This window comes from Notolepis coatsorum (assembly GCF_963971535.1).
Source record: "Notolepis coatsorum genome assembly, chromosome: 20".
Lineage (NCBI taxonomy): Eukaryota > Metazoa > Chordata > Actinopteri > Aulopiformes > Paralepididae > Notolepis > Notolepis coatsorum.
This window is the reverse complement of record NC_140184.1, coordinates 65,390,551-65,526,543: the sequence shown is the minus strand read 5'-3', so window position 1 is coordinate 65,526,543 and position 135,993 is coordinate 65,390,551. Positions and strand designations below refer to the sequence as shown.

Here is a 135,993-nt window from a genome sequence, read left to right as displayed (position 1 = left end):
TTACTCACTTTAGACACTTTAACACACTTTGGGCTAGATCCACAAAGAATGGATTGCACGGTGCTAATTGCACCCTTAATTACAATTCATTATGAATTGGAAATGGGGGACCCTGATGTAAACAAGACGAAAGTCTTTCTCTGGTCTGCATCCCCTTAACAATTGTGTGTATTGAGCCGTACTGTATTGTACCCATTCTGCAATCTCTTAATAAAATGTTCATTCAATCAATCACCTGCGCCTTTCAAATAATGAGGTCAGATTATTTGGAATACACATGAAGTGGTCAGCTCAGGAAAGCCATAACTAGAAAGATGGAAAGAATTACTTTTTCTTTTAGGTTGCAACAGGACAAGTTTTGGAAGAAATGGGAAAGATGGATAATGTACATTACACCGTTACGATCTTCATTTGTTTAAGGTGTATAGCTACGTCCATTCGGGTTAATTTTTAAGTGAACCTTGTGTAAAGGGAGTTGAGTGTCAGGAAGATGCACCCCAACATATTATTTTGTTATTTGTTTGTTTTATTGTAGATGCAGATTTATTGTAGATGCACCCCAGCATATTATTTAGTAATTTGTTATTTTTGGTTATTGTTTTTGTTTGTCTAGAAAAAAATAAGTATAGGATGTTATTGACTGTATGGGTCCTCATGTGGGTACTTGTACTTCTGCACTTTAACTCAGAGTTATTAACAATGGATGAAAATTGTATTGCAGAAGGCTGAGATAAATGAATGTGAAGTCATGACAATGCTTGTATGGACCCTGGAGAAAATCAATAAAAAGAGAATAATAAAATTTAAAAAAAAGTGGTCAGCTCAGGGAGAAAATGCTGCATAGAGAGAGTTCTACATGTTGGTGGTTAAATAATGTGGAGATCCATGCAGGTTATGTTATTTTTGTATATAGTTATGTGGTTTGCAACTATTTAATGTCGATAATGCTACACTTAGAGACAGCACACCCCTCCCCCCTTTCTTTTTTCTGTTTTGTCAAGTGCCTTACTATTCTGTAATGTTTATGCCTCGCTTTCTAATCCATAAACTAGAAGTTCTAAAGTTGCATAAGTCATATCTATGGTGGACACCATTAAGGTCATAATTTATAATGTCAAGGGATTGAACAGCCCAATTAAGAGGAAGAAAATGCTCACACAACTGAACCAACTCCAATGCCAAATAGCATTTATTCAAGAAAGTCATCTTTCCGATGTTGAACATCAGAAACTAAACCGGTCTTGGGCTAATCAGGTCTTCTTATCCTCCCACCAGGGTAGCAAGAAATGTGGGGTTGCAATTTTAATACACAGGTTGGTTAAATGTTCCCTCATATCTCAATTTAGTGATAAAGAAGGCAGATTTTGGTCAATGGATCCATAGGTGGCAGGGAGGTTTCTCTTCTGAACGTATACGCTCCAAATGATAATAACCCTCAATTTATAACAAAAATATTTAAGTTAATTTTGGAAAAAGCATCAGGTCTCCTGCTGTGGGGAGGAGATATTAACGTTAGGTTATGACTATAACCAAGTTCTGTTAGTATAGCGACGCTCGGCATCGCTCTCTGCACTATCTCGCATACGTGCACGCGCACTGAATAAAGACCACAATGTACCTTTAATCCCAATATTCGTCTGACCACACCCCTATCAGCTTACCCATATAAGCAGGGGTGGGGCCACCCACTCTCCTCCTTCCCAAGCTTTCGCCACAAGGCGAGGTCAAAGGCTGCAGCGGCGTCGGATGCCGAGCGTCGCTATACTAACAGAACTTGGTTATAGTCATAACCTAACGTTCTGTATCGTATCGCTCTCGCTCGGCATCGCTCTCTGCACAAGGGAGGCCGAGCGAGAGCCAACGGCCGACAAATACACCCCGCTGACAGCCCCCCACAAACCATCAGAACAGGGAGGGCCGAGCCCCCCCGACCCACCCTAATGGCGGGCACCCCCCCTATTAGGGGCTTCACGGGAGGGCGACGGACCCGACCGTGCGAAGAGGCACTCAAGCAACTCAACGCACAGGGTGAGCAGACCGTGGCTTGACCCCACGACTACACACACGCACAACCCGCATGCCACCCGGGAACGAACGGAGGAACAACCTCGTTACTGCCCCCAGAATCACGGGGTCAAGGGCAAACCCAACCCCGTGGCAAGGCCGTAGCTGCGGAGCACGAAGGAAGACCCAGACCCACCAAAAGGACTGGACTCCCTAGAATGGGGGCCCGGAGAAGTCCATGATGCCAGCATCAAGACCCCACCAGGTGGGCACGTAGTGCCCCGCCCCCCACATCGCCAGCGTATTCGGACAAAGGCCCCTCAGTTACTGCACCTGGTATTCCCAGGCGGAATCCCATCCAAGTACTAACCAGGCCAGAACCTGCTTAGCTTCCGAGATCGGACGAGATCGGGCGTGTTCAGGTTGGTATGGCCGTAAGCCGAGCGGGCCCTGTCCCCCCAATAGTACACCGCCTGGCACACTGACCCTGCAGAACAGGCAGTCAGCATGGCCGTAAGCACACAAAAAAGGTTAACCAACGGAAGCAGGCAGCGCACCGGGGAAAAACCAGGCAACAGGCTGTTAACCCTAGCCTGGAGACTGCGGACGAGACAGGCGCCAGAGGGGACAGCTGAACACAGCCGCCCCGGCGGAAGGAGCGTAAGCTGGCGGTGTTGCATGACCAAGCCTCCATTTAAAAACCCCCACCCAGAGGGGTCGAGGCAGAGAAGGCTGACACGATTGGCAGACGTCATGAACGTGCAGGGGCACCCTCAAACGGTGAACCCGGGAGTTGACACTGCTCCAACACACCAGGGAATCAACCACCTCGGTGTTACCCAATGCGGTGGTTGTTCCTATAACCCCTCAAGAAAAAACTCCAAAACACACCTGCGGGTATACACCGGCTATACCGCAGTACAAGTGTTTCAGTTTCCAAAAAGGGTTAACCCAGGCCTACGGGTCGCAAACATCACTTCGGACCGGGCCTGGCGGTACGGGAAGCACAGGGTCACCAGAGGAGGTCAAAAAACCACCCCCACAGGCCCCTCTTCGCCATGCGTGAGAGAGGAGCGAAAAATAATGGAGAACCAGCCCCTAAGCACACCGTACCTGGTAATTCCCGGCGGTCTCCCAACCAAGTACTAACCAGGACCAACCTGTGTAGCGGCCGAGATCCGACGAGATCGAGCGCGTACAGAATGGCATGGCTGTAAGCCATGACGACAGTGCTGAGTAAAAACATACCCAACCAGGGTCTCCATAGCGCTTAACCCTGTGACACCCAGACCGACCTGGCATTTTTCCCCCTGAAAAAAGCCCAAGTCCCTCAGGGTACCAGAACAGCAGATCTGCATCCCCGGCGGACAACGGGTTCAACTGATCTGGACCAGCGTGACCAGAACCAGTCCCGTGCCCTAACCACGCCGACATGCCTACTCCAGGAGAAGGGCAGATATGCGTGTTGATCTTAACATGAAAAGAAGGCGCCACCCAGACGTTCGGACGAACCGCGCCTGGTGGCCCACCCCAAGGGCGTGAGACCCCACCACATATGTTCAGATCCATCCCGTCATCATCCCCCAGACATGAACGAGAATCCGTCGACAACCCACCCAGGTCATGGGATGTGGTCGTCGGAAGAGGAAAAACCCCCATCTCAGTTGCTTTATAAAAACGCTGTTTCAACCACAAGCAACCAAGGCGTGCCAGTCAATCGCCTGTTTACAGCGAGCTAGCACTATACGTGCGTCGGGACACACCCCCATCAATGAACAGGCTATTTAGACCTGTCATTGAATCCCCAAGGCGCCCAGGGGAACGACAAGAGGGGTGTGACACTCCCTAACTCCAACACTTCTGGAATAGAAAGAAGGAAGCATCAACAGTATGTATCCCAGTCTACACAGCCGGGGTAAAAAATGTTCACATTTTTACATCCCACCACCCTCCCATAGGAAAGAGACGGGGATCCCCAGAGAGACTTCCCACGCGAGCTGTACAGATTGAAAAGAATATATTGCACCTTGAGCCATGTAAAAAACTGGTTTTAGGGCCTCCGGGGAAGAGGCACTGAACCCATACACACTCAATAAACGAATTGAATCGAATATACATACAATAGAAAAGGACCCTTCTAGAGGGTCCACTCACTTTGACAATCTGAGGAGGAAGGCTCTGTACTCTGATGGAGGCTTCCTCACATGGAAGAAGGAGTCCGAACTCACAGAAGGCCTGAATAGGCGCTTGGTGAGGAGGAGCCCTGACCACCCCCCCTGAAAACAGATCCATCACATGGACCTGAACAGCACACGGAAGTCCTACCAACAGAGACGCGCACGGTGACGTACTCTATGGCGGGGGAATTCCTGCGGTGCACACGCCCAATATACCAGGCCGTGGGACCAGGAACTCCCTCCCCCCCCCCCCCCCCCCCCCCCCGTAACGTGCCGAACCGCCACGTGACGGGAACCTTGAAGGACAGGGGGTGTACCCCTGACCGACAGAACAATGGGGAGAGGAAAGGTTACCAGTTCACCCCTTTACGACCCCACACCCATGATACGATGTAACGACAAAAAGAGAATATGACACAGTCATAGTCAGCTCTATGAAGCGTTTCACAGCTCCACACAGCGCATGAGCTAACCTGCTATCTGATTTTTACTAAGGAAAAACACAGAATAGAGAGGGCTCTAAGAACCCCGGTCCAACATACACATGTGCTTCTGTGGCCAGTACAACCCAGTTGTAGGTCACATGACACACACAACCCATCATCACCTACAAAAAATGGCAAAAACACTCAACAGAGGAACGCAGTTTTTTTCACAATGAGAGAATACATCATTCTTGATTAGTATCGACCACAGGCCTTGCTAAGCACACATGACAGCAACCAAACCAATTTCCCTTTAGGAAATAAGTTTCTCCAGCAGATTTAGCACAACCTCAGCATTCAAGCTAAGAGTTACATCGTATCCCTACCACACAAAAGACACAATTAATGCACAACATGTCTGATAGGAGGATGAAAAAGTCCCCAGGGAACCGGGGGGGAAACACAATCCTCCTATTTTACCCTCAATACGGCCAGTTAAAACAGGAAAACCTGTTAATGTGTGAACACACTGTTCATTGTCATTACAGTCTGAGAAAGAACATTCTTTTACTCACTTGTCACCAAGCATAGCTTCATAGGTTAGTTACCTTAGTTGTGAGTACACGGCCGTGTTTCTCACACAACAACCAGATCATTACATCCCGTTTGCACGGAGAAGCTAACTGCCAGTGACAAAAACAGCTCACACATAACCCGCAACGTATCCTAAATGCATTGTAGCAACACACGTTTTGGGAAAAACACCGTTATTCACAATACATTTAGCAAAGTAAAACCAGAAGACGTGTTATGAGGTCTGGTCAACCCCGTTCCTACCCGGAACGCAGATCAGCGAAGTGCAGTCACAGACACCGTAGGAAACACAGCCGCTCCTGTGTTGTCCGAACTGGGCAGCGTCACCGCCCCAACCCGCACTACAGTCCCCTGTTGATGCAACCTTGCCGTCCTGGCTCAGGGCAGGGTCGACGAAAACATCCGCTGTCAAGGATGACGTCGTGGTCAAGAGTGTAAAACATGTTAAAATCAAAGCACGTTCAACAGACTAGCATCAAGCTAACGGCCGCTCCAACCGTTCGGGTGCTACTGCTTCTGCTCGCGAGACGCCGATCTAACGACGCACGCGATCAGAAGCGAGCTCACGGCGGCGCGCGAGAAGCTAAGCTACCCCGCGCCAGGCCATGGCCATAGCAGCAAGCCAACGTTACCCAGCGACCACGACATGCTAGCCCCGCAGCTAACAGCTGACTGGCTAATAGTAGGCCCTAAGCAGGCCATGCAGCGATCCAGCAGGCTAACGCAGCAGTTAACAGCTGACTGGCTAACCGTAAGCTATGAACATGTAAACAATGACATAACACTCACCCAGACAGGCCGCCGTTCTGAACCTCTCCTCACTTTTTAAGAGAAAAGAGAAAACAAGATGTCAACACCGCTTCACAACGGTGACTTTACCACATCCGACGGAATCAGCACAGTACCAACTGGCCTGTGTAGCTGACTTTGAACATGAATCTGCCGCTATCGCACATTACATGCACATATCCCCTCGTGAAGGAATACTCTCATTTGGATATGAAAGATGGGGCCTTAACACGGTGACAGAGAGAATCCACTCGTCCAGAACACACAGGGATCACCAGTGTCAATGGTCGCGGCCCACTAGTTAAAACTATAATGGTCTTCAGACCAAGGTCTCCTGTCGCCTAGGTGGCTGAACAAAGGACCCTAGCCTGGGGCCGGTTTCCATAAACTTTGTCAAGTAGCCCCCATAGCACTAACAGACAAGTGGAGCCCGCCAGCAAACACTACTCACCCAACCTGGAACGCACCGCTTCTCACAACAGCGCCATGTCCGACAGTTCAGCTGTGGCCTGACAGGTTTCACCCCAACAAACACAGCAAGGAACTGCAGTTGAGAAGCATGCAGCGGCGTGCTCCCAATACGAAAACCGGTGGAGGGTTTTTAGAATGATCATCATCTTCCAGACACTCCAGTACGAAGACAATATCGCCGTATTTTCTCGAAAATAGTGAGAGAGAAAATAAAGATATGATGTCAACGTATCCTTGTTTCCCAAAGCTGCTCCTAAACCTTTCTTCCATCATGGTGTCAAGTGTGGGGATCTACCGAGGCACTTCTTCCTTGTGGTGAAAGCGAGAAGGAGGAGAGTGGGTGGCCCCACCCCTGCTTATATGGGTAAGCTGATAGGGGTGTGGTCAGACGAATATTGGGATTAAAGGTACATTGTGGTCTTTATTCAGTGCGCGTGCACGTATGCGAGATAGTGCAGAGAGCGATGCCGAGCGAGAGCGATACGATACAGAACTCTTATAAAATTTTATCAAATTCATTAGACAAACAGCCAGCATCGACCTCACCTCTCTCCTTGATGTCTAGATTGCTTAGAAATAATTGCCTTGAAAAGGGTATGGTAGATGTGGATGCGCCAGTGGCTCTGGTCTGGAACATAGGAGACTGTCGCTCATCCAGAAGATGGCGCTTTAACACAGGGCTGCTAAATGACAAGGATTTTGTCCAATTTGTTGAAGGGGAAATGCAACAATACCTTGAATTTAACATGACAACTGAAATTTCTCCTGTGACACTGTGGGAGTGTGCCAAAGCTTATTTGAGGGGTTGTATAATAGCTTTTGCATCTACTAAAAAGAAAATAAATGATACACACAGAGTTAGTTTAGAAAATAAAATTAAAAGGCTGGAACACCAGCATAAAATGCAGCAGCTCCCGGAGGTGCTTATGGAACTTAAAGAGGCGCGTCAAGCACTCAATAAACTAACATCTGAAAAGGTTGAGCGTAATTTACGGTTTATGAAGCAGACATTTTATGAAAGTAGGGACAGAGCTAGCCCCTTGTTGGCATATCGCATAAGGAAACAACAAGCGCTGTCTACTGTAGCCAAAATTAAGTCAACCAAAGAAGGGAACAACTCGTATTTAGCAAAACCAGTTTTATAAAATGCTTTATAAGAACACCGTATCTGGGGGCGGCTGGGTGGCGTAGCGGAGATTGCGCTTGTCACCAATGCAAAAGACTCCGGTCTCGAATCCCGGTGTCAGCATTGCTTGCGGCTTGGGCCAGTCGTCATACTATCTCAATTGACAGAGGTAGCGGGTGGAAGTCGATGGGTGGGGATTGGACGTTGTGGACGGCGACTCCTACAGGTCGGTTGGGTGACGCCTGCACAGCAGAGACAGGAAGTATCGGGGGCAGCATGAGCCTCCCACGCGTTACTCCTCGCCACTGAGAGTCCACGCTGTCTGGTGAAAAGATGCGACAGGCTGCCTCCTCGTGTACCGGAGGGGACACGTGATGCAAGGCTTCTATCCTCACTACAGCCGACCAGTGGGAGGCATAGTCTAGCAACGTTCAAGACAGGGGAGGGAAGAATTGGCAATACGAAATTGGGATGGGAGAAAAAAATTAAAAAATAAGGAGAAAAAGTGGATAAAAAAAGAACACTATATCTGTAATGAAGTGAATGAGATAAAAACCTTTTTGCAAAACATTAATCTCCCAAATCTGTCAGAATCGGCAAGAGACTAAATGGAAGCCCCCATTACAGATTTAGAAATTAGAGAAGTAATTGGAAATCTTAAAAATAATAAAAGTCCAGGTCCGGATGGATTTTCGAACAATTTCTATAATACATTTGTGGGCATTTTAACCCCCTTATTGCCTTATTGCTGCAGGCATATGACCACTCATGTCAGACGAAAACACTCCCTGAGACGTGGGGGGACGCTATTATCGCTATTATCGCTATTAGCGCTTTGGGGAGATCTTTTATTTTTAGAGCATTAACTCTTTGGAATGGCCTGCCTCGGAACCTCTGCTGCATTTACAGTAGATTCACTTTTAAAAATAATCTTAAAAATGTTCTCTTCCTTTTACTTGTTTTTTTTTTCTTTCTTTTTCATCCGCTCTCTCTGATTTATTGAGGCTCTCTCTTCAGTTCAATACCTTCATATTATTCATGGGTTACTATAAATTACTATAAATTACAAGTTCATATAAAATGTAAGTGATTAAGGCATGACAATTGAAGCTTATTTTTGGTCTTTATTTTTAGTTTATCTCATTTAAATTTTTATTTATTTATTTTTTACGGGTAAGTGGCCAAGCCACAGTCGACATTCTACTTATGGTAGAATTTAGAGTGTTAGATCCTATGGTATACATAGGAATGTTAAGGATAATTGGATCATTCTGGGATATCCGGTGGTGCAAGGGAGAGAGTCATACGCAAAGGTTGTGTTCATGGAACACAATCCTGTACGACTCTCGGTGGGAGGGAAGGGTAGGGGATTTTTATTTGTATATATGTATGTTTTTAAGCTCGGCTCTCAACGGGACCTCACTAGTGGGATGTATATCTAGTATTGCCTCGCACTCTAGAAGCATTACCAAAAATTACAATGCAACATGTATAGACTATGGCTAGTTTGAATATAATGATATGGAACACCGGGGGAATAAATAACCAACTTAAACGCAAAAGCGTGCTCACACTGATGAAAAAAGAACATGTGGACATTGCTCTGCTAAGCGAAACACACATTCTAGGGAAAGACATAGGTAAATTAGCGGACAACATATACCATAATATCAGTCACTCCTCTATTGGTACGAGAACTCGGGGTGTAGCAATAGTCGTTAAACGTAAGTTGAATATTGTACTAAAGGGAGTATGGTCTGATGTAGAAGGTCGGATAACTATAGCTAAGATTGAACATAAGAACAGGAAAATAGCGTTGATAGCGGTATACGCCCCAAATTTGTACGAAGAAGATTTCTTCACTACACTAACCAATGCAATGTTAGACATTCCCGATTACTCATTTATAATAGGAGCGGATTTTAATGCCATCTGGAACCCAAGGATAGACAAATCTTACCTCGCCTTTTCCAGCGAACAAAAGAATTCATCGAAGGCATTAAAGGATTGGTCAAAGATTACAGGTGTAAAGGACTTATGGCGGTTACTTAACCCCACGACCCGAAAGTACTCTTGTCGATCTGCGAGACATAAGACACTATCCAGAATAGATTATGTCTTTGCATCACAGAGACTATTTGATAATTATGAAGTGGAAATGATACCCAACGCACTATCAGATCACTGTTATTTACTCCTTAAAGGTACATTTGGTATACTATCCTCCCGAGCCCCAAGATGGCGATTTAACTCGTTGCTGCTTAACAACAAGGAATTCATTACACAACTCAAAGAAGCTCTTATAGTATTCCAACGGGAGAATGCAAACTCGGTGCAAGACCCCAGAATAATATGGATGTCGGTAAAGGGAATGATCAAAGACTTCACGGATAGCTTTTCCTCCAAAATGCGCAAGAATCAAAACACAAAACTGGATGAGCTGGAAACGCTTTACTCAACGTTATTTAATTCTCTGAAATACAACAACTCAACTCGACTAGAAAATCAAGTTAACGTACTAAAAATAGAGATCAATGACATATACAGACAACAATCGGAAATACAAATACGCAGCACAAGACAACAGCAGTACTCCCATGGTTCCAAACCCAGCCACCTATTAGCCATGCGATTAAGAATTAATGCAACATTTGCAGATATAACTACCATTAGAGCACAACAAGTACTTGTAACAGATCCGGTAAAAATAAACGATACATTCAAAGTATTCTACTCCGATTTATATAAATCAGAAATGACCTTCGATCAAAACAAAATGGACACATTTCTTAATCAAATTATTCTCCCTAAACTTTCAGAGGATGACGCTAAACAGTTAGAAATACCGATCACACTAGAGGAACTCAAGATGGCCATAACCGCAATGAAAAGTGGTAAGGCTCCAGGAAGAGACGGTTTCCCATCAGAAATGTACCTTTCTTGTTGGGACATAATTGGCCCCTTATTACTAAATATGATCTTATACTCAGTCAAGGAGGGGAACTTCCATAAAACCGACAATATTGCACTCATAACAGTCCTCCTTAAAAAAGACAAAGACCCCAACGAGTGCGGTAGTTATAGACCTGTAAGCCTCCTCGGAACAGATATCAAACTGTACTCTAAGGTATTAGCCATCAGATTACAAAAGCATATGCCGTCTTTAGTTCACCCGGACCAAACTGGCTTCATAGGAGGCCGCCTGATCACTGAGAACATAAGACGTATACTGCACGTACTTGATGCCGACAAAGAGGACACCATACCTAAGGCGATACTGTCCCTGGATGCTATGAAGGCCTTTGACAGGCTGGAATGGTCGTATCTGTGGGCAGTGCTAGAAAGGATGGGGTTAGGAAAAGGATTCATCGATATGATTAAAGTATTATACAAAGACCCATCGGCCATGATTATAACAGGCACAATCATCTCTGAAATATTTCCGGTATCACGCTCTGCCAGACAGGGTTGTCCTCTTAGTCCCGGTCTGTTCAATCTATCATTAGAGCCGTTAGCACAATATATAAGACAATCCCAATCCATAGAACCTATCGTAATCAAGGGCACACAACAAAAAATTTGTTTATATGCGGACGATGTAATATTGTTCATGAAAAACCCCAACACCACATTGCCTCATCTGCTCAAGTTGATTGAGGACTTTGGTGATTTATCGGGATTTAAGATAAATTGGCCGAAGTCGGCTTTCCTTCCACTTAACACCCCTGCAAAAAAAGATACAACCCTCCCAGGACAGATACCGATGGTAAAACATTTCAGATGCTTGGGAGTGGAAATATTCCCTACCATAAGACAAACGGTGAAGCACAACTACACAAAAATCCAAAACAAAATCAAAGACGACCTTGATAGATGGGCAAAACTTAAGAACACAGTACAAGCACGGATATCAATAGTTAAGATGGATGTACTACCTAAAATCAACTTCTTCTGTTCAATGCTACCGTTACCCCCTCCAGAGGGTTACTGGAAAAGATTACACTCCTCCACATACAAATTTATTTGGAATAACAAACCACCACGTATAAAAAGATCCACCGCACAGAGAAATAAAGCAGATGGTGGCATGGCATTTCCAGATTTTTTCCTATATTTTAAGGCGTACTCATTAAGTCCATTGACAACATGGTTTGACTCCCAAGCATTAGCATCTTGGAGGAAAATAGAAGAAAACATAGTAGCCCCACATAGACTGAAGGACATAGCATACACTAAACTACCAATCAAGCACTGTGAACGAAAATTTGGCCCCATAATTACTCATGCGATCCGGATATGGCGTGAATCACAAAAAAAAAATCCTAACCCACAAGAATGGCACAACCATACTCCCTTATTCAATAACAATGCTCTCTTAATTGGAAAACGACCTATAAGATTCCCTATATGGGAAGAGCAAGGCATACACTCATTAGGGGATATTTTTAACAAACAGGGTTTTTGTAGTGATAAAGAAATACGCAAAAAATTTAATCTCACCAAGTCCACATGGCTTTTTCACAAACAGTTAGAGCTATGTTTGAAGTCTCACGGTGTTCCATTAGACAGACCAATTGAACACCACAGATACCACAAATTCTTCTACTCAAGAGAGACATCGAGAGGTTTTGTTTCAGAATTTTATCATCAATTACTAACGTCCTCGTATGAAACCCTCCAACTTGACTCTGTCTGGAGGAGGGATATACCAGACCTGGAAAATGACTTTGATTGGCAAGGAGCCTGGGCAAATGTCCGACTTACATCAAGGAACCCGGATCATCAACAAATCAATCTTAACTATATTCACAGGACATACTTGACTCCTATAAGACTGTGCCGAATGGGGCTCAAACAAGATTCCAAATGCACCCAATGTACAAATGGGGACGAAGGGACATTTATGCACATGTATTGGGACTGCTCACCAGTTAAGGCATTCTGGAAAGATGTGACCCAACAAATATCAAAACTCGTATCTTGGAATATACCTGTACACCCCTCGGTATTGCTGTTGAATGATGTTTTTGAGTTTGCAGTGAATCCACAGCTAAAGAGATTGGTTTTATCGGGTATCACAGTAGCCAAAAAGCTGATCGCATCACGCTGGTTTCAACCGGAAAAAATGTGCCGTAAAGTTTGGTTTCTTACATATCTCGATGTAATTTACCATGAAATATCTACAGCAAGAATTCTGGGTCTCAATGAATCCAAAATGTCAATGTGGTTAGAAGTGGTGGAGAGAATAAAAGCTAGCTTATAATGGTAGTGTCTGGTTAGGTGCGAGGGATAGTGGAGGTACTTCTCAGGGTGGGGTCCGGGAGGGGGGGGTTCGAGCTGAGCATATGTATGTAGGTTTTTTTTTTAGATAACAGGTATTATGGGTATATCTTATATAAAACAACTAACCAAAAGGTGATCCCATTGGATGTGCCCTGACAATTAATGCTTGTATATCTTATCGTGTGTTGTCATGTTTGTTTATATGTTTGTTTTAAAAAAGAATAAAAAAATAAAATACAAAAAAAAAATTTAAATTGTTTTTAACACTGTAAAGTAATTTTTTTTTTGTTTTACACTAATGTAATTTTAGCTATATTAATTGTTACAGTAGGTTCATTATGCATTGTGTGTACTGACTTTTGATAATTTTGTTTTTTGCAATAGTGATTGTTTTTGTATGTTTTTTTGTGTGTGGACCCCAGGAAGACTAGCTGGTTGCTATCGCACCAGCTAATGGGGATCCCTAATAAAATAAAATAAAATCACAGTAATACACAAAGAAGGGAAAGACGCAACACTATGTGGGTCCTACCGTCCAATATCTTTACTCAACTGTGATTTAAAGGTGCTTACCACTATTTTAGCCCGGAGGTTGAATTCAGTTATAAAATAAATGATACACCCTGATCAAACAGGATTCATTACAGGCAGATATTCTGGTAATAATATACGAAGGCTCTTGAATGTGATGGCGTTTTTCCAGAAGGGTCAGGATGAAGCAATGGTCTTAGGGTTGGATGCCGAAAAGGCTTTTGACCGGGTTTCATGGGAATTTCTATTTCAAACTTTAGAAAAATTTGGTTTTGGCCCAATATTTATTAATTATATTAGAGTACTGTATTCAGATTTGAAGTCCTCTGTGCATGTGAAAGGCAACATTTCCACCCCTTTTAGCTTACAACGGGGAGTCCGGCAGGGTTGCAGTCTCTCTCCTCTACTGTACGATATTTCAATAGAAGTGCTGTCCCAGTTGATAAGGGAAGAGGTGAATATCAGGGGAGTGAAAGTGGGGGGGGGGAACATAAGATTTCATTGTATGCTGACGATGTCCTCCTCTACCTATCCGATCCAGTGAGGTCAATTTCCATGCCTTATGAGTAAAATTAAAACATTTGGTTATTATTCTGGATATAAATTTAACATAGATAAAACAGAGTCACTGGCTATTGGCGGGAATATTTCTCAACAGGCCAGATCCCTCTTCCCTTTTAAATGGCCAAGTACTGGTATTAAATATTTAGGCATTACTATAACACCCACATTTGACCAATTGTATGAGGCCAACTACACCAGGCTTATCAATAAGATCAGAGAGGACGTGGATAGATGGACTGTTCTGCCTCTCTCCTTGATAGGGAGGGTGGAAATAATTCGATTGAACATACTCCCTAGACTACTGTATCCGTTTCAAATGCTGCCCATTCCAATTGATAACCCCACTTTTAATTTACTAAATCGATTACTCTCACGTTTCATATGGCAGGGGAAATGACCTAGAGTGCATTTCAAAATGAAGTATTATCCATTAATATCTATTATCTCTGTGATCGTATAGTGGTATTTACCCTTCTCTCTGCATTAGCTGCATTTCAATTGTTCGGTTTCAGGAAGGAAGCGCAGACGAGATGTTTTGAATAAAACAAAGCTGTGTTTATTCCATTTCAACACAAACTAAATGAATCAAATAAGTATTGGATCTTCTTTCTATATCTAATCATCGTCTTCAGTTTGGCTGTTGGTCCATTGTCTGATCGGCTGATGCCGCTCAGACTCGTTCTCCGGTGTTTGTGGTCTCAGGTTGTCCCGACAACACGAGGCCTTCTCTCTGTTTGTCCTGGTTGCCAAGGCAACTCTGGTCTCGGATCCTCTGAGCTGGGAGCGCTTGGTTCGTCTCTCTGGATCCCCTGCTGCGATGATGTTCTCCTCTCGTGCATCTGTATATAAAGACAATTCTCCTCCCCTTTTTCCTACGTCATCCTGGTGCAGATAGCTAGGGGCGTCACTGTTTTCTATTGGCTTAAACATGATCTCGGCCATTTTGACTCTTTAATGGGACATGATACTATTTACATCTATAGACTATTCTAGTATTTCATTACCTTATTTGGAAGTTCTACAGTTTCTCTCTCCTTGAACAGAGAATAGCTCTCTGTCCTTCAACAGAAATAGAATACGTGGCTTCTTGATTTACTTTGCCATGCTTTGGGGTGGTTTTCTTATCTTTATTATTTAAGGGAGTTATTCTTTATTGTGACTAGTTCCTAACAGTCTTTTCTTGAGTTTTGTCCCAATGTAACTTATGTAATTGAATCTTATTTGATTGTTCATCATACTGATTGTATTCCTATTCTAAAGTAATCTTTATCCTTGTTTTTAGCTTAATTGAACACTAAGTATCTTGTTTAGTTTTCTAATCTTTGGTTCATAATGTTTTATAGTATAACTAAGCTTTTAACGAATGAATCTGTATCTTTATAGTTTTATGATTAACCTTATAGTTAATTATGTCTTGTTTCTCTGATTCTTTTGTTAGTTAGTCTGGTTAACTGTTCTCTAACTCTGGATTTCCCAGTAACTAGCAGGCAATTAGCTTTCTCCTTTTCACCTACTCAGGCATTCTAACTTATTTGCTAATGTGATTCTATCAGTTGTAGCCTCATTTAACTCTTAATAGCTCAATATGTTTTCTTGTTCTAGTATAATCTAAGTTATTATTCTCTGGTCCTTATTGAACCCAGATCTGTTTTGTCACAGGCCCTGTTCTTCAGGATGTCTGATTGTTGCAGCTGTTCAAATACTATAATCCTTACTTTTGGCCATGTGTGTTGCAATGTTTAGCCTAAGGCTGTATCCTTGGAAGTATCTACTGACCTCCCTTATAGCTGCGTTCAGTGTTTCTCTATGGTTTATAACTAACCTATCTGACAAAGCCATCTGTTTTACCTATTGCCTCAAGGTCTCAAACCGTCCAGTCTATCTGTTCTAAAGTTAATGTGTGACTGGTGTCCTTCTGCTTCCAGAATGTGTGCCTGGCGCGGGGGAGGTATTTACAACAGAGACAGCTTAGAATATTGGATCCACATTCCTTACAATCTTACCACTTACAACAGCATTTTGTCAGTTTCATTGTACATTTCCTTGGGATTTTACATGTTTCATTTTGACAATACACAACAAAAACATTACAGCTGGCCAAAACTGCTGGCGGTTTGGCCCTCCCTAATCTCAAATATAATTGTTGGGCTGCTCAATTTAGACCCTTGCACACCTGGATCACAGATGATTTGTCATCAAGATGGTTAAAAATGGAAAAAGATTTATCTACACAGAAACAACTTACTGCCTTATTATTCTCTGGGCATAAGATAAGGGAGGGTTCTATAGGTGTGTGGTCCAGATTTACGATAAAAGTATGGAGAGAGGTCCAGAAAGAGTTCAGGTTGCCTTTAACATCTGGTCTGACCTCAATTGGTTTCATTGGGGACTTTACACCATCAACTTTGTATGCAGGATTCAGTGGATGGAGGACAAAGGGTCTGAAATTTGTTCACCAACTTATTCACTCCAGCCAGCTTAAATCTTTCGAACAACTCAGAGTGAAGTTTAGCCTTCCTAGTACTGACTTTTTCAGGTTTCTCCAATTAAGGAATTTTTTTTTAAATCCTGAAGATTGGGACAAAATAGAACGTTTTATAGCTAATATCCAAATTGATGCCCGTTACTTCACAGGTATGGTAGGGAGTGATCTTACGCAGTAGACACAGCAATGATGGATGTCCAGTCGTGATTCCAGGTTTATGGGTGTTTATTGCTGAAGTTGCACATTCAATTTATTGCCAGTGTGGGTTCTGTAGGAATTATATGGTATTCTATATTTATTTGGTATTTCTTGGCTTCTGGTTGCTGAGCTGCTGAGCTTCTGTTACTGAGCTACTGTTACTGAGCTACTGTTACTGAGCTACTGTTAATGAGCTACTGTTACTGAGCTACTGTTACTGAGCCACTGTTACTGAGCTACTGTTACTGAGCTACTGTTACTGAGCTACTGTTACTGAGCTACTGTTACTGAGCCACTGTTACTGAGCTACTGTTACTGAGCTACTGGTAAGAACGGTGTGCTCCTCACTACCTGTGTCCTAGTTGATTACTGCACCTGTGACCCTAAATACCTAGCCAGTGCTGTCAAATCTAAAACCCACCACTAGGTGTCCAATAATAATATTACAAATAATAAAATAATATGCCACCATCATAATGGCTCCTACACTCCGGCCCCTAATTGTCTAAAGTGTAATGACAATTAATACTAAAATCATATTCAGGGGAGCCATATTAAAAATTTACAATTTTCACATCTTTTTTTCTTTTTCTTTTTTTTACAATTTCATTGCCAATTTCTGAAGAAAATACATAAAATAAAAAATCTTCTTCAAACTTAGGTACTAAAAGCCTGTTCCTGTAGGCATGTTGTACATGCTGAAAGCCTGTTCCTGTAGGCGTATTGTACATGTTGGAAGCCTGTTCCTGTAGGCGTTACTCCGCTTCTTTACACTTCAGTCTCTTGGAGCAGACATATCTTGGATATTGGTCTGGTCCTCTGATCCATCTTTTGCAGCTTAAGAAGCGGTCTGCAGTTGATGCTGAGTCTGCAGGATTTTCCTTTGTGCTCACATATCTCCATCGTTATATGTCAGTAGCATCCTTTATATAAAAGAGATCATGTTTGCTACAAATGTTTGAAAACGTTTTTAGTTTAATTGTTTATGTACTTAAACACTGTAGTGCTATCCGTCCAGAAAATGGATTTGTCCAGTGGTAGCTGCACTATCTTCTTTTGTACTTGTGCTTTCCTTCTTTCCTCTATCAGACCCCTCTGTGTTGGTCAGATTGTCTTCTACTGGTTCATCCTCCACAGAATCCATTATCTCATACATAGCTTCCTCTTCTTCCTCCATTTTGGATGCTTCCTTAGTTTCCTTGCTCTTACTTGTTGGTTTCTCCTATTTTCCAGACATTCTATCATATCTCTTTGTGGTGGTGTTCTTCTTTCCCCTCTCAGGGTGTTCCATGGTTGGCTGGTCATCAACACAATCTACCACCTGAGAAGAAGCTTCTTCTTCCTGTTTTTTGAGGCTCTTGTCATCTTTTTTAGAAGTGTTATCATCCTTCTCAAATGTTCTGTCCTTCTTTCCTCTCTCAGACCCTTTATCAGTGGTCAGATAAACATCTATTGGCTTATCCTCCACAGAATCTACAATCTGATATGAATCACACACTTCTTCTAATACTTCTATCTTGGTTCTGTCCGTGCCGCCATCTTTGTGCTTCATCCTTTCCTTCTTCCTGTCTCTGTGTTTTGTGTCAGAGGAGTCCTTGTGGTTGCATTTCCACTTCTCCTCAGGCTCCTTCTCGGCTTTCCTTTTTCCGTCCGCCACTACTCCTTTCTTGTTCTTCTTGGGCTTGATGTTCTCTTCATCATCCCATTTCCTTTTATTGACCTTCTTCTTGTGGTTTTCAGTCTAGATTTTCTTAGGTTTGAAAGGTAAGTTTAGACAGTAATGTCCAGCTTTAATTCTTGCAGAATGGTTTACAATATCAAGGAATTTTACCTCTTCTCTTGACATTTCCTCTGTTTCTTTACTGGCTCTTTCACTGAAATCCTGATTGTACTGTTTGACAAGTAACTCCTCTGTGTTTAGAATAGATATTCTATTGACAGCAGCAGCAGGGCAGCCATTCTCATCCCTGATAGTGTTGTCTCCTCTTAAAGGACCATAGATGACCCACCCCAATAGGGTCCTCACAGCGTATGGTCCATCTGCCTGGCTATTGACCACCTCCCAGGGTTCCAGTACCTTTGAGGCGTTTGTGCCGATGAGGAGGTCAATGCCAGAGTATTTCAGGTATTGTGATATGGTTCAAATATGGCCATGATGACAAGTCCTGTTGTTTTGGAATATTGTGTTGTGAAACTGGCATGGTTTTATGAGTGAACACATCAGGCAGTTGAATGAAGTTGTCACTGTCCATCCTAGCTATTTCCAAACCGGTAATATGGTAGCTGGTCTCAGGCTTCACTTGGTTCATGGTACGGAGAAGAATATTAGTTTTTTGTCCAGGAATGTTTAGCCTTCTCATTAAGCTTTCAGTGCAGAATGTAGATGTGCTCCCATGATCCAAGAATGCATATGTTTCCAATACTGTGTCCCCCTTGTGGCTCTTTACCTGTACTGGTACTATGGAGAAAAGGGAGGTTTCATCACCGGCCCCAATATGACCACAGGTGTGAGGTGAGACGACAGCATTGTCTCCTAATGATTCCTGTGCCATTTGTTCAATGTGGAGTATATCGGGATGTTTTTGTTTACATGTACCACACGTTAAACGACTTTTGCAGTCCCTGCTTAAGTGTCCTCTTCTCAAACAGCCAAAACAGACTCCATTTTCCTTTAAGAAGTCTATCTTCTCTCTGTGTTTTTTCTTCTTCATCTGTGGACACCGCTCCAATGTGTGATCACTTTTAATGCAGAACAGACAAGAATTATGAGAACTGATGAATACATTTCTTTGCCCTCTATTTGACTCCACTGCTGTTTCCATGGGTGTTACTGTTGTAGCAAAACTGCTTCTTGGGCTTGACCTTTCTCTTGGTTTAATGATGGTTGAGGTTTTGACAGTTGAATTCTGTTTAGCATCCTGGATGTTTCCAAAAAGCGGGTCAGACAGTATTTTCACCCGTCTCTCTATGAAATTGACCAGGTCTGAGAAAATAGCACGATGTCCAAGCTCCTGTAGCTCACATGCCCTGTCCCTCCATCTTTCTCTGATCTTGTATGGTAGTTTCATAAGGATGGTCCTCATGTTTGACACAACATTCATCTCCTCCATATAGGCTAGATTTTCCATTGCATTGCAACAGCCTCTGAGGAAGAGAGAGAATGCCTGCAATTATTTCACATCCTCCTGCTTGATTGCTGTCCAAGCAAAGGCCTTTTCCATGTATCCTGTTGCAATTTTGTGCCCATTCCCAAAATGCTCTTTGAGCAGATGTCTTGCCCTCTGATAGCCCTGTGATGGAGGCAGATGTTGGCAGCTGCGGACCAGGTTTTTTGGATGTCCTCTTGTGTATTGCTCTAGGAAGTGTAAGCAGTCACTGTCATCATCAGTTCTTTTCTCCACTCCTCCCTCAAATGCACGGATAAAACCTTCATATTTTAATGGATCACCATCATACACAGGAATGTCTCTTGGTGGTAGAGTGGAATACAGATTTTGCTTAACCAGTAAAGCAGTTATGTCATTCTGTCTTTGTAGCACATTGCAAATATCACCGGCAGGGGGTGTAGTATGAATGACATGACCTTGAACATCCTTTTCCAAATGAACCTGTATATTTTCAGTTTGAACATGTTGGCTGGGGAGAGAATATTGCATTAGAGGAGTCATATGATGAGCTTTAACAGGTTTTTCATAAATAGGCTGTATAGGCCTCACAACCTGTGGCAGGGAGGGAGGCTTTGTTAGAACATGTTGGCTGGGGAGAGAATATTGCGTTAAAGGAGTCATAGAATGAGCTTTGGCAGGTGTATCACAAATAGGCTGTTTAGGTCTCACAACCTGTGGCTGGGAGGGAGGTTTTGTTTCCCTTTGAGCAGCAGCAGCTCCTTTTTGACAGTCTGAGCTCCTCCCACTTGACACTCTTGAACTATTCCTTGATCCCATTGTTTCCAGTACATGGGCCGTTGCATTTGCTGCTGCCAGCTGTGTTTCCATTTCCAGTTGCTCTTTTTCTCTTCTCAGTTGTTTCTGTTGCACTCTGAGTTGTTCTTGTTGTACCTCTTTTTCTCTTCTCAGTTGTTCTTGTTGTACTCTGAGTTGTTCTTGTTGTACCTCTTTCTCTCTCCTCAGTTGTTCCTGTTGCATTCTGAGTTGTTCTTGTTGTGCCTCATCTTCTCTTCTCAGTTGTTCCTGTTGCATTCTGAGTTGTTCTTGTTGTGCCTCCAGTTTATGTTTTTTGTCTAAGGCAGCAACCTTTTCCATTATAGCGGCCTTTTCGGCCTGAGCTAAAATACGAGCAGATGAGGTGGAAGATGTTTTTGATGCAATGGATTTGTGTGTGTATCTTGATTTTGAAGTATTTGATACACTGTCATGAGGTCCAATATCATCAGAATTTACATCACTCAGTCTTTCACCTTCAGTTGTGACATGCGTTTCCTTTTCAACAGTGACATGTATTTGCTGTTCCACTTCTGATAGCCACAGATGTACATCCTGTATAAAACCTTCTAGAAAGTAAATTTTTGGTTGAAACCATTCCTTTTGCCTTTCAATTTCCTCTTTGTGTAATGGTAAATTCATCAATGATGAATGACTTTCCTTGGCTTCATCACACAGAGTGGTTAATTCATTCAAATGGCGTTTTACTGCATTTGCATTTTCATCTGACTTCATGAGCCCTTTCAATACATCTCTTGACTTAGCAGCCTTTTTGACACACAAGTCTCTTGTCTTCTGGCTGTTTTCAACCAACATTTCCAAGCCTTTGGCTGTATATTTGCAAACTCGTTTTTCCCTTTCAGGATCCTGTCCAACATTGCCATCTTGTGGCTGAGCATCACTATTGACACCAGACATGGTTCCTTCACAGATTTCCAACAGCTTAATTCACAACTCACCCAGTAGAGCTGCGCAGGTGTTTCCAATCACCTCAATCAGCCACCATATTGGCTGTGAAACAATCTGTCCTTCTGAAGCCTTTGATGATGTCCTAGTTTCACTCATAGCTGTAGAGCGTCGTTCTTACTTGAATGTAATGGCAATTTTTCATTTCCAATGTCCTGTTTTCTCTTGCCCTTTACTTCACAGGTATGGTAGGGAGTGATCTTACGCAGTAGACACAGCAATGATGGATGTCCAGTCGTGATTCCAGGTTTAGGGGTGTTTATTATTGCCAGTGTGGGTTCTGTAGGAATTATATGGTATTCTATATTTATTTGGTATTTCTTGGCTTCTGGTTGCTGAGCTGCTGAGCTTCTGTTACTGAGCTACTGTTACTGAGCTACTGTTACTGAGCTACTGTTACTGAGCCACTGTTACTGAGCCACTGTTACTGAGCTACTGTTACTGAGCTACTGTTACTGAGCTACTGTTACTGAGCTACTGTTACTGAGCTACTGGTAAGAACGGTGTGCTCCTCACTACCTGTGTCCTAGTTGATTACTGCACCTGTGACCCTAAATACCTAACCAACAGTGGCGGCGGGGGGGAGGGGCTAGCAGGGGCTTAAGCCCCCTCTGAAAAAGGCTTAGCCCCCTCTAAGCCCCCCCTCCCAGTTATGTATTTTATTTTATTTATATATAAAATAAATGTATAAATAAATGTATGGAATAAAAAATATAATATATGAAGACATCGGACTGACTGATGTAACTAAACTAAATTATTAAATCATATTTTTTATTTACACAAGTCATGATGACCAACCATTCGTTCACCTTTGTCGCACTGTGGCACCTGTTGTGTGATTTGATTGGTTGGTTCGTTGCACGTGATTGCATCATTTGCATGCGCACACTCTAAGTTTAACGTTAACTCTAGCTAGCGCGAGCAGTTTCTAGTCTAGCTGCAGCACTGTCTCTACTTAGTAGCAGCAGTTATTACAACACAAGCATTGATTAAGTTAGGTGACATTTATATAATGGACCGCTTTATTATTATTGGAAAAAAGCGAGGGAGAGTGGTCGTGGATGATGTTGTTGTTGGTTGTGGAGATCCACCAACTAATTCCAGCAACGTGGTGGTCGAGGACGTCGAGGACATTGTGTTCGTGTTGCCAGACACGGAAGATAATGAGGAGGACGATGAACAACAAGGGCCCGGGCCCGGGGTAACGTCGTCAGTGGCGAGGCCCGCAGTCGCAGAGGGTTCATCTTCGGCCGGAGAAGACTCGGATAACGACAATGAGAGTGGAGGGGGGGGAGAACTTTTCTTGCTTACGCCGGATAAATACCTATCTGAGGAATAGAAGCGGAGACGCTCGAACCAGCAACTTGGGTCTGCTTGCAATCAGTTCCAGAAGGACCAAAGAACTGGACGTCAATGCAGTGATCGATCGCTTCGCTGCAAATCACAACAACAGGCGGATCGTTCTCCTGTGACTGGTGAGCAGTCTTTGTTGACACACAGACACAGACACACTGGAATGTAGGGTTTTCTTCTTCTTTCTAGTTTAATGTATAGGGTCGCCGTGCCCAGTTGACTACTGCTCTCATGGTGGCTGTTACCGTGGTGAATGAATGGTGCATGTCAGAAATGTAGTCATATTATTATAGGCTATGTTTTCATTGTCCTTGTGGTTTGTCATTATCTGATATATATATATATTTCGTTGCTATACCCTTTGTAGAAACGAAATCTTAAATATTACACCTTTTCTTTGGTTACTTTTCTTTCAAGCGTTGTTTTAAATTGTAATCATACTGACTGAGCGACCTTTTACGCACAAGCGTCATATTATTATAGGCTATGTTTTCGTTGTCCTTGTGGTTTGTCATTATCTGATATATATATATATATTTCGTTGCTATACCCTTTGTAGAAACGAAATCTTAAATATTACACCTTTTCTTTGGTTACTTTTCTTTCAAGCGTTGTTTTAAATTGTAATCATACTGACTGAGCAACCTTTTACGCACAAGCGTCAGATTACCACCCCCGATATAGTCATATTATTATAGGCTATGTTTTCGTTGTCCTTGTGGTTTGTCATTTTCTGATATATATATATATTTCGTTGCTATACCCTTTGTAGAAATGAAATCTTAAATATTACACCTTTTCTTTGGTTACTTTTCTTTCAAGCGTTGTTTTAAATTGTAATCATACTGACTGAGCGACCTTTTACGCACAAACGTCAGATTACCACCCCCGATATAATGTCGAGCTTTCTTGGGTTATTGGGTGCTTGCATTGGTGTATAACGCTAAACATTTAGTAACGTGCATTTTCAATGATGTAGCCTATATTAGCCGTTATTTTGTTTGTTATTAATCCAGCCCCCCCAGAGCTCCCCCAATGCCAATTATCTGGCGCCGCCACTGCTAACCAGTGCTGTCAAATCTAAAACCCACCACCAGGTGTCCAATAATAATATTACAAATAATAAAAGAATATGCCACCATCATAATGGCTCCTACAGAGAGAGAGAGAGAGAGAGAGAGAGAGAGAGAGAGAGAGAGAGAGAGAGAGAGAGAGAGAGAGAGAGAGAGAGAGAGAGAGAGCTGGGAGAGTGCAAATTTGCAATGCTCTACATAAAAACTGCCCCAAACCCCTCTGCAGCTCTGTCATGCCTCACCACCTGTCTTGAGGAGATAAAGGCATGGATGAACAGCAACTTCCTCCAACTAAACAGCAAAAAAACGAGGCACTTCTCATTGGCACCCCTCACCAGGTTCAATCTTACTCTTCATCCATATCCCATCTCACCTTTGACGGCCAGGTAATCCCCCTCTCCCCCTCAGTCACAAATCTGGGGGTTCGATTTGACCCCCACCTGACCTTCAACACTGGTCAGCTCTCCATCCCCCGAACCAGACTGCGGACCTTCGGTGACAGAGCTTTCAGTGTGGCAGCTCCCACCCTCTGGAACTCCCTCCCTGCAGAACTCCGCACCGCCCCAACTCTGGACTCATTCAAAAAACTGCTCAAAACCCACCTCTTCAACTTGGCCTTTAACCCCTAATCTCTCACCTTATATGTATGTATATGTTGTGTCTGTCCACTGTCTGTTACTTTGTTATTCCCCCCCCCCCTATGTAAAGCGATCTTGGGTCCCTTGAAAGGCGCTATATAAAATGAAGTTATTATTATTATTATTATTATTATTATTATTATTATTATTATTAACATCCACATAAAACACCTCTGCAAGACCTCATTCTATCACCTAAAAAATATATCGAAACTCCGTCCCACTTTAACCCTGTCAGATGAAGAGAAGCTTGTCCATGCCTTTGTCTCCTCAAGACTGGACTACTGTAACAGACTCTTCATCGGGATTCCTGGCAATGTTTATGTTTATGTTTATTTAGGATCTCCATTAGCTTTTGCACTTGACAAAAGCTATTCTTCCTGGGGTCCGGCACTTACAACAATACAACAATATTCAATACATTACATCATTATCAACATCAACATCAATTACATCATAAATTACATCATTATCAACATCCTTAACAATCTCATCCTCAGGATGATATTGTACAAGATATTTATTAGTAAAAAGTATTAAAATAAAATAATTAAAATCAAATAAATAGTGCTTCCTGAGCAGCACTCACTGCCATCAACATAAATACAATTAACATTCAATTGGTTTTCACCGCTATGCCATAAGGGTTCAGTGCATGCTCGTTAGTAGATGGTATTTAAATTTTTTCTTGAAAGTGGTTTTGGATTCTATTTCAGCGAAGTAGCTTGGCAATGAGTTCCATTCCATGATAGCTCTGTAAGTCACAGAAGATTTTAGTAGATTTGTTTTGGGTTTAGGTGCCAGTAGATGGCCTGACGTAGCTTGTCTGGTCATATGCCTGCTTTTTTTTAATATAGCGCTTTTATCCAAAGCGCTTTACAATTTGTTACTTACATATTACCCATTCACACACCGACGGCAGAGGCAACCATGCAAGGTGCCAACCTGCTCATCGGGAGCAATTAGGGTTAAGTGTCTTGCTCAAGGACACATCGACACGCTGCCCAGGAGGAGCGGGAATCGAACCGGGAACCTCCGGATTGCCAGACGACTGCTCTACCTCCTGAGCCACTGTCGCCCCTCATATGGTCATGTTCTTCTCTTATGTAAACTATATGATCATAAAAATACTGTTTTTTTTTTGACAACTTGAACATTTCTGAGAAAAGTAATGAGACGGGATTGCAGACGTTTCTCAACCAGAAGCCATGATACATTTCTGTGCATAACTCCAATGTTAGTGCGCTTTGATCAGTGGAGAGCTAGTCTGGCAGCCTTATTTTGAGCTATTTGTAGTTTCTGTATATGTGTTTTTGCTGCTGATGACCATATGACGGGACAGTACTCAAGATGTGACAAAACCAGAGCCTGGATGACTTCTTTCAAAGTGGTTGGTGTTAAATACTTTGTGCATTTTCTTGTCACAGCTATGCTCCTTCCTATTTTTGTTATGATACTGTCAATTTGCTTTGTCCACTTTAAACCAGAATCAAGAACCATGCCAAGCAACTTAGCCTCTTTTACCTGTTCCACTGGCTGACCAGCCAGAGTCAGGCTTAATTGTGGATCGCTGCTTAATATGTGCCTGGATCCGAACACCCTTGCTTTTGTTTTTGCAATGTTGAGTACTGAAGTGGATTTCCCAAGCTATTTCGGTTCTGCTCTGCTCAGAACCTGTTTGCTGGTACTCTGCGTTGTGATTCAATACCTTAAAGCTCTGGGAATCACTTCTGTTTAAACTAACTGAACGGTGCAGGCAGAAGGAATTTAGGAGGAAAGTAGTATAACAGTTGTTTAATCAAAGTTTAAGAGTGTATACAAATTACAATAAGAAAATGCTATAGTTGTGATCACAAACACTATGCCGTGAGTGATAACAACCAGACTAATATTACAGTATAAAGAATGATAGTTGATAAGTTGTTGATGGTCTTTGTTCCCTTGGCTAGTGAACAAAGAGTTGATTTTCCCTCCAAAAGTGATGTCCTTTGTTCTTGTTGCCTGCTTCCTTGGGTGAGATGGTTGGAGAGGTCTTGTCCTTGTGGTTTGGTTGTTTCAGAGTTCCTCTCCCCCCATCACACACCCATTCTTATAGCCAAGGCCCAGTGTCTCGGAGTTGATGACATCATCACATTATTTGCTCCAATCACAGGACTGCTAAGCTTGCTTAACTGGCTTAATAGCCCAACCCCCTTCACATAACTGCAAACGGAGGCTGTCCTTAAACATTGCATTATTTTCATTTCCTAATAATCAAAGTTTGAATTACAATTGCCCACATAAACACAGATATATTTCTTTATCACTAAGTCTACTGACTTTCAGAAAATATCTAACAAATCTAATCATTTAGCTTAATAGAATACAAATCAATACCATAACAATCAATTAATCATATTGAACATAAATGAAAACAGAACAGGCACATTAACTAATTATAGACATTGAATTTCTGCAAACTGTAGTTCAGATTAGTAAAGAATGATCATATCTCTGATCTGGGTGTGTGTATATATATATTTATATGTATGTGTGTCTATGTGTGTGTGTGTGTGTGTGTGTGTCTGTGTGTGTGTGTGTGTGTGTCTGTGTGTGTGTGTGTGTGTGTGTGTGTGTGTCTATGTGTGTGTGTGTGTGTGTGAGTGACTATGTGTGTGTGTGTCTATGTGTGTGTGTGTGTGTCTATGTGTGTGTCTATGTCGTGTGTGTGTGTGTGTGTGTGTGTGTGTGTGTGTGTGTGTGTGTGTGTGTAATCAGACCTTTGATGGTCACATGTAGCCATCAATATGTGACCTAATCATTGTCTTTTGGCAGACCAGTTGGGCCTTTGATGTCTCCTAAAAGGAGACACATGTTCCTGCCCTTTGTTCTTACCCACCCCCTAAAGGGAAGTAAGTATTACCCCAGCTGCCACTATATGCAAATGCCCTCCTGGAGAGACCACAAGGTCTTAGTGACACAATATGAACTATAATTAAGGGCCAAGTATTTCTTATCACTAAGTTAATCATGAGATCTATGTTGGGAATTTACCACAGTACCATTTTGTTATTCTTGATCCAGTCTGTTATGGCTTTAAGCTCTATTTTAAGTATATTGTTTAACTCACTACATGTTGATGCTGTACTGTACATTGTCGAATCATCAGCATACATAAATCAAATCAAATCAAATTTATTTATAAGGCCGGACAACACACGTTAATGTCCCCATGGGCCGTACATGTCTTCTTTAAACAAGTCAAGAAGAAAACATAACAATAAGTCAAGAACAGAACAAGAACACCATAAGGTCCAACAAATTTAAAATAAATGCAAATAAATGAAAGAATGCAAGCACTCCCAGACATACCCCACGCGAAGGTAAGGAAAAACTCACTAAAACCTAACAATAGGGAAAAATGCTCCACAGGCAGTGTGGAGGAGAGAAACCTTAGAAGGGCCATTCAAGGGGGGATCTCCCTTCTTAGATGTCGGTGATAGTAGTGTTGCAGACTAACAGTTGGTAAGCATGCACTCAAGTGTGTAGTGAAACACAGATGAGTGCATGCAATAGCAACTGAACATTTTGAAAGATTAAAGATAGAGCTGATAGTGATAGCAACTGAACATTTTGAAAGATTGAAGATAGAGCTGATAGCGAATCTATTTGAGGCACAGGGGCGGCGCAAAGAGGGTTGCATCCTCCCCGTCTTAATCACGGGACATTCAACACTCCGGTCATTGCTCAGGGACAGCCGGAGACAGGGAGATAGGGGGCGGCGCAGAGAGGGTCGCGACCTCCCAGACATCATCGCGGGACGTCTAGCACTCCGGTCACCACTACGAGACCTCCGGAGACAGGAGGGCACGCAGAGAGGGTCGCATCCTCCCGGCCTTCATCACGGGACGTCCGACACTCCGGTCAGCACTCCAGGACAGCAACTCACAGGGGGACAGGGAGACGGGACAGGCGTTAGACAGCTTGTGTGATTGTAGTGGGCGGACATAGCAATAGATACAAGTGGTAAGCATATATGTGAATAGAGTAGATATATGAAGTAAGCATATTATGTGAATAGAATAGAAGTACTTAACCCAGCAATGAAACCGCGTTGACACATCAGTTGACAGGACCACGGACAGACGACGGTAAGTAACTGATCCAAGGCCTCGGTGGTGCATGTAGAGCAGTCACTGCAATCTTGGTCAAGACCCCGAGGCATCCATCACCTTAGTCAGCGCTAGGAGACAAGCACTCAGAGAGATGGGGGAGGGAAGGGGGGGGGGGGGGGGGGGGAGGGGGGGGGGGAAGGGGGGGGGGAGGAGTTAGAGAGTTCCCATGTTTGTGTTGCTGCAAAAAAGCAGACATGGGGGAAAATAAACTTCCTAACTAAACTAGACAGATTAATCTAAAGGTCAGTCCCCGACCAGGTGAGATCAGGGTAGGTTGAAGGAGAGAGAGAAAAGATGGGTCTTAAGCAGGGATTTAAAAGCTTCGACAGAGCAGGCGCCCCTGATGACGGCAGGTAATTTGTTCCACAGTTAGGGAGCGCGGTAGACAAAGGCTCTGTGGCCGGCGGATTTCTTTTTAACCCTAGGAATCGATAGAAGCCCCGCATTTTGTGAGCGCAGAGCACGAGCGGGCGAGTATCGGCAGATGAGATCGGATAGATAGAGCGGTGCAAGCCCATTTAAAAAAATTTAGGTGAGGAGTAGCACTTTAAAGTCAGATCGGGCTTGAATAGGAAGCCAGTGTAGGGCGGACAAAACTGGTGTGATGTGATCAAATTTTCTAGTTCTAGTTAGTATCCGTGCAGCCGCATTTTGCACGAGTTGAAGATTTTTGATGCTTGAATTAGGTAGGCCTGAAAAAAGTGCATTACAGTAGTCCAGACGTGATGAGACAAAAGCATGAATCAGGGTTTCAGCATCAGCCAGAGTTCAAATGGGGCGAATTTTTTCGATATTACGATGATGGAAGAATGCAATTTTGGTGACATTTTTTATATGTGCATTAAATGAGAGGGAAGAATCAAAAATTACTCAGAGGTTTTTTATGGTGGAGCTCTGGGATACATGACAGGTATAAAAGTTGAGGGAGATGTCCTAAAACAGGCCTCTGTGGTTTGGGGGGCCAACAATTAACATCTCAGTTTTATCTGCATTACACTATATTTATTTAATACATGAGGGAGGTCGTTTGTGAATATTGAGTATAGCAAAGGCCTAAGCGAACTTCCCTGTGGAACCCCACACTTCTTTCAGAAAAGCTCCCATTGAAAAAGACTTGCTGGCTTCTCCTAGTCAGGTAGGTCTCCATCCAACACATAGCAACAGAGCCAAAGCCATAGCATTTGAGTTTGTTCAGCAGCAGACTATGATCGATCACATCAAAAGCTGCGCTAAAGTCTAACATCACAGCTCCAACAAGCCTCCTATCATCCATGCTCTTAAACCAGTCGTCTGTTATTTGGGCAAGTGCTGTGCTTGTAGAGTGACCATCTCTGTATGCATGTTGGTAGTTCGTTATCAGTTACTTGAAAAGTAGTTTTGAATTTGGGTGTATACAATTGTTTCTATTATTTTACTGAACACTGGGAGGAGACTTATGGAGAGCATCCAAAAGATGCAATACATCCAGAACAGCGCTGCCAGGATCCTGATGAGAGTCCGTAAACACGATCACATAACCCCCATCCTCCACTCACTACATTGGCTCCCCGTCTCATCCCGGATCAATTACAAAATCCTGATCCTCACCCATAACTGCATAAACTGACACGCACCCCTCTACCTTCAGGAACTCATCACTCCACAATCCTCCACCCGTACCCTCAGATCTGCAGGTAGCCTGCTCCTTCGGGTCCCCAATACCCGGCTCTGCACCATGGGTGACCGAGCCTTCTGCACGGCTGCACCACGCCTGTGGAACAGCCTCCCCATCCAGCTGAGGGCACCACAGCGCCTGGACTATTTTAAAGCAGGCCTGAAAACCTATCTGTTTAAAAAGGCCTTTGACTGTTAGCTTTTTTTATTTAAATGTGTGATATATATATATATTTTTTAATTGTGCTGTTGTCTTTAATTTTCTGTTTATACTAAACAATGTCTCTATTTTATCTTGTTTTTATTCTGTATTTAATTTTTTTACTAGTGATTGTTTTGTTTTTAACTATGTTTTAACCCTGTAGCACTTTGGGATCCCAGCGAACAAAAAGTGCAATACAAATTCAGTTTATTATTATTATTATTATGCATGAGGGTCATTCTTTTGTGTTAAATGGCTGCATGAAACAAGCATTTGTTGACTCAAGTATTAAAACTTGAAAAAGATCTGTTTAAGGTAGATTTAGAACAGATTAAAAATATGCGATTAATTTGCGATTAATCACGAGTTAACTATGGACAATCATGTGATTAATCAGATTAAATATTTTAATCGATTGACAGCCTTAAAAAATATATTTCTAAATTATATCAAAATCTACTATCAATGAACCCCAATGACTCCCTATATATTAAGTTGAAGTGGGAGGCTCAGCTCCAACAGGAGATCTCACAAGAGGAGTGGTTTAGTGTTTGTACAGAAGCACTTAAGGTGACTAACTCTAATCCCTGGTGAGAATATAAATGGAAGGTCATTAGTAGGTTTTTCAAGACCCCCTTATTGACTGCTAAAGCAGGTACGACCCCCACAAGCGAATGCTGGAGGAGATGTCGGGGTCACGCACTAGCTTGGTTTAAATCTTATTTAACTGATAGAACACACTGCGTGGTCTATAATGATTTAATATCTGAGACCCTCCCAGTGCAATGTGGTGTCCCACAAGGCTCTGTCCTGGGCCCTTTGCTATTTTCGATTTACATGCTACCCCTCGGCAGTGATGGGCAAGCTACTTGGAAAATAAGTTACTCTCGATTAAATATAGCTAAACTACAATGGAAGCTATCCCCAGAGAAATGTAGCAAGCTACACTACAAGAACATGGCTAAAATAGCTAGCTACATCGGCACTACTTTTTTTTTTTTTTTTACTTTGTGATCAAGTTTACACCAAACAAATAGGCAGGCAAAAAAATAGCTCAGTTTGATTGTTTATTATAAAACTGAAACAAGCCCTCGGTCTGGCTTTTTGTGTAACGTAATAAATAAAAGGCAGTGAAACAATAATAAAATAAACACAAATATATACTCCCTCTATTGGAATGGAGACTTTTCAGCACAGGATAAACTACTGTTTCAACTCAAACCACAGTAACAAAATGACAATAACCTGGCCAAAGAAAAAGTGCAAGAAACATTTGTCTACAAAATAGACATTAACGAAATCCTATGTAACATTTATACATTCTTAAGTACGGAAATAAGCAGCATGGGGTAATCAGCATTGGAACTATACTACTACAGTATGTACTCAGAGTATAACACTCAAGCTTGACACTGCTAGACAAACAATACTATCCTTGGCTGCTAGATATGTAACTCACAAAACATTCCATGGCCACAGGTTGAGAACCACTGGTCTAGGACGATCTTTTCCCTATTTTTTTCTTTTCTCCACCCCCCAATGTACAGTGTACAGTGTCCCCCTACCCCAACCCCCCCCCCCCCCCCCCCCCAATGTACAGCCCCCACCCACCAACCCCACCAACCCAACCTCCTCCAATGTACAGTTTCTACGTCAAATGTATATACACTCTTTTTCTGGACACTTTTTGTATCACAAACAGTACTGTATTTGCAAATCTGATATGTCATAAATGTATAGATGTAGCAGTACTGTCTATCTGTATGTCGTGTGTGTCATATATGTTATGATGAATTGAAAATGGGGGACCCTGATGTAAACAAGACGAAAGTCTTTCTCTGGTCTGCATCCCCTTAACAATTGTATGTATTGAGCTGTACTGTACTGTACCCATTCTGCAATCTGTTAATACACTTTTCAATCAATCAATCAATAATATTGTTCATAGCAGCTAGCCTATCTCAGACAGACTGTTAGTTAAAGCTGTTGATAAAAAGTGCACTGACTTGTGTGCTGTTTGGGAACAGTTGACAATGTTTATGTAAAGACAGTAAGGGTTTTCATCAGCTCACCTGAATATGTGTTCTCAAGTTAGTATTGGACGTGTGGGAGAGCAGCTTCGTTTTTGGTTGACACAATAAACACCTAAACACATATGTTTTAGGCGTTTTTTCAGTCAAACTCATAAACGTGTAGGGCCATGGAGATGCAGTGTTGTTATTGTTGTTGACATCATCTTCATCAATGCCATCAGTGGAAACATCAAATCCCTCTGCCATTATTTCGCGCTGTTATTGTAAATTCATCCATTCATTCTCATTCAGTGGTCTGCGTTTAGATTTTCACTTCCTGGTTTGCGGCCTGGAGTCCCGCCCTATCCTGCCTCTGATTGGCCTACCCGTAATATTTTGGCCTACCATACCCAATCGTGAGTCGTCACTCATATCTAAACAAACCAACCAATCATAGTGGGTTTTTTACGGGGAGTTTTTTTTTCTCCTCGCAGATCTTCCTGTCTAGACTGCGAAAGTAGCGTGTAACGTTTCTCGTCGCTACGTTACTACTTCGTTCTATAAACAGCTCCGCTACAGAGACCGCTACCCTGGTTAAAAAGTAGCGAGCTACCAGCACGCTACTGAGAATTGTAGTTAAGCTATGTAGCTTCGCTACTTGTAGCAAGCTACTGCCCATCACTGCCCCTCGGCAATATCATACGCAAATTTGGCATAAACTTTCACTTTTACACTGATGACACCCAATTATATTTACCTATTAAGCCAAATGATTCATCCCAATTACAAAACCTTGAGGCCTGCTTGCTTGCCGTCAAAAAGTGGATGTCGCAAAACTTTCTACTCCTTAATGCAGATAAAACTGAGATGTTAATTGTTGGCCCCCCAAACCACAGAGGCCTGTTTCAGGACATCTCCCTCAACTTTGATACTTGTCATGTATCCCAGAGTCATTTTTGATTCCTCCCTCTCATTTAATGCACATATAAAAAATTTCACCAAAATTGCCTTCTTCCATCTTCGTAATATCGCAAAAATGTGCCCCATTTTAACTCTGGCTGATGCTGAAACCCGGATTCATGCGTTTGTCTCATCACGTCTGGACTACTGTAATGCACTTTTTTCAGGCCTACCTAATTCAAGCATCAAAAATCTTCAACTCGTGCAAAATGCGGCTGCACGGATACTAACTAGAACTAGAAAATTTTATCACATCACACCAGTTTTGTCCGCCCTACACTGGCTTCCTATTCAAGCCCGATCTGACTTTAAAGTGCTACTCCTCACCTACAAAATTTTAAATGGGCTTGCAACGCTCTATCTATCCGATCTCATATCCCGATACTCGCCCGCTCGTGCTCTGCACTCACAAAATGCGGGGCTTCTATCGATTCCTAGGGTTAAAAAGAAATCCGCCGGCCACAGAGCCTTTGTCTACCGCGCTCCCTACCTGTGGAACAAATTACCTGCCGTCGTCAGGGGCGCCTGCTCTGTCGAAGCTTTTAAATCCCTGCTTAAGACCCATCTTTTCTCTCTCTCTCCTTCAACCCTGATCTCACCTGGTCGGGGACTGACCTTTAGATTAATCTGTCTAGTTTAGTTAGGATGTCTATTTTCTCCCATCTCTGCTTTTCCGCAGCACAACAAACATGGGAACTCTCTAACCTCTGCCCACCCCTTATAAACTATCAAATCAAACTACTGCTACAAAAGGTTCAGTCACTTAACTTTAGCTTTTGCCCCTTTTATGCATACAATGCATATGTTTTGGCTGTGTTGCTCTTCTAGAAAAATAATCCTTTCAGGGTTGCCTATTGAAATACTGTACACCTCCAGTACAGAAACATTGTTTATGAGTTTGCGTGTCAGGTAGACCATTGATTGACAGTCGAGTCTGCCAATTACATCACACCGCTTGCACTCCGGCCGTCCGGCGCTGCAGCTGGACCCTATTGCCCATCTCTGCTGTTGATAACGCTAGCCAAGTTATTATACACACGGATACACAGTGGGCCAGTGACTTTGGTGTAGGGGTGTAACAATACATCGATCCTAAGGGGGAAATTCAACTGCATCGATTTGAAAATGTTAGAATAGATTATCGTAATTTTAATGTGTACACGTTGTTATTGTCATGTCCATTACAGCCAACACACCGACATACGCTACTGCATCAACGTTATGATTTACAAAGCAAGGCATTCGTTTTGTTGCATTAACGTTATATTACTATTGCTATCGATAAATCTAGGTGTTCTAAAATCTATTGCTATTGGTAAGAGAGAGACTATAATAAGTTAGTGTCTCGGAAAACGAGAGCCCTGATCGCAATGGCGGAGTTTCAGGAAGTAAACAAGCAAAATGAGAGCTTCCGATTGGTCATTAGCTTTATTTCCCATGAAACTCTACTGTGATTGGACCGTTGGCTTGAGTGCAATGTGGGACTTGTAGTTTTTTAACGATTCTCAGCGGAGAAATAAAAAGTACGACCGAGGCTGTAATCTGCACTCGCACACCGTGCGCGTAATTGAGTTTTGAGGTTCGCACACACATATTTTTAGGGATATATGCGAGCGATATGGTCGCACTGTAGAGCCCTGTGGATGTCTCGGGGTCTTGGCCAAGATTGCAGAGACTGCTCTACGTGCACCACCGAGGCCACGGATCAGCTCCTTACAGTCTTCTGTCCGTGGTCTGTCAACATGGTTTCATTGCTGGGTTAAGTACTTCTATTCTATTCACATAATATGCTTACTTCCGGTCCCGGAGTGTTGACCGGAGTGTCGGACGTCCCGCGATGAATGCCGGGAGGATGCGGCCCTCTCTGCGTGCCCTCCTGTCTCTCTGTCTCCGGTGGTCTCGTAGTGGTGACCGGAGTGCTGGACGTCCCGCGATGATGTCGGGAAGGTTGCGACCCTCTCTACGCCGCCCCCCATCTGTTACGGTGGAGGTAGGTAGAATACAGTTTTGCAGAAAGGGAAAGGTATGGAGGAGGCAGAGACGAGGATTGAAGCTTGGAGAGGGAGTTTACTGTAGAATCCAGTACAATACAAAGAACATACAGAAACTACTTAACAACCTACTCAACAAAACAACAAACACTAACACTTACTATAGGATGACAGCACAATACGCACGGTCGGATCCGTCGCCCTCCCGTGAACCTCCAATAGGGGGGGTATCCTCCATTAGGGAGGGTCGGGGGGGCTCGGTCCTCCCCGGTCGGATGGTTGTGGGGGGCCTCAGCGGGGTACATTGGTCGGGCTATGGCTCCCGCTCAGCCCCTGTTGCAGAACAGGTGCTGAGCAATCCATTAACGTCATAGAACGAAGGGTTATGTATATAACCTAGTTCTATGAGTTAAATGGTGCGCTCAGCACCTGGACGCCGCTGCGGCCCTTGATCTCGCCTTGTGGTGAAAGTTTGGGAAGGAGGCGAGTAGGTGACCACACACCTGCTTATGAAGGTAAGCGGAAGGGGGTGTGGTCAGACGGATGTTGGGATGTAAAGGTACATGGTGGAATTTTTTATTCAGTGCACGTGCACGAAGTGAAGTACAGTGCAGAACAGGTGCTGAGCGCACCATTTAACTCATAGAACTAGGTTATATACATAACCCTTCGTTCATTCCACCATTGTGGGGCAAGGACTGAGAATAGACAAGAAGGCAGAACTAAATTTGAAAGTTTAATTGCATTGACAAGTTGACAAATACATAACTTAATGCATCTTAATGAACATAAACAGGAAACACATCTTTAGGCCATCCTATATAACAAAATAAGAACACAATAAATCGGCCTAACAATAATAGCCTACACAACATGTGACAACCAACCCCAAATAAAATGTGACGACCAACCCCAACTGGAATGTCTTGATAGCATCACGCCTAACAGCCATCTAACAACTAGTTAGCTAGCTAACAACAATCTAAACTATATCCCTTCACACTTTTTAAAGGTAATAATTGTTTCATTATAAACCAATTGTGTAAAAGCCTAGAAGAAAAATACTGAGGAGCGGAATATTTACAAATGGACATGAAAAACACAAAAAGTCCTCCAAATATGACAATGTAGGTGAACTCTGACCCCAATTCTGGACATTTAAAGGCCAACTTGCAGGTTGTATTTTTGTTCAATAAACAATGTGACTAGGTCAACGCTGACTTTCATGAAGAGGGACATTTTTTTTATCGAAATTGACCCCGTTTTAGCGTTTTTATCAAACATTTTGTCGACCAAACCACAAGCTCCACGCACATGCATATTTTAATCCATGGATCAATAACGTGCATGTGTCATCTTAATGCTGACGTCACATCAGGTGCAGGGCAGTGAGGGGCTCTGAGAGTCACACACAGCTAGTGGCAGGAGCCATTGCTACTACTAGCCGAGGAGTGATGAATGAAAATGTATCTGTTTCACTAACACTATTGCTCCGTGATCATAGCCATTCATCTCTAAAGTGAACCACTATTTGTAAAAGCCACAACCACGTTATCATATTTGTAATAATGTAAATCATTGTGTCGTTGTACATATTGTGTATATAACGTTAGTAGCTAGCTAAGTTAGCTAACGTAGCTTAGCTTGGTAGCCAAAATTCTCGAAACTCATAACAATGCCCGATTTAAAATGGTTCTCTCCTCTTTGTATACCTTTGTCCTCACAAGTATTCTGCCAAGGAACTTATGGACACTGTGTTGTTATTATAATACATAATATTGGTTCCGCCCTGTTGTTGTAGTACCCGGACCGAGGGACCGCGGTAGAGGAACAAGGCTTGATGTACGGATGCACAAGAGGGAGAGTGCCTTGATGTACGGATAGACAACGTGAATAAAAGCCAGTAAAGAAACCCTAGCCTGTTTATTCCTAGTTAGGAATACTGGAAACAACTAACATAACATGGTGTCAGATAATGGAACTGGCGACGCGGAGTTGAATCGACGTCAAGAAGGAATGTGCTGGATTCCGAAGGCACACATGTGCGCACTGCTAGCGAGAGGATCAGCATGCGAGCATGTCTACTAGTGAAAGTGAAAGTGATCAAGCTAATGACGTGAGTGAAAACGTTTCAACCAATCAAGAAGGAGACCAAGAAAATCCTGCCCCCGTAGTGTTTCCCGTCATGGATAAGCTCAGTCCTCCCACACCCATGCAGTTCAGCGGCAATCTTGCTGATAATTGGAAGAGATTTAAGCAGAGATTTAGTATTTACTTGGCTGCAAGTGGGGCGGGGGGAGATGATGAGAACAGAAAAGCGTCTATATTTTTGCATGTAATAGGAGAAGATGCATTGGATATTTACAACAGCTTTCAGATAGATGAGGGAAATATAACATTGACTGAGCTAGTGACAAAGTGTGAGGAGTACTTTGTGCCCAGTAAAAATGTCACTTTTGAGAGATATAAGTTTTTCTCCGCCAGTCAGAAAACAGGTGACAGTTTTGATCAGTACTTAACTGAACTACTTACGTTGAGCAAGTCATGTGAATTTGAAGATTTAAGAAACTCATTAGTCAGAGATAGAATAATATGTGGAATTCCTGATAATGGGCTCAGAGAAAGATTACTACGTGAACATGATTTAACGCTAGAGAAAACAGTTCACATGTGCAGAGCAGCAGAAACCACTCGTGCACAAGCAAAGGAGCTGCGCACGGATGAGTCGGCAGCAGTGCATGCCGTGAAAAGAGAGGGACAGCGCCCAAAGCAGTTTGTAAAACAAAAGCCTACAGAGCAAAGTCCCAGGAGTCCAAACAGTAGATGTGGAAGATGTGGAGGCAAGCATATGTCTAGGGCATGCCCTGCTTATGGGAAAGTCTGCCACAAGTGTGCGAAGTATTGCAGAGCTGAGGCTTCAGGGATGAAAGTGAACACAGTGGAAGAAGAGCCAGAGGAGTTCTTTGTGGACTCAGTAGTACAGTCTAGCACGGCAGAGGCGGCAGAATGGATAGTCCCATTAACTGTGAATGAGACCATAATTCCATTTAAGATAGACACTGGTGCACAGGTCAACCTGTTGTCCATAGACGATTACAGGACCCTCACAGTTAAGAGCAAAATACACCCTGTGAAAGTAAAAGTGACTGGTTATACAGGAGAGACTGTTCCAGTTAAGGGGTGTTGTGTAGTGACTCTAAAGCACAAGAGACAGCAGTTAAGGGCACAGGTGCATAGTAGAGAAGAGCGTACAGCCAATCCTAGGTTTGAGTACCTGTGAAAAGCTTGACTTAGTGAGGAGGGTGTTTGTAGTGAATTCCCAGACTAGCACAGACCACAAAGCAGTCATGCAGGAGTACAGCGATGTCTTTGAAGGACTAGGATGCTTGCCTGGTGAGCACAAGATATGTGTGGATGACACAGTGACTCCTGTAGTGCATGCGTGCAGAAAGATTCCATTTGCACTGAGAGACAAACTCAAAAAGGAGCTAGCCCGCATGGAGAAGATGGGCGTCATAAAGAAAATAGATGAGCCAACAGATTGGGTGAGCTCACTAGTAGTATTGACGAAGACAAATGGGTCTCTACGCACCTGTCTCGATCCACGGGATCTAAACAGGGCTATAAAGCGTGAGCATTTCAAGCTTCCAACACACACAGTTTGCTGGTGCTAAATGGTTTAGCAAGCTGGATGCGTCAACAGGCTTCTGGCAGATGAAGCTGGATGAGGCAAGCTCAAAACTGTACACGTTCAATACACCAGAAGGAAGGTTTCGCTTTCTGCGTTTACCTTACGGTATTCTGTCTGCGCCCGAAGTTTACCACAAGACAATCCATATGATCTATGAGCACATAGAGGGAGTAGAGACCATGATGGATGACATCATCGTGTGGGGATCCACAAGAGAAGAACATGATGCACGGCTGAGGGAAGTACTGGATCTGACACGCAAGTCCAATCTGAAATTAAACCGAGACAAGTGTGAGTTTGCAGTGAAAAGCCTTACCTTTGTGGGAGATGTGATTTCAGAGCAGGGTGTCAAGCCGGATCCAAGGAAGACGTCAGCCATAGTGAACATGGAACGTCCACAGAGCAAAGAAGATGTGAGGAGATTTCTGGGAATGGTCACATACTTGGCTAAGTTTATCCCCCAGTTGTCTGCCCAGTCAGCACCACTCAGAGGGCTTCTAGAGCAGAAGAACGAGTGGGAATGGTCTCATGATCAGGAAGAATGCTTCAAAATGCTGAAAGAGATCTTAACCAAGGAACCAGTGCTCAAGTTTTATGACCCAGAACGGAGCACTAGGATATCGGCAGATGCTTCTCAGTACGGCCTAGGAGCAGTACTGCTACAGATGTATGACAACAGCTGGCAGCCCGTAGCCTACGCATCTCGTGCATTGACAAGTGCTGAAGTTAGATATGCACAAATAGAAAAGGAACTTTTAGCCAGCACATATGCATGTGAACGTTTCCATCAGTACATATATACGGAAAGGCTTTTGAAGTGGAAACAGACCACAAGCCCCTAGTATCAATAATGGCCAAGCCCCTCAATGATTGTCCTCTGAGGATTCAGCGACTGTCAATCAGACTGCAGAAATATGATGTGAACATGGTCTATACACCAGGAAAATTCATGTTTGCTGCAGACACGCTCTCACGCGCAGTCAACAAAATGGAAAGTCCAAATGAACAGAAAAGCATAGAAATACAAGCCTATGTTGACATGATTGTCACATCACTTCCTGTGTCTGCTGAGTGAACAGAGAAGATCAGGAAAGCAACTGAACTAGACGACACAATGAAAGAGCTCAAGAAGACCATACTGAAAGGGTGGCCTGAGCAAAAGCGTGAATGCCCGGGTCAGATCCAAGATTACTAGGCATGCAGATCAGAGCTCTCAGTTGCTAATGACATTGTTTTCAAAGGAAGCAAGTTTGTCATCCCGGCATCCATGCGCAAGGAAATGCTGCAGAAAGTGCATGAGGGACATTTGGGTGAGGAAAAATTTAAACGTAGAGCACGTGAAGTAATGTACTGGCCAAGACTCAACCAAGACATCAGCCACACCACAGCTGCATGTGAAATATGTCTCACCTACAGGTCTAAACAACAAGCAGAGCCGCTCATGCCCCACCCTGTACCTGATCGCCCGTGCCAGAAGGTCGGAGTCGATTTGTTTGACTGTAACGGTAAAAGCAACATTGTAGTCACAGATTACTACTCCAACTACCCGGAAGTTGTAACACTGCAGTCAACATCCAGCAAAATAGTCATAGCCTACCTGAAAACAGTCTTCGCGAGACATGGAGTTCCCTGTGAGCTGTTTTCAGATAATGGGCCACAGTTTTCCAGCAGCGAGTTTGCTTCGTTTGCAGAGGACTGGGGTTTTCACCACGCCACCTCAAGCCCGAACTACCCGAGATCCAATGGGCTCGCAAAGAGTTCAGTCAAGATCGTCAAGGCCCTCATGAAGAAGGCTCAAGATGGACAGGAGGAGTTCCAGAGGAGTCTGATTATATACAGGAGTGCCCCATTGGAAAATGGTTTGTCCCCAGCCCAGATGCTGATGGGAAGGCGCTTACGCACTAACCTTCCTATCCATGAGAACCTGTTGACACCAGAAGGAGCACACAAAATCAGCTCAAGGAAACAAGAACAAAAAGAGAAACACAAATTGCAACATGACAAGAAGGCAAAACACTTACCAACCCTCAAGCCAGGCGATACAGTCCGTATCCTGGATCACACAACAGGCACATGGAGACAAGGAGGACGCATGCAAAGAGAAGTTTCACCACGCTCATACCAGATCCAGACAGACCATGGTGCTTCTCTGAGACGAAACCGTGTGGATTTGAGACCACAGGTGGCAGTCCCAGAGACAGACTCTCAACAACGAAGCACTGCAGAGGTGTTAGATGCTCCCAGGAGTGAGCAGTTTTGTCAGAGTTCCCCAGACCGCAGTGACTCTGTCATGCCAAAAGGGGGCAGCACGCCCTCTGAGACCTGCTGCAGGCCTAAAAGGACTGTTAAACCTCCTGAGAGACTTATTGCACAGTGCTGAAAGGCATGTGGACGTGGATAGGGTAAAGAAAAGAGGACACTTGATGATGAAGGTTAAATGAAAAAGAAGATGTAAAAAAAAAAAAAAAAAAAAGGATTGTAAAGAAAGATTTGATGCATATGCTTATTGTTTGAATGCATACGTTCATGTTTGAAATTAATGTTTATTATTGGAATGTACAGGTTTAAGAACAGTCGAAAGCGAACGTTTTGTTATAGACGACTACAGGAAAAGAACAAGTTGTTTCTGTTTAAAAGAAGGGAAAATGTGTTGTTATTATAATACATAATATTGGTTCCGCCCTGTTGTTGTAGTACCCGGACCGAGGGACCGCAGTAGAGGAACAAGGCTTGATGTACGGATGCACAAGAGGGAGAGTGCCTTGATGTACGGATAGACAACGTGAATAAAAGCCAGTAAAGAAACCCTAGCCTGTTTATTCCTAGTTAGGAATACTGGAAACAACTAACATAACAGACACGACAATAGTAGTAGTTATAAGGTGTTTGAGCTTGTAACGTTAGTTAGCTCATAGCTATCGTGACTGATGCACCGAGTGGGGCTAAAGGGGCTACTATCGTATCAACATGCCGGACGTGTAGCTTGCTAGCCGGCATGATGTGTGTGCAGACTGCTTTGCCCCACAGGTCTGAGAAGAGGACCTGCACATTTTACTCTTTCCCCAAACTCTTTTGCATGGCCCAATTTAAAATGGTTCACGACAGTAGACATAATGCTAACGTTAGCAGGAGCCATATAGCCATAAGCCAGTAGTACTATGACCCGGACGGGCATAAGGCATACGTTTCCTGAAGTGACGTCACTGCCGTGCTAGCGTCTGATAAGCTTTTTGATTCGCTCCGTGCATGTTATTCGTGCGTGGACCTTTTTAACCCTTTCTGAGTGGCATTTCCGGCGTCAAATGGAAAAAAAATTATAATTAAATTAGATACCAATGATGTAAACTACCCATAATTGCAGAGTAGGGTTTAACCTGCAAGTTGGCCTTTAAATACCAAAGTATGGGAGACAGGATCCTCTGGTGGTGAAATATAATGAATGTGACAACCTACCAGTGTGACAACGTCCCCCGTTCTCCACTAAATATTATATATTAATATAAAAACAATATAGGCCTACATATAAATTATATATGGAATATATAGCATTATTGTACATGCTATCATACAGAGTTATATGGGTAGACTATAGTTGAAGTAGGTAGTTATGATTAAAGTGTAAGGCAGTTGTAGACAATGAAGGCAGTAGACAGGTATAAATTGAGTATAGGCAACAGAGTTCAGAGTTTGTACAGTGTGGTTAATAGAGCCTACAGTATAGGCAACATAGTTCAGAGTTCGTACAGTATGGGGGTGTCATCATGGTAGAGTTCAGAGAGAAACTGGCAAGAGATTCCTATAGCGCCTCCCAGAGGGAACGAGGGCAAACAGTCCATGATTGGGATGGGAGGGGTCCTTGACAATGCTCCTCAGACACCGTTTGGGATGAATAGTGATATGTATGTTCTTTGAAAGTTGACTCAAATGCCATTAAAAAATAAACCAACATATCCCATACTGTGCTTGAGAGTTGCTGGAAACCTGTTCACAACCATATACAATCTACAATATACAACATGTAATTCTCCATATTCCTCCAAACAAATCACGATCTAGCTCCGTCAAACCAAACAATCATAACTTTTTTTTAACATTAAAAAATAAAAATTATAAACAAAAGGTCAAGAGCAATGTGTTTGGTTGGCAGACATGTCCAAAAAAGGAGTAGAGGGAAGCTAAGCTTATTGATCCCTACCCCCTTACATTTATATTTTTCTTCCATTAATTTTACTAGATATAACATAATTTAGTATATTACAATATAGAATATACTTTTACTTATAATACGAAAATAAAAGAAAAAACTTGATTCACTTGACAGCAGTGAATATAGTACAGCACTACATAACACAATATAACATAACTTTGTTTATCCGCATTACTCATTTCTGTATTTCTCTAATGTGTATTTTTTTAGCTGCTTTTTAAATTGTGCCATATGTTTACTCAGTTTGAATGACAAGATTTGAAATGTTGAAGACTGGAAGTGTGGCTAGATTTGATTAGATTTCTGTCCAATAAAGTTATAGAGTTTAGTACTTTGCATAGAACACAGAAAAACAAAAGAAATTAATGCCTTTTGAATGAACTTTGTAGCACAAAAGAAAATAATGTGCAAAACATTGCAGGGGAGTGTGGGTGCACTCTACAGTATATCACACTATATATATCGATATGTAAGTATGATATGCAGCTATTATATTTACATATCAGTATATGTGCATCTCTTATGCAGATGATATACAGCTGTACCTACCTCTACAACCTAAAAACTCAAATAGCCTCTCTACTCTGAAAGAATGCCTTGCAGTGCAACATTACATGGTTGCTTCCTCAAAACCTTTTACAACTCAATGGAAAGTTATTCCCCCCCCCCCCTATTGTTCCACATCAGTGGTTTTAATGCACTGTCTGTGAATGTAATGTCAGCTGCTAGAAAAGTCAGTTGGTTTTGAATGGTTGCAGAGTCTATATCCAGTGTAAGGGCATGTTTGTGGGTCCTAGGATTGGATGTGCAGTAGGGGGTAGATGATATTTAAACAGGACAACCATTTTTCAGTCTGTCATATTCCACTGGTCAGAGATCAGTCCTACCGCCGGTGAGTTACTCTACATTTAACACTGGTCAGAGATCAGTCCTACTGGTGAGTTACTCTACATTTAACACTGGTCAGAGATCAGTCCTACTGGTGAGTTACTCTACATTTAACACTGGTCTGAGAGCACGTCTAACAATAAGATCAGTTGCCCGATTTCCAAATGAACACCAGTATTAATTATCATTCGCCTGCCCTGAAAGCATCCAGCTGTCCAAGTGGACTTTTTATTTCTTGCGAGGAAGTATTTTGGTATTTTCTATACTTAAGACTTGAAAAATATGAACAAAGGAACAATGTAATGTAAAACAAAGTTGAAATACAAAAGAAATACAAAATATGACCAGATAGCAGATTTGAAGAGGCAAGTTTTGAAGGGGGTGAAACAGCTCCAGGCCTCGTCAGCCCAGGCTCTTCTTACTAATTATGGTTTTGATTGCTGCAAAATACAAAGTACATACAGGTAATTGAATGTGGCAAAGCTTTCACTTTGGCTCATCTCCAGATCAACTAAGTAAAATCATTATGGGTCATCACTTGTCATGATCAGACACCTGCAGTAGGGGCAAACCAAGTGGTCTCCCAACTAATGTGTTAATGTTGTACTTTAACCAATGAATTCTTGGAAGGCCAAATGTGAAACAGGAGTTAGCATGGACGCCCCCCCCCCCCCCTCCAGAGTCAAATTATAGGCTACCATATGGTTCTATTCCATAATGGAAATTATTGACATTTTGGCTCCACTGAAGATCCGAGCACATCGGTTCAACAGCATAATGTTGGGAATCCATGTTCCCTGATCCAATAGACACCTCAGCGGTTTCAGACTATGCATCGAGGTCATTCAAATTGGATTCTGTGGCACTAGTGCCATCTACTGGTTTAAGCATGTTCACGCAGCAGTCAGTCAAAATGAGTTTAGATTTATTTACAAGGCGCTGTCAAAACCTATAAAGCAGGGGTGTCAAACTAATTTTCACAGAGGGCCACATCAGCATTATGGTTGCCCTCAAAGGGCCAAAGACCGTATAAATGTTAATGTAATGTAAAATAAATGTAGCTACTCATTTACATATTGTTAAACATGTTGTTTCTGTATTTATTACTTAATCAAGTTATACATATTGCATATGCATTTGCATAGATGTAAAAATATATGTTAGCTTATGTTATTTTAACAAATAATTTTAGTTTATCAGAACCCCATATTACTCCATTAATCAATGATCAAACCATTCAAGTAAATAACAAAGAAGAAGATCATCAAATACAAGCTATGACATTAAGTTTGTTCAAAACCTTTTTGTCACAGTCAAGAGGGGCAGAACTAACAACTGAGCTGCAAAGAACACATGGGACAGATGTAGCAGATGTTACAAAAACAAATGGCTGCACACAACCTTGCAGAGGCCATACATCCAACTAATGGAAGATAGTTTAATTAACTTTAATTAACAGATTGCAGAATGGGTACAGTACAGTACAGCTCAATACACACAATTGTTAAGGGGATGCAGACCAGAGAAAGACTTTCGACTTGTTTACATCAGGGTCCACCATTTTCAATTCGTAATGAAATTGCTATTATGTGTCTGCATGAACACACAACTGTAACTGTACTCAAGAATAACAAAATAAGGGTTGTCTCAGTTCACAACTATATTGGTCAAGTTTTGGGTGGGACTTGTTTGCGTCCCTACAGCTTCTTATTCAATTGAGCGAGATGCTCGGTTATGTCACACAGCCAGTTTGCATCTGACAGTTCAGACAATATTTCTTCAACCCTTTGTTACCTATTCCGCCTGGATCTTTTTTGTATTTTGGGCTATAAAATTGTCAAAGAATGTCTGAGGAGTAAGTGCTTTTGGCTTTTTTCCTTTGTTACTTTGTTACATCAATACCTCAGATGTTCAACATACATGTATGTGTAAGAATGTGTAATAACTAAGGCTGTCAAAGTTTTATTAACGCATTTTAACACCGCTATTTTTTAACCCAAGATTAATGTTTAAAAAAATAAAAGAAATAAAATTAAAATAATAATAATAATAATAATAATAATAATAATAATAATAATAATAATAATAATAATAATAATAATAATAATAATAATAATAATAATAATAATAATAATAATAATAATAATAATAATAATAATAATAATAATAATAATAATAATAATAATAATAATAATAATAATAATAATAATAATAATAATAATAATAATAATAATAATAATAATAATAATAATAATAATAATTAATAATAATAATAATAATAATAATAATCTTTTACCAGAGCTCTTGGGGGCCACATAAAATGACGTGGCGGGCCACATTTGGCCCACGGGCCATGAGTTTGACACCTATAAAGGATTGATGTGCCTCTGTTTCAAGCTAAATACAACATTGTACACTTGTCTCTCAATCACTGTGATCCTAAGAAGGAAATAATTGTTGTTGGTGATCTTAACATTAACTGGGATGTAAATAAGGAAAGGAAAAATCTTAAACAGATTACTGATTACTTGGGTTTTACTCAATTTATAGAAAAGCCTACTATTGATTGATTGATTGATTGATTGATTGATTGATTGATTGATTGATTGATTGATTGATTGATTGATTGATCGATTGATTGAAAACTGTATTAAATGATTGCAGAATGGGTACAGTACAGTACAGCTCAATACATACAATTGTTAAGGGGATGCAGACCAGAGAAAGACTTTCGTCTTGTTTACATCAGGGTCCCCCATTTTCAATTTATCATAACATATATGACATACACGACATACAGATAGACAGTACTGCTACATCTATACATTTATGACATACCAGATTTGCAAATACAGTACTGTTTGTGATACAAAAGGAGTCCAGAAAAGAGAGTATATACATTTGACGTAGAAACTGTACATTGGAGGAGGTTGGGTAGGTGGGGTGGGGTTGGGGGGGTGTGAGAGGACTGTACATTGGAGGTGGTTGGGTGGGTGGGGGGGGGGTTGGGTAGGAGGGGGGGGGGGGGGGCACTGTACAACTACAAGCAAAACTGTACATTGGAATATTGACAAAACCATACTTGGTCATTTACTGTACATTGGAGGGGGTTGGATTAGGACATTTACAGGGGCCAGTTTCGGATTGCAGTCTCCCGTAGGTGTTCTTTGAGAGTGTTTTTGAAAGTGGGTAGTGATTCACATTCCTTTACAGCTTTGGGTAGGGCGTTCCACATTGATGTGGCATAATTGCTAAACGTGTTTAGTCCCTTGTTTGAGCCGAATCTGGGTTTAACATGATTTGTGGAGCTCCCTCTGGTGTTGTGATCGTGGTATTCACTGACCTTTGGGAAGTATTTTGACATGTACATGGGTACCTTGGTCGTGTAGTGTATCTTGTAGACCAGGCCCATTGCAAGTTGCTGTACTCTGTCGTCTACTCTAAGCCATCCTAGGTTGTCAAAGTGGGCATGGGTGAGGTGGGTTCTAGGAGTAAGGTCAAGCAGTAGTCTGACCAGTTTGTTTTGTGATGTTTGTAATTTTGTTTTTAGCGCCTTTGAGGTGCTTTGGTACCATGAGGTACAAGCATAGTCGTAGTACCCTTGAATGAGTGCTCCTGCCAGAGTCTTCAGGGTATTCTTGTTTACCAGTGAGGAGATCCAGTACAAGAATCGAGTTTGTTGGTTGACTTTTTTTATTACATTGGATGCCATTTTGTCACAGGAAAGATTAGCCTCTAGGATGGAACCCAGGTAGGTAATTTCTTCTTTCCTTGTGACAATATTGTCACCCACTGTAACTGAGAAGCCGTCGGTCTTGCTGAGTTTGTTATTTGAACCATAGAGAATGGACTCTGTTTTGCCCATGTGTAATGATTTGTTATCAGCGAGCCATATGCCGATTTTGCCTAGTTCCGAGCTGAGGGTTTTTTCAACCTGTAACTTGTTCTTGTCAGAGACCAGCAGGGCTGAGTCGTCCGCAAACAGGAACAAGTTGCAGTCACAAGCTGACGACATGTCATTTGCATAAATTAGGAACAGTAGCGGTCCTAGTATGCTTCCTTGTGGAACACCACAGCTCACTGGGGGGGGGGGGGGGGGGGGGTAGGGTACCGTTTACCTCCACCATCTGTTCTCTCCCCTCCAGGTAGGATTGCATCCAACTCACTGATAGACTATCAAAACCAATTGCGTTTAGCTTGTCAATCAGAATGGTGTGATTGACAGTGTCGAAGGCCTTTTGTAGGTCCAGCATGCCCATGCCGCAGTATTTGCCCGCGTCCACCTCTTGTTTGATGTGGTCGTTTAAATAGAGAAGGCATGTGTCAGTGGAGTGGGATGTTCTGAAGCCAGATTGGAATTCGTAGATTAGATTTTTTTTCGCGAGGTACTTTTCGACCTGTTCGTATAAAAATAATTCCATGACTTTCGAGATGGAGGTAAGGATAGAAACAGGGCGATAGTTGCCTGGGTCTAATTTACTGCCCTTTTTGTGCAGGGGTGTTACTCTCGCAATTTTGAAGTCCTTGGGGACGTGTCCCTGTTTTATGGAGAGGTTTATTATGTGTGTGATGACTGGGGTGATGGCGGCTGCTGAGTCTCTGAGGAATTTGGAGGGGATGTTGTCATGGCCAGTGGCCTTGTTCGGTTGGAGGGCGCTCAGTTTTTTGAGTACCTCATCTGTTGTTACCATTTCCAGTTAGAAGTCGTCTTTGCGGACCCCTAGGTTCTTGTAGTATGCTACTATGTGTTCTACCCCATAATGCGTGGGAGGGTAGTTTGTTTACCAGTGTTGTGGCTATGTTTGTGAAGAAAAATGTTAAGTAATTGGCTACATCCAGCTTGTCTGTGATGAGCGTGTTGTCCGTCTTTATGTTTATGTTTGAGAATCTGGTTTTAAGTTTTTTACTGCAGCCTAGTTGATTATTGAGTAATTTCCAAAGTTCATGTGGTTTGTTTTTGTTTTCCTCAGTTTTGTCATTGATGAATATTTTTTTTGCTGTTTTGATCATTTGTCTGTTTCTTTCCAGTTTGAGTTCAGTCACGTGGGCTTGGAATTCACTGCTTGTGCTTTTTGTAAGCTTTGACTGACTTTTACGAAACTCAGAGCATTTTTTGTCTCTGGTTTTCATAGCGGTCAGTATTTCAGTGTGCATCCACGGCTCAGCGCAATTTTTTACCTAGGATATTACTAGGATAACTCCTACTTCAAAAACTAGAATAGATCTATTGTTTACCAATCGACCGGAAAGAATAACTAAGACCTATAATTTTTTGACCGGTCTATCAGATCACAATGCAAATTATTTTTAAAAAAATTCAAGAAAGCTAACAAACCAACGATTCTCTAATTCATTCAAATCTAGACCTACTGTATATCAGAACACAGTTCCAAAGAGTCAACAGCACCTTCTTGTGGCAGCTCTTAAAAAGCAGGACTGGAGTAAAGTTCTCCTACGTAAGGACATAGACAGAGAGTGGCTGCGATTAATTCCTGGCAACAATTAACGAAGTTGTGTCCTCCTTTACCAAGATGAGGAGTCAAAAGAGAATAAATGAGGACACGTTACCCTGGTTGAATGATGAATGTAGGCAGGAGACAGATGAAAGAAAGACACCTTCTGCTCAAAACATTTCTGAATTCTGGCCTGGCTGACAGGCAGACAGAAATGCACTTCAATGAGGAATCAAGTAATAAATACTATGCGAATGGCCAAAGCGAATTATTTTATGGACATGATCAAAGATGCTAAAGGGAATGGTGGTAAGATAATTTGGCAACATATTAATAAACTAATTGGTAGACAAAACAAACATAGCAACAAAGAATTAGAACTCAAAATGAACAGGGCGGCTAGGTGGTGTAGTGGTCTAAGGCACTCGCCACCAGTGTGGAGACGCTAGGATTCGCGTGTTCGAATCCAGCTCTCCACATTGTTTTTCAGTTTGGCTGGTCGTCCGCAGTAATACACATTGGCCGTATTACGGGGAGGGAAAAACTGAAGGGTGGGGATCGAACGTTGTGAACAAGCGACTCCTACAAGTCGGTTGGTGCGCCTGCGCAGTAGAATCAGGAAGTGTCGGGGGCAGCGTGAGCCTCCCACGCGTTACTCCTCGACACTGAGAGGTCGAGCTGCGCAGGTGAAAAGATGCGACTGCTGTTACCTCAAGTACCGGAGGGGACTTGTGCTATGTATGACTTAGTCCTCACTGCAGCCGGCTTGTGGGAGGCAAGAAACAGCGTTCGTGACAGGGGAGGGTTGAATTGGATGATACGAAATTGGGATGGGAGAAAATATAGAAAATGGGAGAAAAAGTGGATCAAAAAAAAAAGAACTCAAAATGAATAATGAATAGAATTAGTGAAAACCCCACTGACTCCAGCCACCCAATTCAATTGTTTCTTTTTGGATTCTGTCCAGGAGATAAGTGTTTTACCCCATCTGATGCCATCCATAGTAGGCCTACTATTAATCATGCACAGCCTATTTTTAATTTTGAGGAAATAACAGAGTTGGAGGTGACCAATATTATTGGTACGCTAAACTGTTCCAAAGCTAAGGATGCCTATGGGCTTGATACCAATTCTTTGAAAACCCATATACTCTTTGGTCCCCCCAATCACATATTTGGTCAATTTGTCCTTCAGGGAATCAACTGTTCCTTCAGCATTGAAGGTGGCCACGGTTGCCCCAATCTTTAAATCTGGACAAAAAAACGACATTGCTAACTACCGGCCAATCAGTATTATCCCGGTCATATTTAAAGTAGCTGAGAAGTGGGTAGTAAAGCTATTGAATGAACATCTAAATAAAAGCTGTACCCTCTTGCACCCCATGCAATTCGGGTTCCGTGCCCATCATTCAACAGAATCAGCAAACTATGTTCTTAGAAAAAGTTAAATACTCACTGGACATACATTTCTGTGTTGGTGCCTTTTTCGTTAATTTGAAGTGGGCATTTGATACCGTCAACCACCAGGTTCTATTGTCCAAACTTAAGACATTTTAATTTCTCTGAAAGAGCTCTCTTGTGGATGAAATCATATCTATCCAGTAGAAAGCAATGTTTGTGTTGATGGTGTTAAATCTCCCTACCTTGACTGTTATACAGGCCTTCCACAGGGTTCAAGTCTTGGGCCAATACTGTTCTCATTATTTATCAATGACCTACCTGATGCATGCCAAAACACCAATGTATGCTGATGACTGTGTAATGATAATCTTTACATCTGCAAAATCAATACAAGATGCCTCTGCAACTCTGACATCTGCAATGACCCATGTTCAAGACTGGCTAACAAAAAAAGTGCATGATGTTCACAAAGTCACCAGTAGAGGTCACTCTCTAATGTGTTTCAGGGAGAGGCGGAGCTGGACATTGTAAATGAGTTAAAGTATCTTGGGGTCAAATTGGACTCTACATTGACCTTCAAAAGTCATGTGAAGAATGTGACAAACAGTCAAATTTAACATCGAAAACTTCAGGCAGATCAGGCCTTGCCTGCCAGTTAATGCTGCAAGGATGTTTCTGCATTCAATGATTTTCTCACAGAGTACCGTTTTATCAACTGGTCTCTTTCATAGGTCACTACTCTTACACCAATAGAATTACTCTACAAAAAAGCCATAAAAGTATTTGATAGGAAACCAAATTCATTTCACCACTGTAATGTTTTGGAAAAATATAACATGCTAAGTTTTGAGAATTTCCAAGTTTTCAAATATACTTGATGCATGGACTTGCCCCTCCCCCATTGAATGCGTTAATCCAGTGTTTCTCAAAGTAGGGGGCGCGCCCCCCAGGGGGGGCGCAGAGGCATGACAGTGGGGGGCCTTGAGATTTATATATATATATATATATATATATATATATATATATATATATATAAAAAAATAAAAAATGGATTACAGAAAATTATCACTAAAGTGCTATCTGTTGCAGCTGCACTGTTCTCCATGAAAATACCATTTCTCAAAATCTGAAAATCATTATTTAATAAAACACAGAAAAGGATCACCAAGTTACTCTGGATAAAAAAAAAACCTTTACAGAACATTGAGACAAAGCTTCCTGACACATCTCCATCCAAACTCTTTGAAATCTCATCTGATACCACCTAGAGAGCTAGTTTCAGAGTGTGGTGCCGAGTACCAAGTATCTCATCTCATGGCCCACCAAGTATCTCATGATGCAGCAGTTAAGGTGTTGACCATTCAGCACCACATACAGTATCTGTGTGAAGCTGGCTTTTCATCCATGACAGCTCTGAAAACAAAATATAGGGCCAATTTGAAAGGTCACGATATTGGTGTTATTTCAATAAATTTAAACATGGCCCATTTCATGACTATTTTGTTGGGGCGAGGCCCAAAATATTTTGGTCCGCCAAAGGGGGGCCTGACAGAAAGTTTGAGAAGCACTGAGTTAATCCAACAAAAAGCAGAAACTGGCATTACCCGAGCGTGCGCATGAGCCGCGACAAGCTCCTCTAGCCAGGAGTCGAAACTCCGTTAAGCTCCAGAGAGAGGCTGAAAACCCAGTTGCCCGACGGATGGGAACCGAATCCCGGATCCGAGGTTTCTGATGACTACCCCCAAAACATGGAGGTTGCGAACGCAATTTATACGCATGGAAGTATTACGAATCATTAAAAAAAATATACCGTTAACTGGAATATGTTGTGTGCCTTTACACATGTTGGATTATGTAATTGGTTTGTCATTAAATGTTGTGCCTTACTAATAATAACTAATTCCTTGGTCAATAGAAGTCTCAGATACTTTCTGAATATGATTTGGGAGGGTTATAATAGAAGAAAGACAGTGTAAACAATATAACATTATGTGAATAAACCACGAAATAATAACTAATTCCTTGGTCAATAGAAGTCTCTGATACTTTCTGAATATGATTTGGGAGGGTTATAATAGAAGAAAGACAGTGTAAACAATATAACGTTATGTGAATAAACCGCAAAATAATAACTAATTATGTTATATAATGTTACAATGTACAGTTTCTAACAGCTGGCTGTGTTGTGAAATGTGCATAACGTTATGAATAAACCGCAGTCACGCGAAATAACGTTATACGCGAATCTGGTAGTACATATCTTTTTATCTTCAATCTTGATATAACATTACATCCGCATTTTACCGCGTGACGAGCTAAACCAATCAGAGAGGGGCTTCGCTGAACCAATCAGAGGGGCTTCGCTCAACCAATCAGAGGTCTGCAGAAATAGAGTTCAACCAATCGGAGAGGGGTCTGCAGAAATGCGGCTACGAATTGTAGAGACGCGGCATGACCACCAGGGCCATCAGTAGAGGGGACTGTAAGGTGCCTTTTCGGTATACTACCTTTGCAAAAACTGCGTTCTGTTAGGTGGCAACTACTGGAATAGCCTACCAGTTGTGATTAAAGAGTGCCCTACATACCCCATGTTCAAGACCCATCTTAAGGCAAACCAGAACCGATCATTTTTAATCTGATTTAGTTTATGTAACTCGTTTCTTGTTTTTATCATTGATTGTCACAATGCTTTTACCTTAAGCATGCTAATTATTGAAAGAGTTTAGCCATCTCCCGTTTAGGGACTAAGGGTGTGAATGAGCTTTTGCTACAACCCGGCATGTTTACATTTTGTATTTTGTGCGTGCTTGATGTTCATCAACATGTGCTGCCCCTATCAAATCCGCTTTATTAGAGGCTTTATTTTTATAACCTGCATTAAGATTTCAGCAATAAGGCCTTAACACATTGACCGCCAGCAGCAGGAGGCGCTGATCCCTTCATCGCCAGGTCTTTATTCAATAGATAGTTTTAGACTGACATTTGCGAGTGCTTAAAATATATCTTCCATTATATCTATGGGTCTAATAACGCCGTCGAGTATCAGTGAGTTGAGTAAATCAGTGATTTAGTAACTTCACAAACTGGAAATATTAAAATATAATATACAAGGTTCAATTCACCCGATGGCACCATGGCGATCAAAACTTTAATAATAACCTCCCGTTGGATCTTTTGTACACAACTTTTATTTTTCCAAGTTCCATAGTTAAGATTTTATTTCTTCTTCTCCACATCCTGCTCAGCAGCCTCCTTGGCTCTCTTGGCACGGATGCCAAACAGACGAGCGTTGGCACGAGCCATACGGAGGCTGGCGAACGCCTTGAAGTTCTTCTCATCCTCAGAGATGACGCGGGCCTTCTCCTTCTTGTGCACCTGAGCCACAGGAAAGAAGAATATAGTTAGCACAATGTCAACTAAGCAAGCACAACCATACAACCTTTTAAGGTTAAGTATTTATTCATCAGTTATGGCCACTAGTTCGGTAGCAACAGTTGGAAAACCTCAATAAACTAACCATGTTCCATACACAACTGACCTAACGCACAACATAGGTTGTGGATAAAATGTTATATCCTCAATCCCTCATCAAGATTTGAGTTAGCAAGGTGCACCCAGTACCCTTGGCGCATATCTGAGAGAATGACACTGCAACTAAATTGTATGTTCATATTAAATGTGCTTCTCAGTGCTTTAACCTGTATGAAACGATTAAATGGTCATAGTTTGTTAAATAAGTCACCTTTCTCATCCTCTTTGTTTAGTTTATTTCTCATATTTCTATATTGATCTCATTTTTATTGCCTATAATTACGTCTTTCTACCATTACCGTGCCCATACATGTACCTGCTGCTATGACACCAGAATTTCCCAGAGGGGATCAATAAAGAAATATCTTATTCAATAATCCTTTGTAATAAGTAGCTTGCTTTTTTCTTTAATATAATTTTGCCTCACTGCGTGGAACATCGATGGTTGTCTGTATGGAACATTGTAGAGATGTTGTACGATTGGTTTTTTCCCACTTTTCTCAAAATACTATTGGTCTATAACACAATTTAAAGTGTAGATTGCAGAATGGGTTGGGAGAGATCACTCAAACACTTATCTGGCTCCTAACAATGAAAGAAAACATACAGCATGCATACGGAACATAGTTTGTTTACGTTAGTGAAACTAATTGTAGTTGATGCAGCGTTTTGCAGATAAGGAGTTTAGTTTCATCTACAGTCACATCATACCTGGTTTATATTATTGAGAAACATTCAACAATCTTATTTTGAATAGTCTTTGGAGAATCAAATTGCCTTCTGTGTTTAGAGACAGTGGTATGAACCTTGTGTGAAAGACAACTTACATTTCTGATGGGCATGATGGCACCAGTAAGCTGGGTGGCCATCTTGACTTCCTCTTCCTGGAGAGACAACGGGAAACACCAGTTAAACAATATTCCTCAATCAAAACCCTTTCAGGTGAATCTCAAATATGAGATTAGAACATTGAGAAATGAACATGCCAATGATGTCGTCAGTGGTTACTGACCACCGAAAGCTATACAACTATAGAATTCTAGGAGGAGAAAAGAAACTATCCCATGAACCGTTAGAACCCTTAAACAAGCAGTGCAGCCATAGAAAAAAAGGGTTCAAATGGTATCATTAATGAAGTAGAGATTCTGGCTCTAGGGAAAAGTCACAATAGAAAGTGATTCTACCCATTAACTCTAGCTGTGAATAAGCATATTTGTTCAAAGATTGAATTAAACCCTTTGTTTGAAGGTTAACCTGCAGCGCACATTAGTTGACTAGTCATAATATGGCACCGTTCACACATTGCAAGGATTTCATAGAACACGCGTCTGATAATGTACAGGCACAAACGACGTCTCCTCAGTTCCAAAATGGTGTCAATTTGTCTCATTAAAAAACACAACTGGGACCAACAATATAGTTTCATATAAATTCTTAAAATGTAAATAACAAATTAACAAAATAGTATTATAATGTATCGTGATCAGTGTTGGGTGGTAACTAGAGCTGCCGCGGTCTTGATGTTTTCCTTACCGCACAAATTTGCGAAATATTTCCTACCGCTGCGGTTATTACCGCACACAAAGAAAATTTGAATACATTTTTTTTTTGTAGTCTACTCTTTATATAGCATATAGCCTGCCTCTAGTCTAAATGTCTATCTTTAGAGGATGACTTTGCAGCATGAATATTGTTTGGGATTCGGCAAGCACGCATTCGTTATTGAAAGTGAAACACGGATTCGAAGTCTCCCCTCTGGTCGTGCGCCGTTCACTCGGTGTCGCGGGCAGGGGTGGTAGCGGCGCGCCCGGCGGTTACCCCCCCGACCCTTTCTTATTATTATTATAACGTTACTACTTATGATTACAAAGGCATTCGTTTTGTGGCATTAACGTTATATAGTTACACTTTCAATAACATCAGCGTATTTACCGGACCATAGCAAGGCAAGCGTTACTCAATTCATATCTCAGTTCCTTTCTTTGTTCAGAGCTTGTAGAGTTGTACCAATTCTGCGGTCTGTTAATAAAGTTTTCAATCAGACAAGTGTATAGAACGAAGGGCTTTTATTATAACATTGGTTGCAGTAAAATCATTATGCCTCGTTTAGTACTCCTGAGGAGCGACGGTAATCCACTCCGGTCTCCGGCGGGAGCTAACGTATTAGCCGTGTTGCGAGCTCTGAGACATTCAGGAAGTAAAAACCTAATACACGCTTGCCGATTGGTGGCAACACACTGCAGGACGCTCCAACGTGTGACGCGTCTCTCTTCTGACCAATCAGTGGTCTGCAGTGTTTCATGTGACTTTTCTGGTACCCAATAGGGTCGCTTGGAACCTCGACAGAGGAGTAGGGTATATCTGCAGAGCCGCAAGCCCAACGAGAGCGGGGTACTTTATTATTATTATAAAAAAACAGGGGTGATGCGGTATTCAGCCTAACTCTGCGGTGGGCGTGATGTAACAGCGATACCGCGGTAATACCGATACCGCGGCAGCTCTAGTGGTAACGCGTTACCAATAATATTAGCTTTTCCCAGCAACAAGTAGTGTAACAAATTGCTACCTCAATTTCAGTAATATGACAATTACGCCATTACTTTGATTTTGTCAACACCAACAATGACAAGATCGATCTGTAAATCAATTTAAGCCAGCTCTGCTTTTGATCAAGCCTGTAGTAGCCTTGTTAATAAGCTTGTAAAGCTGCGGGAAAAGCTGCCGATTTAGAGCATTCACATCAGAAGCGTGGTGCTCTGGCAGCTCTGCTCCATGGCAGTGCGCACCATATCTGGGTCCTCCGTTGAGAACAAGATCTAGCTCAGCCTGCTCATCTGCTTCCAAAGCCCCTTGAAGCGCACTACTCCCACATGCTCCTTTCAGAAGCACACAGGGAATAGCCCATGGCGTACCGAATTTTGACAGTAAGAAAGGAAGCAATTCCATTACGCAAGTAATGCAACTAGTACGATAATGAATTACTGCTCCAAGAGCATAATTAAAGTAAGAATGTTATATATAACTTTTTTTTAAGTAATGCTGCAAACATTGATTCACATCATTATGATGTCCATGCCAACATCTGGCTCTAATGTAAAATTTTGAGGGCTTTGCAGTGAGAGATGGGTAATAACTACTAACCAGGATGCTGCCATACTTCTACAGTTGGACCAATTAACACATTTCCTATCTGGAATTAAATTAAATTATGCAAAAAATATTCAAATGGTCAACTGTTCTGGAATGTACTTGAAAGTAATGTTTTACTTTTACCTTGAAAGTGCTTGAGTTTACAAAATGTCCTTTGCGCTATATATATATACATTCCTAGAAATGTATTCGATTAAATTTTTTTTTAATCGAGTCCCACCACTACTCCAAACACATCCTGTATTGCTACTTAGAGCATCTTGTTTTATTTGGAGTGCTTTGAGACAATTGGCATTTAGATCATTTGCATAGAGTAAACGAGGCTTGAGAACAACCTTCTCAGGCTGTAAAAATGTGGAGAAGAAACCCAACAACACACTTTCACCAAGTAGCGACATTTCAATTGACTATACAGATCAAGTCAACAGAACAAGCACTATGCTTCTGTGTGGTCGCCATGTTTCTGAAACATGGAAAATAACGACTGCACAAGTATATAGCATGGAAGTATAGACTTAATGACCAAATACAGATCCTAAATGGATTTGTCTACACAATTTGGCCAATCATCACAATGCTTTTTTGTACAACAAGTTTAACCTCTTAAGCCCTAGCCATATTTTCAGAAAATTCACCTAAAAATACATACCCAAGTAAATGGAAGATTGCTCCACTTCTACAAGAGCCATTTGCATGTTATTGGTATCTAGGGACATCTATGGATCTCAGGGAATGTATTCCCAGTGTCAGAAATATTGTCTCCGTTACTAGGCTTGCGTAAATTGTAATGAACCAAAGTAGAATATATATATAAAAAAAATCCCCCCCTTTTTTATTATTATATATATATATATCATCTTTAACACTTTAATCGCAGATGACGTGTTTAGACGTCATTCCTAGCCATGCTCATTCTGCCGAAGACGCCGTAACTAGTCTTTGATATCAATAATTCAAAAATCTGTGATCGAAATCATATTTCTCCTCCGGAGACATGAGATGTACTGGTGAGCTCCACTCAACTGTCTAACGGTTCAAGAGCGCCATCAGGTGGCCGATCGGCAGATCGGCCAAGAGGGAGGGGCGCGCCAAACAGGAAGTGCTCATCCATATGTCGTCCGGGCACTCGCAATCGGTAGCCGGACTCCATCTCAACACACTGGATGATCAATCGCTCGCCCTAACTCAATAAACAACGTTATTTGGACGTATATAGTATTATACAACCTGGAAATGGTTCATCGGGATCAACATCCCATAATCGAAAACTGTCTACTCCACGCTGATCGTCCAACGGCGCGAGGAACATACGGTAAGATCCAGCGTTATTTTCTAACGTATTCCATATAAACTGCTCTGATGACCATATGACCCACACTAGACGAATGGTATAACGTTGCCCACGGAATTATAAACGCCCCCTCGCCCATCCGGTCAATATCAGATGATACGTAGTAACTTCTAGAACCACGTCCAGTTGACATTTTTTATCTCGCACCGATTGCTATCAAACTGTATTTCATCATCAATATAATGCATTTGGATCTATAAATCAAGTTCTGGAGAAAGCTGCAGAAAACGATAAAAACACACTTATACTTTATACCATATTTTATTATGAATATGTGAATGAAAAAGTATATCGTTGCTACACCCTGAACAATGGATATAGGACATTGAATGGGCCATAATAATGGCAATTTAGCTATAGAATTTAAAAAGTTATAGCCCTGCAAAGAAGGGGAACTTCTCCATAGACAAATAGAGCTGGCTAGGGATGGTAAATTATGAATTTAACCCATGGCGATTCCAACATTGACCAGACGTGGAGAATTGCGACCGAGCTCATTCAGCACCTTCTTGAGATCACGTGTACAAAAAAAAATCGAAGCAAATTAATAAATGGCAGATGATTGGGGTTTTGTAGATACAGTAATGAATTTTGCCATCCAGACAGCGTGTATGGCTTCTTCAACAGAACTTCGTTTTCCGCGTTCGAGTTTTGCGCTCTGATTGGCCAGGTCATGAGACATGTGAGCCAATCGTGGGACAGCAAGTGCTGCGCCTATTTCCGGGTCTAACAGCATGCAAACTACCTGGCGTTCTATCGCCATGCTCTAAGACAAACTCTAACCTTAGCCAACTTCAAAAGAGTGCCTAAGCTTAACCAGTGTAGAAACTTGCGGTCCCACGATTGGGCGTACATGTCGCATGACCAGAAATGACCTGGCCAATCAGAGACACGGAAACAAAGTTCTGTTGTAGAAGGCATTCAGGCATCCAGACAGGCAATTTGAAATATGATTATAGAATATTAGGCCTATAAATGGCCTTATTATGGCCATGTCACACATCTATGGATTGGGCCAAATCTCCTTTACAAATGGCAGAGTTCAATCTGAAATTAGTACCACCAGGCGCCCTGACGGAGCAGCAAAAACTGAATGAATACTGTAAATAGTTACTTTTGTATAATGTAAATATCTCCAGCATTTTATCAGATTGCAACAGTTTTTTTTGCTAGATGTTCACAAAAAGGTAAAAAAACTAACTACGTTCTATTTTATGGCAATAACGTTCAGGTTTGTTCGACCCGTGAGATATCGGAAGTCAGATAATTGACAGGGGCTGGCGTGAGCTGGGAAGTGTAGTTTTATGAAATTCGAAAGCCTGTCGAAAGCCCTGGGTCTTCCATTTCATAGGACTACACTTATGACCGCTTGCTTTACTTCCACCTAAATCCTCCGCTTTCCGATGCAATGCGCGATTTTTGATAAGCTCATATTTCACTAATAACACTTAAAATCATTTTAATTGTTAAACAAACGTAGTGCTGAAAATACACACTTTGACCACCGTTTTGACAGAGTTAGGTTATTTACTCTTGGCTACATTTGAAAAAGAAACGCAACATTAATTAATGTTCTGTATTCATCGATTTATGACATGATATCAATCTCGTATCAGTACCGGACCGCTCGGGCTTAAGGTAAAAATAAATAAATTACAACCATCTAGACAACAGCGTGCCATATTTACAGCCACAGGTGGTAAACGTTTCCAATAGGCCATGGCCTCAAGATTCAGTCAACCTCTAAATACCCGAGTCGTCATCACATTACTTACAGTGCTATCTCCCTTCTTGGGGGCGGAGGCCTTCCTGGGGAAGAGGATGAGTTTGGAGCGGTACTCCTTCAGGCGCTGCACGTTGGCCTGGAGAGACTCTGTGGACCTGTTGCGACGGCGGGCATCAACAGCGATGCCGATGGTGCGTGCTGTCTTTTTGTGGATGCCAGCGGCCTGCAGGGATTAATGCAGCACACAAAATATGAATATAATCCCATGACAGTCGTATTTTTTTATCCTCTATTTCTCCGCCTGATTTTCTATGCTTTTCTCCCCCTCCCAATTTAGTGGTTATGCCAATTCCCCCCCTCCCCTACCTGGTCGTTGTGCGCACGTTCCCCCTACTGGTCGGTACAAGGGAACCCTGAAGTCTACCACATGCTTCCTCCGACACATGCAGAGACAGCCAGCAGCTCACTTTTCACCTGGCAGCGAGGACTCTCATTGGTGAAGTGTAACGCGTGGGAGGTCACGCTGCCTTCACCACTTCCTGCCTTTCGCTGAGCAGGCGCCCAGACCCGACCTGTAGGCGTCGCTGTCCACAACGCCAGATTACCACCCACGACTTCCCTCCCGCTAACTCAGCCAAACGAGTTAGTATGACGATCGGCCCAAGCCGCAGGCAATGCTGACTCCGGCAGTCGAGACCGCAATCTCCGCTACCCGACCGCGTCTTCATTTAAAAACAGTGATCGAGCTTAATTAGCTTGTAAAAATATATCAGATATGAATTTCAAGTACCCAGCGCACAATTAGGGTTTCACACAGCGACGCGCTGGGGTCTGAAAGCTCGGAGTTGCTAATAAACATTTTAAATCATTGTTATAAAACGAGTGGTACTCCGAGCAAGCCGTGTATTTCCGTATTTGGCTGCCTGGTGCGTATGCGCTGTGACACCAACGGCGGAAATACACAGCTCGCTCTGTGAGTACCACTCTTTTTATAACAATGATTTAAAATGTTTATTAGCAACTCCGAGCTTTCAGACCCCAGCTGTGTGAAACCCCAATTGTACGCTGGGTACCTTTGAAATTCATATCCGATATATTTTTGACCCACCCCGAGCTCAGAAGCAGTGCTTGGTGGTCCAAACGAGCCTGGTAGCTACATAGCCGAGAGTGACTGCGGATTCAAAAGCCCCTGGCTTGCACATTGCAGTCACGTAAGGGGCTAAACTGTCATCATGACCAAATCAACATACTGGCAAACACCATCATTAAGTTATGGTTACCTTGAGCTCCTCCAGGGTGAAGCCACGTCCAGCACGGACCTTTGTGTGGTATCTGATAGTGGGACACCTAACCTGCGGTCTCAGCGGCCCAGCTACAGGACGTGGAGCAATACGACGGGCCTTCGCCTGACGAGCCTTTCGCCTGTAAAAAAAATAGTAATTTTGTCATACCAAAGCAGCTTGGCTATCAAGACGCATAAAGCATCCACTTAAGACATGACTTACTCAAGTCACCCTTCTGGGACTGGAAAACCTATTTTTAAGAGATTATACATTAAACCCAATACAAGCCAACATTGACCGAAAGGAATTTTCCATTTCTGGAGCAAATGTCCAGGGACAGTTCAACAATTACATCTCAGAGACGACCACAAGGACCTGGGACCTATCACTGTTCAAATAAGCCAAGTCAGACCATTGACATATGCTTCTTTATTGGGACAATCATTGGATCTAGGCTACCAATATTACATTTGTGAAATTGATCTAGGCTACCAATATGACCAAGGTTATATAAGCCTCCAGCTAACCTAGCTCCCCATCTAATAGCTACGTGTAGCCACGAATGCAACTAACGTAACAGCATTTGCCTGGGAAATAAGTAACACTTATTATTTAACACAACAGCTGTAAACCAGTCCATAGTCTGCTAAATCACTTAAAATGACGAGGCGTTAGCTTAGCATGCCCCCTAGTTACTCAAACGACAGCAATAGCCAACAAGCTTGGTTTAGCAGCTGCACAGTTGCCACAGTACACGTCTCTCACCTGCGGATCTTCCTTGCTGGCTGGTTGAACCAAGTGCGCACTCTTTTCTGCCAGTCCTTGTGGAAATGTGGGTTCAAAAGCATTCCATTCCGGCTGGGTGCCATGGTTGCCTACTTCCCTGGAAACAGACAACGGGAGACACACATGGGTACATGCCGGCGTAGAGCTCACCGCAGCCACTAGCTTAGCCAATGTACGTTTGCTAGCGAGTGCTCAGTGCAGTCAGACCGTGTTCATTTATGGCAGTAAAATTAAGAATGCTTTTCTTGTTGCGTACTTCTTGTTTAACATTACTGCTCATTCGTATGGCCCATGACGAGATTAGAAGTATGCCCTTAAACTGCAACGCCAACACACTGATGCATGCTAGTGCTTCTGGGACGGGCATCACAACAATTGAAGCCACCATAACCCCATAGGTTTAATCTTTATATATCAATAATCACATTTTCTAAAAGAGGATAACGCATACTGTTGGTACTAGTAAATAAAACGGAGACATATTCTCGTAAAATCAAGGATTGGGGAAGATTCTTTCGGGAATCTATAGAGATTATCTTGACATACCGTCTGGGGGGAAAATGGCCGAATAGAAAAAGGAAGTGGCAACGCACGGCATTGTGGGATATATATGAGACAGCCAATGAGAAACAGAGCGACCCGAAGCAGAGGTTAATAAAGCTGGGAACGAGTGAAATGAATGATGAATGAAAACTTTATTTAACAGATTGCAGAATGGGTACAATACAGTACGGCTCAATACACACAATTGTTAAGGGGATGCAGACCTGAGAAAGACGTTTGTCTTGTTTCCATCAGGGTCCCCCATTTTCAATTCATATAGACATTTATGACATACACAACATGACATTTATGGCATAGGGACATATAGGTATTTAGTACTGATACATTTGTGACATAAACGGTATTCAAATATACAGTACTGTCTGTTACCCCTAGATCCTGACAGAGTATATACATATGATGGGGAGGGGACTGTACATTAGGAGGGGGTGGGTGGGTGGGATAGAAATATACATACGGCGGGGAGGGAATATATACATGCGGTGGGGAGGAGACTGTCTATTAGGAGGTGGTGGGGGTTTTGGGCATTTACGGTGGCCAGTTTCGAATTGCAGCCTCCCGTAGGTGCTCTTTAAGAGCGGTTTTGAATGTGGGTAGGGATTCACATTCATTTACAGCTTTGGGTAGGGCGTTCCACATTGATGTGGCATAATTGCGAAACGCGTTTAGTCCCTTGTTTGAGCCGAATCTGGGTTTAACATGATTTGTTGAGCTTCCTCTGGTGTAGTGGTTGTGGTATTCACTGACCTTTGGGAAGTATTTTGACATGTACATGGGTACCTTAGTCGTATAGTGTATCTTGTAGACCAGGCCCATTGCAAGTTGCTGTACTCTGTCGTCTACTCTAAGCCATCCTAGGTTGTCAAAGTGGGCAGGGGTGAGGTGGGTTCTGGGGGTAAGGTCAAGTAGTAGTCTGACCAGTTTGTTTTGTGATGTTTGTAATTTTGTTTTAAGCGCCTTTGAGGTGCTTTGGTACCATGAGGTGCGCGTATAGTCGTAGTACCCTTGAATGAGTGCTCCTGCCAGAGTCTTCAGGGTATTCTTGTTTACCAGAGAGGAGATCCGGTACAAGAATCTAGTTCGTTGGTTGACTTTTTTTATTACATTGGATGCCATTTTGTCACAGGAAAGATTTGCCTCTAGGATGGAACCCAGGTAGGTAATTTCGTCTTTCCTTGTGACAATATTGTCACCCACTGCAACTGAGAAACCGTCGGTCTTGCTGAGTTTGTTATTTGAACCGAAGAGAATGGACTCTGTTTTGCCCATGTGTAATGATAGTTTGTTATCAGCGAGCCATATGCAGATTTTGCCTAGTTCCGAGCTGAGGGTTTTTTCAACCTGCAACTTGTTCTTGTCAGAGACCAGCAGGGCTGAGTCGTCCGCAAACAGGAACAAGTTGCAGTCACAGGCTGACGACATGTATCCCACAATGTAAAGAATAGTTTGCTGTTTGAAAGCATTAGCACTAAGGGTTTTCTTTATGCATTAAAATGTATACTACAGAGCTCTAATTATATATGTAGTATATTATATAGAGTATACTACACAGCTTGGTTTGGCTAAAAGTGTGTGTGTGTGTAGTGTACCAAATCTAGACAACAAACTGGGAAAATTAGAGACCAAGGGAAGATAACGAAAGAAGGAGAATCGTCAATACAGTTTTAAATGTCGATACATTGTATTAGTGTATTGACATTGTATTTTAGAATAACCGATTGTCTATATTGTCTACACAACCCATAGCGCTAACATTTCCTACCAAATATTACAGCTGCTATGTCAGCTACCAAATGTTATAGATAACGCTATTGGTAGGGGCGGCTGGGTGGTGCAGCGGACATTGCGCTCCTCACCAATGCAAGAGACACCGGGTTCGAATCCGTCTGTCGGCGTTGCCTCCGGCTTGGGCCGGCCGTCATACTGACTCAATTGGCAGAGTTAGCGGGTGGAAGTCGATGGGTGGTAATCTGGACGTTGTGGACAGCGACTCCTACAGGTCGGTTGGGGGCCTGCACAGCAGAGACAGGCGGGGGTAGTGTGAGCCTCCCACACGTTACACCTCGCCAATGAGAGTCCTGCTGGCAGGTGAAAAGATGTGACAGGCTGCCTCCTCGTGTATCGGAGGGGACACGTGATGCAAGGCTTCTATCCTCCCTACAACTTGCCTGTGGGGGGCATATGCAAGCAACGTTCAAGACAGGGGAGGGAAGAATTGGCACAGCGAAATTGGGATGGGAGAAAAATAGAAAAAATAAGAGAAAAAGTGGATAAAAAAAAAGATAACGATATTGGTGTTGGTAAAAAATTATCTTTGAGTACCAGTGAACAGTAGCCAGTTAGCAGCGACATTTGGTAGCTGACATTAGTTCAAATGTTTGGAAGCTAATGTTAGGTAACAACAGCAGAAAAGGATTTGTTAAGACAATTTCTTGGGGTAGATTAGGAGGACTGAGTGACCTCATTAATGGAGCCAGCCATACATATTCTGCATTCATGTGGTGTCGGAATTATGGGATATATGATATTTCCACAAGGAACGCTGTCCCATGTCGGGTGTCCAAGTCAGAGAAATCTGGGAACTTGATGGTACATGAATTGCCTGAGTTGCAATGTAACCAACTGCTGATTGGTTAATACATTTGTAGGATTTGATAAATGTGTAGTTCATTAACAAAAAGACAGCAGTTGATGGCAAAAGCTATTAAAATAACGCTGTTTGTGAACCATCATCCAAATGTTTCATTCACAACACATTCTTTGATAGCTGTCCAGAAATCTCTGCAAAAACATTTAATAATAAGCAGCCAGAACCAAGTCAGAGCTTCATGACCTCCATGTTTGTTTTAATTTCCAACTACATGAACACATGGAGGTAGAATATCCAGGAAGAACACAAACTGGGGAAAAGTCTACCTGAACGATGTACATGAATGCACCATTAATACAGTCCCTCACGGAGGGTCCTAGACTACCAAGTTTTATAATGATAGTCCAAACATTACGTGATAGCAATACACCAATGAAAACCACATTTTGGATTAATACTTGGCCCTGTAGAATGTGTAGCCTACCAAATTTGATTAGACTGACCAGATTGACGAATAAACCCTTTGGCAAGCGTGTGATTCCTCAAATGTACAGTACTCAATGTAGATTTTGTACCAAGTTCCATAATGACTGGATAAACTGTTATGGCAAGGAGGATTTCCCTAAAGCCAAGAGTCTCCACTCCCAAGAACTCCTGGACTGACCAGAGGGGAGGCAATGGGAGATTTGCATGGGCAGATCATGACACAATGGGACACCTAAAAGTGGTGTGGATATGTTTCGGAAGCACCATGATGCTTTTTTGTAAGGGCTATTTTGATTTATAATATGACTTCTCAACCAATACTCAATAATGGAAATCGTTCATTTTATATCCCAGTGAAAGTCCTTTTGTTTTTCTGTTTTCTATAAATAGAGCTATGGTCTTGTGTTTTTGTCTGTCATCATTGTTGTTGTTGTGTTGGTGATGTTTTATTGTGATTATGTTATGTAATGTTGTGTTTTGTGTGGAGCCCAGAATAATATAGCTTCTGCTGGAAATAGGAACCATAATAGATTAAATGTGATCAATATAATCAAATAATTATTATTTGTCTGTTTTTGTATGTGGTCCCTAAACAGTCTTGGAATTGCATAAACGTGTGGCTGAAAAGGGGACACTCTTGTGAATCCAGTCATATTCATGTGATGATATCTCTCCATTGTCCATTTATTGTAACGTATATTATAACCGATTGGGCATACAGACCTGCACCTTTCAGAAGATGTATGCCCTGCTTTGGTACTAGTATAATGACAATAAGTGGGGCCATTTTCAGGAAAAAAAAACAAAAAAAACTGCTTGCCATCCAATCCCAAAGGAAACTAAAAATGTATTGATATCAAATCAGAATATGAGCTATTCTTAAGTGTTCTTCAAGGTCATGAGGTCCCAATGCTGTATTTTTCCTAAAGCTGTGAAATAGATGGAGCAACTAATTAGACATAATTTGGTCATTATAGGTACATTATAATGTCACTAGTCCCTCTACACTGAACATTTTCATCATTTGAATAGGTGAGATTTAAACCATAATAATAATAATACATTTTATTTGGAGGCGCCTTTCAAAACACCCAAGGTCACCTTACAGGGCATAAAAACAAAACAGTCAAGATTAAAACAATGTTTATAATGTCATCACATAATAAACAGAAAAGATTGACTTAGAAGTGTTGAGCTGCATCTGAAACGATCCCTTAGGGTCCCAGGATGGCATCTGTATGGTTGACCTTGATCCTGGCTGTTTGTATGAAACTTCATGGTTAATTAGTTCAAATGATAATTATTTTGCAGGTGATTTCAAAAGATAGCGGCACGGTGGTGTAGTGGTTAACACTGTCGCCTCACAGCAAGATGGTCCAGGGTTCGATTCCCGCTTGGGGACCAGGTTTCCATGATGCCAGGTACTCAGGTGGGGTATCTCCCAGGCCTTTCTGTGTGGAGTTTGCATGTTCTCCCCGTGCTCGCAAAGGTTTCCCCCCCGATAAGATAAACCCAATGGAAAAACATGCACAACAGATCGCTAACGCTGTGGCGTCCTTGACGAAGACGGACAGGAGCACTTGGATTGGTCCCCGGGGCGCGGCTCACGTTGACGTTGGCTGCCCATGGGGGGAAGGACAACGGGATGGGAAAGGTGCAGAGACATTTCATCGGTGACTCAGTGCATGTGTGTTCCTGTGGGTCGCCCATCTCGCGTGTGTGTGTTAAACTGCATGACAAATAAAGACTTCTAGTTCTATCTAACAATTATTATTATTATATTATTATTAAGATTTTCCAGTGTCAAAAGCTGCAACTACTACTCCTGTAACTCCTGCCCATAGGCCTACATGGGGCGGTAGTGAGTATCACAGCTCTGATCATGAAGAGGAATGTGTCACAACTGCGCAAACAGTGAGCAAGGAAGCTGGTTCTTGTAGTCCATGCAGACGGTATTGACACAAACGTGTTGAAATTCTGCATGCCAATTTCAATGTGGTTGGATATGGCTTGACTAAACGATTTATAGCAAATCCCTTTATAACTGTCACCCTGGACCAATAGGTAAAATAGCTTATGTATTTTAAGTAATGTGCCATTTACAGGACTTCTGAAATAGAAGTGATTTACAGTAGATAACTGTGCTCCTTTGAAAAAGCACAGCATAGTAACTATATAGTAAGGTATACTCCTTTTCATATAAGCGAGTGCACTTTCACAAATAATATTTGTGTTATTAAATTTTTTACCTTTAAGCACACGCAAGGAAAAGGAAATCCTAAAAATGTCCTAAAATGCATTGCCTGCAGATTGAGACTGCCCCCTCCTATCATTCTAGATTTGTAAAATAACTATCCAGGAAAAATTAAGTATTTTAGAGTATATTAGACTGAAAAGTGTATTTTCAGTCAAATTTCAATTGTGAGTTGACATAATCAGACTGAAAATACAGTATGTTCAGTTTTTGATTGATTGATTGAAAAGTTTATTAACAGATTGCAGAATGGGTACAGTACAGTACAGCTCAATACATACAATTGTTAAGAGGATGCAGACCTGAGAAAGACTTTCGTCTTGTTTCCATCAGGGTCCCCCATTTTCAATTCATCATATGACACACATGACATACAGATAGACAGTACTGCTACATCTATACATTTATGACATACCAGATTTTCAAATACAGTACTGTTTGTGATACTAAAAAAATCCAGAAGAAGAGTATATACATTTGACATAGAAACTGTGCATTGGGGGAGGTTGGGTAGGTGGGGTGGGGCTGTACATTGGAGGTGGGGGGGGGGTTGGGTAGGGGGGGGGGGGGGGCACTGTACATTGGAATACTGACATACATTTGACATGGAAACTGTACATTGGAGGATAGGTGGGGTGGGGCTGTACATTGGAATACTGACAAAGCCATGCTTGGTCTTTATTGTACAAATGGGTTAGGACATTTGTAGGGGCCAGTTTTGAATTGCAGTCTCCCGTAGGTGTTCTTTGAGAGTGTTTTTGAAGGTGGGTAGTGATTTACATTCCTTTACAGCTTTGGGTAGGGCGTTCCACATTGTTGTGGCATAATTGCGAAACGTGTTTAGTCCCTTGTTTGAGCCGAATCTGGGTTTTACATGATTTGTGGAGCTCCCTCTGGTGTTGTGATCGTGGTATTCACTGACCTTTGGGAAGTATTTTGACATGTACATGGGTACCTTGGTCGTGTAGTGTATCTTGTAGACCAGGCCCATTGCAAGTTGCTTCACTGATTCTGAAACCACTGCTCCATTAATCATTGACCCATTTGTTTCTGCAATCCCTTCCTATCTTCATCTAAGGGCAATGGTCAAGGTGTACTGAGAGGTGTACTGCCAGGTGACAGAGAAGGCAGCTTGCCCTATCAGCACATGTGCTTCAGAAGTGTCTGCTTATCCTCACAATTTAGTCTAGATAGGGCACACTTTAGAGAAGATTAAAAGGTTGATTTTCAACCTTAATCCTCTCGTTCCGTTGTGAGGAGGACACGTGATGTTCGGACGTGTAACCCGCCAACACGTTCTGTGTCTCGAGGGCTCAGCAGCATCGACACCCCCTGAGAAATTCCTCCGGGTGACATCACAGAGAGGAGAGCAGACCTCTAAGCAAACTGCAAACACTATTTCCTCAACTTTCCTTGGGTTGAAAATAGTTGAGGAAATAGTGTCTGCAGTTCGCTAGAGGTCTTCTCTCCTCTCTGTGTTGTCACCCGGAGGAATCCTTTGGGGTGCAGATGTGGCTGAGCTCTCTCTCTCTCTCTCTCTCTCTCGAGACACAGAACATGCGGCAGGTTACATGTCTGACTGGCTATATCAAGGCTCATTTAGGATCTTCAGAGCTACAAGATGGACTACCGACCATGACCGGAAAAGACCCCCCACCAATTTGCAGACCGGCAAAATAGATCCACAGCCGATGCAATAGCGCTCTCTACCACCTGGAGGGAAAGGACTCGTGTGGGAATGCTGTTCGTTGACTACAGCTCAGCATTCAACACCATAGTCCCAGTCAGACTCGACACAAAACTGAGGAACCTAGGAATCGACCCCAAGCTGTGCAGCTGGTTTCTAGACTTCCTGTCAGACCACTGTCAGGTCCCAACACCTCAGCCCTTCTAGATTGACAACCTAGCACAATAGTGCAGGGTGAACAACCTTGTGGACTATACGTCAAGTCACGTCACGTCACGTCACGTCACGTCACGTCACGTCACGTCACGTCACGTCAAGTCAAGTCAAGTCAAGTCAAGTCAAGTCAAGAGTTTTATTTGTCACGGCATACAAGTATACAATGAAATGCTGGTGGTCTTGCCCGCAACGATGTGCATAATACAATGGTAATAACATATAATAGAATCCAATAGAACGACATTGTGCAATAAAACAAGTAAACAGAGTAGGGCATATCGGTATATGTACATGCTATTTACAGAGCATGCTAGGTCCTGTGGTAGTGCAATACACTGTTAGCTACGGATGAGGGGGAGAAAGGCTGGACCCCATCAACATCAACGTGTCTGCTGTGGAGAGTTAGCAGCTTCAAGTTCCTCTGTGTCCACATCACCGAAGATCTCACCTGGGACGTGCACACCGGCCAGGTGGAGAAGAAAGCACGTCTTTCACCTCAGGTGGCTGAAGAAATTCAGTCAGCATCACCACCTGATATGTAAACTGCTCTGCCCTCAACCGCAAAGCACTAGTCGTGCGAACGGCCCATAACATCTGCGGTTGCGAGCTTCCCTCCATCCAGGACATATACAACAGACACCTGCAGGATTATTAAGGACCACAGCCACAAACTGTTTCAGACATATGAACAAACACCAACAACCGGCCTGTGAACTGAGGGAAACTATTTTATTGCCGTCCTTGCTACTGATTTGCAATGCACACACCAGATTACACTTGTAAATGGTTGCTATCCTCTTTTTGGTATCGTATGCACAATGCCGCCAACAAATTTATGTTGCCAATTTAAAGTCTTTGAATAATTCTTTTTTTAGACTCATTTTTGCACCACTTGTTCTGCTGCTAGGCGAGGAGCCAAGAAACTAAATAGCACTCCTCTACACTGTAAAAGGGACATGACAAAATAAACTTCAAACACTGTGGCCAGGACATAGCTATTGCAAAGCTAACTTGTAGGCCTGCTAGCATTAGCTAACAAGTGTAGCCACCTACTTTCACATTGATGCCACCAAATGGCTGCTCCCACGTAATTGCGCTGTGGATCTGGACTGTTTTGTGCCTCATTCATTCAAGAGAAAATTGCACACCTTCTACCAAAATGAGCATTGATACTGTGGATCTTTGTACATACCTTTCAGTCATTTAAACTTTGTGCAACTTTTTATTTATTTATTTAATTATTATTATTATTATTAATCTTTCAAGCCTCCTAATAAACATCCAACTTTAAAATCCCTGTTGCGCCCTTAACTTGTGGCACTTGATGTGGCACGGTGGTGTAGTGGTTAACACTGTCGCCTCACAGCAAGAAGGTCCAGGGTTCGATTCCCGCTTGGGGACCAGGTTTCCATGATGCCAGGTACCCAGGTGGGGTATCTCCCAGGCCTTTCTGTGTGGAGTTTGCATGTTCTCCCCGTGCTCGCAAGGGTTTCCCCCCCGATAAGATAAACCCAATGGAAAAACATGCACAACAACAGATCGCTAACGCTGTGGCGTCCTTGACGAAGACGGACAGGAGCACTTGGATTGGTCCCCTGGCGCGGCTCACGTTGACGCCTGTCTGCTCCTGGCTGCCCTTGGGGGGGAAGGACGACGGGATGGGTTAATCGCAGAGACGAATCGCATCAGCGATCCTAAAGAGACAATGCATGCGTGTGTGTTCCGGTGTGTGTGCTAAACTAACCGCTGTGTGTACCGCTAAAACATTGAGTGTCGTTGCATGCCGAATAAAGACCTCTGCAACAGGTCCTGCATTATTATTATTTATTAACTTACTTTTAATTTGCCGAGGACATATGTACTGCGAGTCTGCGTTGAGGTTGGCACATTTCTGAGAGGATAGTAGCAACCGTTAAGAGACTTGAAGTTATCACGTAGGGTAGCAAAAATGACCTCAAACCACAGGATGTAATTTATTGTATTTGACAGGCAGCATTTACAATCACTTTACAACCTGTTACCATATCTCAGTACTACTGCACTAACAAAGCACCTGAAATTAGTCCCAATTTGTTGATAAACTGTAGATCAACAGCCCTTCAGGTTGTCTCATAGATATATAAATCCTAAAAAGACAGTTGTTAATTTGAGACATTAAAATGTTGGTTATTTTAATAGCACAATTACAGCACCACAATAAATATCACAGATATAGAGTATCAAACCAGCTATATTAGTAATCCTGACCACTAATAATCTATTACAATTACATCACAAACAACATAGTAAGGTTTATCTGTTTATTCGTCAAGGGCTTTGAGAAATTTCTCATAGGCAGCTTCATCCATGAGACTATCAAGTTCTGCAGGATTGTCAATTGTCATCTTGATTAGCCACCCTGCAACATAAGGAGGGGGGGGGGGGGGGTTATTAACAAGACCAAGTGAGAAACAACTTAATTTATTTGTGTTGTGAGACATAATTTTGTTAAGTGGCAACATTTTGAAAATGTCCTAGCAAGTTTCCTTGTCACATCTGTTCAAATCTGCTCATAATTCATTCTATGTCTACGTTTATTTAAAGGGTCAGATACTGATCTTGCACTTTGCACTTTGGTGAATAATAGTCACGACAGCTGAAACCCACCACATTTTCCACCTTCAACTAAAAACACACTTCTTCAATAAATATCTGAATTTAAAAAGATATGTTACTATGCTATGCTACTATTTATTATGCCTATACAACTACTGACTATGCTAATATGTCTATACTATACTATTATGCACTCAAGAGTATAGCACAAAAATCTGACGCTGCTAGACAAACAATACCACTTACTGTACCCTTAACACAATGGCGCCCAAGGACGGATATATCCGTGTTTCGAATCCATGCTTAAAGGACCTTAGGACGGATATATCCGTGGCAAGTTGTTTTGGCTTTTATTCCATTTTAATAACCTATTCAAGGTCGCCGAGCTGCACTGCAGATGTACCCTACTCTTTGAATTCGAGAAAGTGCATTACCGGCCAGATCCTCTTAGGGGCGCTATCGCGATAATGCAGTGTTCCCTGTGGCCGAAGTTGTCTTTTTTTTTTTATATCTCTAATGTAGTTTTCTACTCACCTGAAGTGATAGCTATTGTCTGTTGCACGGAATACGTTTTGGATCGCGGATTTCAGTGTGCAGTAAGGGGATTTATCATCAGCCAATGGACATATCGATCTACCAGATGGCGATCAATAACTGGGAAATGGTCTTTTTCACGTAAATTACAGCCCGATCAGGCCTTGTTATGATACTCAACCAGCCGATCAGCCTATGTGGCTACTTAGACGAACACGGTTATTGGTAATCAATAATAAGAAACGACGTCCCCCGCCCGCCCCCTTTCATGCATACATGCTTGAGGATCGTACCGATCATATGCAGTTTGAGTTTAAACTGTAGCTTCTGTATAATGGAAATGCCATTGGATATAACGTTAGTAGCTATTAGCCCTTTATCTAGCCTTCCAGGAAATATCCTAGCCGGAATCCCTTATAACGCTTATATTCACGGCGCTATAAAATGAGAACGTATTGATGATTTTTTTTTTTTAAGCCATTTTGAAGGGACGGTTTATGGTCTCAATTGACAATGAGAATGGACAGATAGCAATACTATAAAGTATAGATTTAGCTCTACAAACAGCCCCAAGTCTGATGCTGGTCGTCTAGAGTGATATTAGACTCATCCCAGTGGCCGCCAATGTGTTAAGGCTTAGATGCACCCCTCCTGCTGACTTATTGTACACAATTTGTAAGTGGCTTTGGATAAAAGCGTCAGCTATCTAAATGTAAAAGTTTTCACGAGATCCTTACCCTCCTCATAGCAAGCTTTATTGACGAGCCCAGGGTTTTCTGCCAGCTCTATGTTGATCTCAGTCACTTCCCCAGTCAGAGGAGAGTACAGCTCACTGGCGGCCTTCACGCTTTCCAAGGCACCAAACTCCTCTGCAACAAAAGCAAAAAGAGCGCACAACAACAATATTGTAAATTGTTGCTCATGGTTGGATTCAAACATATTTCATAAATAAAATGTCTGTCCCCAACTCTTACCCGCTATATCAAGTTTTTGTCCAACTTCAGGGAGTCCACAGTAGACCACGTCACCTAATGCTTCCTACAATAATACAACACTCATTAATGGGGTTTATTTCACCTTGTAGAGATCCAGACACTGCTACATAAAAAAAGTTAAATAATAATAAGTATAGGTAAAAGATTATTTGATTATTATTGTTTGATTTGAGGTTATGGCAAACAATATAAAAACATTTTCATTACCTGCTCAATAAAAGATATTCAATATTTTCATTAGCTGGGAGTCTTTGGTTTTGGCCGTAGGCTTCATCTGGTTAAGTTAAGCTATGGCTTGATTTATATATAAAATAAAATAAAGTAAAACTCAAATAATTTGGATTATTTAGTGGAGTTCGGAATCTGAAAATATATACACTGAGAATATACAATTTGTTTATAGATTCCACTGTACAAATCATCCAAGCAATGAACATATCCTCTACCAGTATGACCAGAGTGTGCATGGCAGTGGCACTGCGGGATGTAAGTAATGCCAATCCTGTGGGCTGCGAGATCTGTATGCAACTGATCAAATGGAGGCAAACAAATACTTTATTAGGATTTAAAGGCTTGAAACCAAATATTCATTCAAGAATGTTAATAGGATAGTTCTGATTTTTGGAACCCTAGCCCTATTTCCTACTTACTGATGATGTCGATTGATAGAATCCTTTCTCAGTACAATCCATGCTTTTCCTCACACTGTCTCCAGTCAGGTAGCCATAAACTAACTCACTCAAATATACTCACAAAGCACACAAACATAGGCGGCGGGTAATAAAGGCTATAGGGTAGGCTAGGCCTACCCAAATCGTTATGCTGGGAATCTTGAAATGTACCGTACTTTTCGCACTATAAGCCGCACCTGAATATAAGCCGCAGCAGCTAAATTGAATGATGTGTACATATATAAGCCGCACTGGACTATAAGCCGCAGGTGTTTTAATGTTTAATTACGTAATTAGCATTGGGACACAATACTGTCGGACAAATAACAAGAATTAACTCATTTACAAGTTGTATTAAGTTGAGCAAATAAGGGAACAGATAAATAACATTTCAATGCAGTCAAAAAAGCAATATTTAGATTTTTACATTTTCGGGTTTGGTCACGTCGAGTCACATATAAGCCGCACCGTTATATAAGCCGCAGGGTCGAAAAATGGGGAAAAAAGGTGCAGCTTATAGTCCGAAATGTACGGTATATATAATATATGTGCGCATGCTATTGTGTGTGTCTTGTGCTGCAGCCCGCTGGCCAAGGTGTCAACGACGAAGGTGTCAATCGGCTAGGTGGCAGCGTTTAACATTCCAAGCAGGCAGTAACCAATCACGCATAGTGTTGTGAAGGGCCAGATTAAAACTGAGAATCTACCTTTATTGTTTTATATACTTTGTATATTATTTATATATACACGGTATATCCCTTTACCTGCGTTCAAACCATAGTAATATTCACTTTCCTTATGAATAATGCCCCCCTGACGGCGGCGCCAGGCAGTCTCGCACTCAGACAGGTGCAATGGGCGAGTTTGGGGCAAGTCGGGACATGCCCTTGGCAGTGTATTGATTCAGGACCAAGCGGTTAGGTTTGGGACTAGAAAACCACTTAGGTGCGCACAGCAGCAGTTCGTCTAAACAAGCAGTGTGACAAGTTCGGTAACAGTGAAGTGAGCAGCAGTGCGTCTAACAGAGCGTTGAGAACATGTGCGAATAGAATAGTAAAGTGTCAGAGTTTAATGCAGTAACGTCAAGTTCGACCTAATCTAATGTGAAGTAAATAGTCGTTCATTTATTGTATATCGTGCAACCCAGTTCGTTCGTGTGTAGCATTGGACATGTGCACAGGAGAACCAGCGTCGGCGATTGCAGAACCATTACTGGTTGGATTATATTGATTTGGAACGTGTTACCCGGAGAAGAGCCTCGTTGATTTCCACTATCGTTTGGGATTCAACCTCGTGAGGATTACCACTCGGGCTGGCCTCGTGGACAGAGGCTGGCTAGCTGTCATCAGTGCTATCGAGCATTTGGATTACAATTATTGCTTTGCTGCTGATCGTTGGATTTACAAGGACCGACTCCTGTACGTGGAGTCTCTTTATTCTTCATTGAATCAGACTGAGTATCCGAACATTCCTCTACCCTCCAGGCCTTACACCCCGGAGGGAACCCATTGTCTCCAGGCGGTACCAGCGTTGCCTTCTATAGTTGCTATTATACAACCGGTGGCATCAACTTAGACCCATCGTAGGATTCCTGCTATTCTTAGTGACTCCTGCTATTGACTGACTTTACGCATATTCTTCGCCATACAAGCGCGACCCTAATTCTCATTCTGTAACCTAATGTTGCATAATAATAAAATACCCTCAAATACTATTTCATTGTCAATGCCGTGTTCTTGTGAGTGTTCACCATCTATATTTGATGTACTGTCTGGCCAGTAATTAAAGTACATAACTAGCAGTGGTTTAATCTATCACAATCTTTAATACAGTCAGGGTTTTGTAACCCCTCAGTTACAATTGGTCCTTCGAGCCGGAGGGTATCAGTGATATTTAATATAATATTAATATTAACATGGCCAGCGGTGGACACTCTCCAAACGGCTCCCCCAAGCTAGAACGCCCGCAGCGCAAACGTCAGCCACCTCCATATCTAGAGGACTTCGCTTTCGTTTTACCCCCTAGCTTATCTAAACGGACGTTAAATACGGATAAAACGGATAGTTTAAGCATGCCCACTCCTATCGACTTGGCGGCCCTGCCAGTAGAGACCCCAGTGGGTTCAAACGAAACTGACTTAGCTCACGGGGGGGACCAAGCGGGACATGACGTGACTATACCTCCAGACAGCGTCACCGGGATAGACCCCGGAGCGCTCCAGGATAAAGAAAGCGCTCCAGGGATAGACCCCGGTGCACAACCAACCCAAGAGCGCGTACCCGAGACAGCCCTCGGCGCGCAACCACGAGAAGAGTACCGCGCTCAAGAGATAGACCTCGGAGCACGCCAGGAGGACAGGTCTCCACCAAGCCCTGTCAGCGCCCGATCACCTCCACCAGTGTCATCCCCCAGCGAGGCTGACCAGAGACTGGCGCAAGCCTTGATCGCCACGCTGACAGCTTCAACCGAAAGAGACCGACTCCAGGGTGAGCGCGACCAACTCCAAGCACAGACACTTAGTGAGCGCGAACACTCTGCAGTGGAACGAGAGCGCCTCCAAGCGCAACAACAGAACGAACGAGAGCGCCTCCAGGCGCAACAACAGAACGAGCGAGAACGCATCCGACTAGAAGAGAGTCGCCTCCAGGCCGACACAGCGATGACCATCAGACTGGAAGAGAGGCGCCTCCAGGCTGAAGAAAACATTCAGCGCGCCGCCGCCCACGCGCAACGCGATGCACAGCGCGACACCGCCAATGCACAGCGCGAGATGGAAAGAGACCGGCTGCAGGCGCAGATGGTGGAGCAACTACTCCAGAGGGTGACCCCTCACTCCTCCACCCGGAGCTCCCGGAGATCATCACGACACGGGTCGAGGGCACCTTCCCCTCCCCGACAAATCTACACGGGACCCAGCCAGCAGGAAGAACCTGCCTACGTCGCCGAGCCCCCTCCGCAACCAGTCTACACGGGACCCAGCCAGCAGGAAGAACCTGCCTACGTCGCCGAGCCCCCTCCCCGACCAGTCTACACGGGACCCAGCCAGCAGGAAGAACCTGCCTACGTCGCAGAGCCCCCTCCCCGACCGGTCTCTACGAGACCCAGCCAACGGGAAGATCCCGCCTACGTCGCCGAGAAACTAACTAGAAGACTCCAGGACCTAGCGGAGGAAGAGGAGGGATATCAAGCCCACCAGCACGAACCTACTTTGGACCAGGAGGCCCAGTACAGCCCCGACCTCAGCCCCGAGTCACTGCGCTACAAACCCCCGACCCAATCCAGGGTTGAGTTTAATACACAGTCAGCAACGAGGAGCAGCACCTGGGGGCCCGGCCTCTGGTACCCACCCAGCACTAACCCACGACCACCCGTACGGGGAGACTCGCCCAGGAGGCCTCTCCCCCTACACTCATCGGTGTCCCAGCCATCCATGGCGTCTTACCTTGGAACACCGACGTTCCCAGACTTTACGCGCGAGGACAAAGCACAGTACACGGAATTACGCATGTGTTTGGAGACTATGATGTCCGATGTCCACGACGAGTCGTACAAATATGCCATCCTCCTCAAGCATCTCAAGGTGCCCAGAGCGCATAACATAGCGCTGGCACATTCCAACTCAAGCACCCCATACTCCGCAGCTCTGGTGGCCCTCGACGCGCGCTATGGACGCATATGGGATTACGTGATCCAAGACATACGAGAGATCGACCGCCTCCCCCCAGCCAAAGACAATAGAGCACTAGATGACCTCTCTATCAAGGTACAATCCCTCGTGGGGATGCTGGGGTCACAAAAGGAGAAGGGGAGACATGAACTGTATGCAAATTCTAACGTGGAGCGGATACTGGAGAAGCTCCCTCCAGCCCGTCAAGAGCGTTTTCGGCGGCAGAGAGACCACAGTGACCCCAACGGCCCAGAACCATCCCTCCTAGACTTAGCTGATTTCCTCGCCAGGGAGGTCAGCAGTCTACGATTGGACACATTCGTGTGGAGTGGCTCTGACCCTAGAGATGGACCGAGAAGGTTCAACGACAACCGCCGGTTCGTGACCGTGATGCACCAGGCCGAGGTTGTGTCACGGCACACGAGCCACAACCCCCACAAGGAGAAGTGGAAGGCTGTCTGTCAGTACTGTGACGGTGAACACCAGCTGTCACAGTGCGACGCCTTCAAAGACTTAACCACAGCCGAAATAGGTCAGTGGCTTAAGGACAAACGCCGCTGCTTCCGCTGCGCGCGCGGCCACATGGCAGCCGACTGCCGCCTGAAGAAAAGATGCGGCAAGTGTGATGGCGCCCACCTAGATGTCCTGCATGAGACCAACCAGCGTTCGCCAGGAAACCAAAGTAGGCCCGTCACGGTGATGTACCATGCCGAGGCGGTGTCACCACAGACCAGTCCTGAACCCCCCCCCTGGTGTCCTGACTGTTGCAGCAGACACTGGGAGTCACGGTGCTACTCGTACTACGACGAGTCGGCGTCACCACAGACAGGTCACAACCCCCCGGCCAAAGAGGTATGGAAGATCGCCTGTACGTACTGCCGCAGAGGACACTGGCTGGACCAGTGCGACGTGTTCCCGAAACTGACCATCGCCGAAATGGAGCAGTGGATTGCGTCTGACCCCCCAGAAGCCGGTCACCGCCGATTCCTGTGCGAGGATAACATGCGAAGACTAGCCCGACAAGGCAACCGACCAACAGGAGTGCTCCACATAGACCCCAAGTACAGCGGGAGCCCCCGAGTGCTCATCAAAGTGGTCAGAGTGCTCCTGAGCTACGAGGACAAGGTCCTGGACACTTACGCCGTCCTTGACGATGGGTCTGAAAAGACTCTCCTCCTCGCTTCCGCCGCAGCCCAGTTGGGCCTGCGGGGTGCCAAAGAAACAATGACAATCCGCACTACTCAGAGAGACCTGAAAACCATAAAGGGCAAGAACGTCTCATTCACAATAGCAGCGGTCGGGCAGCCCGAGAAGCGGTACAGCATCACTAAGGCATTTACAGGCCGTGACATAGGCCTGTCAAGCTACAACTACCCCATCCCACAGCTGATGGCGAAGTACGCGCACCTACGCAGACTACCTATACCGCTCATCGACGGCGCCACACCGACCCTTCTCATAGGCTCCGACCACACGGACCTCATTGTCCCAATCGAGGCGGCCCACATTGGACCCAAAGGATGCCCAGTCGCGGTTCAGACCCGACTGGGGTGGACGCTCCAGGGCCCCCTCTACGGACTCGCCAGCCAACCCACGTCTACACGCTGCCTGCACACAAAGGTGAGCGACACAGGCCACTCTCTCGTACCGCCCGTTGAGAGGCTATTGACATTAGACGAGAAGCCTGTGAGAGAACCGTGGGCTCAAGAAGAGGGAGTTCCGAACTCCACCCCCCTCAGCTGCACGCCAAGCGAAGTAGCTGACCTCGAACCCAGCACCCCAAGCTACCTCTTGATGGGGCGGCCGGAACCGGCCCCTCCTCAGACGAGGTGCAGACCGAACAAGAGGAACAGACGGAGGATGTGGAGACACAGCCAAGCACAGATCAACCAGTCTCGGGCCCACTTCCTCCTAAGCGACCTACCATCCCTTCCAGCCCGTCAGAAGCGGGTCAAGGACAGGGACAACCTGAAGGTGGACACAGTCGTTATGATCATGGACCAGTCACTACCCCGAGCTGCGTGGCCGGCCGGCCGCGTAAGCAAAGTGATCACTGGTGCCGACGGGAAGGTCAGAGCGGCAGAAGTTATTGTCCAAGGGCGGACTTACACCCGACCCGTGGCGAGGCTGATAGAGTTGCCAGAGCTCCCTGACTCCCCTGATGACGATCATGACCCACTGACTTTGTAGATTGCCCTACTCCTCACAACAGATATTGAGCAGTTGACTGGACTATTAATCTGTCTCCCTTAACTAATTAGGTGCGGACTAATTAGGAGGCGGCTGTTGTGAAGGGCCAGATTAAAACTGAGAATCTACCTTTATTGTTTTATATACTTTGTATATTATTTATATATACACGGTATATCCCTTTACCTGCGTTCAAACCATAGTAATATTCACTTTCCTTATGAATAATGCCCCCCTGACGGCGGCGCCAGGCAGTCTCGCACTCAGACAGGTGCAATGGGCGAGTTTGGGGCAAGTCGGGACATGCCCTTGGCAGTGTATTGATTCAGGACCAAGCGGTTAGGTTTGGGACTAGAAAACCACTTAAGTATATATGCTGGCGCAGGTGCGCACAGCAGCAGTTCGTCTAAACAAGCAGTGTGACAAGTTCGGTAACAGTGAAGTGAGCAGCAGTGCGTCTAACAGAGCGTTGAGAACATGTGCGAATAGAATAGTAAAGTGTCAGAGTTTAATGCAGTAACGTCAAGTTCGACCTAATCTAATGTGAAGTAAATAGTCGTTCATTGGACATGTGCACAGGAGAACCAGCGTTGGCGATTGCAGAACCATTACTGGTTGGATTATATTGATTTGGAACGTGTTACCCGGAGAAGAGCCTCGTTGATTTCCACTATCGTTTGGGATTCAACCTTGTGAGGATTACCACTCGGGCTGGCCTCGTGGACAGAGGCTGGCTAGCTGTCATCAGTGCCATCGAGCATTTGGATTACAATTATTGCTTTGCTGCTGATCGTTGGATTTACAAGGACCGACTCCTGTACATGGAGTCTCTTTATTCTTCATTGAATCAGACTGAGTATCCGAACATTCCTCTACCCTCCAGGCCTTACACCCCGGAGGGAACCCATTGTCTCCAGGCGGTACCAGCGTTGCCTTCTATAGTTGCTATTATACAACCGGTGGCATCAACTTAGACCCATCGTAGGATTCCTGCTATTCTTAGTGACTCCTGCTATTGACTGACTTTACGCATATTCTTCGCCATACAAGCGCGACCCTAATTCTCATTCTGTAACCTAATGTTGCATAATAATAAAATACCCTCAAATACTATTTCATTGTCAATGCCGTGTTCTTGTGAGTGTTCACCATCTATATTTGATGTACTGTCTGGCCAGTAATTAAAGTACATAACTAGCAGTGGTTTAATCTATCACAATCTTTAATACAGTCAGGGTTTTGTAACCCCTCAGTTACACATAGGCTCAGGTTAAATAATGTAGCCAATCACATCATTCACATGATCACCCTGATCCCGCAGGCCGCACTAGGGCTGACCTTCAAAGCTTTTTTTGGCAATCAAAGCTTCGGGGCCAAGCTTTTTAATTCATGGCCTTCATGTTGTGGGACTTGTACAGCACTTTGGTAAACTTTGTTGTTTTTAAATGTGCTCTATAAATAAAGTGGATTGGATTAATTAATTAAGTAGCCCCTTTCGTGACTGTGACGCAGCCAACACGGCTGTGTGATTTAATTCAAGGTGGATCGCTGTTGTCGTTTGAACAACTTCAGATTTCATGGGAACTACCAATCCCCCAAATCAAGAATGTTTAAGATGAATGAAGTAAGATTTTGATTATTTGAAATATGGCCTGTGTAGACTAAACTATGCACAGAATTATGTCAGTCTACAAGGTCCGGATTCTACATGGTCCGGCAATGTAGACCTTGTAGACTCCACTACAGACCAATTATCAGTGAATGTTCATGCATTTTTAAGAAGGGCTACTTCCACAAAAAAACAAAGAACTCACCAAAACATCTCAGTAGCACCTTATCTAAATGTTCTATTTCATATATGGAGATTCATATTTATTTATGTATTGCATGCATTTCTACATTTTATTTCCTATTTTGTTTATTCATCCCAGTATCTTTCTTTCTTATGTGTGGAATTCTACAAGGCATGTAGGTGTATATGTGTTTGAGGATGATATCCTTCAAACAGGCAATAGTGATGATATAATTTGGGCAGTGCTGAGCTGGGTTACTTTCCTCCAGTGTATTTGTCCCCTGGCCCCACCCAATGGCCCCATACACACACACACACACACACACACACACACACACACACAAATCGAAGTTTAAAAAAAATATATATATATATATATATATTTTTTTTAACTTCGATTATTTTTTTTATGTTCGAAGCTTGTGCCATCGAACGAAGCTTCGAAGCTTCGAAGTATTTAAGACAGCCCTAGGCCGCAGTAAAGCAAACATCTGCGTTCCGAATTTCCACCCGCCAATCGCTTTGTAGCGAACACCAGCGCGCTATTTTGAGTCAAATTTCAAAAAGCGAAATGGATATACAGTCTTTTTCCAAGGCATATAAACAAAGTAATTTAGAAGCTGCACCGGGCTGCACCTGGGCATAACTACAGATCACCTGAGGCTGTATGTTGCTTTATCTTGGCATACAAGGGCTTGCTCCTAAGAGGACATGATGAGAGTCCGAGTTCATCAAATCGTGGAAACTTTTTAGAGCTACTGTATGTACATTGTTTTCAAAGCATGATGAGATCCAAATGATGAAAAACGTTCCCTTCATTGCTGTCAGCACCGCAACTTGTGATTCAAGTTGTGAACGGTCTTTCTCAGCAATGAGAAAACTGGCTAAGAACAACAATGCACCAGGAGAGACAGACGAAACGTGGCATTTTGCTGCATTAAGGTAAGACAATGGTTAATCTATTATTGGATGCCTTCATTTGAACACTTAATTTGCACTATATATTAGATGAGTGGGGCTCGCCTCGCATAGCCTAGTGGGTGTGTGTATTGACAAAAAAGGAAAAATTGTGCACGCACCCCACGATATTGCCTCCCCTAATGTTCGGCTCACCCGCCGCCTATGCACACAAAGTAGATATCATGTAATCATCATTGGTAACTCAGGAACAGTTTCTTTCCCTCAGCCGTCATCTCCCTGAACCCCCCCCCATACCATATAAACTCTGAACTCCATTGCCTATAGCTTACACTAGGTTCTGTTACCCATACTGTACACATATTTTACTCTGCCTATACTCAATTTATACCTACCTACTGCTTTCACTGTCAACAAATGCCCTGCCTACACTGTAATCATAGTAATCATATCCATATAAGTTTGTATGATAGCATGTACAATAGTGCTGTATATATAAATGTATATATTTACAGCATATATATATATATATATATATATATATATATACATATCTGTCTGAATATACCTGCATATAATCCTTCTGTATACCTGCTTATACACATGCATATAACCCATATAACTCTGTATGATAGTGTACAATAATGCTGTATATACCGTATATATCATATATACTTACCGTATATACAGTATATATATATCCACATCTGTCTGTATATACCTGCATATAAGCATTTTTACATATCTGTAGATATCCCTACCTACTCTTACTAGTGACGCTGCTGGCCAGTATGACTTACTACCATAGTGTCTTAATACCTGTATCACAACTCTGTACATACATCTGATTAGCACTATTATTCAGTAGTACTAATTTATATATTTTATACCCAGTTTAATCACCTGAACATTGTACACTTTATTGTTACATTTGCACTCTGGTTGGATGCAACACTTATTTTCGTTGTACTGTACTTATGCTGCATGATGACAATACATTTGTATCTAATCTAAGTAGCAAACAGGACTAGGATTCCAAAATCAGAGCTATCCCTTTAACCCCTTGAGTCCTAAGGTTTTTTCCAGGGGGTTCAAAACTCAAGGTCAAGGTCATAAGTAGGTACCGATATATACGTGCCATACACCATTGGAAAGCTGGGACACTAAGTAATCATTTGAGATGCAGATCAACACTATTATGTCAATGTTTCTGTCTATGTACTATTAAAACATTATCTCACCTATATTATCAAGTTATATTGTGAATATTCTGAGTGTATATAGGCTTGTGACATTATATCTATGCCTAATGATAGCCATTCCCATGCTCAATTATGTCTCATAAGCTGTTGCAACAGTTTTTGGGTTGGTACAATTATTTACGGATTCTATGCTAAATGTAACAATTTTTTACCACTAGATAATTTAAAAGATAGGGTCAATAATTCCTTCAAAATACCACATTAAGACATCAAAATCTGGAAGAAACACCTTAGAATAATTCATGCTGTGATTTGGTATCAAAAAGCTTTCACATCTGGAGATTTCTGAAAGAATTGCGGTGAATGGATGGCGAGCACTTCTGTTCTGAAAATGCCTCAGAAACCCCCCCTTATTGTCAATGTACCTAGGTAAACCGATGTGCTCTGAATGGGTCTCTAGTTTGTGGCTGTACAGTTTCAGCCACTGCATGGCTTTGACCCGAACTGCATGAGACTAACATAGATTGGCCATGGCTGTAAACTAGGGCTGGGCGATATGGCCTAAATATGATATCACGATATTTTCTGACCTTTCGGCGATACACGATACGCATCACGATGTTTTTCTTTTTTTCCCCAAACAATTCATTATGAGGCTTACCAAGACAGTATTTGAGTTTGCAAGCTAACATTAAAGACAAAATAAAATACCCATGCATTTAGCATTTTTATATTATATATTAGATTTAGATTATTGGATTATTAGATTATATATTGCATATATTTAGCAATGAGATATTATATGATTTAGATATGAAATATGATGAATTGAAAATGGGGGACCCTGATGTAAACAAGACGAAAGTCTTTCTCTGGTCTGCATCCTCCAGTCCACTGTTGACTGTTGTTGTATTGAGCTGTACTGTATTGTACCCATGCTGCAATCTGTTAATAACGTTCTCATTCATTCAGTCGGCAAACAGAATCATTTTGATTGACAGTCGCGTCTGCCAATTACGTCACATCGCTTGCACCCGCCCTGCTGTTCTTAGCACCAATCGGCAAGCGCGTATTAATTTTTTACTTCCGCCATTCGAGAGCTCAATGACAATAACAATGGCAGCGGTAGCTCGCCGCGGCCGACGTTTAGCTTTTAGCTCCGCAGAAGGACTAAACGACTGGAGGCATAATGATTTTACTGCAACGGATGTTATAATAAAAGCCTTTCCATACATCTGTCTGATTGAAAACTTTATTAACAGACCGCAGAATGGGCACAACTGAGTGAGCACGGGCTGAGATATGAACGTCGACTAACGCTTGCTATATCTAGGTCGACCTCGGTCGTTGCTATGTAAATGGCTTCTCCTACCATTGTTATGCCGACGATACTCAACTCTTCCTCTCCTTCCCTCCCTCAGATATCCACGTCTCTGTGCGGATCTCGGCCTGTCTGTCCGACATCTCAGCCTGGATGACGTCCAACCACCTCAAACTGAACCTAAGCAAAACAGAATTGCTCCACCTGCCGGCCAAATCCTCCCCCCTAACCGACCTTTCAATCACAGTCGAGAATGCAGCTGTGACTGCGTCCCCGACCGCCAAGAACCTTGGTGTTGTCCTCGACGACCAGTTGAACTTCTCTGCTCACATCGCAGCAACGACCAGAACCTGCCGATTCCTCCTGAGCAACGTCAGAAGGATACGCCCCTTCCTGACAAAAGAAGCCACCCAACTCCTCGTCCAATCAACAGTCATCTCCCGCCTCGACTACTGCAATGCACTGCTCGCTGGCCTCCCGGCCACTGCCACTAAGCCTCTTCAACTCATTCAGAACGCAGCGGCCCGCCTGATCTCAAACCTACCGAAGTCGGCCCATGTCACCCCACTTCTTAGGGACCTGCACTGGCTCCCCATTGCTGCACGAATCCGCTTCAAGGCCCTCGACCTAGCATACCGTGCGGCAAAGGGAACCGCTCCCGCCTACCTCCGGTCAATGGTCTCTAACTACACACCCTCAAGACCCCTACGCTCTGCATCTTCTGGCCGCCTCAGACCTACTCCTATCCAAGCTCCGGGAGGGTCATCAAAGAGAAGTCGCCTATTCTCAGTCCTTGCCCCACAATGGTGGAATGAACTACCCACCCCAGTTAGGACAGCCGAATCACGTCCAATCTTTCGCCGTCGACTAAAGACGCACTTCTTCAACCATTATCTGAATTAAAAAAAAAAAAAAAAAAAAAAAAATCTAACCCTAACTAACCGTACTGTCATGCACTTGTCCTAATAAACTAACCTACACTGTAGCACTCAACACTTTGATGAACATTGTTGCTCAGCTGATAGAGTTGTGCCCTTCCTGATGGCTTGTCGTACAGAACTTGTAAGTCGCTTTGGATAAAAGCGTCAGCTAAATGACTAAATGTAAATGTAAATGTAAATACGCTGATGTTATTGAAAGTGTAACTATATAACGTTAATGCCACAAAACGAATGCCTTTGTTATCATAAGTAGTAACTTTTGATGCAGTAGTGTGTGTGTGGGGCGGCGCTGTTCAAAAGTGTCAACGTGTGGACCAGATTGACGCGACACAAGCCTCTTGGTCAAAACATCACGATATCCACGATACGTTTAAAAAGTGTATCGTTAATGAACTGTACCCGATATTTATATAATATCGTCATATCGCCCAGCCCTACTGTAAAGGTGAGACTCTTAGGTGTCCATTGAGCCCATTTTCATTCAGATATCTTGAAAGGAGGTCAAGACATCGCTTAAAAATGGCCATTGCATTTATCCCTCCTCAAAATTTAGCCAGAATTTCAAACATTATTTACCCCCCTTCCCTACACGCTAGTAACATGGTTGGTATCTACATATTCCTCACAATATCTATCTCATATCTCAGTGCAGTTTGTAAATCTTAGGACAAGTGACATTTTGTTGTTGTTGTTTTGGCTCTGTACTCTAGCAAATGGAATGACTCGTGCAGACTTTCAGCTTTAATTTGAGGGTGTTAATAGGAATTGTAGCCCTTTTTACATACCGGTAGTCCTTTTATTGCATAGTCCCCCGTTTTAGGGGACCAAAAGTAATTGGTTAAATTAAAAGGGGAATGACACCCATTTTCAAAAGGACCACTCCAACATTTTGGGAAAGCCATCTTCCCCAGAGTCACCTTGTTCCTCAAGAAAATAGATCCAATCGTGTATCTGCTTCAAAAACGACATGTTACATGTAGACACAATGTGTAAATAAGACGGTTTAGGAGTTGTTGGAAGGTGTATTTCTTCACTTTTGATGGAGCTAGGCTAGCCACTGCCACCTGCTTCCAGTTATTGTGCTAAGCTAGGCTAGCGTGCAACCAGATCTCTCTCTGTACTGGGCTCACAGGGAGGAAATTGCCACCGCTCTTCTTGTCCGACTCTGGGGAAGATGGCAAATAAGTGAATTTCTCAAAATATCAGGAGTGTCCTTTAAGAATTCTCATGTTCTTCCTGTGCCCTGAACAGTCCAGTCGGCGACGTAACATGTCAAATCTGGGGCTGCTCCATAGGCAATGAATGGGGCTCTGACTTTATGAGGCCATTAAAACTTTGTGTGAGCTCTTACACCCAAATGAGGTTTATATCCTAGCATTGCTAGAAGGTCTGCACCAGAATTAAAACCTAAAATGAAGAGCTCAAAGCCCTAAAGGGAAAACATTTTATTCAATCGAGATGTGCTCTATCAAGAAACAGAATACTTTGTTATGTCTGATTATCAGTCTCCTCAGAACGATAGGATTCAGGTAAAAATTTGTCAAAATGTCCCTTTAAAATAATTATGATTTATCCAATTACTTTTGGTCTCCTAAAATGGGGGGGGGGGGAACTATGTATACAATATACGGAGAATTAGCTCAAATGGTAGAACGCTCGCGGGATCGATTTCCGCATTCTCCAATACACTTTCCTGAATTTCCCAAAGGGGATCAATAAAAGGAATATCTTATCTTACAAAGGGCTACTATTCCTACACGGCTTCACTCGATATGGATGTAAATGCCCTCAAGTTAAAGCTGAAAGTCTGCAATTTAACCACACAGTTATTGTTCCATTTCAAATCCAATGTTCTGGAGTACAGAGCCAAAACAACTAAACATAATTTCACCGTCCTAAGAGGTCATGGATTACACTGTAAATATTCATGTCTGGAAGAGGGCTTTCAGGTCAACATCGAAAGTGGGGGAAAAGGTCAGAACTGAAAGCATACTAACCAAAACAAAACATCATGAATATAATCAAGGATGCAGAAAATGTAATGTAAATGTAACACCCTATTCAGTGCTGACTTAATGCGGACTCAGGATGCCATATCGGGGCACATCAGAACTACAGTACAGTCTGGCCAACAAACTTGCAATGCCGCTCCTCTGTCTATGTGGAAAATGTAGCCTTTGGCCCGGCACTCAAAAATACAAAATAAAGCGGATATCAGACACCAGATCAGTCTCTGCAGCTTCACAAGATTTTCTTGTTGAGGACATTTTGAAAACATGTCAAACATATTTACTATTTGAGCATATTTTGCCATTAAAACCAGGCTCTGTGAGGAAGTGTCTGTGTTTTGCTACCACACTGTGTGTTGGCACACAACTCCAGCCTGGCGTAGTAAAAGTAATCATCAATTGCCTCGAACAAGAAGGTCATAAAAAGAGTAGTCGGTCTCATTAAACTACAGCTCCCGTGGGCAAAGGGCAACTCTTTGAGGAGCACTTCCAAGAGAGAATGAAGGCATTGAGTGTATCACATATCTATTACCACAACAGTAAATGTTTCAACCGAGTGCGCCATAAATCAGTGATCAACAATGAATACAGACCCCACACAACCTACCTGAGCAAAACTGCTGATGCCAACCGTGCCCACTCCACCATCTACACATACCCACTCATGCTTTTCTGAGTATTTTAGGGCTGCAGAGAAAGAGTACAGAGGACGGAATTAGTAGATGGCAGATTAATTAGTGCATGCACCACTTTAATGACTGGTCTTGTCTACCCGACACTGTGGCCAAAATAAAGGGGAGAGGATACACAAAGCAACATTATCGATGTACAGTCTGATGATGACGAAATCATCTTCTAACAGGTGTTACTAAACATCCAATCAATCTCAGGGGTAGCTTTGAGCAGACCATCGAAACGGATCTTGGTTGTCGTTATGTCAGTAGTCACATGGACAAAAAATAGAGGTCAAGCTTAAAAAACTCTCCAAATGGCTCTTGCATTTAACCGACCAAAGAACACATGCACTATTGACCTGATCCCAAGAACAGGCTATTAGGCCTGCTTGTGTAACACACCTGCAACATCCTTTAGAAGACTGCAAAGTACAATTCCAAGATTCCTGATATAGTCCAACGCCTTTCAATTGTTGACGATTTGGAGAGGAATTTTATAGCAGTGATGCATGGTAACAAGGTTGGATAGGCTGCAGTTATGTGCTGCAGTTATGCATAATAACATGTTTCTATATCAATCACTAGTACAGTTTAAACTTATCTAATTGGAAAATCCATTCAGGAATGCATTGTTATTTCTACTTGTGATTAAGAAAAAATCACCACATTTGTAATGAAATGCAGTTTATTTCTTAAAACATTTGAAATCTATAATTATCACGTAAGAATAAGAACACCTTAAACTGTGAATATGTGTGTCAAATACATGCTGTCACATTTCCAATACCCAGGAGGGACAATGCTTCAACAGCTTCCAATGCTGGTATCAGATCATGCAGAAAAAATACAGGTTTGAACCAGATTGTGAACTGTGTGCAAGATGCTGAGGCTCGACTGGACTATCTGACTATAACAAGACTCAGTCAGTGGAGCATTGTGTCCTCGACGCTGAATGTCCCTGTTGGAAAGGCGTTTGCCTCTATAGAGAAGCTTGACAACGAATGGATTCTTGTCTTGTTTTGATGTTCTGAGAGCTAAATAAGTTCCTAAGAGTGTGTTGAAAATGTGAACATGATGAGGATTGTATTTGTGGCTATACGGCGGAAAATAAGGATGAATGCAGTTTGAAAAGGGTTGACTGGAAATATTCCGAATAGTGCTGCTGTCCATGTTGAGGTGTCAGGGAAGCCTTTATTACAACTCGTCCTGCTGGATGACGACCGGGATCATGCGGGACTCTGCTGCTCTAATGAGCGACGCCGACACGGCCGGGCACGAGACAGCGGGGGCCAGTTTTTTAACAAGCCATAATTTGTTCTCTAAGGCCTGCTATACTTATTGTAGTAACCATTTTGAATTGAGGATTAGTAAGTACATATCTTTCAAATGATCATTTAAACAATGCTACACAGAAGTTAATATTTTGGAGGTTAAATAGTTTGGGCTTTAGTTGACCAAACTTACCCCCACAGGGCAGTAGTCCAAAACGAATGACAACAAAGTGACAGTGTGGCTTGTAAATTCCATTTCGCTGTGCTATTCTGCGTTGTTGCCAATAGTCCAAATGTAACCGTGGGAAACCACTGCAGGCTGGAATGTGTGGCCAGTCTGCATGTATATATAAGAGACATCATGGCTACATTTGGGGCAACATTGTAACAATTTATTTTACCTGTGGACAGTTGTGAAGTTGTACCCAGTGTTCGTGAAATGTCGGTCCTCCATAACAGTCGAGTTGCTGTGCTCTGTGCTATCTGTGAGAGCTGCGGCGGTTTCGGGGGAAAGTTTGCAGAAAGGCATCGGAGCGCTCCTCTCATCGCCATCTTCACTGAGTGTCGAGCGAACAGATCTACGTGCACTTGACTGTCTGCGGCGCGACCGCGCACCATCCCCCTGTGCGCGCTCCCGTCAGAAAGTAAAACCAGCACAGTGGAAGTTGGGTCACGAGAGACCGAGGGAGCTCTCTGCCAAATGCGAGGTATTGTCAGACTGACGTGACGTTATATTAGTCAACTGTTATAGTCACAAGTTAACTCACAATCCTTCTTATGTTCCTGGTCTTTGATGTTGACGTTTGTTTCAACAATGTGACAGCTTCGCGGAGAGAGCGACAAAGAAAGAAAGAGGGAGAAGGTTGAATAAAAAATGTCAGGGTAAAATTCTTCAAATCAGCGATGCCGCTCACAAACGATCACAAGACCTTGGAATATGTTCAAATTCCTGCTTGTGAAGGTACATATTCCTTCCTGTTAAACAATGTCAAAATCATTATATTCGATACTATTCAAAGCCCCAAAACCTTGTCTCAAACTAGTGGTGCGGCAACAACAACAATAATCATAATGATTATGATGATGACTATAACTTACATACAGTACATAACAATACATAATACAATTGTTGAAAATAAAAACAAGTACATTTAGCAGTATCTACAATTTCATCTTTTATTTTGAAAATTCTGAAATGAAATAGTAGCTTCAAGAGTGGCTTCTTCCCTGTTCAGTGTTACATCCGTGGTGGCTTCGAGGGTGCATACTGTACTTGTGGGACTCCATAGAGGCCTCTGGTCCTTTGCAATAGGCCTACAGGTGACCCAGAAAGTTCTATATTGTAACCTGTAATATTTGAGGCAATGGTAATCACCCCATAACCCGATTTACTACATGCACTAGAGATTTATTCTCCCTGCTCAGTGGCCCCTAGTGTATAAAACCATACAGTTACTATTTGAAGAACCACTTAAACCTCTAAATGGTACTTATATTTGATATTATGCTTATATAGTGTCTTTCAGGGCTGGAAAGCAACAACATACTTTTACTTCACTACATTTCAAAGCAAACATCCACTTTGTTCGACTCTACTTTTATCTATAACACCTGCGACGAGGTCTACTTCCTTTTAATGGAGATATTCTACAAGACATGCAATCAGTGTTGTACTTCATAACTGAGCCAGGCAGCTTAGAGAGAACGCCACGAGGGCAAGCATGATTGGATCCATGAAACACTTCTTCGTACTGAGATATAAGATGTTGATGAATGACAATTACTTTTGATACTTACAGTACATATGATATCAGTTACTTTAATAGTTGCACTTGAGTATAATTCTGAATGCAGGATTTCTACTGTTACTAGAGTACTGTTTTTTATATACACTTATACTTAAAGGGATACTCAAACGTTTTGGGTAATACCTATTTGCCACCAGAGTCCCCAGAGATTTTTGGAGTTGTTGGAAGTTGTAATTCTTCACTTTTGACAGAGCTAGATTAGCTGATCTCTCTGGGGTTACTAGACACACAGAGATGAAACTGATTCTGTGTGGTGGGAAATTCCACCACAAGGCAACATTAAACTAATTTACCAGATTGAGACATAACTGATTAATTCTCCCTATGTGGCTGTTCCAAAGCGATCTCTGCTCAGAAATATTGGCAGTGGAATTTGTTAGAGCTATAATGTCATAATGACACATAGCTCTAGCTTCACTCAACTTTGAAGAACTACAACAATGGAGTTTCCTGATACCTCAATAGACCAACGCAACACTTCCAGGATTCTGAAATCATATAGGAGAGAGAGAGCGGGGGGAGAAAATTAATGAATGTGGATGAGAGCCTTGACATTAAGTGGTTGCTACGGCTGTGGGGGTGCGGGAGACATGATTCAATATACTTTTATACGCCCGAGTCTCCTGAACACGGAGAGACCAATTCCAAGTCGATCGACACTTTCTCAGCCGAGCTATAGTCACTTTTCCCGCACCTACTCCCAAACTACGCATGCACAGATTGCCAGCGGAGTATAGGTTCATCAATCTGCGCATGTGTAGATCGGGAGTAGTTGCGGAAAAGCGACTATAGCTTGGAAGAGAAAGTGCTGATCATCTTGGAATTGGTCGCGCCATGTTAAGGAGACTCAGGTGTATAAAAATCTATTGGATCATGTCTCCCGCACCCCCACAGCCGTAGCTATACCACTTAATGTCAAGGCTCTCATCCACATTCATTAATTTTCTCCCCCCGCTCTCTCCTCCATGAGCTCAATGTAATGCGGAAGTGCAGTAGTCGTGATGTGAAACCACCAATACTTTGTATGGTAGAATAACTACCATTTAGAGGTTGACGTGGTTCTTCTAAATGTAGAAACACCAACACATCACCCCCATTAGCTTCACTGCACTAATGGTGCACGCACACAGACACAACACCTCCATTTGTAACCTCAGATCGCCATCATCCAGTCCATCCTCACCCTCTCCATCATCACCTGGTTCCCTGCAGCCACGGTCAGGGACAAGGCCAAGCTGCAGCGGGTGATACGATCAGCGGAGAGGGTGATCGGCTGCCCCATTCCCTCCCTCGACTCCCTACATTCCACCAGGGCCTTGAGGAGGGCGAGGAAGATCATGGCAGACCCCGCCCACCCGGGCCACGGCCTCTTCATCATGCTCCCCCACGGCAGGCGGCTACGGCTGCCCAAGACATTAAAGTCCCGCCATAGACTCAGCTTCTTCCCCTCAGCAGCTCGCCTGGTAAACGAGTCAGGTGTCGTCGTCGTCGTCGTCGTCCCCCCCCTCTATGGTGAGCTGCTAGGGCTGGACCTCTGGACTTGAACTGTGCTGCACTGTATCCATGTCCCCAACCACTGCACTTTTACAGTCTTATTGTTGTCTCACTGTTCTGTCATGTTTTGCACTTATTTATTTATTATTATGTTTATTCCTATTTGTGAAAAAAATCATGCACTGTAATGTCAAATCACGTTCCATTTGTACCTGTACAATATGGTAAATAAAGTAATCTGAATCTGAATGTTCCTGTAAGACTAAAGTGCATCGGGTGGCTGGTAGCGCAGCGGACTAAGCGTCTGTCTACCACCGCAGAGACAGTGGGATCGAATCCAGCTGCGGTACCTCCGGCTTGGTCAACCATCCATACTGACACGGCCGGTGGGGTGGGTCCTGGTCGTTGTAAACAGCGACTCCTACAGTTCGGTCGGGGTGCCTGCACAGCGAGGGAAGGATCTGGGGGAGGTAGTGTGACCCTTACACACGTTACACTCCCCCAGTGAAAGTCTGCGCTGCCATAAATGTATAGATGTAGCAGTACTGTCTATCTGTATACATGTCATGTATGTCATATATGTTATGATGAATTGAAAATGGGGGACCTTGATGTAAACAAGATGAAAGTCTTTCTCTGGTCTGCATCCCCTTAACAATTGTGTGTATTGAGCTGTACTGTATTGTACCCATTCTGCAATCTGTTAATAAAATGTTCAATCAATCAGGTGAAAAGAAGCGGTGGGCTGGCTACACATGTGTCGGAGGAAGCATGTGATAGTCTCCGCCCTCCCAGACCGACGGTAGGGGGTAGAGTGCTTGCACCTCATGGTACCAAAGCACCCCAAAGGCGCTAAAAACTAAATTACAAACATCTCAAAACAAACTGGTCAGACTACTGCTTGACCTTACTCCTAGAACCAACCTCACCCCTGCCCACTTTGACAACCTAGGATGGCTTAGAGTAGACGACAGAGTACAGCAACTTGCAATGGGCCTGGTCTACAACATACACTACACGACCAAGGTACCCATGTACATGTCAAAATACTTCCCAAAGGTCAGTGAATACCACGATTACAACACCAGAGGGAGCTCCACAAATCATGTTAAACCAAGATTCGGCTCAAACAAGGGACTAAACACGTTTCGCAATTATGCCACATCAATGTGGAACACCCTACCCAAAGCTGTAAAGGAATGTGAATCACTACCCACTTTCAAAACCACTCTCAAAGAACACCTATGGGAGACTGCAATTCGAAACTGGCCCCTGTAAATGTCCTAACCCAACCCCCTCCAATGTACAGTAAATGACCAAGTATGGTTTTGTCAATATTCCAATGTACAGTTTTGCTTGTACAGTGTGTCCCCCCCCCCACTGTAGTTTCTACATCAAATGTATATACTCTCTTTTCTAGACTCTTTTTGTATCACAAACAGTACTGTATTTGCAAATCTGGTATGTCATAAATGTATAGATGTAGCAGTACTGTCTATCTGTATATCGTGTATGTCATATGTTACGATGAATTGAAAATGGGGGACCCTGATGTAAACAAGACGAAAGTCTTTCTCTGGTCTGCATCCCCTTAACAATTGTATGTATTGAGCTGTACTGTACCCATTCTGCAATCTGTTAATAAAGTTTTCAATCAATCAATCAAGAGTGCGCAACGACCAGGAAGGGGATTGGGAATTGGCATAACGACTAACATTGGGATGGGAGAAAAACGGAAAAGGGAGGGGGGAAAAGATAATACATTTTTTCTTTTAACGACTAAAATGCATCATGGGGGATTGGTTCTTTTTGCTCTGCTGCACTCTGCAGCTGTTGAATGCTCTGCTTGACCAGAGCATTTCAGACTCTGGACTCTTTCAAAACAACCCTCCACAGAGTGGCTCTTTCCTTTAGAGTGAAGGTTAACCATGGCTTTTTCCCTTCAGTTTGTTTTGTGATGTTGTGTTCTCAAATATGTTGCAATTGGCAGATAACAAATGGTAAAAGGCTGCGTTTATATAGCACTTTTATCCAAAGCGCTTTACAATTTGTTCCTCACATTTGACCTATTCACTCACACACCGAGGCAACCATGCAAGGTGGGGTTGCAATTAGGGGTTAAGTGTCTTGCTCAAGGACTGCTCTTCCTCCTCCTGAGCCACTGGCACAGCATAATACTGTTGTCAATGAAACTGTCCAAACAATAGCTGGATGACAATAGTTCTGCATGATATTTACAAGAATTGCAAACATCTGACGCAAGCCATTCACTATCTTTTCCTTTTTCCATCTTTGGGGCGACAGCGGCTGAGGTAGAGTGGTCGTCTGGTAATCAGAAGGTTCCCAGTTCGATTCCCCCTCCTCCAGTCAGCGTGTCGAAGTGACACTTAACACCCCAACTGCTCCTGATGAGCAGGTTGGCACCTTGCCGCCAGTGTGTGAACGGGTGAATTCGAGGCATATTTGTAAAGCGCTATATAAATGCAGTCCATTTACCATCATTGGGTTCTCTCTGACAGAGAGGTGCAACAAAAACTGGCATTTGTTGATTTTTAAGGCCCTTATTGGTAAGCTACCACTTTATACTACATCATTAATGAAATATAATTTTGGAACCTTAAGTTCCCGAGTTCGCTCGGAACAGGGTAAATCTGCATTTTGCTATGATGCCCCTAGCTCATGGAATGAAGTCCAATGAGTCCTTAAAGATTCAGATTCTCTCCTCTGTTGGAGTTTAAACCCTTGATCTCCAACTTTTGTCAATCAAGTTGTATGTGTTTTAATTGATTGGTTATGCTTGCTTTTTGCCTAGTCTTGATTTTATGTATATTTTTTGTTTATTTCTGTATGTACACTCGACATGACTTTAAATGAAGGAAACCTCAGTTGAAATTAAATTTCATTAATAGGTAATTTATCTAGGAGTTTGGGAGCTCAGCAATCTTGTCTATAGCTTTGGTGTGATACTGTGGTGGCCCAGCAGGCTAAAGTACATACCGTAATTCCTCTAATAGTAACCCCGGCTTGTATTTGTTTCAACTGTAGCGGGTACCAGGCTTGTATTAGGAGGAGGCCTGTATAAGAGGGAGGCCTATATTTCAAATGTTCAAACGGATCATAATGAATAAATCAACATTTTGTGTCAGTTTGAACCCAGTAAAATGTACTGGGTTCATTTATTGAAACAAAGTACTGTATGAAATAGTAAACAGTGCAATTACAGGTGGTCACTGGTCATTTCAACGTTTTCAAAGTGAAATCAAGTAACTAGCTCAGTATGCAGCTCAGTATATTAGTAACCCGGCTTGTATTAGGAGGCCGGCTTATAATTGCTTAGCTCAAGAGCGCACCCGGCCATTAATAGAGACCCGGCTTGTATTTGAGACCCGGTTACTATTAGAGGAATTACGGTAGTATGTACAATGATTTGGCACTTTACATTAGAGCCTTATAGCTATAATGGCTCAAAATACTTCCCTTCCCTAATTATGAACACTTTATTTCATAACATTGCTAGCCAGCCTACTCTAATGTGTAAAGTGTGAGCAGATGAGCCTTACAGAGAACCACACATTCCATCATCTTTATTCATATGTACCAACCTTGGCAGTTCATTACAAATAAACATTACATTTCTATACTCCCTTCTTCAAATTCTTATAAAAGGACTTCATAGAACACAACCAGGCCTGGACAATATAGCAGTTGAATACACTTGGAATTTACCATTATCCATGCCAACCAAGGTGGGAACCGGGTGGAATATAATCCAAACCTGAGCATGACATAAGAGCTAAATGTGAATATGGTCAATACTTAAAACATTAGATTGCGTTTTTAGTACAGTATGAAATCAAGCACACCTCATCTAGTTCCAAGATTTTGAGAACATAATCAAATATGTTTATGCCCAGGTCAACATACAACATTGACCTTCTGAACAAGTCTTTCCTGTTCGCTGTCTAAATGAGGGGATGGATGGAAATGTCCATCAAATAAAAATACATTTGATTTGGATGGGTGGAAATGTCCTGACACGCAAATGAGAGGGAACACTCAGTGAATAACAAGTGGGTAAGAAATATAAAAAGGCTTTTCACTTAATTTCATTTTGTCACTGATCGTTATATACCACCATATACAGTCATTCTGAGATACGTTTCTTAATTCCCTGCATGAAGCGGATTGCAAGAACCAAACTTTGCCAATAGCTTAGAAGACAAAAGAAAACCTGCACACAAAAAAGGACTCCACTGAAACTGGACAGTGGAATCCTGGACTACTGGAGTGATGTGCCAGCAGGGGAGACCCGTCTCATCAAACGGAGGTGCCCTCTGTGGGCGTAGCAGTCTTGTTGTCATCAGGCTTCATGGCAGGGAAGAGCAGGACCTCCTGTGAAACAACACAATCATCATCAGCCAAGATGGACTTCTAGAGGGTTCTGTACAACAAGTCAGCAGGACGGGTACAACTCTGGCAGCTAAGTAACATTGTTCGTCAAACAGTGTTGAACTTGAGTGCATAGTAGTAAAGACATATTAGCATAGTGGGTTGTAATATAGGCAAGGTAGATTCCTTAGTAGCAAAGTGCATAATAGTAAAAGACAGTATTGTTTTATTGTGGATCCCCAATTAGTCTACACCAAAGTGAGACTACTCTTCCTGGGGTCCAAACATAAAAAATACAAACACAAAAAAAAGTTAAATAAAAATATAAAACCACAAACATTGAAGTACTCACAAAAAAACATCACAACGAACAAAACGGTGAATAAAAGCTCACTCAATATTCACAATTCTCAACCATAAAATACAAATTACATATTCAGTCCATAAGAACAAAACAGATCAAAATCATATATATGATTTAAACTCATATTATAGCATAACTTTTCCCAAGTCACCGATCACCTTTATATTTCCATACTAATTTCCATAATAAGTCAGTCAATGACCAAAATGTACCGTACTTTTCGGACTATAAGCCGCTGCTTTTTCCCCCATTTTTCGTAATTCATTATTCATGAGCGCAATTTTAAACTTTTTTTTAAACATAAATTTGTTCCTTACCATAGTTATATTTCTGGGTATTTTATTCCAATAAGCAACTGCTCTATACATTACCGTCTTTTTCAGAGCATTTGTTTTTGGTAGAGGTAAAGTAAAGCATGAATCTAATGCTTGCCTTGGGCTATATCCATGTCTCATATTAGTTGGGTACAGTTGTGAGTGCAAACCCTCCGGTTTCCCAGTATTACAGATATTAAACAAAAAAGTTACCAGGCTACATGCCATCCTCTGTTCCACTGTCATCCAGGTCAGCGCAGCATGCATCACTCCAACACTACTCCTCACAGAGCAGCGCAGAGCGAGGCGTGCCGCCCTGTTGTGAGCCAACTGGAGTTTGTTCAGATCAAGCCTAGAGGCGTTAGACCATATAGTAGGACAGTAGTCCAGGCGGGATAAGACCAAAGATTGTAGTACAAGCTTTGCTGTACCATTAGTCAACAGATTTCTACACCTTCTGATCATTGAAGTACCACAGCTCATCTTAGCCACCATATTGCTAATGTGTTTCGACCAAGAAAGTGTTTCATCTATTACAACACCCAGCAGTTTTGCCTCACTGACCTGTTCGATATCAGCACAGTTCAGAACTAGATTTAATTTAGGATTTGATCTAGATGTATATTTTGAGACTATCATTATACTCTTGGTTTTTGCAACATTTAACTTTAACTTACCCAGTTGGAAATTAGCACTATCTCATCTTGCAATAACCTATTAACAGACTAAGATTGTTCCGCCGCTACACACACGGTAGTATCATCTGCATAGATCTCCATGGGTCTTATATACACTACTATACAATATACAGTTATACTATATATCCTTATGCTATCTTGCTATATCCATCTATTGCTATACAAGAACCACTCCCGTTCTTTATTTATAATTTTTATATATATATATATTTTTTTTTTATAAAGTAAAGTGACCTTTTCATTTTGTAAAGTGACCGTTTGGTGTGAGCGTGTGCAGCATGTGTGTGTGTGTGTGTGTTCGTGCTAAAGTGACTGTTAGTGTGTGAGCATATACAGTATGTGTGTGCTCATGTGTGCTTGTGTGTGGAGAGTTCAGTGTTCAAGACTCTGATGGCCTGGGGGAAGAAGCTGAGCCGAAGTCTCTCTGTCCTAGTTGCTGGTGTGTGTGCAGGCGTTTGCCTGACCGCAGCAGCTTGAACAGGCTGTTGTTGGGGTGGTGAGGGTCTTTCATTATTCTGCAGGCTCTGGATTTGCACCTCTTGTTATATACCGTAATTTTCTGACTATAAGGCGCACCTGAATATAAGCCGCAGCAGCTAAATTGAATGACGTGTACGTATATAAACCGCACTGGACTATAAGCTGCAGGTGTTTTAATGTTTAATTACCATATTTACATTCAAATAGATGTTGAGCATTAAAAAGACCGTAGTGTCTAGACACCATAGTCGGGAAGGAACGTTTGTACATTTTATTTCCCAGTTCTTAGGCGGTGTGAGTGGTTAAGGTTAGGGATGAGGTAAGGGGTTTAGGTTTATAAAACAACTTGTTAGGTGAAAATTCAGACGGGTTACGGCTTTGCTGCCAGGCCAAGAAGTGGCGATTCCCACGGAAAACGTCTACCAGGGCTATGGGATCTAGACACTACCATAACAGACATAATGCGCTGTGGGAAAGAGCGCGTGGCTCCCTGGGACCTGCGGAGGGCTGCCTGCCAGGTGATGATGGTCCCCTAGTGGCCGTTAGCTGTAAAAATCCATAGATTAGCCGCACCGTTATATAAGCCGCAGGGTCGAAAAATGGGGGAAAAGGCGCAGCTTATAGTCCGAAAATTACGGTAAGTCCTGCAGGGGTGGTAGTGCAATAGTGCTCAGCTGAGCGCACCACTCTCTGTAGGGCCTTCTTGTCCTGTGCCTTGCTGTTTCCATACCAGGCAGTGATGTTTCCAGCCAAGATGCTCTCTACAGCTCCGGAGTAGAAGGACTGGAGTATCTTCCCTGATACTCTGAACTTCCTTAACTGTCTCTTGTGGTAGAGGCGCTGCTTCGCCTTTTTTACGACTGAGTCTGTGTGTTGTCCATGTCAGATTCTCTGAGATGTGGACCCCCAGGTACTTAAAGCTGCTCACCCTGTCCACGGTAGCCCCGTTTATCCACAGTGGTGTGTGTGTGTGTCCTGCTGTGTTCTCCTAAAATCCACGATCAGCTCCTTGGTTTTACCAATGTTCAGGAGCAGGCTGTTGTCCTGACACCAGCGTGCCAGTACCTCAACCTCCTCCCGGTAGGCCTTCTCGTCGTTGTCAGAGATCAGCCCCACCACCACTGTGTCGTCCGCAAACTTCACTATGGAGTTGGAGCTGAACCTGGCCACACAATCATGTGTGTAGAGTGAATAAAGCAGGGGGCTCAGGACACAGCCCTGGGGGGACCCGATACTCAGGGTGATGGTGTTGGTGGAGGTCTGACCCCCACCCTGACCGCCTGAGGCCTTTCACTCATAAAGTCCAGTTAAAGTATCCAGGCGCTCAGAGCGGAGCTCAGACCCAGCTCAATCAACTTGTCCACCAGTCTGGTGGGGACTATGGTGTTGAACGCTGAGCTATAGTCAATGAACAACAGTCTCACACAGGGAACAAACTTAACTTTTTGACTTACCAGCCATTTGGCTGGTAGATTTTTAAAAGTACCAGCCAAAAATTATAAATAGCTTTTTAGTATATCACCATGTGTTATTATTACATATAATACTCTCATATGCTATTTTAAATTAATATCATAAACAACATAAGGAATATTAGCATAATTTTGAGTGGACTGAAGGAATGAGTCAGTGTTAATAGTTTTAAATGCAAATAATTTATTGAAACATAGAAGTGGGGTCGGGACACACATTTTATTTCTATTTTTTTTAACTGTTTTAACCATGTAGTGTAGCACTTTGGGATCCCAGTGAACAAAAAGTGCATTACAAATCCAATCTATTATTATTATTATTATTATTATTATTATTATGTGTGGCTGCCGCCCTGGCGGACATCTGTGCTCTACTGAGTGCACCTTTCTAGTCTAGAGAGAGAGCGCTGATTCCCCGTAGCTGAACAGGGTTGCATTTTGTCAACACAAGTTGGAACCCTGGAGGAAGCGATATAAGGAAACGAATTGCTCCGCTAATCGCTCATGTTGACCCCGCCCCCAAGTCGCTCTCCGCTCGCTCACCTTGATTCAAGCGCTCCCCGCGTCACATCGCTCGGCAGATTTAAAAAAAAAATTGGAGCATGGTGTAAATTAGCTCAAACTACAACAGTCTACACCCCCTGGGCCCCTTAACAATTGTTTGTATTGAGCCGCATTGTAATTGTACCCATTCTGCAATGTTAAATAACGTTGTTTATCCATTCACTAGCTCTATTAAGCGATTAGCCTAGCCACAATGCTATGGTCGCTGCCATTAACGTTAGCATGTACGCTAACGACAACAACAATGGCGTCAAAACAGGATGTGAGTGACAAAGCCTGAACAGGATATCACAGGTTCACCCTTCTCATTGGTTGAAAATGGCCTTCATGTTTGTACATCGCCATCTGTTGCTTTGGCATTGTACTACATGTATATTACATCAGTGTTAAACCACTGTGAGCGGCCTGGAGGGAGTGGATTGAAGCGGAGGAGAAGCGGTAGATGCAGTGTATTTTGTTAGCCGCCAGGTGGCGGGCAGACGTTAAATTCTAATCGCCAAAGAATAAATCTACAAGCCAGTGGCGCTGGGCGTGTAACTATTTTGTACCCTGGTCTCACATAGCCCCCCTTCTGGCTGTCTAGGTGAGCGAGGGTGTTGTGAAGTACCTGAGAGACCGCATCGTCAGTGGACCTGTATGCAAATTGCAAAGGGTCCATATCACTGGGGAGGGAGGCACAAATGTAATCCTTAACCATCCTCACAAAACATTTCATGGCCACAGAGGTGAGTGCCACCGGTCTGTAGTCATTCAGACCTGCTGGAGAGGATTTATTTGGTACCGGGATTAAGGTGGACACCTTGAAGCAGGCAGGGACCACGGACTCAGCCAGGGATAGATTGAATATGGTGGTGAACACTGGGGCTAGCTGGTTAGCACAGGACTTAAGTATACGTCCCGTTATCCCATCTGGGCCAGCTGCCTTTCTGGTGTTCACCCGCATAAATGCTCTTCTCACACTGTGTTCCGTCAATGAGAGAGTGCCCCCACCTCCCGCGGATGCCCCCCCCCCCCCCCCTCCACGACGGCCGGCGCGTCAGTGACGTTGTTAGCCGGTGAGCTAGCGTCGCCGCTGTTTGCACCGAACCGCGCGTAAAAGAGTTGAGTTGATCCGCGAGAGAGGCGTCGGCACTCCCGATTGAGGGGGCGCTGACTTTGTAGTCAGTTATCGTCCGTAGTCCTCGCCATAAACCTCTTGTGTCGTTCTGGGCCATTTGTGCCAGCGTATGTCCTCTTAGCAAGCTTTACGGCCTTGCGCAGAGTATAGACTGTAGCCTCATACTCCTCCATGTTTCCTGACGCTCTGCCCAGGTTATAAGCAGCGGTGCGAGCATTCAGGGCCACTCGATTAGTATTGTCAACCCACGGTTTCTGGTTCGGGAAGACTCGGACCGTCTTCGTGGGTACAATGCTCTCGGCTAGAGTTGTTATGAAACTGACAACAACATCAGCAAACTCACTGACGTCACTGGAGCTCGCCTGAAGCATCCCCCAGTCGATGTCATCAAGTGCGTCCTGTAGCGTGGCCTCTGATTGGTCGGACCACTTCTTTACCTCACGTGACACTGTGTCACGTGATCTCTGCCTATTAGTGTAATTTCAAATCGCACGAGGCTGCAATATCTTTTAAAGGCAAAATGTGAGTCAAATTACCATTGTAAATTAAGTACTGTGGGCCATTGAGGTAATAAAAAAAATGCAAGGGGTGGTGACAAGACTCAAAACGTCTCCTTCAACAGGAAACTTTTAGGATTAAACTCTCAAGGCCAGTTCCTTCCATTTTTTTCCGAGGGTCGTCAATTACGAGTATGTTTGTATTGTAGGGCACTTTGATAGTGCCATTTACCTCAGGGATTAAAGCAAAAAAAAATCTCCTGACTGAACTTTTTTTCAGGCCAAATCATATTCTTATTTTAACCCCCACTGTATATCTTTTTTTTAATAGCATTAGCGTTTTAAGGGAACTAGATTATTTTGAACATCTTTTCTATTGCCAGTTTGTTTTTATGTAATATCAATGCCGTTTTCAATTCATTAAATAAAACTGATACTTTTTGCAAGGGTTGCCTGACTTTGTCATACAAATAAACAAATCTACATACTGTAACTTTTCAGTGCACGTTTTTATTTACATTGTGACAACTGAACACGCTTATGACTTGAACAAGGAACTAAACAAGGGAAAAGTGCTTTAATAATACATAATGCAATTTTACAAAAAAAAGTGCAGCTTACATACAGAAAACTCATAATTATGGGTTTTATGCATGCATAACATAAAATATAGATTTCAAATGTATGTGTCTTGTACTTAATCCACAAGTCTTCTGTATCCAGAGGTTCCTCTAGTCTTTGGACTATAGACCACTGTGTTATGGCGTCTACTGTCCTGACTGACTATAGACCACTGTGTTGTAGCGCCTACTGTCCTGACTGACTATAGACCACTGTGTTATAGCGCCTACTGTCCTGACTGTGACTATAGACCACTGTGTTGTAGCGCCTACTGTCCTGACTGACTATAGACCACTGTGTTGTAGCGCCTACTGTCCTGACTGACTATAGACCACTGTGTTATAGCGCCTACTGTCCTGACTGTGACTATAGACCACTGTGTTATAGCGCCTACTGTCCTGACTGACTATAGACCACTGTGTTGTAGCGCCTACTGTCCTGACTGACTATAGACCACTGTGTTATAGCGCCTACTGTCCTGACTGACTATAGACCACTGTGTTATAGCGCCTACTGTCCTGACTGACTATAGACCACTGTGTTATAGCGTCTACTGTCCTGACTGACTATAGACCACTGTGTTGTAGCGCCTACTGTCCTGACTGACTATAGACCACTGTGTTATAGCGTCTACTGTCCTGACTGACTATAGACCACTGTGTTGTAGCGCCTACTGTCCTGACTGTGACTATAGACCACTGTGTTGTAGCGCCTACTGTCCTGACTGTGACTATAGACCCTACTGTTGTGGTTGTCGCACCAGGCAGGGAGGCTGTGTGCTGGAGAGCGCAAATGCAAGTCTTGTGGCTAGCTTCTGATTGGTGGCGGGCTAGCACCCTTTTCCCATTACTTACTGCCATACTGTAATTTCCTGTGGCATACATTGCAAAAAAACACACCTGGCTCTTTTAGTTTTTTTGCACCATGAACTAAAAGGCTTGTTATCATACCCCGTTTCGTAGAGCCAAGCCCATCTCCATTTATTTCTCATGCTTTTATCTACCTCCAACACATCGGAGCCTTCTTTTAGTATGCGCATGTCCATGCTTATAGCATTACTAGCTAAACGGAAATCAAGTTTCCGCGCTCATACGGGCTCCGATGAGTATCAGAGGTAGATCAACGCGTGAGAAATAAGTTGTTTGGTTTGGGTTTTGTCCGCTAAAGTAGGCCTAATGCAGGATTAGTGTTTTCTGACATAACCTAATGATGTGAATGCGTTTCTGCTACTGGATCTACCTGCCTGTTCATTGTCTATGTATGCTGAAGGTCGATCAGACCAAGTTTAAAAGAATAAAAGTGATTAAATCTATTACTTTTGTCCTGTAACATTTATATGTTTAAGAGAATGTAGTGTATATCAATCTATGATTTATGCTAAAGTCATATAAAAAAACATCTCCTGACTGAACTTATTTTCTCAGGCAAAGTCATATTCTTATTTTAACCTCCACTGTATATTTTTATTTAATAGCGTTACCTAAAAGGAAAAGACAACCCGTATCAGGGTCTGACAGCACTACAATTACATTTTCATATCATAACAGGCTGACAGACTCACCGGTAGAACCGTCGCGCCGCCGCTAACCCTTTGATAAGCTTTGTGGTCCGGGCATAAATGTGTCCATAATAAATCCATTTTGTTAGATCCAACACTGTCTGAATGTATCTTGCGATTATTATACATTTCCGACAACAAACTATTAGCGCAACCCTGTCTCTCGAGTCGCTGCGTCCATTATTGTTCCCCAATGACTCTGCTTGGCGCGGCCGCTAGAAAAAAAAATTCACTTTTTCATCATATTTGAAGCCTCCGATTGGCTCAATTTAGGTTGCAATCTGTATGCATCTACAAATCATATTATACGAGGTAGCCAATTGACGGAAAATCCATCACGACTCCGAATCAAATTGACGGAAATCCGTCTCAAGACGGAGCGCTTTAATCCCAGTTTACCTTCCATTCCTCAAATACGTTGCAATTGGCAGATATAAAATGGTAAAAGGCTGCATTTATATAGCACTTTTATCCAAAGCTCTTTACAATTTGTTCCTCACATTTTACCCATTCACTCACACCGATGGCAGAGGCAACCATGCAAGGTGCCAACCTGCACATTGGGAGCAATTAGGGGTTAAGTGTCTTGCTCACGGACACTTCGACACGCTGCCCAGGAGGAGCGGGAATCGAACCGGGAACCTCCGAATTACCAGACGACTGCTCTTCCTCCTGAAGCCACTGTCGCAGAGCATAATACTGTTGTCAATGAAACTGTCCAAACAATAGTTCTGCATGATATTTACAAGAATTGCAAACATCTGACACAAGCCATTCACTATCTTCCTTCTTCCATCTTTGGGGTGACAGCGGCTGAGGAGGTAGAGCGGTCGTCTGGTAATCAGAAGGTGCCCGGTTCGATTCCCCCTCCTCCAGTCAGCGTGTCGAAGTGACACTTAACACCCCAACTGCTCCTGATGAGCAGGTTGGCACCTTGCCGCCAGTGTGCGAATTTGAGGCATATTTGTAAAGCGCTATATAAATGCAGTCCATTTACCATCATTGGGTTCTCTCTGACAGAGAGGTGCAACAAACACTGGCATTTGTTGATTTTTAAGGCCCTTATTGGTAAGCTACCACTTTATACTACATCATTAATGAAATATAATTTTGGAACCTATGGGGCCCGTGACTGGCTGGTCTATAACCCTTTGTCGTCCAATTTTTGTCAATCAAGTTGTTGCTATTTACCTTTCATTCCTTCCTCCACTGATGTATATCATTGATGGAATGTATTGAACTTATACTCTGTTGATCTATGATTGTATGCTGACTATCGGTTGCTTTTTTGCCATCAATACATTTATAAATTATTATTAAATTGTATTTGTGTGGGGCGGCTAGGTGGTGTAGTGGGCAAGGCACTCGCCACCAATGTGGAGACGCTGGGTTCGCATGTTCGAATCCAGCGCTCCACATTGTTTTCAGTTTGGCTGGTCGTCCGTACTAATACAATTGGCAGTATTACAGGGTGGGAAACTGATGGGTGGGGATCGGACGTTGTGGACAGCGACTCCTACAGGTCGGTTGGTGCGCCGGCGCAGTAGAATCAGGAAGTGTCGGGGGCAGCATGAGCCTCCCACGCGTTACTCCTCGCCACAGAGAGATCGAGCTGCGCAGGTGAAAAGATGCGACTGCTGTTACCTCAAGTACCGGAGGGGACTTGTGCTATGTATGACTTAGTCCACATTGCAGCCGGCTTGTGGGAGGCAAGAAACAGCGTTCGTGACAGGGGAGGGTTGAATTGGATGATACAAAATTGGGATGGGAGAAAAATATAGAAAATGGGAGAAAAAAGTGGATAAAAAAAAAATTGTATTTGTGTGATCTGGCTGGGTGCCCAGGTTATGTGTTTTTTCACTGACCTTGTCAGGAGTTTTAGATTGGATACCTGTCCCCATTGTTTTTAGATGCTGGCGAAGAACATGTCGGTCATGATCCATGGTTGAATAAAGGATTTTTAATGTAACCACTATTTTATATACCGTACTTTTCGGACTATAAGCCGCGGCTTTTCCCCCCATTTTTCGACCCTACGGCTTATATAACGGTGCGGCTTATATGTGACTCGATGTGACCAAACCCGAAAATGTAAAAATCTAAATATTGCTTTTTTGACTGCATTGAAATGTTATTTATCCGTTCCCTTATTTGCTAAACTTAATACAACTTGTAAATGAGTTAATTCTTGTTATTTGTCTTACAGTATTGTGTCCCAATGCTAATTACATATGGTAATTAAACATTAAAACACCTGCGGCTTATAGTCCAGTGCGGCTTATATATGTACACATCATTCAATTTAGCTGCTGCGGCTTATAGTCAGGTGCGGCGGCTTATAGTGCGAAAAGTACGGTATATACCACATCCTCTCTGGATGTAACTAGCTATCGAAAATCTGTCAACTTCTGAAGTGCTTGGTCCATAATGCTGACCAAATTTGGTTGTAATTGGATGAATGATGTAGGAGGAGATGCAAAGCGTGTTTCGTGAGCCCTCTGTTGGTCTATTAAAATGTGTTTGCAGACATACATCTTTATCTAATATACATGATATACTATGTTTCACAGGATATACTAAGTTTTACAAAAACAGGAATTATTTTTTTTATACCAGCACTTGCAATGCATTATTAGGGCGGATGTGTGTTAGAAGGACATGTGTGCATGCGTTCATTGTACTAGAACTGTTGTTTTTGTATGTGTAAACATGCTGGTGACATTAATACATTGGGAAAAACTAAATATCTTTCCAGTTCAGCACCATGCGACTCATCGTGTGTTTGGTGTGACCCTTTCACCTTGATGTTGTTGGAGTCGGTGAGGAACATGGTGAGGCGGTCGATGCCCATCCCCCAGCCGGCGGTCGGTGGCAGACCGTACTCCAGCGCCGTGCAGAATGTCTCGTCAATGAACATGGCCTCGTCGTCGCCTTCAGCTTTGGCCTGCAAATCAAAACACCAGTCCCTTCATCAAAGGTGCTGCCAAAATGATCTCAATTGACCATGTTCACACAGTGGCCATTTTGTGCTCATCGTGCTCAGGTTGGAACAATATGTATCAGCAGCAGTTTACTATGTGGCTTGATGTGTACTATACTGCCCCGCAGAAGCTAGTGGGAGTAACTATACAATGAGTGAAACTGAGAAAAATGGCTTTAAAGTTATTTGACTATCCAGTAATTTTTTAGTTAGTTACTGCAATTCTTTATATCCTTTTTCTCTACAACAGAGCCAGATTGAACCCCGACACTTGAGGATACTTCAGCAAAAATGCCCATGTTATGGCCATGGTCTTCAGATAAGGAAAATTACTTTCAACATAACCTTTCAAGGTCACAACCAGCCAGAATGGTCATAAGAATATCAGAAATTGATTTATCATCCTAGAATCATGCAAAATGGAGGTATTACATGTGTATTTACTCACGGAAACAAAAACGTTAGTATATGCAAATTAGCGCATGTTTTATGAGGTAATGCCTAATTTGCATGTATAAATATAGAATTTCAGAAAACTTCCAATACATTTTTTATTTGTTGTTATCTAAGTAATAAACTGGGGTTAGTTTCATTCATAGTGATAAATATTCAATATTTTCTTTTTGCCTATTCACCCCTAGACAGTCGAAGGCAGCCATTTTTGATTTGGCGCCTGCAGCCATTTCGCCCACTGTGGCGGACAAGCACTGCCATGATTTTTCATGTCTAGGGACCCCGTGACTTAGTACAACTGATAAATTGTGTCAACCCCAAATTGCGAACAGGACGACAGGCCATCGACAGGATTAAATAAACATATTCAAGAAAGCTAATTCTGGGCACTGTTTTACATTCCATGTTTTAGCGTTTGTCTCCAATAAGGCCCTGATCTTACAAGTTCAAATTAATATGGCAGCTAATGAGGCTGAACGCTGCGTTTCTCCTGTTACACTGACCTTAGACTGCTGCTCGAAGAGCTCCCTCTGTCGGACAGGGTCATTCAACTCAGTGTAGGCGTTACAGATCTCCTTCTTCATTACAAAGAGCTCAAAGCGCTCCGTCAGACCTTTCTCTGATCTGTGCCTGGAAGGAGGAGAAGAGAGTGCCATCTCAGAGCAGGACGTGAAACCAGATAAAAAAAACGACTACGTTTACATTAATATTCTGGATACTAGGCGATATCCTGGTTAAGTTCTTAGGCGGGAGGCGGTGTTTATATATGCATTCTCATATACACAATGAGAAAGTAACATTACAATCAATAAATAAATAAACATAGAATAAATACATTTGAATAAAAGTGCTATATAAATGAAATTTTTTATTTTTTTAACAAAAACCTACAGTATACTATACAGAATGTATTTACATACCACAGTGTCTAAACTAATATACGGTAAGCATAGCCTGGCAATCATATTCAGGTTCTAAGTCGGGATATGAGCTCATCCCAGCTGTTGCAAATAGCTTATGGCATTTACATCCTTCAACAATAGGTGAAATACTGGAGTATCCAGAGTAATACTGACATATTGATGTGCATGTAAATGCACCCAATTACTTTACATAGATTGAACTGGACACATGCTGGTCTAGCACTTTATCTCAACTACAAATCTTCCCATGGCTCTCATTGGCTGTCGGGTCTCTTCATGAAGTATGTACCCTTCGTGGCACCACTGCTAAATAGGAAGCCTTCCTAAGTGTCCTCTTGAGATAACATATGATGTTTAATACAGAGCACCTTACAGTATCATGAGGGCATCCATTTATTTTTGTGCATGGGTGGCCCCAGTAGGAATTGAACCCCTAACAACGGCAGTAGTAGAACCATACCAGGGCTTCCCCTAAACAATGGTATAGGGGCGCTGCATTTTAAAATAGTTTGCAGTGAAAGCATGGGCCAGCTTAGAAACAGATGCATCATTGTCTAATACGTGATTACTTTGTTCCACTGTGTGTGTGAGTCTGTGCATGTGTTTTCGTGTTCAACATTAAACTATTGTGCAACCTTATAGACTGTACTTAAATAAATGCCATTTCATTGAAATTATGTTTTTAAGTTGCAGGAAATTACAGCAAATGGCTTTCTTTATTGCAATTCTATTTGGCACAGCCGTCAGCCGCCCTCCGGACCACCCCCCTAGTTGCGATTCAGCACCATCCCGTTTGAAAATCCTGAGGAAAGCCCTGAATACTCTACACAAGGAGCTACAAAGGAGTATTTTGTGGATGAAATGTGTTTTATGCAGCAGTCTGCCGATGGATCTTAACTGGGACCGGTCAGAGCAAGGTTCTCACCATTTGGCTAGTGGGCTCATGATCTGAGGGTGCTCACAGATAAACGTGGGGCTGATGCATGTGACTTCAAGGTAGTCTCCCACCATCTGCGGGAAAGAAAAGGAGTTAGTTAGGAGCGGTGAGACTGCAGACGAGTGATGAGTGAGCTAAGAGCAGATGGTGATGAGTGAGCTAAGAGCAGATGGTGATGAGTGATGAGTGAGCTAAGAGCAGATGGTGATGAGTGAGCTAAGAGCAGATGGTGATGAGTGAGCTAAGAGCAGATGGTGATGAGTGAGCTAAGAGCAGATGGTGATGAGTGAGCTAAGAGCAGATGGTGATGAGTGAGCTAAGAGCAGATGGTGATGAGTGAGCTAAGAGCAGATGGTGATGAGGATCAGAAGAGCACCTTGTCCAGCAGGCGAGCGGTGGTCCTGGGCGGAGGACACTCCACTCCTTTCTGGGCACATAGTTCATCAAAGAACTTGCGTGTCTCTGAAGAGGAAGAAGCATGTGTTACAGAAATCACTTCCCCACAGAGGCAACTCTCTTCCCATTACGAACATCTAAATGGTTTCTATAGTTTGCTCTGAGGAAGACCTTTGCCAAAATGCATCAGCAAATGTCAGGGGGAGGGAACACTAGTTTTGAATATAGTTTCTAAATCTTAACTGGACTGCCATTTAATTTACATTGAGTCATTTCGCTGATGCTTTTATCCAAAGTGAAATTGTGTCAGGAGGAGGAAACACTATAGTTTCTATTTCTTACCTGGACTGTCATAAGTGGCAGGAGGAGGGAACACTATAGTTTCAATTTCTTACCTGGACTGTCATAAGTGTCAGGGGGAGGGAACTTGACGCCCATTTCTTTCTCCAGGTCACGCGTCATGCTGATTCTTCTGAAAGGGGGAGTGAAGTCAATCTCATAGGGCTGTCCCTCTGGACCATCTGGGTGATAGGTCACCTTGTACCCTCCAGTGATGTGCTTCACCATTCCTGAAGGAGGGCAATGAGGATACAGAACCCTATGATTAGTAGGAAGAGGATTGTTGAAGCAGTTTTTATTCAGAACAGTTTTGTCTTATGGGGATGTCATTTAAAGGGATGCTTCCACTTTTAGGCCATCAGACTCTGGTATATCATCCACCCTCAGATTTAATACTGGCAGGGTTGGGTACCAAACTCTGTACTTTTAAGGGTACCGACTAGGGGTGGAACGATGCGCATTCGAACCGTGTATCGTACGTTTCAGGGGATGCGCAAATAAAAAAACGTCATTTGGCACGGAGCCGGGAGAGGTGAGCGCTGGCTGCAGCAGCAGCACTGCAGCCAGGTGCTAGTCAGTTTGTGGAAAAATGGCAAGCACAATATAAATAAATCTTCATTACGACTTTAAAAACATAGCCATTAACATTACATAGGCCTACACACATCTTGCCATAGCGTTAGCAGTTTGTACAACACAACGCATGTTGAACTATGGTAGCCCGCCAGCTAATACAGTCAATGCAATGTTATCGTACTGTACTAGCTAGCAGAGGAGAAAATGGGAATCTGAGAGGCGGGGTGTTTAAAGACAATGATAGGCGTTTATTCAACATCCAAGAAGGCTAACATACAACTGTGTTTTACTAACTCCAACCGGGACTATTGCCGCTTTTCCACTGCATGTTATGAACTCCTAAAGTTACCGGAGATGATAACGTTGGCTGAGCTGAAGGTCCGTGACGCTAAAATGTCCGTGGTGACCCGCCAACCCATAGATAGTTCCAACTCACCGAATTACGTAATCAACCACAGTTGCACTCAATATTTAAATAATGTTAGTCTAAATAAATGTAGACAGATAATGTATGTATTTTAAAAATAGAATGAACAGGGCGGCTACGTGGTGCAGTGGGCAAGGCGCTCACCACGAATACTGGAGACGCTGGGTTCGCCTGTTCGAGCCCAGCGCTCCACATTGCTTTCAGTTTAGCTGGTCGTCCGTACTAATACACATTGGCAGTATTAGGGGGTGGGAAACTGATGGGTGGGGATCGGGCGTTGTGGACAGCGACTCCTACAGGTCGGTTGGTGTGCCTGCGCAGTAGAATCAGGAAGCGATGGGGGCGGCGCCCCTCCAAAGCGCAGACCCCCGACGCTGAAAGATCGTACTGCGCAGGTGAAAAGATGCGACTGCTGTTACCTCGAGTATCGGAGGGGACTCGTGCTATGTATTACTTAGTCCACATTGCAGCCGGCTTGTGGGAGGCAAGAAACAGCGTTCGAGACAGGGGAGGGTTGAATTGGATGATACGAAAATGGGATGGGAGAAAAATAGAATATGGGAGAAAAAGTAGATAAAAAAAAATAAAAAAAATAGAATGAACAGAGCAGTGTTGTTTTGAAACAGTAGCGTGTGTGTGTTAGGTTGATGTATGCTGCAATTTATATTGATGGCCTTCTAATTTGTTTATTTATTTATTTTAAATAACAGTGACACTTTTCCCTTTGATCCAGCCATATTCCTTTCATTGTATTTCAAATACTGCACGAATCTTTCCATTAAGAACTGACAATCAGGGAATTTAAGACATTTGTTGACATTGTTTTTTGTGTTTATATTAACACTTTGATCGCCGGGGTTAAATTCATAATTTACCATCCCTCGCCAGCTCTATTTGTCTATGGAGAAGTTCCCCTTCTTTGCAGGGCTATAACTTTTTAAATTGTATTGCTAAATTGACATTATTATGGCCCATTCAACGTCCTATATATATTGTTCAGGGTGTAGCAACGTTATACTTTTTCATTCACATATTCATACTAAAATACGGTCTAAAGTACAAGTATGTTTTTATCGTTTTCTGCAGCTTTCTCCAGAACTTGATTTATAGCCCTAAATGCATTATATTGATGATCAAATACAGTTTGGTAGGAATTTGTGCGAGATAAAAAAAATGTCAACTGGATTGCTTCTAGGAGTTACTACGTATGATCTGATGTTGACCGGATGGGGGGGGGGGGGGGGGGGGGGGGGTCGTTTATAATTCCGTGGACAACGTTATATCATTCATCTAGTGTGGGTGATATGATCATTAGAGCAGTTAGTATCGAAGACATTAAAAAATAACGCTGAAACTCACCGTAGCTTCCTCTGGCCATTGGGAGATGAGCGTGGAACAGATTTTTTTCCATTATGGGATGTAGAAATACCCGATCCATTTCCAGGTTGTATAATAGTATATACGTCCAAATCATGTTGTTTATCGAGTTATTTGCACCGATCGATGTTCACTGTGTCAAGATGGAGTCCCTCTAACGATAGCGAGTGCCCGGACGAAATATGGGTGAGCACCACTTCATCCACATCACTTCCTGTTGGGCGATCTGCCGATCGGCCACCAGATGGCGCTCTTGAACCGTTAGAGAGTTGAGTGGGGCTCAGCAGTAGATCTCAGGTCTCCGGGGGAGAAATATGATTTCGATCACAGATTTTTGAAATATTGATATCAAAGACGTGTTACGGCGTCTTCGGCAGAATGAGCATGGCGGGGAATGACGAGTTTCGGCGTCTTCGGCGATCAAAGTGTTAAAGAAAGGAAAGTCTAGTGCTGGCTGAGCATATTGTTTGTTTGCACTAAGTTAATACTTTGACAAATGTAGCCTATATTTTTCAGTCAGTTCGGTCTTTGTGTGCCAAACATTATTTAAGGCTGTAAACACTAACACTGTAAACCTTTTTTTCTTTTTAAATAAATGAGAAGCATGTTTAGATTTCTTGTGTTAAATTTTTTTTATATATAAAAAACAATGTATATTGAACCGAACTGAAAACCGTGACCCCAAAACCGTGATACGAACCGAACCGTCCATTTTGTGAACCGTTCCACCCCTAGTACCGACATAATTATGTTGGTACTACCAAGTACAGATTCATGTTAGATCAATCGGTGCCATATTTCGGTACCTTAAGTCCTGCCCTGTTAGGAAATAAATCAGAATTCCAATGACGCTCAATTGTCATTTCATAATAGACACAGTCCAGCACGGACCTTCAATGATGTGCGATTGTCATTTTAGTTTATATGTCAGACGCTCGCCTGACATATCATCATGTAACTCGAGAAGCGAGGCACGGATTTGGTCGAGTGAGGTGGCGTTCAAATGGCAACAAATAGATCTTTCGAACGGTAATTTATATGTTCTGCGAAAAATGCACCCCAGAGCCGCAAGACGTGCCGTGACTTTTGTGCGTTCCGCGTCCCGGTGCACGTTATGTGGTTAAGAAATACATCTTTATAAAAAGACAATAGTTAATACAGACAAACAGCTGCATACAGTGAGACCATTTCACTCACATTTGCCCATTCATTTTTGGACACATCACACACCATCGGTGTGTGTACTGTACGTGTGCTGTCATAGCTCCACCTACAGGCCTAATGGAGAACACCAGGATGTGAATGGAGGGTGAATGTGAGGTATATTGTGTAAATAAGTTTTGATTGATCGCAAGACCACACTGTAAAAAAAAATTATAATAAGTTACCAGAACTTAAAAATATTGAGTTCAGTTACTGTGCATTAAGGTTTTCAGTTTTCAATCCATAATAAGTTAACAGAAAAATAAGTACACAACCACATTATTTCAACCTAATAAAACTATGTTTATTGTCATTGTTTTAAGAACACAAGTTGACTTGGTAATACTCAAATTTTTTGTAAAATATGGCTTTTAACATGTGCAATGTTCAATGAAATAGAAAAATAAATAATAAAATGTGTTGATTAATCCCACTGGTCACAATGGTGACCGTAATAATGTTTTTGTTATAAGGCTCTGCAAATGTTACTGAATGATGTAGCAATGTATTTCCAGCTAAATTGAAATAATAAACAAATAAAGGGTCTCAATTAAATATGTGGTAGTAAAAATAACCTGTGGGAGGATTTCAACAAGATAAATGCCACAACAGTGCAAAATATTTCACTATAATATTTCAAAGCAAAAAAAAAAAAAAAAAAATATATATATAATTTTTTATTTTTATTTTTTTACTGCTGCTTCCTGTGCCTATGAAAATGCCCCTGCGTGCCTATGCAGGCACGCGTGCCTAGGGTTGCCTACCCCTGCTCCACACACAGCATTGATATAGTGAAGCAACTGCCTTCATTTTACCTGAGAGGAGTTTCTCTGTGATTTCCATCAGGTCATAGTAGTCTGCATAGGCCATGTAGAACTCACAGGTGGTGAACTCTGGATTATGAGTGAGATCGATCCCCTCGTTTCTGAACTGACGCCCGATCTCATATACTCGGTCAATCCCACCAACCACAAGCATCTGGGGATAAGAGGAGGTGGTTAACATGCAAGCATGAAACAAAACAAAACTTGTGAGAATATCTGTGACCCAAAAGTATTAATGACTTATATTTGGATCTTTTAATTCATGAAGTGTTACCTTGTGGTAGAGCTCAGGAGCGATCCTCATGAATAGGTTCATGTCCAGTTCGTTGTGGTAGGTGACAAAGGGACGGGCCACTGCTCCGCCCGGAATCAGGTTCATCATTGGCGTCTCAATCTTGAGGAATAGCAATTGTGTTTTAAGCAAAGACACAGAAACAACTATTTACTTGGTGCAGGACAAATCCCCGGTTATGGTACTATTCTCACCTCCAAGAATCCCAGCTGGTCCAGGAAGCTGCGCAGGTAGGTGATGATTTTGGAACGTGTTACAAACTTCTGCCTCACATAGTCATTTAGAATCAGATCCAGGTATCGCTGACGGAATCGTGTCTCCTTTGGAAGAGAAAAGAGGCAAATGGTGATGAACAGCTGTCTTGCTTTGTCACCAAACATGGAAGCCTCATACATTTTATTCCTGACTGTGCTCCCTAGGAGGGCTGCCCTGGTGGTGAGCCACATAAAACAAATGTAGGAGCCTGATCTGTGGAAATGTTTAATATATTCAACCCTACCTTGAATCTCAAGTTGAACAAGTGCTTCTCTTTCAATTTCCAAGGCAGCACATTTATTTTCAGGAGCTTATGCTATTGCTTCTGGTAAATGGAATGCATTTTATATAGAGCTTTTATCCAAAGTGCTTTACATCTTATGTCTCACATTGACCCATTCACACACTGACAGTGGAGGCAACCATGCAAGGTGCCGACCTGCTCATCAGGAGCAGTTAGGGGTTAAGTGTCTTGCTCAAGGACACTTCGACATGCTGCTGGGAGGAGCCGGAATCTAACCGGGAACCTTCCGATTACGCTCTACCTCCTGAGCCACTGTCGCCCCCCCCTCACGTAAGGGTAGGGTAAACAAATTCAGAGAATTCAAGATTCAATTCAAGAATTCAAACAAATTCAAAGAATGAGAGGATTTTGTGGGACCTTATAAGAGGAAAGTTGTCCTAAGTAGCAGCCACAAACCTGAATGAAAGTACAAGTTCATTGGTCGAGAAAAGATGAGCTGGTATATTTCCTTTCAAGTGGCCATGTGTTCTTGTTAAGACAGAAATGTCAGGTTTGCCATTTCCTGACAGTGGCTCAGGAGGTAGAGCGGTCGTCTGGTAGTCGGAAGGTTCCCGGTTCGATTCCTGCTCCTCCCGGGCACCGTGTCGAAGTGTCTTTGAGCAACACACTTAACTCCTAATTGCTTCCAATGTGCAGGTTGGCACCTTGCATGGTTGCCTCCGCCATTGGTGTGTGAATGGGTGAATGTGAGGAACAAAATGGTCAAGCGCTTTGGATAAAAGCGCTATATAAATACACCATTTACCATTTATAAAAAATTACATTTGGTTGGTCGTGTCGGTAATGTTTACCTTGTCTTTGAGGCCAAAGTGGAGGTGGGGTAACATGTGTAAACAAGGTGACAGTAGGGTCATCTCCACGGGAACAATGCTCAGCTCTCCCTTTTTAGTCTTCCCTGGATTACCGCGCACTCCGATGATGTCACCACGCCTCAGCTTGTTGTTGATGTGCACAAACGCCTCCTCAGACTTGTAGCTCCTGATAGGGAGGATTAGGAGAAAGACAGATAAGAGTTCATATCAAAGTATTCACATAGGGAAAAATACATTACAATATAGGCCTAATAGATTTTTATTTCTATTCTTCTTCTTATATTTATTTAATATAAATGTATTTTAATCATTTAAATAATTTAAGAATAATAAATACATTTGAATTATATATATATAATTAAAAAGTATTTATATATAATTTTTTTTAATCATTATCTGATATTGATATTGAATTTTTTAAATCATTATCCGATATTGATTTTCAGAGAGCATGGTAAAAGTCAAGAGAACCACAAATCTATACCTTGAGTTTGCCATAACCTGCAGCTTGACACCCTCCCCTCGCAGGTCATAGAACAGCAGCTTGGCACCAGACGCCCTCTTGGCGTGAACGCGACCTGTAACACATTTTGACATATTCTTCACCTGGGAGTGACTGCTGCTCCATCACATAAAGTACTAACTCACTTAGGAAATGACAGTGAAACACTGTTTGATGTTTTTGACGCCATACATCTTACTACTAATGTGAAATCAAATGATGTTCACACAATCAGCTTTCATTTGAAGGCATCTTCAGCTGTACAGTTAAAAGGAATTACAGCCATTTGTTTGGACGTGGTTCTGCCTATTCCTACATGTATTTGGACAGATCAAAATTCTAATATTCATATGTAGTGAGAAACCTTTTGTGTAATAACCTTTAAAATGTTGCAACATATAGGGAGGTGTAGTGGTTACGTCATTGTTGTTTCCGGCCGGTCCACCTCGCTTGAAATTGCAACGTATTTCTAATGGACACATTTCTAATCGTCTCGTTTAAAACAAATAAAGCATGAACATTGGCATGGTGTACCTTTCTGTGTGTATTCATCCACAATCTATAGCTCAACATGAAACAATTTGCAATTAATCGTAAAATAATTACGTATAATTTTATTTCAACCAAAAATGCTTAAACAATAATGTTTTATTAATGTTTTAAAAGGGAATTTTGTGAAAAAATTGAAAGCTTGCCAATGTTCATGAGGCAGAATTATTACACTAGCCGATAATACATTTTCCCAATGATAAATCCCTATACGAGTGGACCGCTCAACATCTCCTGACTAAGACTTTATTGTCAAGTTCTCTTTCCATCTTTATTGCATTACAATGTATCCATTTTAGGATTCCACGGTGACTACACTGGCTTCTTTTACACTGCAGAACACAGTTGGGTGAAGTTATCAAGTCAGCTTTAAATCTTCATGCTTCCACTACAAAGCTTCAAGGTTGCCATGAATGACTGTGGTTACCTGTAACCTTTAGTAGCCTATAACTATTAGCAGCAAATAAGCCATTCCGGTATATGATATTTTATATGTACTGTTCTGGTATACATTTACTACATGTATTCTCTAATGTGCTACTCTATGTACATTTATGATATCTGTAAACTTGCAGACTAGATTAGTAAATATATTTCTATGACGTAAACATGTATATCTCTGAACAAAATCAGCCTATTTTATGCTCTTATTTATCTTCGTGCATCCTTGTCCAACAATTACTATAGTGCTGCTGGGGATGCAGGTCCCACTCTTATCTTAGTGTTTGTCTCCCTTCTATATCCCCCCATAGAATTAAATAGGAAAAGTACTAGAGAAAACAAGACTAGCAAGCCTAGTTAAGCCAGACCCAACCACGTCACTCACGTGTTTCAAAAGCGGGGAGTCAGTTAGGGACATGTGCTATTGTAGGCCGGCCCTCTGGGTCTGGCAACACCTGCAGTTTGCACTTTAATCTCATAATCGTTGTGCCATTTCACATCTGCAGTATTAAGGGTGTGGAGCCAAAACATCAAATAATTTATCACCGTGCAAATACCTTTGCACAATCAAAGTTTCATTCTAAATCCCAAATACGGTGAACCGTTTTTAATACCTGATACGTTGAGAACAACATCTGTTAGCTGGTCTCCAGGTTGTAGGTGGTTGAACTTCGCAATGAACTCTGTGAGGGAGAGGTCTATTTGATATTTATGGGGGTATGGGTTCTCCGCTGTGGCCTTCAGAGCCTGGATGGCCTGGGTGCGGATCTTGAAGTATTGCTACATCATAGTGAAAGCAAAAGTGAAATTAGCTTGATAATCTTATCACATTCACATGGCATGTTTTCAAACAGCCTGGGTCAGTGTCAATATCATGGTGGAACATTCTGCAGGGGGTGTACAATATGGGGCAACAGTGGTCGGGAGGTAGAGGAGTCGTCTGGCAATCCGGAGGTTCCCGGTTCGATTCCCGCTCCTCCCGGGCAGCGTGTCCTTGAGCAAGACACTTAACCTAATTGCTCCTGATGAGCAGATTGGCACCTTGCATGGTTGCCTCCGCTGTCTGTGTGTGAATGTTTTATTATTATTATTTTTTATTTAACCTTTATTTATCCAGGCAAGCAATTAAGAACAAATTCTTATATACAAAAGCAGCCTTTTACCAGCATAGTCAGATCTTAGTGTCATCTTCCACTGAAACGGACTGACATCCAATTTGGCATCTACTGCACAACACCTCGATGTGAATGTGACATAATTAGACTAGTGAGAAGGGTGGAACAATTCAATCAAAATGTTATCGAAATTACACTATAGACTAGTCAGTGCAAAATCCAAATTGTCAAGCTGCACAAAATTTTTTTTACAGACCTAAAAAAAAACACAAAAATCACATCATGATCATTTGTAGTGGAATGTGAGTGGAATGACCATACTGTTTTCAATATCATATCTGACGTATCATATTTCATAAACATTCATAACTGTGTCTGATAATATACAGCTGGGGAAAGAGCCCTCTTAACACATTGGACGGCAGACCCGGGATAAGTCGGGTTAACTCGCCATCGCTTGAGCGCCAAACCCGAGAAAAGTCGGGTTTTAAATAGTTATTTCTTTTATTCGCTATATCCATTCATAATTCATCCATCCAGCCTGATGTTATCATTGGGAATGGCTCTGAGATCGCAAACGGCCAATACCGCCGCCTAACGCCTTGCGGACGCTATTGCACTCCATTTGAAACGATGTGGTTTGTTTTCTGGGCCGAGTTGCGGCGTGTGTGCGGGTCACAACACCAGAGGAAGCTCCACAAATCATGTTAAACCCAGATTCGGCTCAAACAAGGGACTAAACACGTTTCGCAATTATGCCACATCAATGTGGAACGCCCTACCCACAGCTGTAAAGGAATGTGAATCACTACCCACTTTCAAAACCACTCTCAAAGAACACCTACGGGAGACTGCAATTCGAAACTGGCCCCTGTAAATGTCCTAACCCAACCCCCTCCAATGTACAGTAAATTACCTAGTATGGTTGTCAATATTCCAATGTACAGTTTTGCTTGTACAGTTGTACAGTGTCGCCCCCCCCAACCCCTCCTACCCAACCCCCCCGGAATGGCGATCAGATAATTTGATTCTTCTTTTTGCAGTACATCATAGACAAGGTAAGGACTATATGTTATCAATCTTGCATTGATCCGATAATTTCCCCCCCGCGATCGGAGCGTGTGTCTGCGGTGTGTGAGTGGGCCGTGTCCCGTTGGTGGCGATCGAAGCATAGCTACCTCCAGCCCCACCCTTTATTGCATGCATGATGAAACATAATGCAGATAATCTAGCGTTGATTTCAGATCGATTATTGATCCAGGCGAGAAATGGCACGATTTATAATGAAATGCAGTAAAACGCTGTTTGGTGTAGTTTCCCGGGATTACACAGAATCACTCTAAAACTATACTCATATTCACCACGGTATATAAACGGAAATGTATGGATGAATAAATTATCTGTTTTTTGCATGTTGACTGGAAGAAACTCACTGACAATCGACTGTTATTAGATCCATAGCTATAATATTTAATATAGTTTTAGCACTGCAAACACTGGAATTTATCCCCATTGAACAGAGCGCTGGCACACAACGGCCATACGCCCATAGCGAACTCTGGCGCTGAACCTGTTAATGAGGAAGGGCCTAGTAGGTAATCAAGGACTTCTGGACAGAAAAGGGGTTGTGACCATTCAAATGTCCCAACCCCCTTCTGTCCATAATTATGACCTAGTATTAGAGAGAGTGGGAGGGGATGTGATAATTTGTTGTCCATCCCTTTATGACTATCCGCCATGAACTTGTTTTGATAGTAGTATAAAAGATGCAGGACCGCACCCATTGTTCAGAACTTTCACTCTGCAGACTGAACGTGTCTCCATCGTTTTTGTATTAATAAAGTTGTGTTATCAAGATCTCCCATATCGGCGGCCGGGTAGCGCAGCGGACTAAGCGTCTGTCTACCACCGCAGAGACAGTGGGATGGAATCCAGCTGCGGTACCTCCGGCTTGGTCGGCCGTCCATACTCACACAATTGGCAGTGTCAGCGTGTGGGAAAGCCGGTGGGGTGGGTCCTGGTCGTTGTAAACAGCGACTCCTACAGTTCGGTCGGGGCGCCTGCACAGCGAGGGAAGGATCTGGGGGAGGTAGTGTGATCCTTCCACACGTTACACTCCCCCAGTGAGAGTCCGCGCTGCCAGGTGAACAGAAGCGGTGGGCTGGGTACACATATGTCGGAGGAAGCATGTGATAGTCTCCGCCCTCCCAGACCGACGGTAGGGGGTAGAGTGCGCAAACGACCAGGAAGGGGATTGGGAATTGGCATAACGACTAACATTGGGATGGGAAAAAAATAATAATAATAAAAATAAAAAAATATCTCCCATGTCTCCGTTTTGATTGGTTAGATTAGGGGGTACAGTGCGCAACGACCAGGAAGGGGATTGGGAATTGGCATAACGACTAACATTGGGATGGGGGAAAAAAAATAATAAAAATAAAAATAAAAAAATATCTCCCATGTCTCCGTTTTCATTGGTTAGATTAGAATATCCTTCTACACATTTGTATACCTTTTTCAGTGACAATGAAAATAATGATACAAACCATACCATTCCCTTTAACCTCGTAAGCCCTAGCCATATTTTCAGAAAAGTTGCCTAAAATTACATAACCAAGTAAATGGAAGATTGCTCCTCTTCTACAAGGTCCATTAGCATGTTCTTGGTATCTAGGGACATCTATGGACCTCAGGGTTGTTTCTGTGTCTGTTACCATGCTTGAGTAATTTTATATTAACACTTTTTTTGCCACGCAGTATGCCCATCCTTATGCCCAGTCTGCCAGCGCTGTAACCCTATGGGGATGTTTACCTTCTTTGCAGGGCTATAACTTTTTAAATATTATAGCTATATCGACATTACTATGGCCCATTCAACATCGGGTATCTATCGTTCCGAATGTGGGAATGTTATATTTTTTCATTCATATATTGTTGTGTTAATACCGTCGAGAATATAAGTATGTTTTAAGGTTTTCTGCAGTAATTCCTAAAACGCGAGTTATAGGCCCTGACGCATATGATAGATTATCGATTGGCGTTTCTTTCCTATACACGCTATATTAAAAAATTCAAATGTATATGATCGGTATACATTATGCTTCATCATGCGTGAAGGAAAGGGGGTGTCGTTCATAATTCTTGATCGTCAGTAACGACTTTATTTAGTATGGATTGATATGTTGGATTGCCGTGAAATGAATAAACAATCGGGCTGAAAATAACGTTATATTCCTCTTACGGTTCGCCGATGAGACTGGAGGAAAAGTATTCCAATTATTTGACGTCGATCTGATAGATCCATTTCCCGTTTGTATGACGCAATAAACACCGAAATCATATTGATTATTGCGTTTCGAAAGCGATCCCATGCACTCGAGTGTTTGTCTGGATCCAAGTAACAAGATATTACTGCCAGAGGGATTTCCTCGATGCACCGAGCGCCACTTCCGGTTTGGCTTAGAGTGTAACTCGCCGGACATCCACCAGGCGGCGGTATTGAGGCGTTGCAATATCAGACAGGGTCCAGCTGCAGTCCCGGAGGGAGGCTGGATGAATTATGAATGCCATGGCGAAAACATTTTATATTGATCCCAAAAACGAGTTAACTCGTTTCTGGCGCACAACGCATGGCGGGCAATAACGAGTATACTCGTTTTTGGCGTCCAATGTGTTAACCAAAGGAGAATATAAATGATTATTTCTTTTATTATTCTTTTTTTTCTTTTCATCTTTGACAGTGAAAAATTGGCACTGAGCTCATTCAGCACCTTCCTGAGATAAAGTGTAAAATAAATCTAAATTTGCCATCCGGACACATGCTATTTTAAATATGAATATAGAATATCAGGCTTATAAATGACCTTATTATGGCCAACTCATTCATCTATGGATCAGGCCAAATCTCCTCTTTCCAATGGCAGAGTTCAATCTGGATTTAGTACCACCAAGCGCCCGTAACAGGGCAGCAAATACCGTGAATGAAATCTACTTTTACAGTTCAGTAACTTTTTTGTAATGAAAAATGCTCCTCCATTTTTCATCAGATTGAGGCATTTTTATTTTTTCTAGACGTTCACAGAAAGGTAAAGAAACAAACTACATTCTATTTTATGGCAATAACATTCAGGTTTGTTCAACCCGTGAGACATAATCACGAAGAATAACGCAAACAAATTATTTCACGCTAGACGGCTCCAAGTTGGACAGGGGCTGGTGTTAGCTGGGTAGTGTAGTTTTATGAAATTCAAAAGCCCATTGAAAGCCCTGGGTCTCTTCTTTCATAAGACTACAAACACGTATGACGGTGTCATTTCCTCACGTGAATATCTGCCGGTTTCCGACTCAATGCGCTGAGATTTCTATAAACTCATATTTCACTAATAACACTTAAAAACATTGGTAAACAAACGTAGTGCTGAAAATATACATGTTGACTGCTGTTTTTATAGGGTTAGGGTCTTTACTCTTGGCTACATTTGAGAAAACAATTAATTAATATGGACTGTACTAATCTATTTATGACGTGAAATAAATCTCGACCCGGTACAGGGCACGTCAGGCTTAAGGGGTTAATTGTGAATCGTAATTCATATTATGTACGTCAATGCTCCACTTGTTTAGTCTACTCTCCTGTATGCTTTGTTAGCTCACCATTCTTTAAAGATCTAGACTAGGGCCATTACTGTAACCCAGGTCTCTCCGTGTTGCAACATGTCATTCCGTCAGTAAACTCTAGGGCTGTCTTAAATACTTCAAAGCTTCGTTCGATGGGCACGGGATTCGAACGGGAAAATAAAATTCGAATATATAAAAATAAATAAAAATAAAAATTCTATTTTATTTTATTTTCTTCCCCCCTTCCACCTGCAAAATCTTGCGCCTCCAATGCAACAAACATCATACGCCTCATTAACTCTGCCTCCCTTTGTTAACTACAACAAGCAATGCCGTTTGTTATTTAAGATTAGGTTGGACTCGGCACTGACAGATTTGTGTTCATTGTGCTGCTTTTATAAAGCCTCAAATGACGGCTTACAATATTTCATAAAAGCAAAGTGTTTCGTTTGTCTAAGATTTAAAAAGGTTTCAACTTTACAGCACTGACAATTCTCTATAGTATTTTTTATAGTGTCCCGCCCCATATAAAAACATGTCTTAATAAAAAATTAAGTCGAATTCTGCCTTTGTCTCTATTAACTACATATAAATAAAAAATTGTTTGCTTTATAGACAAAGGTTGCAACATAATTATGTAATGTTGTTGGCTGTGTAACGGAGAGCAGCCGCCCAGGCAGCACAGCTCCCGACTCATTATTAATTTAATTAATTAATCCAATCCAATCCACTTTATTTATAGAGCACATTTAAAAACAAAGTTGACCAAAGTGCTGTACAAGTATATATTTTTTTTATCTCGAAGCTTTATCTCGAATCTCGCCCCCAAAGCTTCGCCGGCCAAAAAAAGCTTCGAAGGTCAGCCCTAGTAAACTCTATCCTTAATCAAAGACTCTGTCACCTGCCTCCATGAATAATATCTGGGCAAATTATTCCACATCAACATGCAAAAACAAAAAAGAAAAAGAAACTCACGTTGGGATCAAGGGTCTCCTCGTCGGCCCCATAATGCTGCTCTCCCTGGTCACTGGGTTCCTTCTTCTGCTCCACCTGCTCTTTGGTTTTGGCGTCCTTCTCCGCAGCCTTCTTATCAGCTTTCATTCGCCTCTTCTGCTCACTGATGACGAGACACAAGAAACCAAGATAAGCGTTGCAGATTAAACCACAAACTAGTGTTGGAACTGCAGTTTTTTGTTTTTTTAAAGATATTTTTTAGGGCATTTCTGCTTTATGAGATAGGGCAGTGAGTGACAGGAAATGGGGATGCAACAAAGGTCTCACACAGGTTTCGAACCCAGGACGTTGGGATTATGGTATGCGCCCTAGCGTGTTGAGCTACCAGAATGCCCCAGTTTAACCTTGCAAAAGCTCAAACTAGTGAACTGATTAAATGGGCTATATTACAATTAGTCAAACACTCGTTAAGAACATGAAAGATGCGTGTGGATGAATGCAGTCTAATATATTTTGGGCAACCCATGTATTTGCAGTTGTGAAATGCATCCAACTCACTTGGAGTGTGAATGTGATCACCAGAACATACTCAACCTCTACTGTCTAACTACTACTGTATGAATGAACGCAACACACTAGCTTACAATTTTTAGATAATAAAGTACTGAGCCTTACTGTCTAATTATGAATGAACACAACACTCTAACTTACCATCTTTAGAATAAAGTACTCAACCTCTACTATCTAACTATGAATGAACACAACACACTAACTTACCATCTTTAGAATAAAGTACTCAACCTCTACTGTCTAACTATGAATGAACTAGGGCTGCACGATTAATCGATTTTTAATCGAAATCGCGATTAGGAATGATGCAATTATCAAATCGCAAAAAATTCGCAATCTTTTTTTATTTTAAACCAGAAAGTCCCATTGAGATACAAGATCGGTTTGGGAGAGGGAGGTAAGGGGTTTTAGATTGTGTGTTGTGAAGTTTAGACTTCAGAGAGGGAGATTAAAGTACAGAAGAAAAGGTACCGTTGGGTACCGGTATCGATTCCCAGGTAAAAAGAAACATTTTCAGGCTCGGTGTCCCGAACAGACCCACAGCGTAGGCCAGATGCAAGCCGCATTTTACAATAAACCTCTGTGGGGCTGCTTTAAAATATATATATTATAATCGCAAATTTAATCGCAATCGCAATATCTGTCAGAGAAATCGCAATTAGATTATTTCCCAAAATCGTGCAGCCCTAGAATGAACACAGCACACTAACTTACCGTCTTTAGATAATAAAGTACTCAACCTCTACTGTCTATAACTATGAATGAACACAACACTGACTTACAATCTTTAGATAATAACGTTTGAAAAGATTGTTCCTCTGAAAACGTTAAACAGACTTATATGGTTCTACGTCTGAGATACTCAATTGACTAGATGAAAAGTATTTTTGGCTTGCTGATTATTTAATATAATATGTCCATTCACCTAATGTCTGATACTTCAATGTCCCATTAACAACAATAAGGCACAACATCCATGCAGGTAATGCAGAGGAGGGACAGGGGATCGTTTAGCTATTATGATGACAAAAGGTTGGTTGTTTTTCGCACAGGAATGGAAAAGCCACCAACCTTTTGTCACCTTTCCAGCGATTCCCTTGAATTCGTGCTGGGACTGCAGCTGGACAGGGGAGAGCGAACTGTACCCCCTGTGCCCTGACCCAGAAGGCCCGGCACAGCGGCCTGGCCGCCCTGACCAGAGACAGCATTCTGAAGGAGGAAGTCCTACTGAGCTACACCAGTCAGCCAGACCTGGAGAGACAGACATACAGAACCCGCAAAGCGGTCTTTGGCCCACGTACCATAAATAGCCCACTACTACTTCTAAGTAGGGTGACCAAATCCGTATGATCCAAATGCAGGACAGCATGTCGATTTTGCAGAACATTTGTTGAAATTGTGGGACAGTAGTGAATACGTATGCAAGAATCATGTCTCTTGTAATGTGATACTGAAGTGCATATATTGTCTACACTGGCTTCCTTGATTCTAAACCTGTCCAGAACATGCTACAAAGTTTAAATGTTTCATTCAATGATAATCTGACAAAATGTTACAATTATTAAAATGAAAACACTTTTAATACTTTTTTAATCATATATACATTTGATTATATTTTTTTAATTATTATGTTAAATGTAAATATATCACAGGTATACAGGATGAATATAATAACATGAGTATAGTATGAGTGAAATACATACATAAACAAATGAAAACAGCAGTGAACAATAGGAAACAACTATTTAAAAAATTGCTTATGGGGAACAGTAGGCTAAATGGCTCTAACTAGAAATGCGCTTCGCATTGTGCCTCCTCCGAAGGTTTCAGTACCTGGCTTGGAGAGCACCATAGTGCACATAGTTAGTGCTTGAGGAATCTATATTATTACTGGACCGTGCAGTTTCAATTAGAGCCTTCTGACCAATATTATAAAAATCTTGACATGTTAGAGAGAAATTCGCTTTGACTTGGATCTCACTCTTCAGTTACCTCAATGACAGTGTCGCCTGCATGATGTGCGCAGTTGTGAATGATGTGGGCAAGACAGTTTGCCTTCACAATGCTGTCGTGGTCGTAGTGAAGCTTTTTGTACACAGATTTGTGTTTTCCATAGTTAACACTAGCATTATCCGCCGCATATGCAGATATGCGGTCTAAGCCCAGACCATTTTGACGAAGCCTGCTCGTGATCTGGCTGTGGATTGGCGAGTGGGAAGAGTTTGGTCGTCCCGTGATTAGACGCATCAGATGCCCAGGTGCTATGCGCTCGCGCTGGTTAGACTAGGCTATGTAACGTACAGTATTTGCGGTGCATTAGTGCATGGTTGGGGATTAATGAGGATACAAATAATGATGATTCATATTTAAGTTGTTTATTGAAATACAGGACACTTATTGAAATGCGGGACATTTTTCTTCTGTTGCGGCATGTGGGACAGATGGCTTAATATCGGGACTGTCCCGCGCAAATCGGGATGTTTGGTCACCCTACTTCTAAGAGGTTTCCATGGCACCCAGTCAAGTTTCGAGTTTGCTTTTATTTGTCACATATAAAGTACATACATACATACATTGCAGTTAAATGCTTGGTTCTGTATGAGCCCCTGAGAATGTGCTTCATACAGTAAAAAAAGTAAGTAAAAGAGGAATAAGTCCCAACACTATAATATACAAACTAAAGTACAATGAAGTAAAAATGCAGACAATGAGTACAAATTGCAGTCAATGCGGTACAAAAACGTATCTTGTTTTTAGATCCTTTGATCCCCGTTCTAAACACTCTTCTAAACACCCAGTCCTGGCTCATCTGCCTATGTTGGAATTGCAATGACAATCGAACCTCACCAGGTGGCAGTATCGTCTACCCTTTGAACTGGGGATATCACTTGTCCCCAGTACTGAGTTTACCTCCGGCTGTTTACGCCTTAGTAGGAGTGGATCACAACATAGCAATCTGTGAAAGATTTGGTGCCTCAGAGCTATTCTTTCCCGTATGGTAGCCATGCCCAATATACACGAGTAATTGCGATCTGGGATCTACTTGGATTTATTCATTTTAGAGTACTTTCTGACTGAGGTAATGTCTATCTTAGGTAACCTGCTGGTATTATTTTTTTTACGTAAAACATGCTTCTGTACCGATCAGTGTCGTGTTTTACCGGACGTAAAACATGCTCGACAAACATGATCGCAGTATCTAGTTAAAATGACCCCCCCCCCCCCCCTTGAGGATTTTGTGAAGACACATATGTACGTATATACCTTTGATTTGGAAGTAGGGATGTCCGATATTATCGGCCTACCGATATTATCGGCCGATATTGGCATTAAAATGTGATATGGGAAAATATCGGTATCTGTTAAAAAAAATCTTTTTTTTATAAACATTTCTATAACCTTTATTTACCCAGGCAAGCAAGTAAGAACAAATTCTGATTTTATTTATTGTCAAAAGTATGCATAATGTTGTGTTAATTCCAAGATAAACAAGATATATGTAATGTTAATTACCTGAAATTATTACGTTTTTTGGGGGGGAAACCCTGCATATATCGGTATCGGTTGATATCGGTATCGGAAATTAAGAGTTGTACAATATCGGTATATCGGTATCTGTAAAAAAGCCAATATCGAGCATCCCTATTTGGAAGTATTTGGGGTTTCAGGCGATCAACCAGAACGATTTGGGCATATTTCACATAACACGTTTTATCTCGCGATCTATGAAGAAAGACTGGATTATTTTGGAAATAATGTGCGATGTTTAGCGCGTAATAAACTACAAACTAAATTTTTTTTTTTTGGGTCTGTCAAATGAGCCACACCATTGTCTCCACATCTATAATACAGAACACACACACAGCTCTGCAAACATCGTGAAACACCGCGGAAATGACTATTTTAAGATGGCCTTCTAGCGGCAGAGATGGGGATTAAGCGTGGCGCTGAAAGTGTTAAAACTCAGACAGAAGCACTTGTTACAGCAAGCCTCTTCCGTGTTTTGGTACAGTTGTGCTCACATTTGCAATCGTTCCGTGCCCGGGGACGCTGATTCGCTCCCCAAACCACCTTTTCAAGTGGTCCCGGTTATCCGTCCCGGGGACGGAACGCAGCGTTCTCATTACACTACTTTTGGGGCAATCTTGCTCGGAAACGGCCCTGGATGCCTAGTGAGAAAGCACCCCGAGTCTCCACCGGCAGTGGCTCTACTCTCTATTGCAGTGGCCTGTAGGCTGTTGTTGGAATTTACAGCCTCAAACCGTGCATATAAAGTAGAGCTGCCGCGATAACCGCATTACCGCGGTATCGCTGTTGCATCACGCTCACCGCAGAGTTAGGCTGAATACCGCGTCACCGCTGTTTTTGATCATAATAATAAAGTTGGCTTGCGGCTTGCGGCTCTGCAGATATACCCTACTCGGTTCCAAGCGACCCTATTGGGTAGAAGTGGTACAGAAAAGTTATGTGAAACATTGCAGACCACTGACTGGTCAGAAGAGAGACGCGTCACACTTTGTAGCCTCTGAACGAAAACAGAACGCCGCCATCTTTACTGCCTCGCTAAGGATGCATTTCATTCAGGATTTGTTTGCAAGTGCAATAAACAAAAAAGAATGGATTCACTGTGTATTCTGCCTTATTTATTGATGAAACAAAACCGACATCAACCCAATTTACCACCGAGCGGAGAGTTTAGTGTCACAACAAGATCGCTGATGTGTTAAGTTTGTTGTTGTTATTAGCTTAATACTACCGTCAGCCGATATACACGAGAGGTAACGTTAAACCCGGGTTTGCTTGGTAGAATACACAATGAGAGGTAACGTTAGCTTTGGCAGAATAGACGCAACGAGAGTCTGGTTAATGTTGTTATTGATTGATTGATTGATTGAAACTGTGTTCAACTCTGGCTTGCTGCAAGCCCTCGGACATCTATGCCCACGGAGCTTTCAGTGTACACAAGCGAGCGGCCCCGCCTGTATCCCCACACGGAGACAAACGGAGTAGTACCTGGCTGCAGTGGAAAAGGAACGAAGTACCAGGTGCCTAAAGCGGGTCGAGTCGAGTAGGTACTATGCAGTGGAAAAGCGCCATTAGACTAGAGGCAGGCTATAAGAGTAGACTACTAAAAAAAAAAAAAATGCATTCAATTTTTTTTTTTTTTTTTGCGCACTGTGCGGTAATAACCGCGGATTGTCTGTGTTCTCACGAAACATGCTCCAGTCTGTACAATCGAGTGCAGCTTGGAGCGTGTTCTGAAAGTCCACAGACGTGTTTCTGCGGGAGCGTGCTTGAGACTTTGTTTATACTTTGGCATAAGAAAGACGCCGTTGTGGTCAGATTTACCGAATGGACTAAGAACCTGTGATTTATACCCGTCCTTAAATTGTGAGTAGCAATGATCTAATATATTCTCGCTTCTGGTGGGACAAGTCACATGCTGATAGAAGTTTGGTAAAACTTTTTAAAGATTTGCCATGTTAAAGTCGGATCGCACCAGTTGTTGATCATGAAGGACACACCACCACCCCTCGACTTTTCGGAATCCTCCATTCTGTCCTCACGGTGAACGGAGAAGTTGTCGGGCATGGCATGGTCTGGGACCTCTGGTGTCAGCCAAGTCTCTGTGAAACAGAGGACATTGCAGTCCCGAATGTCCCTCTGGAATTAGATTCTGGCTCTGATGTCGTCCAGTTTGTTTTCAATGGAGTTGAAACAGTTTGTTCCGAAAGGTGGCTCTTTTCCCCCTATCCTATCGTCTCCTACGCCTGGGGAAGTTGTTCTTGTTGTTCTGCCAGAAGATCTCCGTCGGCCATTGTTCGTCCGGCCATTGTTAGTCAGTGAGCCGGTCGAGAGAGCAGTCCAAGCGGTGAGTAAATTGTAATCCAATGTCAATAAGTGACTGACAAGACAGTCATATAAAAAATTTACCAAATCAAGCACAATCTCGACGGAGCCCAGAGAGGCGGCCGGACAGTGCGGCACCATCTGGCTGCTGTCACCATTAATAATCCATGCAGTAAGTTAGTAACAGTCTAAAGAAAAATAACCTAAACAGCAAGACAGAATAATCATGGTCTATATGACATAAGTTAAACCACTGGCTAGACTGTTTATTACCATAATGTATTCATACTCATGTAAACTATGGATGAGTCGGTCGAAGTCAATCAGCACCTGCTAACGGGTCGGACCCTTTAGCTCAACTGGTTAGTGCGGCTGCCTGTGGATCCTATGGTCACAGGTTCAAATCTCTCGGTTACATTGGTGGCAGCAGTGGGATCTCACTTCCTTGTGTAATCTGTGAAGCAGGTTCACGTACAATGGGGGTGGGATCTCAGTACCTTAACCCCTGGGATAGTGTGCGCTGGGACGAAAGAACATGCAAGGACACACTTTCTCGGGGGGAGGACGTATGTAAACTATTGATGAGTCGGTCGCAGTCAACAAGCACCTGCTAACGGGTCGGAGCCTTTAGCTCAACTGGTTAGTGCGGCTGCCTGTAGGATCAAATCTCTCGGTTACACTCATACCACTGTGTATAGGCCTATAATAATACTGTACAGACTATCAGACATACAATAGGTTAGCATATTTACTCCGAAGCTTTGTCATAACAGTACTCTGCATATAGACATGTTATATTGTATACTGCAAGGTACTTACTGCTACTTTGTGGTCTGGTTAGATGACAACTTAATTTAGTTGTACTCTGTAATTGTACAATGGCAATGAATGTAATCTAATTATATCTAAGATAACACAATTAACAAATACTAACAGGCTAAAAAGCTTTCAAATAGTCAAAATTCTCTGTAGGCTAATTGATTGTGCCAGCCATAACATCAGCTAGGAACAATGCATAGTTGTGAAAACGAAATGTGCCCCAATAATATCTGTTAAGACAAGATGACACCAACGTGGGCTCTACTAGCTCGGGGTTCTCTGGGACCCGCATCTGAGAAGATTTGTGTTGCCATTGTACTTTAGTTTGTATATTTTGTATAGTGTTTGGCCTTTATTCTTTTTACTTTTACTGTATGAAGCACAATCGCATTCGCAGGGGCTCATACAGAACCACGCATCTCACTGCAATGTACAATACATTATATGTGACAAATAAAACAAAACTTGAAACTTGAAAGTGAAACACAACAGTCATTGGGGGACTGTTGTGTTTCATTGGGGGACCCTGATGTAAACAAGACAAACGTCTTTCTCAGGTCTGCATCCCCTTCCTTAACAATTGTATGTATTGAGCCGTACTGTATTGTACCCATTCTGCAATCTGTTAAATAAAGTTTTCATTCATTCACACTTCAAATTATGTCATTGGTCAATCATCTATCAACGAAGTAGTGAAATGAACATGCGGAACTCAGCCCAGGGTTAGAGCCACGCTCAGCCACCCTGCTCTGGCTTCGTCCCTTACAAGGTGGAGAAAGGAAAGCGAGTGACCGGGTCATGCTTGTCTCTGACAAATTGACTTGAGATGTGTGCCGAGTATGACTTGCCTGTCACGCCGCCACTACCTACCTGATGTAACACTTTAAAACATTACACTACAGCCTTGGACCTACATCATCGATAACTTTCGCAGGTGTGAAATGCTTATAAGCAACGCATTGCATACGCCATACGGTATCAGAAACGGTTGATAGGAAAGTAAACAAGCTTACTTTTTGCTTAGTTTCTCCTCGTCCCCTGTTGTAACGTCAGCCATCTTCTTATGCTGCGCGAAAAAGGCCAATGCGCATTGCGCAAGCTCAGAAAGGACGAGGGAGCCTCGGGTGATGACGTATGAAAGGGGAGGGTATGGTACGTTCAACAGTCCTCGTGAAATGCAATTCTCCACTTGCACAACCTGAAAGTAGGCACTTCCGGCTGACTTCCGGTTGCGAATGGTACTTCCTGTCCCATCCAAATACATTGATTGATTGATTGATTGAAAAGTTTATTAACAGATTGCAGAATGGGTACAGTACAGTACATCTCAATACATACAATTGTTAAGGGGATGCAGACCAGAGAAAGACTTTCGTCTTGTTTCCATCAGGGTCCCCCATTTTCAATTCATCATAACATATATGACATACATGACATACAGATAGACAGTACTGCTACATCTA

The 135,993-nt window shown here is 42.6% G+C and overlaps 3 protein-coding genes across 4 annotated transcripts; all 3 read right to left on the bottom strand.

The window, feature by feature from the left end:
• Positions 1-54,366: 54,366 nt before the first annotated feature.
• Positions 54,367-63,645, bottom strand: rpl13 (ribosomal protein L13). The gene is made up of 6 exons (XM_084337450.1): positions 63,606-63,645; positions 63,039-63,156; positions 62,271-62,412; positions 61,040-61,213; positions 55,591-55,647; positions 54,367-54,607 (listed from the first exon to the last, which is right to left on the bottom strand). Exons 2-6 carry the CDS (start codon positions 63,140-63,142, stop codon positions 54,449-54,451), a joined length of 636 nt encoding a protein of 211 aa, XP_084193576.1. The 5' UTR covers positions 63,143-63,156; positions 63,606-63,645; the 3' UTR covers positions 54,367-54,448.
• Positions 63,646-72,815: 9,170 nt separating this feature from the next.
• Positions 72,816-92,204, bottom strand: gcshb (glycine cleavage system protein H (aminomethyl carrier), b). The gene is made up of 5 exons (XM_084337417.1): positions 92,038-92,204; positions 90,299-90,378; positions 74,960-75,023; positions 74,723-74,854; positions 72,816-73,254 (listed from the first exon to the last, which is right to left on the bottom strand). Exons 1-5 carry the CDS (start codon positions 92,186-92,188, stop codon positions 73,157-73,159), a joined length of 525 nt encoding a protein of 174 aa, XP_084193543.1. The 5' UTR covers positions 92,189-92,204; the 3' UTR covers positions 72,816-73,156.
• Positions 92,205-98,507: 6,303 nt separating this feature from the next.
• kars1 (lysyl-tRNA synthetase 1) lies at positions 98,508-135,623 on the bottom strand. 2 transcript variants are annotated; one of them, XM_084337204.1, is made up of 15 exons: positions 135,544-135,601; positions 128,933-129,112; positions 127,313-127,454; positions 121,217-121,382; positions 119,595-119,688; positions 119,090-119,276; positions 117,934-118,059; positions 117,722-117,841; positions 117,439-117,601; positions 113,097-113,270; positions 112,682-112,767; positions 112,294-112,379; positions 110,949-111,075; positions 109,813-109,956; positions 98,508-99,330 (listed from the first exon to the last, which is right to left on the bottom strand). In XM_084337204.1, the coding sequence occupies exons 2-15, from the start codon at positions 129,067-129,069 to the stop codon at positions 99,256-99,258; spliced, it is 1,827 nt and encodes a 608-aa protein (XP_084193330.1). In that variant the 5' UTR covers positions 129,070-129,112; positions 135,544-135,601; the 3' UTR covers positions 98,508-99,255. The 2 variants fall into 2 exon arrangements, with proteins under 2 accessions (XP_084193330.1, XP_084193331.1); XM_084337205.1 differs by lacking the exon at positions 128,933-129,112 and having other exon boundaries at positions 135,544-135,623.
• Between the last annotated feature and the right edge of the window lie 370 nt (positions 135,624-135,993).

Coding starts and splice junctions, on each gene's coding strand:
- rpl13 (XM_084337450.1), bottom strand. CDS start 63,142: ATGGCACCCAGCCGGAATGGAATGCTTTTGAACCCACATTTCCACAAG. Junction 61,214..62,270: donor TCACCCTGGAGGAGCTCAAG/GTAACCATAACT, acceptor TAATCCCTGCAG/GCCGCTGGCATCCACAAAAA. Junction 54,608..55,590: donor CCATCATGCCCATCAGAAAT/GTAAGTTGTCTT, acceptor CCTGTGGCTCAG/GTGCACAAGAAGGAGAAGGC.
- gcshb (XM_084337417.1), bottom strand. CDS start 92,188: ATGGCGATGAGAGGAGCGCTCCGATGCCTTTCTGCAAACTTTCCCCCG. Junction 75,024..90,298: donor GCATCAGCAGTTTTGCTCAG/GTAGGTTGTGTG, acceptor GTATTATTGTAG/GAAGCATTAGGTGACGTGGT. Junction 73,255..74,722: donor TAAAGCTTGCTATGAGGAGG/GTAAGGATCTCG, acceptor CTTATGTTGCAG/GGTGGCTAATCAAGATGACA.
- kars1 (XM_084337204.1), bottom strand. CDS start 129,069: ATGCTGTCTCTGGTCAGGGCGGCCAGGCCGCTGTGCCGGGCCTTCTGG. Junction 121,383..127,312: donor AGGAGACCCTTGATCCCAAC/GTGAGTTTCTTT, acceptor ACTATGATGTAG/CAATACTTCAAGATCCGCAC. Junction 119,277..119,594: donor CAGGTTATGGCAAACTCAAG/GTATAGATTTGT, acceptor CCTCCCTATCAG/GAGCTACAAGTCTGAGGAGG.